Genomic DNA, 144179 nt, shown 5'->3' on the forward strand with positions numbered 1-144179 from the left:
AATAGCAAATTATAAAAAACAAAAAACAACCAAAAAACCCACCAATACAAACAAAGGCCAAAACCAACTATACCCTTAACAAAAAGCAAAAACCCAGGCTGAGGCTTAAATACAGCCCTGAGGCTAATGGGCAAAGGATGCATGGGCTGACCTGCTAGGTGAGGCGGGTTAAAGCAGGTGAGGGCTATTGGTGTGCTCAGAGCCTTGACAGGACAGGTAGCAGCTGCAAGATAAAGCCTCTAATGTCTATAACAGTTAGATAGATACTGTGCTTTCTAAGGAATTGCTATAAAGATCTGAAGCAAAAAAGTAAGGGGAGAACATATTTAGTATAGATATAAATATATGCTTGTATACAATAGTAAAAATTATAATGTTTAAACTATATTAATGCAATAAAACAGAAAATAAACAGACTTGCTTCTTTTCATCAGGGTTATACAGACCGAAAAAACCCCAAGTGATGCTGGTAAGTTATGAGATGTTTCTTAATGCTATGTGCAAATAAGCTATGGAATTTCTTCCTGGATGTGAAAGGTTTACATAGGTTCCAAAAAGGCCTAGATAAATTCACAGGAAAGAAAAAGATGTGAGGCCTCTTAAATACAAAGGCATCATCAACCCATAGATGCCAACATACCTAGCTACTGCAAGAGAAGGGTTAAGGTATGTTCATGCTGGATGTCTGGGCAGGTACAGCTTTTTAGAAATTTAGAGAAGATTTTCAGTCAAACACTAACTGCTGTTCATACAAACTGTAGTACTGAAGTCCCTTGAGACTAGATGACACTAGCTCCTTAAAGACATATGCCTAACAAAATCTTTGGAATTAGATTATATTTGCATGTGTGTCTTTTTAAGCAATTTTTTCTTTTAATGAATACAAGCATGTTGAATCTGACAGCTTTAACAGCAAGGTCCTGAGTGTGGTAATAGGCCTTAACTGCCCTGAGCAGCCTCACCTGGGGCATCCACCCACACTTCCACTTCCTGTTGGCCTGAGGGATGTATTTAAGCTCAGGCTGTGGCTTTTTTTTTCTTTTTTTTAAGTAAGTTCTTGGTAGGTGTGGGGTTGTTTGTGTTTTTTCTTCTGGTTTTATTTGCCTTATTTTAATTTAAAAGATTTAATTCAAATTTGAATAATTGTTTTACGCATGCATTTTGTTATAGCTAAAGTTACTGCATATGTTTTTTATTTCTGTTAGATGTGGTTTTTTCACTGTTTTTATATTAAAATGTTGTAGCTATATTGAGAGAAAAATAATTCTATAAGCATTTTGATCATGTTTGCTTTCAAATTTGGGGTTGTGCTGGTGGTGTTTTGATTTTTTGTTTCCTTTCAGTTGCATAATGAAATATCATAAAATATACTCCAGTAAGGCTTATATTGCCACTTCAACTAGTAATTCCTTGGTAAACAGAAATGAACAGCTACTGAAATGTTAGTTCCTAAAGCTATTATCACAGGGTGGTTGGGGTTGGAAGGGACATCTAGAGATCATCCACTCCAATGCCCTGTTAAAGCAAGTTGCACAGATTTGTATCCAGGTGAGTTTTGAGTGTCTCCAGAGAAGGAGACTCTGCACTCTGCTCCAGTGCTCCATCACCTTCAGAGTAAAGATGTTTCCTATCTTTCAGATGGAACTTCCTGTGTTTCAGTTTGTGCCAGTTGCCCTTCTCCCTACTATGGAGACTCTTGGTAGTAAATATGAAGCATAGGAATTTTAGTTAGAACTTTGAAATTAAATTAGCCTTGAAAATAATCCAAACTTGTATGTTCAAAAGATACTATCAGAACATTAGCTTTCGGTGTAGCTGGTTATATCCAACCTACATTTTCTATAAAAAAATCTTTTTTATAATGGGGTTTGTATGAAATAAGCCTTACAGCTGTCATATCTGAAGAGAGATGTTAATACAAGTTTTATTCTGCATTAAAATGAAAAACTGTGAATAACAAATTGCAAAGTCATCTTTGACAATATGATAGTAAAGGAGTATGTGCAGGATGGATCAACTGTCTTAAAATGAATAACATCATATTTTTTCACAAAACTTGTGTTAATATGCTTTTTGATCTTTGCAGCCATAGCTAAACATAGTAGAGGACATAAATTTCTGAAGAAATTGCAGACTTGGGTCAGATAACTTATGGTAGCACTTAATGTCTGATTGACGCTTCCTAGAACTAAATTATCAAGACAAGTGCTGTTTTTACTACCTTAGAGAGTCATCATTTGTTTCTGAATGTCTAGAAAAGGACATTGCAGTAATAGAACTCAAGATGCAGCTGAGATGGATGAAATATAATGTACATTGGGGAGAAGTTCAAGCATCCATTTGAAAGTGCTAATGTTGTTTTATGGTGTCCTGGAACACTTTATTTTGGGATGCTGGTACTGAAAGGATGTGAATGGGAGAGACAGCAAACTTTCAAATGCTATCAATGAGTGGGCTAATTATTAAAAAAGGGAGGCTGGAGTTTAGTTGTAACTACAAAAGCAGTGAAATGCCAAAAAATGTCTTACCAGTGTGAGTATAATTTTGTTACACCCAACACAGGTGCCAAGGCACTAGATGGTTCAGTATATATAATTAGGCTGAAATAACTGAGGTGCCAAATACTACAAGATTTTAGAGGTTTGTTACTTTGGAGTGGGGTTGTTGGTAAATATTTCTGGTGTTAAGATATTTGCTGTAAGCAGTAAATATTATGTCTCTTGCCTCTTGTCAAATGCTAGTCTTTGTTTTACAGCAAGGTAGCACACTGGCTGCAGATTGCTCTGAGTTTGTGGTGGCTAAGTCTTTTTAGTGCAGCTTTGGCCTTTCTTCTCCCATACCTGTTAAGGTGGCATGTTGTTAGGATAAGCCAGCCACAAAGTAGGAAGCGAAGGTAACACCGGGGATATTGTATGGACATACAATGAAACAGTAAGGTGGTTCATACAGTTGAAGTTTGTGAGTTAGAGGAGGGCTAGTGCTGTATATGTTTCTTTTAGCTTAAAATGTTCTGTTTTCAGCTGGTATATAGTAACTTTTCTTCTCAGTAGCTGATACCAGGCTGTGTTTTGGATTTGGTATGAACATAATGTTGATAACACATGGATTGTTTTAATTGTGGCTAAGTAGTGCTTGCTTTAAAGGGAGGATTTTCCAAGTTTCCCATGCTCTGCTAGTGAGCAGGTGCACAAGAAGCTGGGAGGGAGCAGAGCCAGAATAGCTGACCTGAAAGAACCAAGAGGTATTCCATACCATAGAACATCACACTTGGTATATAAAGATGGGGGAAGAAGGGGATGTTTGGAGTTATGATGTTTGTCTTCCCAAGTAATTGTTAGCACATGGTGGAGCCCTGCTTTTCTGGAGACGGCTGAGCACCTGCCTGCTGATGGGAAGTGGTGCATGAATTCCTTGTTTTGCTTTGCTTGTGTGTCTTTTGCTTTACCTATCAAACTGTGTTATCTCAACCCATGAGTCTTCTCACTTTTACTCTTCTGATCCTGTTCCTTGTTCCACCGAGGGGGAGCAAGGGAACTGCTCTGTGGTGCTTGGTTGCTGCTGGGGTTAAACCATGACATAAATGTATCCTGACAAATAGCCTCCAAAACAGGCATTAGCAGAAGCATTAGACTTGATGTTCCAACCTAGTAGTCATGTAGTCTCTACTTGTAGACTAGTCATTGCCACTGAAGAACTAACTCTGGAGGACAGGAATATAGTCTTGCTTTTGCTGCTGCCTTGCTTGGTAACACTGGGCAGACCAATGCCTCACAGTTGGATCCTATTAAAATGTCTCATGTGTTTGTGTTTTGCCTTCTATTTGTGCAAGCACTATGAAAGGTATGATTTTCATTTGAGTGCACAGTGCTTTTTAGCTCCTACATTCAAAGGTGTATATGTGAAAAAGCTTATAGCTTCAGTTGCTTTATGGCCTAGGGAAAAAATCTTACCTGTTGGAGTCAGCTTCATTACTGGAGCTCCTGTGTGAGACATTGTTCAACATTGTTCACAGGGAAGGGAAATTGGTTTCTTATCCTGAATGGAAGGATTTTCTTGAAATAGTGCTTACCTGTTTAAAAAAAAAATGGTGCTGGCTTCTGTGATAGTACCTTTGTGTAGAAATGACAGTTTTAGAAAGGAAAAGATATGCTGCTTAGTTGGTACTTGTGTTGTCTTTATTACACATCTGTATTTGCCCTGCTCTAGTCTTCTTGAGTCTTTCAAGTTTAAAGCCTTGGCCAATTCAACATGCCACAGCCAATTATTTTTGCAAATAACTCTGAACTAAAAGCTTAAGCCTGACTGATCTGTCTATTTGTAATAATCAAGCCTCTGACATGGGAGTGTGGGTTAGCTTTGGTTTTAAGTGGAGATAAACTGTGCACTAGAGCCTACGCAGTGCTGCCTCTGCTTTGCCTGTGGTCCCAGAGCTGCTTCTAGAGAAGGGCTTGGAGAACACTAGGAAGGTATGAAATGTGTTTAAACAGCATTATAGCCTGCTGCAGGCAATTCCCCGAGGTAGTGGAGTAGCTGTGAGGCTGCCTTGCTGCCTTGCCTTTGCTATGTGTCTGGTGATGACAGGATAGCCATGTTGCTGCTCAGAGGTGCAGTTATTAGTATGTGCCAAAGGACTTGCTGCCTATACTCTCACACTGGCTGTATGTATGATAAAGAAAACTTTCTGCCCACAACAGCTGAAGGGTTTGCTACCTGAAATTTGACCTTGCACGTAATTGTTTGTAGAAATTTAGTTAGGAAAGACTGAAGAGGCATCTTGAAGTGTAAGAGTTGTCATGGTGGTGCTGCAAATCTATGTTGAGCCATGCAACCAGAGTTGTGTCAGGATATCTGCTCCTTTTTGCCACCTGAGATGGGAACCCACTCTCCCAGGGAACCAGCTATAATTCTGTCTTCACTAGAAGGAGGATGTTCAGTGGGAAGATTGGTGCCCTCCTTAAGATGCTTACATCTGCTGCCCTTGGTGCTCTGTCCATAACAAGGACCTAACAGCACCAGCTGGCATGTTGATTAAATATCAATGAAATATTGCCTTGAACAAGATGATTATTGGCAACTTAGAAATACCCAAGCTTATTAAGAGCTGTTGCTGGAAGTAATTGCCTAACTTATAACTAGTTGCTACCTAATGTAATTTACTGGAAGAAGAAAACGTTTAGTGTGGAGGATTTCCATTTGTCCCAACTTGTAGTATAATAGAGATTTACCATGTATCTTTTAGTGCAGGCATTGACTTAGCTAGAAAAAAAGCTGTTAATTGGGATAGAATGGTGTGAGAAGGATGACAGAAAACCTTTAACCTGCCTAATAAATGTCAACCACTTCCTTATTCTGAGGTCAGACACCAGCTATAACTGAGTGGACAGTAGAGTGGTGGTAATGCCAGCTTAACTTTAAGGAGAGGCAATAAAGCTGTAGTGTAAGGAAGACAGCCCAAGGAGGAGAGAAATGCAGTCAAATGGAATTTCTAAGCAGTTTAATAAAATAACTAAAATGATATTCATAAAACTCAGCTATACTAATGTTTGTCTCTACCAGCAGTGGAGAAGGGGATCACTCTGAGGGCCAAAGCTCTTACACAGTTTTAGAAGGAAGCTTTCCTGACATCCAGGGAAAAGGGATTTCAAGGCTGGGTAGTATCAGGATCTGAACATGTCTTACAGCATGAAAAAAATGCCTGTTTTAATGTAGAAAATGACTGTGTACCGTTCAGAGAGATCATTTTTTTGCTTCGGTTTTTAAACTTATTTGTCCCAAATGTCCTCAGCAAACATTTATTGCTACTCTGTATTCATGGTCTGCAACAGTCTGAAGGTAAGACAAGTGACTGAGTGCCCCAAGAAAAAAGTTCCATTAGACTGAAACTCATCTCCATATATAAATTAAGATCTTGACTATGAAATAGATCCTGCTTGCAAGAGTTAAGCAGGTAGAAACAGTACTGAAGATGATTGTCAGCTGGGAGTGGTGCAAAATGTTCTGAACAATTAATTGAAAGCCTAGTTAATGTACATGTTCAAAGACTTCAATCCCGACACAATCTACACACCTTTGAAACTACAGTGAAGTTTAAACTTCAGTGTAAAAAAAAAAAATGGATTAAAGCCTACCAAATATAATCTGGTGCTAGTATTCTGGGTTTAAAATGGGAGAAAAACAAGGAAGGTTTTATCAGCTCAGGTGTTCTCAGGACTGGGTTTATCCTAACTCAGCACAACTATATTGATGCCCTCCAAGTCTGGGGAGGAACAGAAGATTGCATAGAGGTATTGAAAAATGCAGGTTAGACTCAAGTGCTGACTACAAAACAAGCTGCTACTCAGAATTTAAAGCAAGCAAGTTTATGGGACTGGCTCCCCCTTCCTATTAGTTTTGTAATGTGACTACATTTCTCTCTTAGAAGCTCAGCTTTAAGAAAAAGGAGGGGTGGAGGGAACCTGGAGCTTGCACAAATGAGCTGCTACTAAGCATATGAGTACTCTAACAGTGATGTGAATGTTTGCATGTCTTTACACATTTTCACAAATTATGCAGAGATGCTAATTTTATCCCAGATGTGTAATTACACCAAAACAGGTGCCCTCTGACCTCAGTAGAGGCAAATCCTTTTAGGTAGTATAAGTATACTCCATAGTAGGTCTGCAGGGGCTCAGGAACTCTGGTTTATTGATAATGTGTGGTCTTCCTGAGACACCTGTTGGATTGACAGTAGAGGGGATTTTGGTGCCATAATTATTTTGGTTAGGTATCTCAGCAGTGTCTTCTGTGGTGTACAGGATGCTCTTGGCTTTGAGGATCTCATCCTGTCAAAGGAGATGTCTTTAATGACTTGTGTTTACAGGGACTGAGACAGTTCAGCAAGTGAGCTTCATATCCTTCCTGAGCCACTGGGAAGCTTAGGGAGTACGGTTTTTTGAAGCACTTCTTATGGTAACATACCCTTCACTCATCTCAAACTGGACATCTGACTTGCCGAGCTGTTATGAAGGCTGTTACATGGGTCTTTGTGGTTGTTTTATTGAGCTTCTGCCCTCTGTGAGCCAGCTGGACACAAAACAATGTGGCAAGAGAAATGGGACATAGTGTGCCCACTAGGCATCAAACCTCTGAAAGTTGGAGCCTGTGCAGAAGAAAAGAGGGAGCCAGAAACTTGCTGGAGTAGGAAGTCACTGATATGGCTGAAGATCACCAGAAATCAATCTCTGGTATATTTAGCGCTCTTTTTTTTTTTTGAGATGCAGGCCATGTTCCTTTCCCTTCAGCTGTCAGTGAAATAGTGCAAGGTATCATTAACTCCGATGTTTTCTTCCTTTCCCTTCAGCTGTCAGTGAAATAGTGCAAGGTATCATTAACTCCGATGTTTTCTTCAGTGGTCTGCTATAACAGTAGGAAATCGTCAAAAGTGAGAGACAAGTAAGAATGGCCTTGGTGTCTGAAAAGAAACAATCTTAAATACAGTTTTCTGAGCATTTAGACAGATGAAATATGACTGGTGTTTCTTAGCCCAGCTTATACCATCCAAGGACCCCCTCATGGTCACTACTTAGGGTACAGGGCCTAAATTTGTTTGCCCTTTTCCCACTTGCAGCCCAGGCAGTAATATTTGTTGCCTCTGTACTAAAAAGCATCCAAGTGGCTTGAGCATTTCAGTTCTTTGCATTTGACTGTTTTAAAAGTCCAGGAGAAGCAACACAGCCAACCAGAGGAGCAGGCTTTTATCTGCAGAGTAAGCCTCAGGGATTGCTGTATCAGTCTGCATGTGCCATCAGGGCTGTGGGAGTGACAGCAGTGAACCAACAGATGCTGAGGAGAGATTTTAAAAAAAGAAATAAGGGAACACAGATCACATCCTGAAGGCAGGAGAGAAGAGACTGAAAGCTGCTTTGTGCGAAAGGGGTGGCTATGTTTAGAAGGAAACTGCATCCAAGCAGGCCAAATACAAGTGTCTAATCTGCAGATTGAGTGATACACTGGTGGTTCTTGGAGCTTTATTGTATTTGCACCTTTCCTCACCTCTATGCTATCATTAATCTGTTCTCCCAATCCTGCATACATTCAAGGATTCCTGTGCAGGGCTTGTCACTTGGGTAAGAGATACTGCCCGGTGCTACTTACCAACCTGCCCTCCAGAGTGCAACAGGGAAGGCAGAGAGGCATGTTGGTATGTTAGATGTCCATAGCAGATTATTGTAGAGCCCTGGAGGTTCTATCTTTGCTTGGTACAGGAGCGTAGCTCTGCACTCCTTTCTGCTCCTGCCAGCAAGCATTGCAGTTGCACTTTGCTGCCTTAAATGCAAAAAACTTAGTAGGCTGGATGGGCTGTTTGGCCAATGTGTCAGGTGAGCTCAGTTCCTTTGGCTGCCTAATTTGCCTCTTTAAAATAATCACTTCCAGCACTTGATTTCTTTGATTCAGACCCCTCTAAATATCTCCTGGCCTGCATGCCATTTTCAGCTATCAACACAGCTGAAATACAGTGCCTGTAGACATCTAGCAGTCACCTTGCTTTGATGTCAAGAAGACTTGTAGCTTGAACCCCTGATTTTTTTTGGCATCAAGACTGCAAGGCAAGAAATGTCTCAAGCAAGATACCTGCCAAATAGCTGTGTACGTGGCTGCCTATGACTGACACCTTTTTCTGTTAAAACCAGCATATGGTTCCCTTGTGAAAAGCCATTTGTAGTGCAAAATGTACCTCAGCTTTCCCTGCACCAAGTCCTTGGGGAACAGCATCTTAGTCTGACTTCAGTGTGCAGCAGCCTGTTGTAATCCTAACCCCTTGCCCTTACGAAAGTGAGTGCCTGTAGCAGAGGCAGAATTGCTGTTGCCCAAAGGAGAAATGAATGAGCTTTCCAGGTTGATTGTGTCCAATGCAGTCATCAGCCTTGGCAGCCTATACAACTAAGGCAAAGCTAACAACCTGAGAGGGAGTCACAGGGTGTAGCAATTGCTGCAACTGTGATTTTTCAACCTAGCTAGACAGAGTAGATCAAGGAGCCTTCTGGGTCCCTTCAGAGGCAGAATTACTGTAGATTATGCAGTAGCTGTTTTGCTCTTTGTCTTTGACAGTTCTTGCCAGAGTTGGAAGATAGGTATGTTTGTATGGCATGATTGCTGCTGCTTACAGAGCAAAAGGCACTGTAAAGCAGCCGTTAAGAAAAAGGATAGCCCATCCAGATGGTAGGAATAACGTGGAGAGCCTAAAGCATTAGCCAGGCAGGGCTTGCAACTAATTCTGTGTCAGTGCTAAAAGCACTATTAGCAGGATTCAGTTATTGCTTTTCTGTAGTCATAAACTTCAAGGGTGATATTTTGGCCTTGTTCAAGTCAGTGAAATGTTTACCACTTTTTTAAGAAGTTAAAATAATCAGATTTGAAGTGTATGGGGAAAAAGCCGAGAAGGAAAGAGAGGAAATTAATCCACTTTCCTGTTCCCTTCTGGGGAGATGGGTAAGAGACAGCAACTGAAGTTAGATCTGGCTCTATAGACCAGTGTGACAGTCACACCCAGTTTCCCTTCCCACTAACAAAGAGGCTAAGCCTGCCAAGGTATCTGACAGCTGCCAGACCTTACCCTGGGAAACCTGTTGATGCTTTGGGGGAGAAAGGGAAGGGATTTCTTGACAAGTAGATGGACACTTGCCAAGGGGGGCATCTGTGGAGTCTGAGTATCTGCACTGGGGATTCATGTTGTATGCATCAGCTTTCAAAGGACTGAAGCAGAGGCTGTGACAGCAGCAGGCATTGTAGTTCTCTGGATAGATGGTGTCATGACAGCTTGGGTAAAGAAATGTTTTTCCCAGCAGGCAACAAAAACCCAAAACACTGAGCTGGTACCTAAAATACATTTATAAGGATGCTATGCAAAGCTGCACAGTATTGCTAAGTTACAATCAAGTACCAGTAAATTAAATAGTGACAGCTAGCGCAGAGGGGAACCTGACTTTGATAAGGGCTTGTGGCATGATTTCTTGTAAAATGTACAACTTTACAGGAGCATAGGTTGTCAGTAAATCCATGTTCTTGCATCTTTTATGTATCAGCCTAACTTCCAACATGCATGGAGTGGGGAATAAAAGTATGACACTGTGTAGGCCCTATGTGCTAAAGGCAGTTTGCAAAAAAACACCAAAAAAGTGGTTTGAGATGGAGGAAAATAAAATATTGCCAGAGAATAATTCCTGCTTTGTTTATTAACATAGCTGCAGCTGCTTTGTGCATTACATTCAAGGCAGTATTTTACCCTATGCTATCAGCATTTTGGAAACTTTGTGATGGATGAATATGCTTAAAGCACAAATTCGGTTGAGTAAAGCACTTGATATTCTGTGGTAGTCTAATGACAAGCAGCTGGCTTTCCCAATTAAAATGGTTTAATTCCATTTGGGGGTGCAGCTCTGGGTTTTGCCTGAAGTAGTTGGTGGTTAGCTCTGTTTGGTGCTGCTGAGCATCTGGCTTTACTGCTGTGCCTTCCATGTCTGGCTGACAGGCAGGTTCTCATCTGGGAGTTGCTGTGATACTTGGCTGCTCCATTATTGCAGTGAGGTCCAGCATGGCCTCTTGGTTTGCTGTGTACTGGGCTGGGTACCGGGGCCAGGAGCTTCTGCTTGAGCAAGAACTGCCGCCTCCTGGCTGTGATGTTGCGGCCACTTCTTCACCAAGGGGCTTTTCCAGTGCAGGCAATGGCACAGGGGAGCAGTCAAGTGGCAGAGAAATTCAGCCTGGGACTGGATGAGGAGCAGGGCCCCAGCATGGGAGGAAATGTCTGGTGAGCGCTCTGAAGCGGGTGGGCATGCTGTGCTCTGGGGGAATCTGGCAGGCTCAGGTACGCAGGAGCATCTCAAACACATGTGAGCTGAGGAACCTGTGCCTGGCTGTGGCTGAGGAGAAGTATGTGCCTTGCTTGTGCTTTCTGGTGCTGGTGCCAGTCCTGGCTGTTGCAGGGTGGTTTGGGGCTGGCACCGCTCCCAGGAAGCGGCCCTGGCTGCAGTGAGGTCGAGGTGATGGCCATGGCTGTGCCTCACGTCTCTGTTGCGCCTGGCTGTTGCTCGGGAGGGAAATGACTTCGCCTGTGGCTTCTGTCTGCGTTGCATGTCCTGCTGCAGGGTGGTTTGGGGCTGCGCCAGCAGCACCCCTGGGCAGGGGTCCTGGCGGTGGTGGGGGCAGGTGCCCCATGGTCCTGGGACTGGTTGCTGTGGGAGGAGGCTGAGGGAAGCTCTGGTGCCAGAGCTGTCCCAGGGCAGCTGCCCCCAGTGCCATCAGCCACCACCCAGCCCCTCCCTGGCGAGCGCTGGTGTGGCTCTCAGCCACGGCTGGGCCAGGGACAGCCCCGTCCTGCATCCCTGCGGGGCTTCTGGTTGTTCTGGGCCCCTCCTGAAGTCCTCCTGGCTTGGTTCAGCTCTGTCTGATGTACAGCTCTTGGCTTTGCCAGGCCCAGCCCTGGGTGGGAATCAACCACCCCAGCCCCAGCGTGGCTCTGTGTCATTCTGTGCCCAAAATGCCCCTCGCTGAGCAGGGGGGTCTAGCACAGCGCTCGCTCTTGGCTGCTTTTCTGGGGAGAAACGTGTTTTCTCAGGCTGAGCCCCAGGCTCTCCTGTTGTCACCTCTCTCTGCCCTCCCCAGTGAGGGCAGCCTCTGCCGAAAGCCAGGCGTGGGCAGGAGGGAAGAGCTGTCCTTGCCCATGACGGGCATCTCCAGTGGGTGTTGTGGGGCCGTGCAGGGCACTCCAGGAGCTCTGACCAGCCAGTTTCTCTCCCCTTTCACAGATACAGAGGAGATGACGATGCCTTATGCCACTGCACCCCTCCGGAGAACTGTGGGGAAGAGGCCAGGCCAGGCTCCTCGCTTGCGGAAGGACAACTTGCCTCCCTGCTGCTCCTGGCTGTGTAGAGCTCCTTGTTGAGGACAGCCCTACCTGCGCCTGCCTCAAAGTATGGATCTGGCTGATGGACACCCTGACTCCAGGTAGGTTACCTCAGCTCTGGCTATTAGAGGCTATGGATAGTAGGCACTCCTCTGATGCTGGAATGCAGCCCCATCTGATGTATGCCATGGCTTGTTACAGCTCCAACTAATGGATACTCCAGTTGTGTAGCAGCTCCAGCTAATTTCAGTTCCTGCTTCTTATGGCTTTGGCTCTATGTTACAGCTTCAGCTCCTGCACAGTTGTGGTAAGAGATGTTCCTGCTGCTTGTTTCAAGTTAAGGTAATTTTAACTCCAGCTACTGGACACTCTAGCTTGTTTCACTTTAAGGTAATTACAGGTCCAGTTTGTTGAAGCTTTTGGTTTAATCCCAGCTGGCAACTAAAGGCCACACAGCCAGTTGCTCACCCCTTGCCGCCAGCAGAATGGGGGAGGGAATCAGAAGTGAAAAAGCCTTGTGGGTTGAGATAAAACAGTTTAATAATTGAAATAAAATAACAATAAAAAAATTAATAAAAAGGAAGAAAAAAAGAGATAAATAAAAACCAAGAAAGGCAAGTGATGCTAATGAAAAGAGCTGCTCACCACCAACTAACCAATGCCCAGTCAGGCTCCCAGTGAACACACTCATAATATGTGGGTATGACAAAGAGTGTGTTCCCAGCTGCACATGGATTTGCATCAGGAAACATGTTCAGATCCTTGAACAACTGCAATATTTGCCTTACAAGTATGTAGGCTGCAGTCTGAAAGCTGAGGAATGTCCTCATGTTGGTTGAGCTGGGGTTCAACTCGTTACACGCAATCTTTTCCTGACATTGCCTTTATCTTATTATGATGCTTCTGACAATTATGAAACATTAAAAGTGACTCAGAATGATTTTTAATGGCATGCTTAGTATCATATCCTCCTGGAATAAAATAAATCAGAAGTATTTCAGTAGGCTGAGTTTAGTTCCCAAATGCAGTAAAAAAAAAAATAAAAATCAGAGGACTGGGGAAGCAGCTTCATTTGTCATTTGATGAAATCATGCCATCAGAGACAGTGTCTGATGTCATATAAAGACCATTTTATTGGCGATATGGCTGCCTGGACAAAGTTTGAAACCTGTTTTGGGAAGGTACACTGTCCCTATTTTGTGGGTGAGGAAACTGAAGAACAGAGGTTGATTACCTCAGGACACAGAATGTGCTGCCACTTCATTGGTGGCGAGGACAGAGGGACAGAATTGTCAAGAGCAGGACAGATATACGCCAACACAGACCCCCAGGGAGCCTTTGTAAAAGTCAAAGGTTTGGACTGTGAAGGCTCGGCTCCTTGAGCCTGTGTGAGGAGGAGAGCAGATCCTGCAGTCTCCATGGGCACAGGTGGGCAGGATGTAAGATGGGAGCAGTGGTAAGGAAACAGACTTCTTCAGGCACCAACTTGAGCCAGGAGAGTCTATGAAGCCAGGCTGTCCTGAGAAAGGCTCTTCAGAGGAACCCAGGGGGGCTGAGCTGCTCTGAAAAGTCAGCTCTGGCCTGCAGATACTAGGGAGCTCTCAGTCCAAGGCTTCAGGAGAGGAGAGGATGACAGGAGACTGGGTTCCTGCAAGTAGTTTTGGAACTCATGAGATGTTTCCAAATGCATAATTTTTTTCTTCCCCTCCCACCCCCTGCCTCCAAGCACAGTGCAGTTCAGCATGCATTTAAATTTTGTAGCTTGTTTCAAGTGTAACACCCAATTCAAAGTTTGGCTTCTTCCATGAGATTTTTCTAAGTAGAGAACAGAGACCACATGGAGATTCTTCCACCCAAAGTACATTTTTTCTTTTTTTTTGCTTGAGACAGAAAGGAGGAAAGTAGGTGGTTTTTGTTTGGTGTTTTTTTTTTTTTTAAGAGGTTGAGTAACCTCAATTAACTTTCTTCACGGACTTAGCCTTTCCTACCTTTGCACTACCCTTCCGTGTTGACAAGGTATAGATAGCCTCATGTGGAGATGTCCAGAGAAAGCAAAGCTTGCTCATCTCATCTCCAGCCATTAACAATGCAAGATTAATTATCTTCAAACTCATTGATGAGATGAGTTCAGTAACATTTACTGTACTGTTCAAACATTTACTCTTTCTTCATCAATCCCTTATTGCTACCTGAATTGCAGTCACTGCTTGGCTAATAAATGAAGAAGCTACCCCTGTTAATGAATTAACTTTTCAGATACTTATTAATGTGACAAACTAATGGACCGGAAGATAATAAATCTACCAGAAATATTAAAGAGAAAGACTGAGTTCCATCTGTTCCTTTAATGTATGTTGACATTTAGAGTGGGAAAGCACTGTAGATCAGTTAGGAGAGCAAGACGACTTGTTCAGAACATTTTTGGATGACATTGACAAAAGATAGCTTGAGAGATGACAAAAGCAGACTTATGTTAAGTGTTGAGAAAGTGGATTTTTTGTAAGACAAGGGAATGTGTTGCTGGGGTGACTTTAAGTTCACCCAGTGCCCTTCTGGAGCATACAAGAAGACTTGTAATTAGAAACCAACCCTGGATCTGCAGTCAAATGGCTTCAGGAAGCCCTTGGAGATGCTCTGAGTGCTAAGTCCAGTTAGCCGGACTATTATTTTCTTCTAGGAACTCATTATTTATTGTATCTATTACTGCTCTAAGTACTGCAAAAGCACTGATGGCCCCAGGCAAGTGCTGTGGTGAGGTACTTTGGTTGATAATTCATTTTTTAAAAGCCCTGTGAACTAAACTGATAATTCAAGCAGAGAAAAGCAGTGTTGTTGTTCTTTATATTGCAGAGGAGAGCTGCTTAGGGTACTAGAGATGCTTATAGTAGCTCAACAAAACTAAGGTTTCACCTGGAAACTTTGATTTGTCTAAGGCTGTTCCAAAAGTCAGAGGAGACCATATCTCCTTTATTCCTTTAATTACATAATGTTTCTCTGGGTCACTCTGTCTGTTTACCAGTTACTGCTGCCATCAGGATCTTTCCCTTGTACAGTGGCATGAAGAAACCTTGATACCTGCTGCTTGTGGATCTCACTGGTTGATAGACCAGCTGGCTACAACAGAAGCCTCAGTTCTTTTACTCCTCCATGTCCCACCTTGGCAGGGTTTCCAGTAATGGTTAAAAGCAGAAAGCAAGCATATTGGGGAAGGCCACTGAGTCATCAGGCAACACATGAATTGCAATGTCACATTAAACTTCCAGCTTGACTGAAAACCAGAAAACGATGAGATGGTTAGCATGGGTTATGAGTTTAAAAATTGCCTGTTGTTTTAATGTGAGAGTCAGTTGCAACTAATGCCGGTAAAACATACCTGCACAGAAATGATGTTCTGCTTTGAGCTTCAAAGTGAGGGCATTTCCATGCCATCATTTGTGGAACAATTGTGGCATTGGTTGCCTGTACTGCATTTTTTGTCCTCAGGTTCCTTCAAATGTGAAAATATGGCAGGAACATCTTCCTAAGTCAGCTCAAGAAAGAAAAATCAAAGTTGGTCAGCCTGGCCTGCTGCAGAGATGAGCTCTTAGTGCAGAGCAGTGCTTGCTCAACAACTAAACCCAGAGACACTTGACCCAGCGAGTTGCACACAGCCTGTGTTTGGATGCCGGCATAAGAAATGACATTGACTTAATAACTGATAAAAAGGGGGGGAACAAGATGAACTTGAGGATTCTTTTATATATGAGGGATGGTCACATTAAGTGTGTATCTCTGGGACACACACTCAGCCTTGGTCTTGGTTGAAGTTGCAAACAGGAAAACAGAGCCATATCCATCAACCCGGAACAGAAAAACCCCTGGGTCTCCAGGTAAACTAGGCTGGCCTCCAGCAGCCAGGCAAGAGGAATCCTAAATCCTGGAGCCTGCCAGAGGTGGTAGCCTTATAAATTCCCTCACTGTGGAATGGGAAGAGGCTACTCTTTTGCCATAGAGTCCATCCAGCCATCCTTCCTCTAGCGGGATTAGAGAATTGCCAGGCAGAAAGAACATCTTAACTGCTCAATGTTTCCAATGCATTGTTCATTTACTACAAGGCTAACTCTATAGTACCTTGCCTCAAGTACCTATCCTCTCGCAATTCTCATTATTTCACACACAGCCACATGGTGTACAGTGAAGAAGTCACTAAAAGGGCCAAGACTGAAAGATGTTGTGCAAAACATACTGTGATCCCCTAAGAGCAAAAATAGCTCTTCAGCTTGTCCTTTGCAGTACACAGTACCCAGTGAGTAATAATACTGTTGAAGACATAAAATCAGTTTAATTTTAAAGCTTTGTAGGAGCATCAAAAGCCAAAACTTTTTACTCCCATTATCAAAAACATCCAAACACAAAAAGTGAGCAAGCTTTTTAAAGACCGCTAAGAGAGGCAGCTAAAAGGCAATTCTTAGCATGGAGCACAGATTGTACAAAGATGTTATATTGGCAAGCTTGTACCATTTATCTCAACAAGGCTCAAAAGACAAAAAGGAGACTGGCATGGTACAACAGGAAAGCAAGGAAGACTATGAACTCTAGGAGGCTGAATTTGTACAACAGTGAGAAAAATAAGAAGGAACAAACTCTAGCAAACACAGTGCAGAGTAAGGTTATCCAGAAACATTTGAGGAACAATTTCAGACATCAAAAAATAAAGTTTATTTTAAAACACATGAAAAGCAGAAAGTTTTGCCAGAGAATCTATAATATAAAACTATTGGAAGATCAATGTATAACAGGAACTTTGGCGATTTCAAGACTAGCAGATGTTTTCACCACTGCAGCTATGTCCACTGTGGGAAAAGTTGAGATGTTTCACCGCTTTCCAGTGTCTTAACACAAAAACCACACAACAAAAGTATATTAATGAATGAGAATAAACAGCATGAAAGACAATATGGCACTGACTAAACATTTCTAAATCTGCTATATGTGTCATAGCCAACAAACTGTCTCAGGACCGTGAGACTGGCCACTGACAAAGACAGGATACTGAGCAAGATGAGCGTACCATGGATGAAGCTTTGCCAATAACAGAAGGAGCAGCAAACAGATAAATAGAGATCGTCAAACCAGACAATCCAGTCTGCTGCTTGTAAAACGAGGACTAAAAATCACACAGCAGAAGCCTGGGCATTTGCTAATTCTTTGTACAGTCCTTTCATGTTTTCTTTGTTCCTGCACAAAAGAGCACCTGCCAACATGACCATTATCAAAAACGCTCATCCAAACAGCTCAGTCTTATCTAATGTAAAGGCAGGTCTCACATGGGCATTGTGACATTAGGAGCATAGTCAACATCAGGGGACAAAAGCTGCATGTTTCTGCTTTCATTCAGATAGTTATGGAACAGGGACAGGAATTCAGGTTTAGGTAAAAATCTACCCAAAGATAACCAGATGACTATTTCCTGAAAAAGATTTACACAGCAGCCAACCCTGAAAGTGAAAAATGGAAAAAAAAACCAGAGTCTTTTATGTAGAGTTTTTACCAAGGTTTCCCACAAAAAGGAAAACTGCTTTAGCAGTTTGGAGCTCTGGGTAAAGGTGTAGAGGAGTTGTACTAGTGCCTTCTCCCTTTTTTGGTGAATTATTTCAGTTCTGTTCCTTCATCATTTTGTTAAAATAAAAGAAACAAGATACTTTCCTTTCAAACTAAACTAAAGGTTCACTTGACCCAAGGGTGTTTGGGGTTGTTTATTTCATTGTTCATTTCAGCAAGATACAGGAGCTTTCATGCAGCTGTACTGAACAAAGTTTTTGGTTTTGTGTCTGAACCATGCAGAAGTTACTTTTACTGCCCTGTTCCTGAAATTGTTTTTCAACTCTGTTACTATATGGCAACACTGCCAATTACATCCTACAATGAAGTTTTTTCTAAGGCAACACAACACTGAAGAAATATTTCCTCCACTAGAAACAAAGCTTTGCAGAAATTGCTGCTACAGGAAAACTCTTGCATAGTTTGTCAATATGTTAATTTTCAGTTTCAAATCTTAAAATATAAGTCACGGGCAGCAAAGTATCAGTTATGATTTAAAACCTTTGTTAGTACTGCAGGTGTTAGCTCTACTCATCCATTCTTCTATCCCTCCTTCAACTGTCTTTACATATGAATCATTACAAAGGCCAGTGAAACAGATAATGATGATACCAAACTCTACAGCCTGAGGTTAGTAATGCAGCATCCCAAAGTATATAGACGATTACAATGTATAAAATAAAACTGAATTATGATTGTTCTCCCTTTCAGGGAACACCATAGGTTAAAGCAAGAGTTTGCTTCCTCCTAATATCCCTTCTAAGTACTTGGATTTCTATACAGTACAAATAAATCCAAACTCAGTCTTTTCATTAGGATTTACAAAGCCAAACATATGTTCTATTCAACTAATGAATAACTATTATGTTAGATACACTTATGACTTGTCAAGATTTTACCCACCAATATTATTATATTTTAGCTCCGCATTCATTCAAAGGAAAGATGTGACAAGTCCAGATCAGCAACACAGGGCAATGCGACAGTACTGGCACCACAGGTATGGAAAATGGTGGCAGCCATAACAGTGGCACTCAAGCCCAAAGACCTTCCTACCTTTTCAAATTCCAGTTCTTTCATGATCCATGTTTTGCTGATAGACTAGATACCAAGCAAAAATTAATTCCAAATAAAATATAAGAATAAATGCAGTTTATTATACTACAATATAATAAAAGAAAAATAGGATGCAATATGATAAAGGGAAACAGTCCTAGTTATTATGTACAATATGATAAAAGAGCAATAGGAGCAAAGCATCAAGTCATTACTGCAAAGTGGTACAGAGACTAAGAAAAGGGCACATCACCAATTACCACCTTAACACCACCCAGGCCCACCCTTTGGCTGGGCCCCATTGCAGCCGGTGCCAGGAGTCTCTTGGTAACTGGGAAAATTCCTGTGCAGTGTGTCTACCCATAGGTGAGGCTTCTGTCCTGTCCTGGATCTTGCTCACTTTTATACTCAGTGAAAACAAAAATAGCTTACACACCCAACGCATGTACACTTTTAAGTTTAGGCTAAGTGCAGGCGTGTGCTGTCTCATGATCTGCCAGGGACATTGGCCAGGCACCTGAGCATGGTGGAGTTACCACCATAACACAGCTGCAGACAGTATTTATTGTCTGAATGGTCCTGCCCACATCTTGCTTGTTCAAAGGGCTCACCTGCTCATTAAAGTTGTCCTTGAGCTCCCTGTCCAAGTTAAATGATTCCTAATTAAAGAAAAAGACTTTTTCACAAGCAGTAATCAACTTAGTAAATTTTCACCACAATCCATTGCTGGTGCTTCCTCCTGAGAATTTCAGAAGCATCTCATATAGCTCAAAACACACATGTATATTCACAATGTGTGCAAAAATATTTATTACACTTGGCAAGATGGAACTGGACCAGTACAACCTACAACAAACCACCCAGCAGGAATCTGGGGAGATTTTTCAAGGGTTCATTTCTAGTTGCACCACCTACCGTGCACGCTCCTAGAGGGGCCAGCGCCCCAAAGCAGCACTCACTGCTGGCCAGTCACCTCCTTCCCGACCATTTCTCTTTATGAGACAAGACCTCTGCTCACACTTCTCCCCTCTAAAAGTCCAGTTCTGTCTCTCATGTAGGTGCTTCGCTTCCCTAACTCTGCCCCCAGGCTCTTCCCCAGAGGAGCTCAGCACGCAGGGGGAGAAGTCGGTGGCCTGGCATTGCAGCCAGGCAGATTTCTGCAATTCCTTCTATCATTCTTCCTTTCTTTCTGCTGTTCACTAGTGCTGCTCAGCCCATCGCAGCTGCAGACCCCGCAGGCAGCCCTAGAGCCGCCCCTCACGGTGACACGTGCTCTCCAGCTCTGCCCGCACCGGAGCGCCGAACGCCAGGAGCTCCGCTGGCCATCACCAGGAGCTCTGCTGGCCATCACCAGGGGCCGCTGCTCGCCCTTGCAACCGAGGCCAGAGGGTTGGGAAAGCACTGCGCGCATCCACATCAGGCAAAATTCATCAACGTCAGAACAGCGAAATTCACCGTTCAGAAACGCAGTAGCAGCTCCTGATCTATAAGACATATAGGTTTCTTCCAGGTGAGAGATGCTTTTGTTTTGTTGGTACAGGATTTGGGTTACTGCTACTGTTATGAAGGAACAAGAATCAGTGTACCACTATTACACTGCTTATTAAGAAGCCACAGAATTACAAGGAACGCTTGAACTGACCTTTAGACAGTGCAGATGGCACGCCAGCCTGAATTAGTGAGACTGGCTATTACGCAGCAATATTGTCATGGTTGTCTGGTATACAAATTAGCAAGGAAAACTCTTCCCGGGGGGAAAACACACACATAAACACTTCATAGAAAAGTAATGTGTGTGAGACCTGTGGTCATAGCCAAAACACAAGATGTGACACTGAATGACACTGGTTGGATGAAAGACACCCAAGGGACCACTGTGTTTGAGAACTTCATATGACATCAGGCTGCACAGCTGACTGCTCGTCATCTGCTCTGACACACCTAGAGCAATACTACCTTTGTGACTATTTATATTGCCAAAGCAGCAGGAAAATAAGGGAACTGCAGGGTGAAGCAATTTGTAAATATTCTTGGAAGCATCTAAACAGTATTTATTCCTAGCTAGAATTAAAATATAATTTTAATGCAATTTCTCTTTCAGCTTGCAATCACAAGGTCAGACTGGTTCCTTGTGCTTAAAGTATCAGTTCAAAGATGTCTCTACTATTCTGTTTTTACTATCAACTTTGAAACTGGCCCAGCTGAGTTGTCAGCCTCTCAGGCTGCAGGAGCCATACCCACCCTTTTGGTCTGTGTGTCTGGCTGTGCTGTGTTGCTTTGGTAGGAGAAATGCTCAACGCAGTACTCATGAGAGCTAGAATTGCAGAACATCGTGCTGGGTGAACTTCAGTGCATGTTGCTGTTCACATACCAATAAAACACTGGTGCAGCTGTGGAGAGGGGTCCCTCTTCCCAGCTTAGAGAATGAGACATCAGTGACCACCCTATTCCTGAAGTTAACAAGAACTTAAAAAGGAAACAAATTAATAAAGGTTTGTCAAATCTGACAGACACAGTCCTGACTGTTGCACAAACTGATTGGAGGTGGGCATTAGAAGGAAGAGTAGCCAGTCCAGATTCTGCTTCATTAAACAATATTGAAAAACATTATGATATATGTTCTCCAGGACATCAGTAAGACCAAGAGAAGCAAGTCACAGTGAAACCTGGACCGAAATCCATTCCTTCATCATGCTTATACACATCTCCTTTTCAGAAAACTGAATTAGAAAATACAGAGATTTTTTTACCCCTTAGTCAGTCTGGCCTCTTGTGCTGCCACGTAGCTGCTGGCTCATGTTCCTTCAAGTCAGCCCCCAAAGCAGCTCAGATCCTTGCAGGATTTCCATGTCCCACACAACTCCAGCAAGACAAGCTGCCCTTTTGCAGCTCACTTCTGCCAGAGGAGGTACTCCCAGCAAACCTCTTCCCTTCTGCCTGTTCCCAAATGAAGCCTGCCAGCCTTCCTTATACCTTTGTCTCATAGCATTAATCCTACCCAACCCTCAGGTACAGCCCAGGGCACTGAGGACACCCACTCTGAACCCCTTCATGCCAAAAGGCAGTGTTTAATGCAAAGCTTCATGGAAATAAGTTTTCAGCAGAGATCTGAAGAAAGTCCACATGACAACATGGTGGTGGGGTGGGGTGCGCAGGGAGAAGGCAAGCAGGATTTCAGGGGGTTGTGGCTTCAATTCTAAAGGTTTGAAAGGGAAGGAGTAAGAGGCCTTTTACCATTAGGTTTGTGCACAAGCAGCTCAGAAGCAATTCTAAACTAGAAGTTAGTGTTCTGCTTCATTAGTCATCTAAAGAGCGAGAAGCTAATTCAGAATGCGACAGGTTAATTCCCTTCCAAATATATGTCCTGCAGTTTGCCTAAAGCCCCTGTGCATTTCCTTCAACCATGATCCCTCTGTTTGAATTCCCACCCTGGCTAATCTTGAGGTTGAACACACCTGTCTTGCCACTGTCTCTGCAGTTTTCACAAAACAATAACCAGTACAACATTATCCTTAAAGATTCAGCCTTTCCCCCCCCGGTGAATCCCCTTCTTAGGGTCATCTAGCTCATTAAAGAAATCCTCTCCATATATTTTCTTCAGATAAATTTAGGTCAACAACAACATTTTTCAATGTCCACATGTGTTTGTTTAGAGTTCCTTTTCTTAAATTGTTCACTTTTGTCCATTTAGTCATCGCCGTATATACTGAATTTTAGAATCAGGTTGAAAGTTCACCATTTTCCAGTTCTGTCAGCCAGCAAATAAACCTGGGAAATCTTAACATCAACTCTCTTGTGACTGATTCATCCTCTAAAGCATACAGTTCATTGGTTTTATCAACACATTTTCTTTCACACCAGATATGTTGTACAGTTCCACACGACACCAAACACAGAAGAGTTTTCCTGAAATAGCAATCTAATAGTTGTAAACAACTTAGCATTTGTATAGTATGTGCTCTGAAGTGGTTGCTACCTTTAGAAGCCATAATATATCACACTAAATATTTCTCAGGGTCTTTTTCTCCCCATAAGTATGTATCTTTTGTGTATGATGCCATTTCTTTGGTCTGTAATAGCTTCTTTAAAGATGCTGCATTGCACAGCAAGAAGTGAAAGGCACCTCAGGGTCTCACTGTTTTTTTGCTGTAATTGCAAATACTCAATAGCTTCATGAAGGATATCCATTTACTGTATTGCAAGAGCAACTTTAAGGGTGCACAGAGAATACATATTTAGGGAGAGAAAATTACCTTGAAAAGCAAATACAAAGATGGAGGTGGAGGAAAGGCTACAGTAATAAAAGACAATCCACTAAGAACAACATTAAATCAATAAAGACAAAAATGGGGCAACATTTCTGAAGGACCAAATCCTGATGTGGTTGTCCTTTTCAACTACATGTTATCAATTAGGGAAAAACGTCCTTTTCTTAAGCTTTTGGCTATCATGTAACCTCCTTACAGTTAAATAGTGCCCAACAGGCTTCTTCTATAAGAAAGGATACAGGGCTACGCTAGGAGAGCATCTTGAGACAGTCTCACAAAATAGATGGATGCTACATTTTCAGGGACACCACAAAGCCACTAAGAAAATCCCGTAGCTGACAAAAACTTGAGACAAATATAGCTCTGGATGTGGCCAGAAGTGCCATCAAGAATGCATGGGACCTCCCGCTACCAAAGATACTCAGTGCACTTTGCTAGGTAGGGTACCACTGTCAGTTCCAGCCAGCACAAACTGGCCCTGCAGCCCCCTCCCCTTGCTTCCTGCTTCCCACCTCTCCACTACCTTGTGCTCCTACAGCCTTCAGCATTGCAACAAACCAAACCAAGGACTTAACTGGACACAGCAGTTGAACTTACCAACAAAAAAGCAATTGCTCCATTCCCCAAGCCAGTTTTCTACTTGCAGGGGAATAGAATGGGCTCAAAGAACAAGGGATGGAGGGCAAAAGGTGAATTCCCATTTTTCCTTATGAAGAACATCACTGTCTTCATGGCACACTAAACCAGTGAGGCATTGCTATCATCCTGTAACCCACAAAGATTTTGGAAGTGTTTTCCTAACTTTCACAGGATCTTATCAGAAAAGACACGTTCTCTTCTCCACCCTACACCTACTTTATTTCAAGCACTCCTTTCAGCTTGTAACTAATGAGGTGTCTGTCACGTTCTTCTACTGTGGAAGAAGATATCCTCTTCCTCCTTGAACATAACACCTGCTTCCCCATAGTCAGATCTGACTTTACCTGCACTTTCTTTGCAAGCTAATAGATGCCTGTCCTGTGACACGAGGCTCCATTAATGCAGGAATTAACTATAGTTAAACATTAGGGCACACTAGATAAATAGCCTGGATGCCTCTCACAGGCTTCATTCTTTCCAGCACACAGACATGTCCATCCACACCTTTTGCTTCCTCACCAGGATCTTTCCACTACCACTGCTGCCTGCTTAGCCCATCTTTTTAGACATGCAGACCTTCCACCTGGGCAGCAGTTACAATAATGTCATTGATCCCATAGGATTCAGGTGTTTATTTGCTGCATCTGGCACTTCTCACAGAGGAGCACCTGACCTGGGTATCCTTCCTTCCTAAGGCTCACCACCACTCCACCTGGACATTAACACCTCCCATTGCGAGTTCACACTGGCTTGTGTCTGCTTTGCCGGGAACTACAAGTTCTGGAAGGTATCAGAAGGAATTCTGTGTTTTACAAGATAAATTAAATGGTACAACATTTTATAAATATTTATGATTCTTTTTTCCTGAATTATTATGTGGCAAGTGTGTTCACCAGAGGACAAAACGTTATTTCCTTGATAACAGGATTGAAAAAAAAGGTGATACAAGTTGTTTGTCTTTATGGACTCATAGCTACAAGCTGCCATTCATAAATATTAAGACTGCATTTGTTCTGCAAGCAGACTGAGAAGTGTATTGGTATAGTCTATTTAATAACATACCTAGGACTTCAAGGTATTCATGTAACCAGTAGCCTGTAACAGCATACACCACCTTACACAAAGCAATTGAAGAGCAGCTCAGAAACAACCTTTCCAACAGAAACAATGTTTGTTCTAGTACATGTCACGATAAGGTTAAGACTTAGTTTAAAGGTTTTCTTAAGCGTTCTGTTGTGCACATTGATCTAAGCTTTAAGGTTCATCTGGTGTACTTTAAGATTTCCTCCAGAGGCTAATAACATACAGGGCAGCAAGAGATGGAAAATTCCTGTGTTATCGATTAAATATATATTTATACTAGGTTCATCTCCCTAATTTTGCTGTTTACTTGGGTTTAGGCAGCGAAGTCTTTTTCCTTGATTCATCCACCTATCCCATCCCACCCACCCACCCCCTGCATAAATGTCTTTGGTATTTATACTGTCTCTCACATAGCAGCAGATTTTCTATTCCACCTTAGATATCTGTCTCTCTGGTTTTCAGTTCCCAGGGCACAAGAAGGGCTTTAGAAGAGAGGATTGCAAGATGCATGTTCCCAGCATGTCCATATGCCACATGTACAAAGTCCATCTGAAAAATCCTTCATTCTAGTCAAAGCCAGGACATAACTAACCTACTGGGGAAAAGCCATAATAAGGCTCTCACGCCGGTAACAAGAAAATTTTATTGCTATTAAAGCCATGAATCTCCATGCAGATGAACTGTATCATTACTTCATTTGCAAAAGCAACAGGATAGGTGTTGGGAATAATACAACAGAATAGGCAGAAAGATCAAGAGGACATGACATCTACCCAGGGCTTATCCCTCCTCTTCTGCCTCACTGCACTGCTTTCCTTGTAACATTGGCATCGGTACAACTGAACTACTGATGGAGCTGTGCCCGGGTCCCCAAGACCTCTTCTGCCCAAGCACATCCTACCCCTTGCGGCATTCTATGACTCTGTGACAGGAACTGCAGATTTCTGAGGGCCTCCTTTCCCTCTAGAGCAGGTCGTCCCAGCAGCAGTGCCCACAGAATAGTCACCCTAAAGTCCAATCACCTAAATCATCTTACTTTCTGCACCTGCTTTTATTGAGCGCAGTTTTATGCAGGTATGTAGAGCTCATTCGAATGCAGTAGGAACATACACCACAGTCAGCAAGTCTGAAGATGCTGCAGTGGTTGGAAATGACTAAAAGAAAAAAAGGAAGTGAGAGCTGGATCTTGCCCGCCAGTGACACAGAAGTTTTTGTTAAGTTATAGAGCAGCCTTTTCCATACTTACTTGAAAAGAGCATTTGTCTTTCAAAAGAAAATTACTATAAATCAAAGCAATTTCAAATGGAAACAGAAGACACATGATAAAGACCCAGCGCACGTGTGAGAAGAAAGCTCTTCCAAGTTTTTCAACCTGCCATTCCAGACAGACTCCAGACACGCAGAAAGAATCTTAAAAAGAGAACTTACCTCGCCTGGGCTACTTCTCCTGTCCATCAACTCTAGACAGCAAAATGAGAAGACTCAAGCAAAACTGCCAGGCTCTGGCAGCTATGTTTTCCACAGAAACAGACCTTGCCCAGGAGCACAAGCAAAACACAGATTTTCTGCTTTTACCCATGATTTCATTTGTCTCTTAAGAGCAAAACATGCACTGCACATCAAATCTTGACGCTGAACTCAGATGCCCTTACCTAGAATGGAGACACTAAATTTTGCTTCAGTGTAGGCTCTCAGGCCCCTGTCATAGCAAGGATATGGTTGTGGGGTTCAGGGTCTCACAGAGCCCCGATGCAATCCCACAACTCCCTTTGCAGCCCCATAAACATGATTTTCCCCATTACAAGGGGAATGCACCAGGCTTCACACTGACCTGGCAGTGCAAGGTCTCAAGGCTGTCTGTGCCTCGACCCAAGCTGGTTGTATCTTGGTTTAACAGTTCTACAGCGGTCAGTGACTGTTGCCTGACCCATTTTGGCTTGACAACCAGGAATACCCTGTGTGGTAAAGGTCCAACAGCCCCAGCAGACTCCAAGACCCTGAAGGAAGTAATTCCTTGCATCTCATGTCAAACTTTCCCTGGAGACAATGAACTTGAGACAAAGATGATGTACTTTGACACTCCCAACCTCTCTATCTCAGGGTTACTGCCACCATCAACTGTGGGACACAGGGAGTCATCAAAAGGACGACCATACCAGCAGAGAAAAGGGGCTGCTATTAGTAAGTTTTTTAGCATATCAGTTATTATTGAGACCTCTCTGACTTCATGTAGTCAGACAACTATTATTCTGGTAACACTATTATTACTGGATTAATAATATCTGTTGTATTTTACTAGATTGTTAAGATTTTGATCAGAAGAGCAATAAACTTTTGGCTCTATATGCAGTATGGTATATGCAGTGTTCCCTTTTCTCCTCTTAAGATTTAGAGTTTAATATTCAAAATGTTTTTTCAAATCTCATTTACTTTTCTCTATACACTATATTACACTCAGTATACTGTGCTCACTTCTCATCTCCAATTTCACACTTAAAGAAGATCCTGTGAATTTGTGTTGCCGGATCTCCAAAAGGACAGTTCTGAAGCCATAGCTGCCTCTTAAGGATTATACAGAAAAAAACCCATGAGCTGCTCTTGAAAAGTATCTTCGTAACAGTATTTTCAAGAAGCTGGGAAAGGAAGGAAAGGAAGGGTGAACAGTTTCCAGTTTTGGAAGTAAGGAGCAATAGAGTGGTAAACAAAAAAAGTGGATAAATTCACCTGTTGTAGAGGAGAAATGGGTAAATCCTGAAATAAGGGGCTATATTTAAGGAAAAAAAAAGGAAAAGAAAATGTATCAGTCTTTTCAAAACAAATCAAATCACCATGAGAACATCAACAACAAGAAGGAGATGAAGACAGGAGAAAAAAGCAGGAAAAAAACCCAGAAATCAGACAGAGTACAGATAGTAGGACAAAGAGCAGAAGAACAGGTTCAGAAGTCAGCGGCAGAAAACAAGATAGCATATGCATGGTGGGATGAAGTGCACTCCAAGAAAGACTGCACAGGAAAAATAACAGGTGCCATCCTTTGCTTTGAAAAACTAGTCCCCATACCGTTTAATCCATTTCTAGTGCACAGAGTAAGAAGCTCAGCCTGCACGATCTCTCCTCTGCTTACCTCCTTTCCCACAATGACTCCTCCACAATAACCCAGATCTCCAGCAAACACCAGGCTCCGCACCCTGTTCTGCATAACGCTGGGGTTCCCTTCTGCTTGCTAGTTAACAAGTACATCCAAAACTGCATGCTGTAATCTTTTTGCTTAAATTCAGAGCCAAATTTGGAGAAAAAGAACATACACAAAACAGCAGAAATCCCTTCCTCCCCCAGCCTCCTGCATTACCCACTGCAGACACTATGCTTATGTATTCCTTGTGTTTTTTTTACAGACTGGAAAGAATAATAATTCATTATAAGTTTTGATTCTGCTGCACTGAAGTTCACCTTGCACTTCAGTGACATCATATTTTCTGGGCTGCTTCCTCCAACTTGTCTCTGAAATAATCCAGTTGTGCAACTAAAGCACACAGTGCATGCTCATTAAAGGCAATGACACACATACACCCCACATGGTCGCGCAGATACAGGTTAATCTGAACAAAGTCACACAGAGATGAGACATTGAACAGCTGGTGACTCAATGAGAAAATATGGACTTTTTTTCAGGTGTGGAACTTCATCAATAAGCATTAGAACACGCCTAAAGATACTGGAAAAAAATGTGCTTAGGACATCCCTAGGCAGTCCTCTAAATCTAGGTTGTCTCTCCCATGCACAGAGAAAAATAAGGCACAGATAACTCTAGGCTCATCAGTAACAAGTAGGTCTATCAGGAAGACACAACAATTTTGTCCTGACTGTTGTCTCAACAGTTTTCCATTTGCTCTTTCGGTGTTGCACAGTAGGACTGCACCTTACATTTAGTGATTGCCGCTGCTGCAAAAAACATATGGGGAAGAAGGTGGTGGAGGACAAAGTCTCTGCTCTCTTCCTTAAGAGCCACTGATGTTTTAGCCCCAGTTCTGTGACATAGTGATCAATGCCACCAGATTTATTGGTATTTTGTGTGCACACATCACTAGATCAAAATAGAGATTATACTTATCCCAGGCTTCCAGATCAAAAAATAATTAAATAAGAAAAACGTTCTCCTGTCTTTCTCTACTGCCCACAGTTTTATCTGTAAGTTAAAGCAGGACAATGGGAGAAGCACATCTGAAAATGATTCTAGTAATCACTGGAAGGGTGTCAGCTAAATATGGAAAGGAATTTTCATTTTTAGAAATCACATTATAGATGATGGGAAACACTGAAACAGGAATAAAGAGCTCAATCTCAACAACACTTAATTTTCTGCTACTCTCAATATACCTGTAATCATGTAAATGGCATGCCTCAACTAAATAAGGGTATCCATAATTGTGCCAAGGATTTTACAAGTCACTCATTCAAACTACAACTCTATTTCCACTTTTTCTTTGTTTTCCTCAAAGATTTCTAAATATCACAGGACCTGGCAGTCCCTCCACCAAGGTAGCTCAGTGCTACATAGTGAACTTTCTTAGTGATTCCTGAGGCATTAGTAGCACTGACAAAAAGATTACTAACAGTGCATAAGACAAATGCACAGTGAACTAAGACTGACATAAAGCACATTACATACTGCTTTACTATCTTTAGATACGAAAATAAGCCTAAAAGCAATACATCCTTTGTAAAGGAGAGCAGTGTTATACAGAAAGTTGCAGAGATCTTATCAATAGCACAAAATTTAAACTTTAGAGAACAACATACCTTCAGCAAACCTTGTAGCAAATCACTGCTGAAATTCATCAGTCATGCTAATAAAGTAATTGCAGATATGATCAATGTAATCAAAATTGACGGTACTAAAAACTGCTGGCTAGCACATAACTTTAGCAGACAGAACTTCTGAACACAATCGCTGTGCTTTCCTATCCAGTTTACTGCTGCAGAATTTTTCATAGACAAAGTCCCAGAAGGTAAAATTTAGATATGATGAAACTGGTAACACAAAGCTGATCAGCGTATAGTCCCCATACAATCTGCTGTAACAACCTCGACCCTCCAAGTTACATCAATTTACTTGAAAACTTGATAGATATTAATTGCAATAAGCCTTTTATTAGCTTTGTCAGCTAAAAAGAGATAGATTACAATTGAATGTAACCTATGAAGCTGCTAACACACACAACTACACAAAACCCCTTAACAAAATCTTTATTTATTTAAAAATCTATATATTTTTTAAATTATTTAAAAACATCTTAACAAAATGGGGTAGGAAGAATGAAAGGCTTTTGAAGAGGGGAAGCTTTACAACTACCTGACATCAACCGGATCGGAGTGCTTGCTGGATCATCACATCAGGTGATTCTGATCCGTTAGCAAGAAAAATCTGTCAGGTTCACTCACTTTCAACACGTGGTACCAGAAGTAGAACAAACCTTAGAAAAATAGTGCCAGTAGAAGAAAAGTATAACCAAAAGACTCAACAAAACTGAAATTTTTGAGGAAAGTGAAGACCACTAGAGGAGGAGATGTTTATTTGCAGATCCTTGTTGCTACTTCAGCTGGAGCTGCTAAGTGTTTGACTATGAACCTGCACCTGTAGCAAATTCTTTTAGGGCAGAGAACAGAGGGTGTTATGGACTCGCCTGCCAAAGTGGACTTGGCCAGAAGTTTACTGTAGAAATCTGGCTTCCATAGGATTGATGCATTTTTTGGGTATGAGAAATCAAGACAAATTGGTTGACAAATGTCTGTTCACATAAGATCAAAGTGCAGGACTTTGCCTTTGCATGATTATATCATAACTGTAGCACAGGTTTCGTTCCTGTCATCAGCTTCTTAAGTAACTTGGATGTATGGTTTTGCTTGCCCTTCTAAGAATTCTGAGGAGGATGGAAACATGCCAGTGAGGAAGAAGGGTGTTCATATGGCCTTATGTATCAGTTCTGGTGCTAGATAAAGTGGTAGCAGTACAAATTTGTTTTAGAAACACAAGAACCCAGAGGTTATGATAATCTTCTCAGACTGCCTAGCTTAGCAGACTTCCCTGATGCTGCTGTGGTTTGATAATATTAAAAAACAATGCAATTCATGTATCAGCAAGTAGACATAAAGTATACCATAATCTGGTTCTGATGTCAGTAGATATCATCAATACTCTGATCATATTCTCCTTAAGGACTTGAATCTTCAAAGCTGCTTATGATTGGCCTGCTAATTATTTAATCAACATACAAATGAATTATTTAAAAGAATCACCATGTCCAGCTCAGTTTTCTTAAAATGAATGAAATTTAAGCATGAAAAGCTCATCTACTGTTAGCCTCAAACAGCCAAATGATTACAGGTTCAAATGAGGTTGCAACAGCTGTTAGTTTTTCAAGCTTATTACTAAACAATTCAGTACTCAGTAGAATGAACATCCAAGGGATTTTTGGGGTTTTAATGGTTTTTTTTTAAATCTCAGAAGATAGAAAGAAATCTGCACCTTCATCTGTTATGAGATGGCAAGTAGAAGGAAAAATAAAGCTTTTTGGAGCTGAGCTCCACCTCAGCTAAACATTTGGCTGGAATACGTGTGCTGTGATTTCGTAATTTCACGATGGATGCACGTGCGATGCAGGTTACCTATGTCTTTCTTGTGAAAGTGGACCCGTGAAAAGCTTCTGGGCATAATGGTCTCTCTCCCTCAGTGTACTGGACACTCACCCCAGGCACAGGGCACTCCCCGTATGGCTAAGAAGTTACCTGAGGCAGGGAATGAGATCCCCAGGCAACGCTGCCTCATCCTTGGACCGAACACACCGTACGGTACCTCCGCCTGTCGGTGCCGCAGCTTAACACCCCGTCACAGACGGGAGGCAGAGCACAGTTCACCCACTTGTGCCTTGGTCCAGCTTGCAGAGGCTCACAGTGCTGCTTCTGCTTCAGGTGTGGTAAGGAACCACAGCACCTGACTACAGGTCAGCTAGCTGCTTTTCTGAGAACTGAATACAGACCATAACGTTCCATCTTGTAGCCTTTGTTCTGCCCACTGCCTCTTTGATAGTGATATTTGATTTTGATATCAATATGATGATTTGATATTGATAAATCCAAACCCATACCAAGCTGCCATTTGAGATATACTAAATCAATATTTTGTCAAAATAAAATGTTCGTAGTCACAGTCCCTCAGCCCATCTGAGAAACAGCTCTTTATAACATTGCAACAATATAGGCTACGTAGGATTGGTTTGTGTAGACCAAAATAAAAGGGTGCATGTGGAAAGCTATTTCCCACCCTTCTGAGAAATTGCCCTAAACAAAGCCTATAGCATCTGCTAAGCAACATAGGTCCTTCAATAGCTTGTGCTTTGGCTGCCAGCGCAGGCTTCAGCCTGTGTTAGTACAACTTCATAATCCTGTAAGTAATGTTCATTGCACAGAGCCTGCACACACCTTCATTTGCTGATTAGCTCTTGTCAGCACAAGGTTTTAAAGCCTGTCTTTAGTATTTCCCAGCTGCATCTTTTTTCTCTTATTTTGCCTTTGCTCAGTGTTCATCAGTAATCCAAAAATAAAATAGTTTGTAACCTTTTACTGTCAGAGAGCTGCATGGTATTTAAGTGTAATATAAAAAAGAAAAACGTTAAGAAATTATGCAAAGGCTCTGGAGACCAGAGATAGGAGAGGAAAATAGGCAAGGCAACTGAGTTTCCATTAGTGCCAGCTGTGATCACTTATGACTGTTCTTGTAAGCTAAAACCACTTCTCTCCTCATCTAAACAAGTAGTTTGTCTCTGTCTTGGTTTGTCTAGGTTTTTATTTGCTTTTTCTTTTTTTGGGGGGGTGTCTGTGTGTTGGGTTTTTTTTGTTTTTAATTTTAAATTTGTGTTTCATGTCTTCACAAGGAGACAGGTCACATTAGGACTCAGTGAAGGGGGAAAAGTGCCTCGTGGGATAAAGGTGCAATAGTGAAGTTGTCTTACTTTTCACCAAGTGTAGGAAAATTCTGAATTTTTTACTAGTTATTACTGAGGCTAAAATTTTACTGAATCAAAGGTTTATTGTGGTTTCTAGTTTGTGTGGTTTGTTCTTTTTTTTTTGTTTGTTTTGAGGGGGGAAGGGTGTCTTTTATTTGTTGTTGGTTTGGGTGCTTTTTTAAGTAAGATTGAGGAGCGGCCAAAACCTCATCTAAATGTCTTGATTTGACCTTGTTTGTGTCATAGTCAAATACACATTAATAGTTGGTTATATTTAAGTATTGCCTAGAGGATCAGTCAGATAGAATTCCAGCTGAAGTACAGTGTGAACATTTAATAAGAGATTGTGCCTATCCTAAGAAGTTGACAGTTAAAATAGATAAAATTTAAAAATGTGGGAGAGAATGTATGGTTATTTCCATTTTAAAAATGGGGAGCTAAGGTATGCAGAGACTAACTGACTTGTCCTGAGCGATGGAGAGTGTCTTAGGCTAAAACAAGACCTGAGCTAAGGGTTTTTTTGTATCCTGATATGATGCTGTAATGAAGAAGCTCATCTTCCAGGTAATTTCTATCTTTATTGCCTTACAAAATAAGGTTTATGTAATTATGCATTACACTTCTCTCAGACATTACCTCCCCCACCTAATTTACCAATTTCAACTAAAATGGCACTTTCTATGAGCTTTAAGCAGGACAGAAGCCAGCAAGGCATCAGCAGAGGTAGAGGCACACAACTAACTGGAACATACCTGGTTTCCCTACAGTTACATGTGTAGCTTCCAATTAGCCACAACTCCAGTCTTTTTGCCTGCCTGGAGTGTCGCGAGGCACAGAAGGAAGATGGGAACAGCTCACAGGAAAGTAAAACAAATTTGTGGAAAAACAAGCTCGGTTAGTTTCACTGCCCATGTAATAGCTTGATTTTTCAATGCTACCTCTGAATAGTGTCTGCATTTAAATTGAAACAAAACCAAGGAAAATCTTCACAGCTACAGGGGTAACTGAACATTGTAATCAGTGTCCCATTGACACTATGAGGCATCCACCCCTGGATGGAAGAATAAGAATCCGGTCAGGAATCGGCTCAGTTGATTCCTTCACAGGATAATAGAATACATCAGATCATTTCTTAGCATTTCTCCTAAGCCTATTCTCCATGGTGAAAAAAGAACTTTTCTGGCCAAAAATTAGGTGCTTTATGCATGTTAGTTGTTGAAAAGAAATCCCAGCTTTGATTGGGTTGTTGTCTCTGAGTTGTTTCTGTACTGCTTTTACTTGAGGGTGCATCTGTGACTTCACAGGCAGTGACAAGGGATGACTTATACACCTGTCAAGTGAGTCTCCACTTGTAAAACAATTTCCATCTAATCCAGCTCTCTTACAGCTTGATCCTCCACCTGGACAAAATGTTCTCTAGCCTGCCCTTTTGGTTCTGTGATAACTTTTAAATAAATTTAAACAGTAGCTTGACTTTTCTTCTTATACTTAGATGGTTTTTAAGCGCATATCTGTACCTTGAACTAATTACATTTCTCAATCCTTCCCATCAGAAGCCTGTTTCTTTCCCTCAGTGCCATACTGCATAGCCAGAATCTACTGTGATACTGCATTTTACACTTACATGCCAGCTGTGCACTATCCAAATTGCATTTTGCCTGTTGTCATTCTTTCTTATAACAGCATTAAACCAACATTCCTCCCCCCAAGAAACTAAGGTCATTTTAATTGCAAGCATTAACTGAAAAGTAATTTTACTACTCATTTGTAGTAACTGTTATCAGTAAAAAATGAAAACAATGACATACAATTGGAAAAAAAATCAGCAAAGCTTAAGCAGAAGTACTGCCACAGAAAGCGGGCTTACTACAAGTGAAACAAATAAATCAAACTACAATTAATCTAATGCTGAGTCAGAAGTACTGCCACAGAAAGCGGGCTTACTACAAGTGAAACAAATAAATCAAACTACAATTAATCTAATGCTGAGTCATAAAAGACTATTAGGTTTGAGGAGGAATATCAAGTTTTAAACAAAATATGGGCCCTAATTGCTTGGTTTGGGGTCAGTTATTCCTAGCATTTCCACATTGCCATTCTTAATGACTTTAACTTTCCACTGTTCCTGTTTCCATCTCCTCTGCTAATGCAAGCGGTAAAGATCTGTAACTTTCACGTTCTAGATGAAGATCAGATCATTTGCACTCCGCTGTTTGTGTTACAGTGTGCACACGGTGTAGCACCTAGGAGATCACCCATTTTCTGAAGGCTTGTTTTCCCAAAGTTAGTGGCTTCTATGGGAACACAATCAACCTGGGACTGGAACTTGGGCATTTAGAAAAAAACATACAGATTTGCTGGTTTGCACATCATTTAATCTAAAAAAATAAGGAAAAAAAATCTAAAAAAATCCACTAGCAATATAGAATGCAAATTAGTGCAAAACTTGATCCTTTGGGCATTAAATACCACAAGAAAACAAGATTATTTCTGCTTCATTCAGTTCAGTAAGTGCTTTCTTATGGTGGCTCCAGTTGTTCAACGGAGTGTATCAGAGATTAGAGAGAATGTCTTTCTGAATTTATCACCTCCTTTTTTCTGGTTATAAAAACTGGTTATAAAAAGATAATTACCTCTCTCTTGCTATAGATCCAGAGAGAAAAAGATCTCTTTCCAAATGTGAGAAAATATGAAGTGAAAACCTACAAAAATGGAATGGCTTTACGAAGAAAATTAAGAAGAATGCCTTAGAATTAATCAAATCCCAACAGTTTGTATTTAAAGCAGGGGTCCTCAAACTTTTTAAACAGGGGGCCGGCACAGGGATGAAGTGGCAGGCAGTCATCTGTGGCTGCTTGGTTTCCCTCCCCAACCCCCAGCGGGGGGGTTCTGTAAATACCAGGGCCGGATTGAGGACCCTGGGGGGCTGTATCCTGCCCACGGGCCGTAGTTTGAGGACCCCTGATTTAAAGTATGTTATAGCAAGCAAAATATAATGAGTCTGGTAACAAGAGTACAGTAGTGCAAACTTCAGAATCGTAGTTTCAAAGCCCAAACTTATTCGGGCACCCTGAACACTCGACAGAGGAGGAAAAAAACCCAGTAGTAAATCATAAAGCAAATTGCCCAAAGATTATGTGAGATTTTAATCTAAATGTTTCTTCTGTGTGAACCGAAAAAGCTGTATGAGTAATGTGCAACTGCTACATTTGAGAAAATCTCGTATCTTGCTGAAACAAAAAAAAGGTTTAACGTGCTGTGAAAGCCAAAAATCATAGAATCATGGAATAGTGTGGGTTGGAAGGGACCTTAAAGATCATCTAGTTCCAACTCCCCTGCCATGGGCCCTGTCCAGCCTGGCCTTGATCACTGCCAGGGATGGGGCACCCACAGCTGCTCTGGGCAGCCTGTGCCAGTGCCTCATCACCCTCATAGTGAAGAAAATTATTAAGAAAATATATGTTAAGAGTTTATGTTTATCCCTTGAATTTAAGTAATTCCTTAAGGGTTTTTATAACTTTGACTTGAGGTTTTCCAACAGAGGGTGAAGGAACTGTTCCTGCGTTTCTTTCAAGAGCTCTGAAGCAATTTTATAGCTGTAGAAAGAATCATTCCACCACATCAAATTATTAAGTATTTAATATTATAAATTCTTATGTTAAATAAAACATAAGTTTATAAGAGCTTAGCCTGGAAGCCTTGTGTATATGAGCAGTTATACTCATGTTAAATAGTCTCTAGCAGTTTCCTGATTAGAGACTAACTGGGTACTTTTTTTTTAATAAACTAGTGAGAATACATACACCTTATGGTAACTATCACAATTCTCAAGGGACAAAGATTTTCAGATTACTTTTGGCACTTTCACTACCACACGTATTGTCTTTGCAGGCAGTTTTGATTTGCATATTGTCACTTCTTTCTTTTTGTTTTAGAATGCAAAACACTTTCAGTGAAACCAGAAATATTTTTTCAAGGATTAATCACAGATTAATTTCTAAGCCAATGCATTTAAATGCTATCCCCTTAGTGACTGTGTGCAGTGCCAGTGGTGTTTATTGACTGATTAATCACCAGATTTATTTTTCCTGTTTTACCATCTTCTCATTTTTCTTCATCTTTTCTGTACAGACATTACAGGTTGTTGGAAGAGGGACTAATTGCTATGAAATGTTTTAGCTGTTGCTAAACAACATGTTGTTCTTCAGAGCATCCTCTGAAGAAGTAGTGCTCACAAGTCAGTAAATGCCTCTGTCTTATCGTCCCAGGCTGAGGTTTTTAAGGATGGAAGTGAAATGAAAAACTGCAAGTGCAGAAATTACATTGCAGGGTGAGACTGGTTCAAAACTAAAGCTAACTTCTGTGGCTAAGCAGGAGGACTGGGGCAAAGTTGGGCAAACAAACTGGATTTCTCAGCAAGAGGATGGGGATGTGTGGAGGGTGATAACATAAATACTCAATAAAGCTGCAAGATGTTACCTGTTAGATAAGTGTGCACACACACATATCTTGCCATGATGATGCATAAACCAGCAGATCAAATGAATACCATTGACCCTGAATAGAATGCGTGAGGAATCACAAGGTACAGTTCGTGTTACCTGGAACAAGCTGCTCCAAGTGTGACGGGGTGACGTAGTGCTGACCAATGACTTCTTATGGCCTCCCATCATCACTCCAGCTTTTTTCCTAAACACAGACAGGAAATGAGACAGCCTCTTCTTACATGTCCATAATAATATTAACTATCTCATTAGAGCCATCATCGTGCTGGGTATCTTGATTGTCAGTTTCAGAAAAGATGTCAAGCCCTTGCTGTGAAGGTAGATTTGCCCTCTTATGCATCATTGTCTCTGAAGTACACATTCCGGTACAATAGAAATAAAAAGAGCATTTCTATTCCCTGGATGTGTTGCATATTTTCCAACATTGTGATTTAACCCCAGCTGGCATCTAAGCACCACGCAGCCACTCGCTTACCCTGGCCCCCAACACCCCTCCACCCCGGTGGGATGGGGAGAAGAATTGGAAATAAGGTAAAACCCACAGGTTGAGATAAGAACTGTTTAATAATTGAAATACCAGAAATATTATAATAGTAAGTTTATAACAATAATTGTAATGAAAAGGCAGGCAACACAGAAGAGAGAAATAAACCCCAAGAAAGACAAGTGATGCACAATAGAATTGCTCACCACCCGCTGACCGATGCCCAGCCAGGCCCCCAGCAGTGATCGGCACCTCCTGACCAGCTCCCCCCAGTTTATATACTGAGCGTGATGTTCTTGGTATGGAATATCCCTTGGCTGTGTCAGGTCAGCTGTCCTGGCTCTGCTCCCTCTCAGCGGCACAGCATGGGAAACCTGGAAAGCCCTTGACTTAGTGTAAGTACCACTTAGCAACAGCTAAAACATCAGTGTGTTATCAACATTGTTCTCATACTAAATCCAAAATACAGCACCGCACCAGCTTCTTGGAAGAAAACTAACTCTATCCCAGCTGAAACCAGGACATCCATGTATAGGAGACATTTCTCAGAGCTGCTACTTGTTTCTTTGAAGACCACTGTATTCACTTGAAAAAGTGTTTTTTGATTCCTGAGCAATACGAAGTATTGAAGCCCTTCTAAAGGACCTCTGATGTGTTACTTGTTTAGTCATTTGAGGAAAACACCACATTTGTTGACTTTGAGATCCCTCAGAAGATTAAGCAGCCTTTGCTGACCTTGTGGTTTATTTCATGGCTAGGTTTTATATTGACACATGACTCAACTACCTGAGGAGTTACTAATACTAATAAGGATGAAGTCTGGTGCATCATACTGAGGAGGGAATTAACAAGTTACAGCAGAAATTGTCACTAAATCCATTTTTGTTTATTAGTGAAACAGAAAGAGTAAGAAATAAAAATAAATTAGATAAAGTGTGAAATAACCTGTTGAAGGCAGTAAGAAAAATGAATATAACGAGAATGTGAGCAAACATTCAGCAGTACACAATTTCCAGCTCAAATAAAATTACTTATTTGGCCTTTCTAGCCTCCATTTCTTCCTACACATTCTGTCCTTCTAGAATTTAAGTTTAGAAACTGCTCACAGTGGCCTATCACCTGGATGATTTAATGGAAGTGTTGTCACTTTCATAGACAAAGGGGGAAGGTAAATCAATGTCATGAGCCTTATTCTCAGCTACAACCTGCGTCTGAGCCTTCTCTAGGTAAATGGGGGGCAAGCAGAAACAAACAAAAAAAACCCAAACCAAGAAGTTGTTATTTGTAGGCTCAAGACTGAAAAGGCTTGAGGAAAGACTGCAGACAAGGGAAACTGTTTGAAGATGCCTTGCTTTTCTGATGATATTCTAATAGAAGGGCTCAGCCTGTATTTGTTGAATAAACTTTGAAAGAAACTATGTTACCGATTCCTCTTTTTATGAGCGTCTATATTATCAAAAACACTCTGTACAGCCTATGAGGATTTCAAATCAGATTAGGTCTTGGTGTTTTTCCATCAATTCTAATTACATGTATTTTCTTAAAAGGCCCATTGCCAAGTGCTCCATAGCACTACATCACGGGGTTGTATCATCACTGTTTCAGTCAAGTTTTATTCCACTGATTTCGGCAGACTATTAACAGCCTAAAACTAGAATATTGACTACACACAACAATCATACGGTTTTCTACTGTAAGCATTTTAACCTCTTCCATTTCCCCCACTCGGCACCCTACCCTACCTCACCCCTGGCTCACTCTCATCTAGCTTCATGTCAAAGACTATCAATCTCAATTCTTCCCATGCATTTCAACCATTTCCATTTTAACTTGTTTACACATCCTTTGAGTTTGTATGTATTTTTCTGCCTTTCTATGCTTGCTAAGAACCATATTGGCTCAATTTTAATAGATGAATCTTTACTGCAGTCAATTCTTTTTGTAGTCCCTTTTCCTTTCAGTAATTTTAATTCAAAACATGTCCCCTCTCTTCCCCACATTTAAACAAAAGGAAAGCCAAAGAAAACATTCACTAGGACTGAGAAAACAGTCCTGGAAGAGAATACAAGGGAATATTGAAAGGTGTTAAAATTGCTGCTGAGAAGGAAAAAAATGAACACACAACAGCAGAATATTTAAATGTGAGTATAAAAAATACAGGACCAGAAAGAGAATGTTATTTCTATTCTAAACCATTTTGTATGCTCTGTTAAAGGAACATGCTATTTCCCTCATTGTCATAGGAAGTATATGTTGAGTCCTGTACAGAAAAAAACCAAATTTAGGTGTTAAGTAGACAGCCTGCATTTGGTCAGCACAGCGAGAACACTAGAGAAATGGTGGACTGGAAGCAGCGTGAACTTCAGAGTCTGCTAAATAAAAAAGCACTGTAACAGCATACATGAAGAGGCAGCAGCCACGCAAGAAAAGAATACCAGCTGATGGTCTGAATGTGCCAGTATGTTCTGGCTTTTGGCAGAACTTTAATTTTATTGCAGGAGTATTTTGACTTCTACAGTTCATGCAAGTAAATGGTACATACCAGGCAGTGTCTGGAACTGTGCTCAGAAGGCAGGGCAGAAGAGTGACATGTTGTCATGACACTATAAAATGCTAGTGCCATGGAAATCCCTATTCTTAATGTTGTAAATGTAGACTTGAAGGAAGCAGAAGGCAGTCACAAACATCAAAATAGATCTGTTTCCTCAGAGCATAAGTATGCAGTTACACAGAGGGCCCCCTGCCCAACAGCTTTGCTTGTTACTAGACTGCCAACATTTTGGAACAAACTATGTCCATCAGCTCTCAAAAGCAGTTGTTAGGGACCAATATCCTGAAAAATCACAGGACAAAGAAATGGACAAGGCAAGGAAACAGATCATGTGGTAAAGGTACAGTCTGAGGTAAGTGACCTCACCCTATGCTTACACATAACAAGTTAGCCCCTTGGTGTGATCTACCACTAGAAGCACTGATTTAATACAGTGTTGGAGCCACTGATGGCAAAGCTGAGTATTAACTCATTTATCTCAGCAACTTTGGTGCCAGACCTCAGGAAGTATCAATTTTCAACCTGGATTTATAGCCCTGAACCTTACCCACCCCATCTTCCCACGTTCAAAGTTAGCTCCAAATAAATCTTTAAAATCAAGAGGTAGCATGCTTAAAACAGCTACAATATGCAGCATTACACATTCCCACCCTAAAACACAGATGAGCCAAGATTAATCCTCTTCTCCTTGCCAAGTTTCAAAGATAATTTTCTAGTCATCCTGGAGAAGGCTTAACAGTTAGATAATATACTACCATGCAGTGAGAAGCTACTATTGCTTCCTGTTGAGGCCATATCATATTGCAGGAGAAGGGTATTAATGCAGAGAAGACTCTTACGACATAGTTCCACTTCTACAGAGCATTTCTCCCTGTCCTAGCCATGTGGTGAATAGCATCTTACCTTAGAAACCCCGACGCCAGAGCAGAAGCAGCCCGCGCTGCACTAGAACTCTTACAGCAGCTCTCTCTGAATGCACTGAGGCAGTGCTGAATGAAGAACTAAAGAGCTGGCACATTTCCCAACAATCTCTTACATCATCTGCCCAAAAATGGTGCTTAGAGACAAGACGCAATTTACACCGTTATTTTAGGACTTACGATATGCAGGTAGAAGGTGCTACAATATGCAGGTAGAAGGTGCCACAGGTTGTGAGAAAAACCCACTTGAAATAAAAGACTTGTCACACAGATGCAGTAGGGAAAGAGCACTGTAGATCACAAAACAAAACATGGTGAAATTTCAGCACTCAAAATCATTCCTCTAAAAGACAGAAGGAACAAAAGCCGAGTTCATTTGTAGTGCGGCATCACAACCAATGCTCTGATGTCATGAAAAGCAGGTCCCTCCCACCACGGGATGAGATACAACATACCCATTGCCAACCAATTTCATTGTTGAGGAAGTGGAATTGTCCCACATGTTTACTCGTAGGTGTACTGACAAGAGCTGTGTACTGAACATCAGCTGCCAAGGCAAGTTTGTGGAGACAACTAAAGAACGATGCCAGCGCTCCAGGAGAGCAGCCCAAGAGGCTGTAACAGTGATAGTGGCTCACAGCATCACGGTAACAAGGACCTATGGGTTTCTTTTTTCCTTACGAGTGCCCAAGAACCATCAGCATCATAACTGTTCTTCAGCATAACGGGGGGAACTCTGAAGGGCTCACCATAATAAGCTTTACTATAAAGAACAGCACCAGGCAGAATCTGCACCCATGTAATTTCATGTGGAGCATTCAAACGAGCAGCTGCTCCTACTCTCCACACTACTGCCTACCACGGAAACGCGCTGCCGCTTTATTTACCTCACCCCTTTCCCCCTCAGCTCTGACATAGTTTCTGCATTTCAATACAGAAATGCCTGTTGGGATTGAGCAGAACAGAGCCTGCATTTATTTCTTTCAGGCAGCTCCTGGGCTTCTCTGCAGAAGAGAAAGGCACCAGAACTTAAAAGATAGCAGAAACTGCTGCTTCACTGCCACGGGCACCACAGCTTACCGAGTTTCTTCTCCTAGCACAGCCCTCCAAGGCCTTCCTCCCAGATCTGTGTCCAAGTCAGCCCTTTCCAAGGTATGCTACCTGTCACCAGCCTCCCCAGCCATTCCCTCTGATGGAAGGAAAGCACGCGGTACCCTGGCAAAGACTTCTCCAGGTGCAGGCAAGTGTTATCACCCTCTGGCCTCCTGTTCTGCTCTCGGTGCCACGCGCCCATGCTGGCACACTCCCAGTGCTTGGTCCCGTTAATGACCACCACAGTCCCACCCACCAGGCAGCCTCCATTTTCTTACTCGGACAACCAGCTGAATCGCTACTTTCTTCTCACGCTTTCTACATTTCCACCTATCTTTTCAGACAGGTGGTGCGGATCCATTCCTTTCCCACATGCATCTGGTGCCCCTTGCTGGGTAGCAGTAAGAGCTTCTCCACAAGGGAAGGCAAGCCAGGAGCCAGCAGCAACTGCAGTGCGGGCAGCACCCTCACCGACCACAGCACGGTCTCACAGGGTGTAAGAGCAGCAGGCAGAGCCAGGTGCTGGCAACAGGCTCAGCCGACAGCCCTAGACAGGGAAGAGATGAGTCAGGCTTGGCACCCATCCAGAGAGCCCAGGCAGGATCAACAGGACACATGACCAAAATCAAGATGATGACATTGGTCCCAGGATCAGCCAGGACACGAGGCTGGAGACAGGACTGGCAACAGGCACACCCCCAGCGTAACGCAGGCAAAGGCAAATCAGGGCTCTCCTAAGGCAGACCTGACAAGCTCTGTGTTTCTTCATGTAATAAAGTAAATTCACCAGAAGCTGGTTCACATATCTGCTAACTTTGCTGATTACGGTGAAGTCAATCCTGATTTAAATTATTATGACATGGGGTGACCGGCCCCATTTTCTTGTTCTCGTGCCTCAATGACTGCTATGCTGCTTTCATGTAAAGCATAATTTAACTTTCACTTACGCTTTAAAAATGCATTTATAGAAAAAAAGTGTAGAAAATGCAAGGAAAGAGACCAGCCCCAGAGGATGTAACAGCTGCAGACGAAGTGCCTCTAAGACTGTCTGATTGACTCTGAATGGTGGTCAGTGTGAATTCGCCTGAACTTGTGGGATCTGCTCCACCGTGGTTTTCACAGCCTGCTTGTTTCGGTGGCACCTCAAAGTCTCTAACTTCAAAATGTGAGTAAACACCTGTAAGACCTTAAAGAGCATTTTAGGTGAGGTGTCTCTGTCAAGGTGAGGGGGGAAATGGGAAGGTAGTCCTGGCTGGAGGCTGACCCACGTACTCAGCTCCCACTCTCCAGGAAGCCAAGCCAGCACATGGAGCGTTGGCACAAGGCTTCTCAGTGTATCTTGGTCTTCAGCAGTGCTTGGTCACCCTTAGCTTTCATAGGGTTTTCTGGTACGACCTCTCCAGACCTCTTCAGGAACATTCCTCTCCCTGAGCATTGCTCACCAGCACAGGCAGCCTTTGTGCCCACTGTACACCCGTGTCACAAGGTTAAAGAGGGACCAAGCAAAGTCTCCTTTCCCCTGCGGGTCTAAATTGCAAACCTATCGCTGAATGTCCCGGCAAGGAGACAAAGGACATCAGTCCCTGCATGGATCAGGTTCCCTTTCTTTGAAGCAAAATCCTGGGCTGATCTTCGTTGCCGCTCTACCTTCTGGTTTAAAATACCTGACCTTGTGAAACTTCACAGCTCTCCCTAGGCAGCCCCTCCTGTCCGCTGAAACACTTGCTGAGGTGTGCAGAGAACCAGGAAGTCCTGCCTGCCCCCACCTGTACCTGCGCTTGATCTGATGCCCCCTGGTACCGGCTTCCTCTAATTTTAGCCTTCTCCCACAGCTGGAGAACCTATTTGCTATGCACCTACAAGGACACACACGCTCGTTTTTCTCTCTCTGCAGGATCATCTGCAAGGGGGGCAGGGAGGAAAACACGCTGCCGGAATACTGAGCATTTTTTAAGTGATGGAGCAAACCCGGCGCTTCCCCACGGAAAACGCGCTGCCGTGCACCCGCGGGAGGCCGAGACGCTGCTCTCCTCGCTCAGCTGCAAGAAACCCTGGGTCGCTCGTGGGTGCCCTGACACCCACCGCCCCTACAGCCCACTCACCCAGCCCACCCACCCAGCCGTGCGGGGCTGGCCGGGGCGGGGGGGCGTCTTGTCCCTCCGCGCCCCTCCGGAGCGGCGGCAGCCGGCTGCTCCCGAAGCGGGGGCTCACTGGGGCGGGGGCAGCGCCCCAGGGGTACGAGCTGCCGCTGCTGCTTTCGCCGCGGCCCCGCGGCACGGACCGGCCGCCTGTCGCCCCCCGCCGCCGTTGCGTAACGCGGCCGGCCGAGCCAACGTCGGTCATAACTATTAACAGGCGCTCGTAACGCCGGCTTTAATTACTCATCAGCGAGGGCAGCCGCCACACATAGCGCTGCCACCGCCGGGCGTGGGCTGCGTGACCGGGGTAGGGGGGCTCCCGCCCCGCGGATGCGGACCCCCCGCCCAGGTTTGGGGTTAACCCCAAGCAGCAGCACCCCAGGAGGAGTTTCGGGCGGGACAGGGGTGCGCGGGGGTGTCCCGAGGCCGCCAGCACCCCCCGCACTCGGCGGGGCACCGCGGGAGCCGCCGCCCACAGCCCCTCACTCACCGCGGGCGGGAGCGCTCGCTCGCGGGCTGGCGGCGGCTGGGGGTTACACCGCGCAGGCGAGGCCAGCGCCGTCATTACCGTCAGGAGAAATTGCCTTTTTTTTTTAATGATTATTGTTTTTTATTTTTTACCGTCCCACGGACCGCTCGAGGGGGCAAGGGGGTACCCCGTGCCTTCAACCGCCTTACCCTTACAGGCGGGAAATGGCTCCCGGCTCCCAGCCCCCGCCGCGCCCACCGCTGGGCCGGGCGGCTCGGTCGCGCTGCCAGGGTGGTGGGTGGGGGGAACAAGGGGGAAGCTGCCGGGGCGATGTGTGCGCGTTGTCTCCCCGCGCCGCCGCCATCCCCTCGCAGCGGCGGCACGTGGTGCCCTGGGGACGCGGGTCCTCAGACGCCCCCCCTCCGCGTGGCTTCGCGAGGAGCTTTTTATAGCAGCACCGCCTGGCGCCCCGATGGGGGGTTTCTCGCCGCGCTCACGTTGCCGGGCGGGTGCGATGTTAAATAAAGGCGGGGGAGGTGGGGGAGGGAGTTCGGCTCGCGCCTAATTAGGAGACGGCGTTGCCCAGGAAAGCTAAAAATAGGCCCGGGCGCCGCAAAGCGCCGCGCCGCAGGCGGCAGATCCCATCGATCCCCTTCGCGCCTCCGCGGCTGAATGGAGCGGCCGGGAAGATGAATGGGGGGACCTGAATGGGGCTGCCGCGCCTGGCGGGCGCCGCGGGGGGGCGCTGTGGTGCCGCGCCACCGCCGCCGTCGGGCGGCAGCTGGAGCCCCCGGCAGCGCACGTGCGGGCGCGGGGGCGGCTCGGTGTCACCTGGCGGCAGCGGTGGCGGCGGCGGCGGGCGGGGCGGGAGGCGCGGGGGGGAGGCTATAAAAGTGTCCCGCCGCGGCACATGCACACTTCGGGGAAACTTCCTCGCTGGAGTGGTAGTAGCCGTCGCCGCCACCCCGGGGGCTGCGCCCGCTGCCGCCAGCCCCGCTCCGCCCTCGGGCGGGCGGGCGGCCCCGCGGTGGAGGGCGGCTGCGGCCGGGACCCCCCGCCCCGCGGGAGGCAGCGCCGCGGGCCGTGCCCCGGGCGGCGGCGGCAGGATGAGGGTGAACGGGAGCGAGCTCAACAGCTCGGTCCTGCCGCGGGACCCGCCACCCGAGCGCCGCCCGCCCTGGGTGATCTCCACCTTGGCTGCCATCCTCATCTTCACCATCGTGGTGGACCTGCTGGGCAACCTGCTGGTCATCCTCTCCGTCTATCGCAATAAGAAGCTGCGGAACGCGGGTAAGGGGCGGCGGGGGGGCCGCCTGCGGTGGTGGTGGGGTGGTGGTGGCGCGGGGCCGTGGTGTCCCCCTCCCCTGCCCGGGTAACTTTGCCCGGGCGCGCTTTGCCTTCCCCCCAGCTGGGGTCACGGGCTGTGGCGGTGGCCGAGGGCTGCATCTCTCCGAGCGAGCCGGTGACCGAGCGGGTAAGGGTATTTTTAGCGCCCGCCACCGAATCGTGGTGCTATTTTTAGCTCCCGACGGTTCCCACCTCGCAAACGAGCGAGGCGAGGGAGTCTTGTTTAAGAATGAAATTCAGCCGTGGCGCTGGGGATGCTGCAGCGGCATACAGCGTGTGTCTGCTGGATGCTGTTATCCTCATGGATTTCCTTTGAGTTACAGAAAGGTCTCCAGTCACGGATACTATGGTTGGAGCTGCAAATCAAGCAAATAAAAACTTGCAGACATGGCAGGATTCAGGAAAAAAGACCCCAAACGAAAAAACCCAGAGAGTTGTTTCATTTTCTTTGTTTGCCTCCTGCTTGCTGCCCGGGTCTTTCGGCGATGGGAAACATCAGACAAAACAGATTTAGGCACGTTCTTAAAATAAATCTCTAATTTTGACAGGATAGAGTTTGTGATGGTCTGCTGAGTAAATCCTTCTTAGTTCATGGATTATTGGTCAGACAGGCAGGAACTTCTTCAGATTCATTCTGCTTTATCATGACAGACCAGCTGCTGCGCACGTGTACCAAATCTGTGTACTCAAAACCCTGTGCATCTTTCATTGAAAAAAAAAAAAAAAGCGTGTGAAGAGACCAGCGTTGTTAATGAAAGCAGAATTTCACTCCGTGGCGACTGAGATGCTGCTTTTATTTCTTCCCCACCCCACTGCAACTGGCTGTCAGGTTCATTATTGTAACTCCCCTGAGTTCGTTAGCTAGCAGTTTAAAATTCATCCAAGGGGGAACTTGAGCCCAGGCTTTACTATAAGCTAGCCTGATAAAGGGAGCTAGTGTTGGGCTCTGGCAATTGGTGGCATACTTAACTTGCAAAGGTTAAGTCAGGTAATTAAAATGGGTTGTATGTTTCACTTTCATTCAGCTATAGCGGAATGCCAATGCACAGGATCAGGACGAAGACTAACAGATTTTATGGTGTGGGTTTTTGTTTTTTTCCCTCTCTATGGCTCCCGCTGATGGCAATTCTAAAAGCTGTGTTCTCCTCTTGCTTTCATTGACAGAAATTCCATTCACTGAAGCTGGCAGGGTTACACGCTGCTGTACTGTCTGTTTCAGAGGAGGATCAGGCTCCCAAAGTCCAAGTCAGCACCTGACTAGCCTTGTTCCCTGGGAGGTTTTCAGGAGGGAGAAAGGGTGGAGGTAGGCATGTTACTGGCGTAGCTCCAGGGGAAAGGGTGATATTCTCCTCCCCCTTAAACACTAAGTAGATACTTCAGCACTTTGGTGGGGGGTTTACAATACATACATGTCTGGTAATTAGTCCGAAATAACCATGGTGGCTGTTTTCTGGAAACAGAACTGAATCATTGGGCTCTATGCGTGTGCGTGTTATCTCCTGTAGATCTTGCGTAATCCCCCCGGAATCCTGACACGTGCTCGCTCTCGCAGCATTCCTTGTTCTTGGCTTTTCTGTCATAGTGGCTGGTGACTGTTGCCAGTTTGCTGCAGTTCTTAGCTTCTACAGCTAGGAGAACAGAGCGATCTTCTGAACAGTTCTAGACTGGAACGTGAACTAGATACTGCTTTACCCTCAGAAATAAGGATTAATGAAAACAAGTAGGTACTTGGTGCAGGATGGGAAATAGTTTATAGTCTGTTTGAGGAAAAAATAACAAGTTTTTGAAGTTTTACATTTTTTTTCTTCACAGTAAAGATTTTTATCTTTTAGTACGTGGATAAAGTGAAACTTTGGAAAAAACATGCTTAATAAGCTTCAGAAATGTGTGCAAAGTGTTTTTGGCTAAGCCTGCAGAAACCTATGCACGGACATAACTTTACTTATATGAGCACCGCTGTTAAACTTGGCATTCATTTAAAACCAGGTTGCTCAGGTAAGTAAACTTATGATGAGGCATAACCATTTAGAAAACCCTGGCCTAATTGTAAGAGTATGAAGAAGAAAGCTTCCTAAGTTGTGTCTACACTAACTGAGATTATTCAGGAAGAGATTAAATTGAAAAATAATCTGATTTATGCATACAACTGATTTGTAACTTGCTAATTATAAAGACAGTTACAACTTTTTACAGAGCTGTAATAAGAAACTTCTGGTTTTACAACAACCTATATTAAGCCTTTTGCTGGCACATTTGTTGAGGAAAAAGGACACAGGATGAAAATTCTACTGGAAAAAGGTCAGGGAGGAACAGAAGATACCTCCTGAAGAAAATGTGTCACACTGAAGACTTTCTTCCTTCCTTCCTTGCAAGAGAGGACTAACAGAAATAAGGAGTATTTAACACTTTACCAAAAAGGTGGATTTGGTGGGGGAAAACATCTTGCATCTCTGTCCCACTCTCTATTATATAAATATTTTTGGAAGATAACTACAAATTGAACCTGTGGACTTACGGTTTAAAAAGTGCATTGGGGAATAGTAGGAAGGCCTAGAAAAACCTTCTCAACAAGTGGTGTAACCTTCCTGACAGTCAGAAGGTTAGTAAAAGACACTGATCAAATCAAAGCAGAGAAGTCAGTATCTCAAAGAAGTTTGTTTCAGCAAGCGAGGAGTGTCTGATACTCCAGACTCCTTCATAGTCACAAGCATGGCTTCAGTAGATGCTCTTCTAGACACAGAAGCTGATGATGCAACTGGTAGGATCCTCTTTTATTTAATGTACTTGACTTGTAATAAGTTTTATAGTTCTGGTCTGGTTATTTTTATGGTGTCTTTGTAATCTAACAGGCGCCTGATACCAATTCAGTCCTGATGGGAGCAGTGGCAATTTAATGCTGGCCCATGCAAAGACTGAACTTGGTTTATGATGTCTGTGATCTTTTAACTTTGAAATAAAGTTCAAGGGAAACATTCAAGGCATAAGGATTTTAATGCCTGTATTTTGATAGCACCTTCATGCAGCTTGAACTTTAAACTGATGCGCTTTTATGAATAATTTGGAAGGGAATGAGAACAGGTAATTTTAAAAAGAAGCTTGGTGTAAATCATCCCAATGTGTGTCATTTTCCATTGCTAATATTCGTAGATCAGAAATAAGGTCATTCAACAGTTCCACCCTGAAAAGATGAAATACCTAGACTTAGGGGAAGGTGGATTAAAGAACTACTAGTACTTTTTTGCAACGAGTGGGGGTTTTGCTTGAAACAATTGACATTGGATTAGAGTCTCAGAAAACTGAAGTGATGAAGTGATTTGTGTAATGTTACACACCAATTCAGTGATTGGTAGTATCCTTATGCCTTTGCTGTTACCCACAACAAGAAAAACAATGCATCAAGAACAAAGTGAGGGATCAGTTGTAAGTCTTTGACTGTGGAGGTTAGTTTACTGCTTGTCACGCTAAAATGTCAGTTAATGTGCACCTGTCATTTTGGGAATGGGTATTTGGGTACTTGGTGATTGCAGGACTGGACCATTCTTAAGGTCAATGAAGAAGGCTCTCTTGAGTGCTACTACCTCTTGCTCTTTTTCTTCCTTTTGAAAACTTTCTCTTGGCCTGGTGGGTTGCTTTTTCCTGGGTGCTCTATGTGCTGAGCTCCAAAGATGCCCTGACTACCCGTCCAGCAGACCCGTGTGTTGGAAGGGAGCCTTCAGCAGGCAAGAAGAGAGCCCCAGCAGTCTCACCCTCACTCTTCAGTGCCTGTCCTGTCTGCTAACACCGGACAGGAGTTGGGATAGCTCAGGGCTGGTGCCAAGCTGGTAACTAGCACCTGCCGCATCAGGGCAGAAAGCTGCATTCATCTGCTTCTTGCCTATCTCTCTTCTGTGCAAGATGCATTTGGGTTTTTGTACTTTTTCCCAGTTTCCCATGTCCTTGGCCCCCGTGTTTTGTTGCTACAACTCTTTGTTTTCCTTACTGGTGAGGAAGGCAGACAGGGAGCCTGGCATTGCAGAGGGCCTTAGAGCAGCGAGATACAGTTAACTTCACTAGGACTGCACACGTGCTTAAACTTAAGCATGTGTATGGGCTGCTTTTCTGAGTGACGCGGCAATGAAAAAGGGAAACCCCGATGCTCGCGTGCTAAATCTGCTGCAGCTGCATTAGGTCCGAACAGGTCCGTAAAGACAGCTTTGTGAGTGCTGAAAAGAATGATGAACTCGACAGTCATCTCTGACCAAAATCTGTCAGATGAGTGAAGTCGCTTATGAAAGAACTCAGGAATACAGCTACTTATGAGTATTGTTTTAAAAAAAATATTTGTTAAATATTACAGCCATTGCAGAATGGGGGGATGGAGTCTATCAGTAATCATTTTACTTCGGAGGCTTTTCAAACTGGCCCTGGGTTTTGGTTTGAGCAGTGTAAGAATCCAGTTGAAGAGTGTCTCTCTCTGCATTTTCCAGAATATAAATTTTAAATATAAGAATGGAATTATCTTTTGATAATCATATTGGAGATCTCATCAGCCTTGTCAGAATATGATTGTTCTTGATGATGTTTTGTTTTTTAGTTGTAAAATGATAATGTTAAGTGCTCTTTTGAAGATTGTTTTATCTGATAAATGAAACTCCTGTTGTGAATTCAGACTAACAGAATCATTGTTTTTGTCACAGGTGACCCTTGGACTTCTTTTTGTGCCCTGAGAGACAACGGGTAGCCCGACAAAGGTTTTGATTCAAGGGAGATAACTTGTAGAAGATCAAGGTGTAGCACAAATTCAGGGTTCTGATGAAAACTGAGATGTTGATGGCAATGAACATTGTTTCAGACATGAATAACTTCCAGTATTAAAAATGGTAAGCCGTCTGGGAGAAGGGAAAATGTCTAGTGGAGATGCTGAACATTGCTAATTGTTGAACAGAAATGAACATAAAAATACAGTTTAAATAAAGCTGTTCCTCAGACTGGTTTTGATTGAATATTTTACTGAATGAAAGGTTTACTTCAGAAACCTGCTGAAATGGTACTGTGCTGTCAGTGACCAAAGGTAGGGATGAGTATTTCAAATCATTAATAGTCTGTTCTTACTAATATGTCTGTCAAACTTAGCTATTTACTCTTTCTGCAAGGTTCTGATGCTTTTAGAGACACTGCTTTTTTTGGTTTGCTGCTGCCAGCAGACAATGGTACTGACATGCTATACTATTTGCTGTGTCTTTTAGGTTATATTTTTTGAGGGTTGCTTTTTCTCATTTAGTTTTTATCTATAATTTTTTCATTAGCAATTTCTGATCTGCTTTTCTATTTCTTTTTACACTATCCATTTTTCTGTCTTGTTATGCTAGAAAGACATGAAATATCTATCTTATAAGACATCATCGGCAAGTCTAGTTTAGTGACAGAAAATGCCACCAACAATAGGCATCCAGTGCTTGATACGACAGTGTCTGTACAACAAGGCTTTCTTTCCTAGGGCAATAAAAATGTTGCAATGTCAATGCAATGCTGTGCATCACAGTTCTATTTTGCAACCTCAGTAAGAACCTAGTCACCCTTGCTGTTGGCAGTTTTTTCTTCTACTCTCATCCCTGAGCTGCCTCAAATTCTGCATTTACCACTCTCAAGAAACAGTTACCAACCGCTTTTTCAGGAGGACAAGTATTACTAAGAATTCTTTAGGCTAACAGAACACAATTGGTTAACAGTGTAGTGTTTGCTTATATAATGAACAAATAAACATGTATTTAACACATGTACTTAATGCTTGAAACTATAATACAACTGCTGCTATGAAAGAAGTGTTCTTTCAAAATTTAGCCTTGCTGAAGTTGCAAAGATGGGAAGTATATGCTTTTTGAAGAATAATTATTACCTTATTGATGATCATAAAAAAATTGCAGCTCTTGATTATCTCAAAGTCCTACACTTGAGTTAGGGACTTGAATTAGGTTGTCTCTGTTTTGGGGAGGGTGGTGGGTTGGGTTTTCTTCATTGTGGAGGATGACTCCTTTTCCAGTACTAGAGTTCTGAGTCAGTCCTTCAACACTTCACTTGGACCCTCTAGTCTCCCCTAACTTCTAGGCCCCCTGCCCTCTAAAACAGAAGAGGATAGAAACAGCTGATTTCAAAGCCTGCTGTGTGTGACCAAGCACTGGAATTCCCTATTCAAATACATACTAAGCAGCTGGAAATGTTTATGGTTAATTATATTTTGTTTTTCTATCCACATCTTTAAACAGACTATTTAGCTACCTTTATTGTGAAGTTGGGCAGGCTGTGTAATTTTATCATTTAAGCCTACAGCAGCCCCATTCTACGTGATGTGTACATGTGATGCTTAAAAATACAGCACCTATTTATATTGTATCACCTTGACTTTTCCTTTGGGGTGCAGATGCAAGGTTAGTGAAACTACTTGGCCCTCAGGGAGAGGTTACCAGGCAGAGAGGTACTCTAGCAGAAGTCAGCTCTTCCCTTGGTGCTGGGTGTTGCGTGAGGTCAGTCAGTAACACTGCTTTTGTTAGTCTGCCATCTCAGCTGCACCGGACTGTTCGCCTAGTGTGGTTATACTGCAACTGGCAGTACTATGTTAATTAGCCGGACAAGATGGCCACCTCAGTAGGCATTGGCCAAGGTGATGAATGGGCGTGAGTACAGGGATCAGCCTTGAAAGTTGGTATCCAGTCACACCAAAGAGAAATTCCAGCAGATACACCTTTGTCTGTGTTTTGGGGAAGAATCATGAATGTTTCTTCCCCCTGGTAGTAGTACGGACTTCATTTGATGGTCCTTTTTTTTTCTAGGCTGAGTGTTGAGCAGTTTTCTATTCCTTAGCCTTATTTTGTAAGGACATGTCAATCTTCCTTTCTCCCAAACATAGACAAGGAGTTATTTCACTTTCAGAGGTGAAGGAATTTTCCTAGCCCCATACAGTTAGGGTATGGACATTTTTGTGCTAGAGACATTGAAAGGAATGTACCTCTTTATATGAATGGTTTGCCCCATCAGTCAAACATCACAAAGTCACTCATAAAATGAAGAATTGCAATGCCTTTTTATCATCCTTTAGCACTCTTTGGAGATTTTTTTTTTTCTTTTTCCCATTAAGTAACAGCATCCACAGACTTATTTTGATTGACACTGGATATTGTTGAGAATATGGGACATATAAAGAATCAAAGTTCGCATGAATGTGAATGAATAGTTTTATTTTGGATGAAGAATTAATGGCCAAGAAATAACATCCCCATCCCCCTTTTTATTAACAGTTTATGTGTGTTTGCATTAATATGTTCTGTCTTAATTATACTAATTATTTACATTAAAGGTATGTCGTCAGATTATCTCTGGCTGTGTAATTGCCTTCTGTGATTTGAGTATTGTAATGTACCGTAACATCTGCACCTAACATGCAGGTTCACATAATTACAACTTTAGAAAACCTAGGTTCTTCCCTACGTTTAAATGTGCTGTATTACATCTCTGAGCGTTCCCTGAATCTCTGTTACTGAATTAGTGTTCACTTAGAACAAAGCATTGAAAGGGACCTTCTTGGTCATTGCATTCAATTTCCAAGTGTATTAAGTGCTCAAACAGATCTTTTCAGAATTGGTTTTTACCTCAGGTTATAGCTCTTTTTCTTGTTATTCCAACTCAAGAAGGGTTTTCTCACTGCCTAGATCTATTTTCTGTCAGTTTATATGCTTTTGCTATTGTGCCAGCGTTACTTAACATAACTTAACATCTCTCTGTTCTTGTAATGAGTGAGAATAAAAGCATTGCCTCCTGGCTGTCACTTTGCTAGTCCAAAAGAACTGGATATCAAATTCCATTAGTCTACTCAGAAAATAATCCTTCCCCTTCTGCAAGAGAGCACTGCCCCCAGGGGTATACCTAATCTCTGGAAATACCTTCCCTTAAAAGTGAAATCCTGCTTTTACTGAAATCAGTAGCAACCCCCTTGCCAAGTTCAGCGTGTGTCTCCTTTTGCTTTTTTGGCTGTAGCGCTTGCCCATGAGCAGGCAGGCTGCTACTGCTGGCAGCCTTAAGCCCAACGTGCAGTAAGCAGGGAGTTCTTTACCATAACTTTGAAGTCAGAACAGGATTTTTGTTGGATCCCTGATATCCTTGTGATAAAGCTGGTTACAGATCAGGGTCGTGCATGCCTGACGTGTGTATCCTGATGTGGGTGCATCATGGGAAACCACTTAGAATTTCATGTATAGTAGGTATGCAAGCTGTTAAGTCTGAGAATTGATGCTTCAAGAACACCCCTGGGAATAAAGAAAGCACAAGAGACCATCTACTAATGGAATGCTGCCCTTTCCAGGGTTTGGTGTTTGGTGTGTGTTTGTGGGTGGGTGTGGGTTTTTTTTTTTTTGTGGGGGGTGTTCATTTTTCTAGTTTAACAAATGGAAATTGTGTTACTTAGGTCAAGAGCAGTTTGCTTGTACTAAAGTTGTCTGGTCAGATCTCATCAGTTTATCCTTGTTATCTTTGTCTTCTGCTTTCTAGGAACTCATAGTTCTTTAATACATTCATTAAGCAGAATAAATTTCAGAATTGGAGTTTTGCTGCTATAGCCTCATTGTACAGATTGTCTGGTGGTTCTGTTGTGAAATATGACATCATCTTGTATGTGTATGATGTTCCTTTGGAAATTTCTTATTTCAACCTGACTATCTTCAACCAGTGTCTTTTCAGCTCTCCTTTTGATTTTTTTCTTGTCTAAAGAACTGTGCTGTTAAGAACCTGTGCAGTGCCTCATAAACCCATCTTACTCTCCCTTCCTGATGATGTGACACATTTCAACACCTGTTGCTATGGATTTGTGTCTTGTTTTGGGGATATACAGAAACACATTTATATTAATGCATACGTAAATCCTACTGGTTTTTACCATGTTGTGGAAGGTACTCATACCAAAGGTTGTTGCATTTTGGGGTATACTTTGTTTTTATGAATTTACACATACAGATACATCTAGAAACCTTTCCAGTAACTGGGTATTTTTGCAGAAAGTATCTTTTCATTTTCCTTTTTTTCCCTGATGCAGCATCTACTGGCACATTGTGACTCATTTTTGTATATTGCTTGCGAATATACACACTCTGTCTAGAAATGAGAATAGTTCATATGTAGGAGAACAATATTCAGTTGTCTGACAGGAAGGAAGGACAGTAATGTTTCCTTATCTTTCTTCTACCTAGATACAGGTCGTAGGTGTAGTTCATGGTATAAATTAGAGCAGTTTCCATGTTCCTACTGACACAGCTCCCAGAGGGATTTCTATCGCTGAGTGTCACATAAACACAGCTTTCACTGGCCGAGCTCGTTCTAACTATTCTGCATGTAAGCATCTAGGACTACAGAGTTAACACAGTAATCCTCACCAGGCTGGGCAAAACAGCTTTTCGTCTCCTCTGTATACTGGTAAGTATGGAGAAGACAGCAGAACCGAATCTTAGCATATATTAAATACCTAATGTAGAGCTCAAAATGCAGTCAGATTTTCTTGCGCTTTCTTGCAGCAGAGGTTTTTAAACATTGTTTTTAGCAAATAATTGGCCATTTCTTTGGCAGCTTCTCTTAGAAATTTGTGTACATCCTACTCCTGGTTTTTGCAGCTCTTCAGATTCCTTTTTCTTTTGCCAATTCAGTGTGTCCCACTACTGGGAATCTCTGCAGTGCCTGATAAGATTGTAAATTATTTTTGGACATTCCTAGGAATTCATTGCACTGCTGTTCATCATGTATTTGCAGTTTTTCTTTGGCCTATCCATACTCACTGGGCGTTATGCTGAAGATGACATGAAGATGACCGCTCCTGTATTGAAGATTAACTTTAAACTATCGTTGTTAAATTGTTTGCTGCTGAAGATTTTTCTTCTTTTTTCCCTGCATTTTTCCTTTGAGGGTAGATCTGTCAGGTTTTGTTTGAGAGGCGCTTGTTTTCGAGTTGTTAATGACTTGGGTCTCTCCCTTATAGCATCAATTACATATTCTGTGAAAGCTGTTTTTTATACATTCTGTAATAATAGAATACCAAGATGCTGCGCTGTTCTTAGGGGTGTTACATATCCTAGCATTTTAAATGGAGGCTGAGTGCTGCTTTTGCAGTTATTCCTGGTAAGAATTTCTAATGCACACTTAGTGACAACCTAGGGGAGATTATACAGTTGTACAAATCTTGCACTTGCGGCTTGTTAATACTGCTTGCAGCAATCATTATCTAAAATGTGCTCTGAAGATGTGGCTGAATCTGACAAACATGTAAATGCAGAAGTATGAATGCCAAAAAAAGAAGCTAATGAGCTCAGTTGAAGCAACCTAGTGGATGTAGAGTTTGCAATCTGCTTGTTGTCGGTGCTTGTTTTGTACTGGGGTATCCCATTTGTCCCAAGAGTGATGCATCCCTTCATTGTAAGCTTTTCTAGTAGGTCTTCTCTTTTACTCTTCTCAAGCTATTGCAGTGACAGGGCTTTGCTGCCAGAGTTCTTAATGGAGTGTAGCTGCCTGTGCACATCTTTCTTGTGCAGAGAACTTCACAGACTACCACCAAAGCGGTGTATTGATTCTAACATCTTTTGCTTACATTCAGATATTTGTATTATCTCCTGTCCCCATATTTACTCAGAAAACTTTCTTGATCAGATTAAAATTTCACAGAGATTTACCTGTTTGTTTTTTTGAATTGCTGACCATTCCTAGTGATGACTGCACAGAATGTTTGCTTACTCCAAGACATGAAACTTGCTTATTTTGCAAATAAATCTCCAAATTATGAACTTGCTTGTGTCGTTTTTTGGTCTACTCTCTTATAAGGTATTCCAATGAGGTAAATGGAATTTCCAGTAGTAACACTGGGTGGCAGCTCCGGTATATGTTTAATTTAAGCTAAAACCCATTCGGAAGACATATTTATTAACATTGTTTTAAGAATTTATTTTGTAGGAGCATTTCTACATATTCATGTGATAAGTACAAATGTAGTATGTGACCAACTACTTTTTCTAGAAACATTAAAAAATGGTCATTTTTAGTACGTTATATATATAATATATATATATAATGTTATGCCTTCTATGTTCAGAAACTACTGAGGTAAGAAAAGAGTCAGATGAGCTGACAAGTTGGGAATGCAGTGTAACTGGGAAAGTTGGGTTAATGTCAGCTGTAGTAGGGCACTAATTAGGCAGTAACCCTAAAACCACCCTTCCTGTCACAGGTGTGTGGAGTTATCAGAAGTAAGCTACTGCTCTCTTTGCACATGTGTCTAGATGGTTGCTTAGGGCTGCTGTCTGTCTGTCCTACCAGAGATGGCTCTCAGGATTAAAAGACCGACACCCAGCCAGTGATTACAGCTGTTACAGGTGGGGCAGCAAGGGCCTTACTGCAACCTGTCAGTCATTCCAGGTGATTTTTAGTCCACAGGGGGTCATTTGGCTAGCAGTCTCAAAATGGTGCTGTGTTGTCTCATGCTTTCTTGTTTTCTATTATTTCTGTTGATCCTGGAAAAGAAGTTGGACCCTTCAGGCCCAGAACATTTTCGGTTGAGTTTTTTTTGCAGTTAGTGTCGTTTGGTAAGTATCCTGATTTTGATAAGTACCCAGACTTACTTGCCCTGACATTAATTATTTAACTTAGCTCCAACTTGGAACTCTCCTCAGCCACCATGCAGAAACAGTACAGCTATTTCAAGGATACCTCTGTACCATCCGTGAAAGGTGGACATGCATGGTACTAGATCCCATCATAATCCTTGTCACAAGGGGGCTTTCCAGAAGGACTTGCTCTTTTGTTCAGGACATCTTGATTTCACCAGGTTTCTGACCGTTTTAGATTGCAGTATTAAGAGAATCCATTTGATTCAGTTCTCCTACCTGCTCGTTATCTGACAAGCAGAATGAAACATTTTGCTACTCATAACTAAAACAAAACTGCGTGTTATACAGCATGTTCCGAAGTACTGAATAATAAATGGAAGTGGGTATAGTTAATCTTGTCTTTTTCTTTTGCCCTTTATTTCTCTGGAGTTTTCAAGCAGCTTTACGTTGTTTTTCCAGCTCTTCAACAACAAATGGCAGCAAATTCTCAAATGTTGTTATCTGTGCTCCTTCAGAAGATCAGACTTAAAAAAAATCTATTGAAGTTCTAACGAAAGGGCGTCAGTTGCCCTTTTCCTTACTGTCTTCCAGAACCATCTTCCCAGTCCTTTGTAGGCTCCGTTGACTGTATATCCATGCTCAAAGTTCAGAAGTGACCTTTTTCTTTCAGTCTGTGACAATATATTGAATATTAAATTTCTGAGCACTGTGTACATGTGACCTCTATTTCTTGTTCTCCCTGGGACTTTTGCTTTTAATATTGTTCGCTTTTTTTTTGGTCCTTTTATCTGTCGTGACTTTCCTTCCATATTTGTTCCTAGCCAAAGCTTATAATTAATTAATTTCATTAGATCCCCTCATAGATCTTGCTTTATGTCATGATTTTCAAGCTGTCAGTGTAGAAAATAACTAAATCCATTTGCGTTTATTGCTTTTTGCAGTCCCTAGGCATTTTTTTTTTCTACATGTATTTTCTCCCTCAAACCCTGTGTCATTTTAAACTATTGACTGTACTGAGGAAACAATGACTTCAAAAATTACACTTTAGCACTTAATGCTTATTTTGCCCCAACACCAAATCCCCTCAGTTTACAAATCATTGTGAAATATTAGGAATGTTCACCTGTGAAGGTAAATCTTTTCTGTGTAGGTAGATAGGCTTGATAGCATTACAGTTAATAATGACCACTAGTAGTATCTGAAAGAATGTGCAGCAATAACATAACCTCAGTCAAAACAATTTCAAAAGATAAGAATTTCATAGTAAGTAGAGAAGAAAATAAATTTGAATCCTCTGAGTTACAGTATTGCTCTGCAAGTGTCTTAGATTTACTGACCAGGACCAGTGTTCTTCACTTCTTGCTGTTTCAAGTTCTTGTTTGGGTTGTTGCCACTGGAAAACAGTCTGCTTGGAGTTACGCTGTTTAAAACAGTACCTAATGCTTTGTTAATTGTCCAGGCAGTTTACTTAATTTAAAGAGTCAGCACTGTCTTCAGAATTTCATGGTATACTGGCACTGTTCTGAGAGGAAGGGCTGTGGAAAAAGGTGAGTCTTGAAATTAGTCTCAGTTAAGTGGAGCAAGTGGTAGAATAGTTTTGAACCTGAAACTCACAGTCACCTGAAATTCTCATTTGCTAGTTTTGTGAATCCAGAAAAAAAATCACTGCAAGTTTCCTTTGTCACCAATGACTTCTGCAGCTAACTGTCATTTGGGTCTAAACTCTTTTCTTTGATAAACTGTAAAGCCCTTTGAGCAGTAATAGTATATACATTATGCAAACTATTGACACCAAAAAATAGGTGATGGAAATGTGTAATGAAATAAGAAGAGTGAGGCCTTTCTAAGTTTGGAACAAAAAATTCCAATCCTATAAGAGTTTTCAAAATTCTAGTATTAGAAAAATACGGACTCAGTGTAGTTAAAAATAGTGACTCTTTAAGGACCTGTGTATTCGCTGGAGGGTGTTCTGGCCAAGCCAAATTGGACACGAGGCCTTTGGCTTTGGAACTGAAGGTATCACAGATGCCAAAGCATCTTACAGATGCTCAGTTTTCAGAGCCTGCAAAGTTCTGTAAGAGTCTGTAATACTTTGTAAATGAAACTTGGACAGTGTAAAAAATTAGTCCAGGACAAGCAAGATATTAGATCACATGCTGATTTAAGATACAGATAAATTAGGCAGTTATGCAGAGGAATGCCATAGGCAGAGTTAATCATATCTTTGAAGAAGAAAAAGGACTAGGGTGACCTCTTTGATTCCCTTCCGTACAAACTGAAATAAGAATATGACTTTAAGATCAATTTTTTTCAACTGGAGTAATAACCTTGGAAGTATTTTCCAAGAAAATCAGATATTACCTGGAATTGAATGCAGTCTGTTTTATTTTGACCCATATTGTTTATATATTTGTTGACATTTCTTTGAGACATGTACAATGATGTTAAGGGAAAAATTTACACAAGGTTTACTTTAATCACAACTCAGAGTTGGGCCACCAGCTCGGTGAGTGGCAGAGACCAAAGGGCTGCAGCACAGCTCACATACACGTATCCATTCATTAGTCAATGTCCAAAGCTTTTAGGAGTTTCCTTTGGTCTTGTCAGTTCTGCGAATCCATCACCTGACTCTGTCCCAGCTGATTCATCTGTTTGGTCCAGTCTCTGCCTTGGTTCCCAGTTCCTCCTCAGATCATGGTCGTCTTTCTGCCGGCTTTAACTCACACAATCCTCCGAGCGCACTTAGTCTTTGAACAATCAATTCCTATTCATATATGCTTCTGAGAGCACCTGTGGACACAAACTGATCATCTATTGTTTCTCTATTCTCCCACTGATTAACTGAACTAAGTTTTAAACCAGCCTTGGATCAGGGCTATACAAGGGACAAGGCCTGGTTCTGCCATTTAGCAGCTTCAGCACTTGACATTTCTTAATTCAAAATACATTTTCTTTAACAATAAATAATTTCTTTGCAACTGAGAACCTTTCTTATGTTACAACTGTCTGTCCTGTCCGTCTCCTGTTACACCTGCTGTTGTAGTATTGTAAAAGCTCAGTGCCTAAGCCATTCTCGGACTTCACTGTTTGAACAATACTGCCTTGTTTGTAGTGTGTTCTGCTACACAGTTCTGCTACAGTTCAGTTCTGCTGTTGAATTTATTGGTTCCAATACTTTGTTATGTTCTCATGAACGACTGGAACAAGTCTTTTGTCTCAGCAGGGCAGTCAAGGATTCTTTATCTGAAATAACTGCAGGGAATATAAACTTCTACGGCACCTCTGTGACATAGGGAAGACTTGTACCAGACTATGGCTGCAGCTTTTCAGTCAATCAGCTCAGTTTTCCATGGAGAGAAGATATAGTTAATGCATTTGATTTCTTTCACGACGTCCTTGATGTTATCCGATCTAACTTGCTATTTTCTGTCATTGCTTTCTTCAGTGCCTCCTCATATTGTCTCTGAGTTTGTATCATGTCCTTACCTACTGCATGGATGCCTGTAATGTCCCTGAATTAGTCTTATAGTTCTTTTGTCAAAGTATTCCACAGCTGACTTTATCCCTCACCCTCCCCCAAAAAAGTATAATACCGTGTACCTACTGTGCCCAGTTTAGTGTAATACTGTGTCCCTAGTGTGCCCAGTTTAGCTGATTCTTCATCTTTTTTGTCAATATCCTTTTTCCTTCTTCAGAAGAGTTAATTTGTTTTCACCACCTATTTTAATAATTTGATTTTAAATGTTTGTGGTTAAGTGCATAGGCTCTTCTTATGTCTTAATAGCTATGTCGGGATCTTCAAGATCAATACAAATTGTAGTTGGGAGGGTGTGTTAGGGCTGTGCTATTAACCTTTGTCATGACAAATTCACACTACTTATGGTTCTTCCCTTTCTAGGTGTATTTCTGAGTCTATTGACCCAAGTCCATTTTTTTGGAAACTTATGTAATTTAAAGGAATCATTACAAATGTACAATGCTCAGGAATGCCCCTAGCCCACCTAAGAATTTCAGACACTGCACAATTATGTTTATTTCAGTGATGAACGCACTTCTACAGAGCATTGCCTAGTTTAGCATATTTAGGCGTAGCAAAAAGGAAACTTTTCAGCTTCAATGGCAGTGTAGAACTTTTCAAAAAAAATATTAAGAACAGTCCTTATTGTGGACTGTTGCTTCCATCAAGGTCGTCTCACCTCAGGCTCTTCGGATCCTTACATATCTTACAAGCACAACATCAGACTATCTTATCTGAGGGAGACCTATTATCTCTATAAACTGAATATCCAGAATAGTGAAATACAGCAGCTTCAGTCTCTTTATAAAGCTTGAGAGATATATTCTTTAAATACAGTGAAGGATACTAAGTTTCTCTGAATTCCAAGCTATATAGATTATTTATTCTGTAGTACTTTAGAGCTGAGGCAGAAATTTGTGGATTTATCTTTTGGGTAAGTCATCTATTCTGAATATGAAAGATTGTGATTTTGTTTTCCGCATTTGTGACTCATTACTTCAAAACTTGTGTCTGTATGCACACTTGGTTGTGTGGATTGTTGTATATATTCTATATATTATTACATATATTTATTTCTGACTTTCAAGTTTGGTACTCTCCCTGCTCTTTTGTGAGTGTTCTGTGAGTCTGTCAATATGTAATTCAGTTTTGATCTTCCCATACATTTTTAAAACAATTTCTGTGCAGCCTGTGACATTCTGAAAATGTACCTTGCAAGTTGCAATGATAACTTTAAAACACTTGAGGTTTTCCTCAAATTCCCTTCCTTATAAATACCTTTTGTTCACAAAAGTATTTTATTCAGTGAATATGTCCAATACACCTTCAAAAAATTACCTTGAAATGGACTGAAGATCATGTTCTTTCATGATCATTGTCATGGCTTCACGCAGCCAGCAGCTAAGGATGTGCAGCTGCTCGCTCACCCCTGCCCTCAACTCCCTGGTTGGATGGGGAGGAGAATTGGGAAAAAGGTAACACCTGTGGGTTGAGATAAGAACAGTTTAATAATTGAAATAAAATAAAATACAATGATGAGAATAACAACAACAGCAACAATAATAATAATGAAAAGGGAGACAACACAGAAGAGAGAAATAAACCCCAAGAAAGACAAGTGATGCATAATACAGTTGCTCACCACCCACTGACAGATGCCCAGCCAGGCCCCCAGCAGCGATTGGCACCTCCTGACCAGCTCCCCCCAGTTTATATACTGAGCGTGATGTTCTTGGTATGGAATATCGCTCTAGCAGCTGTCCTGGCTCTGCTCCCTCTGAGCTTCTTGTGCTCCTCCTCACCAGCAGAGCATGGGAAACTTGGAAAGCCCTTGACTAGGGTAAGCACCACTTAGCAACAGCTAAAACATCAGTGTGCTGTCAACATTGTTCTCATACTAAATCCAAAACACGGCACCGCACCAGCTAATCAGAAGAAAATTAACGCTATCCCAGCCAAAACCAGGACAATCAGGTACTGAGACAATCTCCTACTTAAGTTTGCACAGCCATTTTTGGATGAGATGACACAATGAAGATAAACATTAGAAGATGTTGGGTTTATTTTTTCTGGAATTGTTCCAAAACATCCCATTTTGAGACACTTCAATCAGGTGGCAAAGCTAGTGGAGTTCATGGGACTGTGATTCACCTGATCTGCTGGGTTCCGCTACATCACAGTCTGTTCAGTAAAACTGTAACTAAACATGTGTTACTGGATTACAGGTATTGGATACTATCAGGCAGATTAAGTGGCCTCCCTTTAAAAAGTCTTTATTTACAGCATTTCTATGTAATGCCATTTAAAATTCTTATCTCCATTTACCTTTCTTTTGATCTAGGTACATCATGAAGATCATTGAATTAAACATATGAGTTAGTCACTAGTGATACAAAGTTCAAAAGCTCATGTGAATTCTTTTACGTTTCTGTCAGCCCCTTTAACCATGCTGTTTAATTGACTTTTCTGCCTCATATTGCCTAGCTTCAGTGAAAACGCAGCTTCTGGATATTTCCACTCAAATGACAGTTCAAATAATGTTGAGTATGCCCAGAATGCATTCCCTCTCATTTCTTGCAGCAGTGCCTAAAGTTCATCATGTTTCTCATGAAGCTGGCCCTAAAACAGCAATTTTACCAGGTGAAATAAGTCTTGTCATCTCTTCCACCACATTTCCATAGCTTTCCATACTACCGAAGTCAGAAACTTCACAGCAGATGGTGGACTCTGCTGAAAGCAGGAGGTGGACTTGAGCTGCTTTTTTCTCCTTGCTAAGATTGCTCACATCAATGAAGTTAACGTTGTTTTAAAGCGTATGTGTGTGAAATCAGTGATCAGCCCCTCAGTTTGACCGAAAAACACTTTGCTGTACTTGCTGGGAAAGCCTACGGTGCTTATTTACAGGCAGCTTTGACTATTTTCTCCTAAGACCAGCATGTCTGATAACCATGCTCAGGAGGCAGCAGGTTATCTGTGAACAGCTTTACAGTAAGGAATTAAGGTCTCCTTTAGCTTGTGAATTTTTTAACTTTTAGTAAAATTGTTTGTGTCCTTGTAAACAAGTTGAAATACCAGTCAATGGTGACTATGCATGTGTGAAAATTCTACTGACAGCTATAAAGCAGTCATAAAATATAGGCATGGCATAGCTTTAAAATCACTACAGGAAAAGCTAGTAATGCTTGCTAGTATAGTTATGGTCTTTGCCACATAAACTGCAGACTTCAAAACTTCCTGGAAAGTTTCTGTTCTGCTGACATGTATTTTTATCCCATTTCTGTTAAGAGCCAATGAGTGACTTTGACTTAAAGTATTATCATAATAGAATTAACACACCTTTTACATTAAAATATTAGTTTAGGACTAGCAGCCAAATATTCTCTGTCATAAAAGCAATATCAAATCAGAGACTCCTAAAAAAATCTTGTCCCCAAAGAAACTAAATAGCAAAGCTGAGGTCACACAGAGTAAAGCACGAATCAAGCTGCTAGTGTGACTCAGAGATTTAATACAGCTGTAAACAAGGATTTTCTAAAAAGCATTGGAGTGGTTGGTGCCTCTGTTGATATGCAGTGGATTAAGTACTGAAACTATCATGACCAGTACAAGGCGAAAGCACGAATTTGGAAACAGCGTCTTGTTTTCCTCTCCCATGAGCCTTATTTATTAATTTGAAAAAGTATTTTCTAAACCATAAGAAAAAGGTGAGAGGCTTATGTTTATAACAACAGAAAAGAAATTACGTAGCACTAGAAGTAATAGTTACCAATTTCATGCTATCTATACTGCCCCTATCATGGACTGAGCTTCTATGTAGTAAATATTGCAAAAGCTCGAAAAAAGAGGCCCCTATTAAAAGGATTGCAGTCAAGTAGTTGGGAATTGGGTTAATGCAATTATTTATTATTCAAGGTCTAATGACAGCACCATTCTGGAATTCTCTGCTGATCATTCATTTCAGATGTGTGTCACAGCTATAACTTGTATTACAATTGGGTAAGAGATGTGGCAGACTGAAAGCCTGTTCAGTGTATATACGTATGTATATATACTATGTATATCTTACACTACAGGAAATATATATCCCTGTTTCATGACATCTTTTACATTGCCCAGGGCAGCACTTGTTACAATAATAATTTCATTTTAATTAACGCCTATGTACCTTTGGCTACAGATGTTTCTGCCCTCTCAGTAGGTGAGAATGCATCTACCGATATATTTGTCCTCAAACCTAATTTCAAATGGACTGAGTATCTCAAACTTCATCTACTGGATGAAAATCCAGAGCCATCTGCCCCATTGAATTCAGCTATGCTGATTTTTTACATTGAATTGAGAGTTTCAGGGTAGATTTTAGTAGCAGTGGCGTTGCCCACATTTTGTTGTGTGAAAGTGGGGTGTCTGTGCCACCATATAATTTGGTAGTTTCCTCCTTAAACTGTTTTAAATCAAACAAAGAGATCCTTAACTGATGCTGATGTTCTCAGCTCCCACAGCTGTGGGTCAGCTGCAACTGATGTTACACATCCCCTTGTAATGATCTTTGCCATCAATCTCAAGCCATAAGGAGCTGTGGTATTTTCTTATTCAATAAGACATCTGCCTACTCAAGCTAAAACAGAACCTGGTTGGATACTATCAGATAGATTAAGTGGCCTCCCTTCAAAAAGTCTTTATTTTCAGCATTTCCATATAATGCCCTTTAAAAGTCCTTACACACTTTCAGTGTGCTTTACATCATTGTAGAGGCTTCAGAGGGGACACGGGTTGGCCAAGCAGTCCTCTGGACATCTTCGTTTACAGCTGCGAGCTGTGTGGCGTGGTTGGGAATCACCTGCAGTTAAGATAGGCATGTGAGAAACAGCTAGGCAGGGGTCCTCAAACTTTTTAACCAGGGGGCCGGCACGCGGATGAAGTGGCAGGCAGTCATCTGCGGCTGCTTGGCTCCCCCTGCAACCCCCGGTGGGGGTGTATGTGTGTGTGTGTCTGTAAATACCGGGGGCCGGATTGCAGACCCTGGGGGGCCGTATCCGGCCCGCGGGCCGTAGTTTGAGGACCTCTGTGCTAGAGGTAAGAGACGAAGTTGCATACCAGGAACTGAAGCTTAGCAAAGTGTGTTATCCATGTGCGTGCTCTGTATCCCCTTTTACTCTCCCTGTCCCCTTGTCAAAGTCCCTGACATACCAGGACTCTGCAGTCTGAGAGGTGGAAAGCAAGTACCCAGCTGCAGAGTAGAGAGAACAGCAGGACAGTTGTGCTCTACAAGAATATTCTTCCATCTGAAGGGTGCAGGGTGCACATACCTCCTGTACCTTATGGGCATGCACAGAGTTCTGAATATCAGTAACACTTAGTGTCTTCTTTTCCTCTCCCTGAGACGGAGGGGTTTTTCTGTGTTGTGCAAACTACTGGCTGGGGAACAGTCCGTTCTGTCCACTTCAGGAAAACCTGGGTAGGTTAGCAACTGCCTATCTACAGTTGTCTAAGGACCTTTTTAGAAATTTGGTTCATGCTGTCTTTCAAATATAGTCACCTGACAGGGGACCCTTTTTGTACAAGTGAAAAAGGGGGAGGGTGGTCACTGCTGGCTTTTTTGTTTCTTCAGACAGTGTTCTTTTTCTGTGCAGTTCCATTTCAACACAAACATTTTGAATATCATATCATAAGCATATCAAACAATGCTTATCCCTGAAGCTGACTGATGTTTTAAATGCTTTGTAGGTCTGGGGCTCAGCTGTGTATGTCACTATTGGAATGCCTGGAACTAAAAGCCATTAAAAAGATTTTTTTTGGTCTTGTTTTTTTTTTCTTGCCTAAACTGCACTTAGGATTCAAATGCTTTTGAGAGCAGAAAATACTCAGGACACACAAAAGTGCTGCCACTGAATTTGCGACAAGTCTCAAGAATACTTCAGTTACTTCAAACAGTTCAGTCTTCATCTTATTGCAACACCTCCACAAAAGCAGAGCATGATTGATGTATTAACCACCCAAGGGGGAAAAAAATATTAGGCAGTTACACTTGAGAAGAAGAGACAAATGTATTTTATTTTCTATCCAGATCCTCAAGGCACATTCTGTTCAAATGACTCGACTCCTGCTGTTAAATGAAGTATTAAAAATGAAGTTCCTGAGACATGTTTTTAGCAATGGTAACTGGAAGATTTCTTACGTCACTGCATCTGCGTGCCTGGTATGTCCATGTTCCAGTCACTCAAATCCATGGATTTATCTAAAATCAAAATCAGTTCCAATACACTGCATTCCCCTTTGGCTTATCCTTAGCTGCTTGAATTGTCACAAAAGTCATATTAATAGAGGCAGCTGCTTTTCATCAAAATAAAGTTTGTGGTGCTGTTCTGTGAGTACTGACAGGTCAAAGCTGTGCACATCAATTGCAATCCAAAGTTCTGAAAGAGCTTTCAGTGCTAAATTTTCTGGGATTTATTTGGTTTTGTTGCTTTGAAGTTAATTTCTAGGTGATTTTATTTCACAATTTTAGAATCTGTTACCCTATCTTTGAATGTTTTTCATGAGAGGTCTTATTGATCTTTTTAAGCAGCCAGGCTGCTTCTGGTTTCTAAAGGAAAACGGATTGTTCGCAAAAGATAAATTTGACCATTTCCAGCAAGCAAATGACTTCAGTGTTTTGTGCCAGTGATTCCTTTGGCTAATCATGCCTTTTTGGCTAAATAGCACTTTTTGCAGATGTTTTCCTCCCTAAATTTCCAGGACCAGAGCTGTCATAAGAGAGTATCCTCTTTTTTTCAGAAAAGACATGAATTAACTACCTGTTGGACTGTCAAGCCAAATCTGCCTGACGTGTATGCTTTGCCAATGATGTCATTGACACCTGCCTGAAGTGGGAAGTCTTTTTAGACTCCATCTGTATTGTAGTTAACCAGAATGGAAAAATGGCTCACTTCAGTATTTTCAACAGTTTGGAAACTATATAGCTACAGTGACTGCTGTCTCATTTCTGCCTGGCAGACTACAGCTGCTGAAAAATAATCTAAGACATTATAATGGCACTTGAATTCTGAATGGGACACGTAAGCATGACCTTAAAACAAATAATTAAGATGTTTAGGAACTTGCAACATGTAATGACATTTTTTTCTAGTTGGAAATTTAGATCTGTTCCACTCTATCTGCCTTTAACCTCTTAGTCTTTTATGCACTGATAACGAGACATTAGTAGCTCTCAAAATACTGGATGTGTCAAATTCTATAGGGATGAGAGCAAGTAGCTGTTGTAGGAATTTCAAGGGGTCATCCAGTCTGCCTCTTATCCTACCTAACACAGGATCAGCTCTACCAAACAGACTCTGAAAAAGTATCTCCTAGGTCGGTTGATTATTGTATTTCAGAATCTGCTTGCTTACTTCTTTGCAGTAAGGTTGTGGAGTAAAGACTGGCTTTGTATCTATGCATACAGTAGCTACTTTCTCATTCTCTTTGGGAAGTGTTTCTCTTCCTGCTTCTAATGGCATATGGAATTGATGAAGAGAGCTCAAAGTACAATCAGCAGTCTCTGAGGGGCCTGTCATTGTCACATGTCTATGTAACACGTGAAGATTAAAAACACATAATAATTTTCAATTAACACATAATCATTTTTCCAATAAAATAATGTAAGAAATATTCACTTGCCCTTTATCCTTCACCTGACTTTACAATGAAAATTCTCAAAAGAGTTTGACCAATTAAAAACCTACTTTGGATCATGTGAATTGTCTTATTGAGGTTTATGAAAAAAAAATATAAATGTCTGCATCTGTCGGAGTGCTTACAGTTTTGGAACGCAAAATCTTTAATTTCAAACTATATTATATTTTTATACTTCAAGATAGATTAGCATTTTGTAAAAGAAAAAAATGACTGATTAATATTATGTCTTTTTTTGAGAAGAATAAGGGTTTTTTATCTATAGTTGGAGAGGTAATATACGGCTTAACCTTGAGTGTTAAGAGTAAAGGTTCTATACTTGTCCATTGAAAACAGTCTTTGTCTTCATGATGAAGTTGTTTTTTTTTTTTTTTTCCTGAAAGTTGTTTCCAGCACCCTAGTGATGTTAATGATCCATAACTCTATCGGAATTTTCATAACCTCATTGTGAAAGCTCGGCAAGTTTGGTATCTTGCCAAATTCACCTTCAGGTGCAGTTCTATTGCTTTTTTTCTGGTTTAGGTTTATGGGATTTTTTTTAGTCTTTGTAATGATGACCAAGAAAAGCACCTTGGTCTGTTGATACTTGTGTAGTGATAATAGGATCCAGCCATGGCTGATTACACAAGTCACTGTCTAGAATGGTTCAGTGTGCTTTTTGCAGATGACATCTATAAATAAATAAATAAATATATAAGGAAAATAAGTATCTTTTTCATTGCTTTTTATTCTGATGATGATAGAAAGCGTAAAAGTTGTTTCTTCTGTTGCTGGTTTCAGAGAGATTTAATTATCTGTTTTGCGCATAAGATGAACAAATTACTATCTCCAGAAGAAAAACTTTCTTTTCTACCTAGCAAGCCCTACCTAATTTTACTGATTCTAGACCTGACAGACGTCATCCAGCCTTTTCACACGTCTTGCCACCGTTCTTATGTAAAGTCTTAGTAAAGACACAAAATGACACTTCTGGAAGACAATCTGTAGAACAGCTCTTTGATAGATAACTCTTAGTATTATTTAATCTTTCTTCATCTCCTGAAATCTGACTTCAGGTACTTGTTTTGAAAAAGTATTCTGACAAATTATGCAATAATAACTCTTTATATCTAACTGAATTTGAAATTATTTCAAAGACAGTGTTAAGATCATGAAGTAAGTTTTGTGTGACCCTTCATATTTGGAAAGGAGGAGCGAACAGCAGTGGCAGTGTTAGAACAATTTTAAATTACATAGCAAGTCATGATACCAGTGTAAAACTTCAGATGCTTGACACATCAATCTTTAGTAAAGAAACTGAACTCCTGCAGTTCAACCCCTAAATCAAATTTGATTCAGTTTTGTTGGGGTGTTTTCCTAAAGTCTTAACCTTAATCAGCTTCTGCTTTACAGTCAGTGGACAGCTCAGCCCATTATCTTTGCACCATTCAATCTGTCAGAATTCATTAGATTGCCATCTACAGAGAAGTCCCTCTGCAACCAATTGCTTGTTAATTCATGTACAGTAAACTCTGAGGGACTTTGTTAAAGAGCCATTATAGGCAAGGTATTTGATTTATACTTCCTTTGGCACTATTTAGCCAAAGGTTCAACAAACATCAGATTTTTACAGCTCACCCAAGCTTGGTATGAATTTTTGCTTCTTGAGATTTTGAATGTAATCCGTTAGCAGTGATTTTTGGCAGTGGGTAAATACCACAATAAAAATCTTGCATGTTATTGCACTGAACTGTTTAGAATTTTTTTCCCTGTAGGGAAATTTTCTTCATTAAAGGACACTAAAAATAATAAGTTTCAGCATCTTTCAATTTACAGGTTCCATAAGAGACATTAATTACTTGATATACAGAAAGCATATGTTTCTGAGATTGCTGCGGGGCATTGAAAATTTCTTCTCTTGGAATGCAATTTCTTCATTTTTCTTAAGCCTGATATACTTGTAAGAACATCTCCATTAGGATGACAAACATTCTCTTTAACTGAAAACTAGCTATGAGATTTCGTTCTTATATTGGAATGCTAAAACTTTAAGCAATAATGGAATTCAGTATTGTATTGAAGTTTATAAAATGTCTCTAAAAATTGCACACCTTTTCTCATTGTCTTCATAGGAAAGTCATAATAAAACAATCTGCCATATATAGGAGTTCTTTCTTCTGAATCTATCCTCCTCCACAAATATTTTTTAGGTCAGAAAATACTCAGGCAATTGCCTGAACAGGGAGAATAGAGTGTTGTATCAAAAGGATAGGCACCAAAAAGTCTACAGATCTGTGGGATCTACATACTTTTGAAATTTGAGTAATATGTTTGGGAGATTAAACAACGGTGTAGAAATCTTGGAATCTGTTCACTGGTGTTGTTTGTTTGTTTCTTTATTATGAATTTTAAATTCGTATATCCCTGCTTCTTAAACAAGAATAGGTAGTATTTAGCATTCTTATTTTCTTATATCTGTGATTTGTATCATAGTTGCTCTCTTTTTTGGAGTGTCATTCAAGTCTTCTGCTGCAGAGAACCAACCAAGTACCTCAGTTAGGAGGAGAGTTATCAGAGGCCTCTATAAAATCAATGGAAACACCTCAAGAAAGCTGGTCAGCTGAGACAGAACCTCTGAGACTTTGTACAAAACCATGATGGAAAATTATTGGAGTTGGCACTCTTATTTTTCTACCTCTGCAATCTTGTCTGCAAACTTGAGAGTCCAGGATAAAGACTTTTCATAGCTTTTTCCTTTATAAAGAAACATTTCTGATGGTAGAGTATATATTTTTAAATAAATCATTGTTTTTGACAATGTTTCTCTCAAAGAATGTGAAATAAATATTGCTACTTCTTAATAGTATGAACTCTTTATTTTGGCCTTTACTGATGATCAATTACATTTTTAAATGATCTTTTCCTCTGATTAAAAGTAGAAAAGTAAAAAGAGAGGAGTACTAAGAGAAAAACACATTTCTTGGTAATCTAGTTAGAGAAGCAGGCTGGCAGGAGCCTCATGAAGTTCATTAAGAGGTGCAAAGTCCTGTAATTTCCGCTATGAGACACTAGAGGGGAAAAATGTTCTGTTTTTAGACCATTAAGATGCAAACCAAACTGTAATGTATTCCATTTTATGCATCACTTCTCAGAATAAGAATGGAGTCACTTACAATAACATTTGTTAAAGATTTTCTAGTTGTAGCAGGAAGTGATTAATTACACTGTAGTAATGTTGTTATTGAGTCATTGAATTAGCACTCAGATCTGAAAAAACACAGGGTTCATAACTTCTTTACTAAGCAGTCAGCTGGTATTAAGTCGTGATACAGTATGATTTTTTTAATCCTTACAGAAAATTCATTAAAATACAGTAACAGTTTTGTCCAGGTAATAGCAGCTGGTTCATTTCATTCCCATCTACAATGAAATTCTCGTAAACATTTTATAGGTATGTGTTCATTCACAGAAACTGCAGTTCATCTTTGGTAGGAAACATGCCTCAATTTTCATGTGCACAAAAAATTCTTTTATGTTTGTGGTTGTCTTTCTCCAAGTGAGTCCCTCAGCTTTTTTCTTGAACTCCATACTCTCTATGTTCTGCTTTTCCACCAAAACAAAACAACAACAAAACACAAGAAAAAAAGAAATTTGTTGTACTTAGACCTTTTCAGAATCCAAATATTTGGATGTATATATCCAAATACATTTTATTTGAAATAATCTGGGTATTTTAGAAAACTCAGTGGTATTGTCTCCCAGACAGGCACACAAAGTGGAAGTGTGTCACAGTCCATGGGTAGCAGGGAGCACAACAGATGTGCGCAAGGGTACTCTTCAAATTAAGCCAAAAACATCTTAACCCAGATGTTGGAATGTCTCCAGTACTAAAAGGCATATGGCATTATGGGACAGTGTTAAAAGCAGTGGGATGTACTCTGTACTGTAAATTAAATTTCAGTTATCTCCAGAGTTTTCAGAACCATAATTTTTTAATCATAGTTGCTAGTAATTTCTTTTCTCAGTCCTTGTAATTGTTACAATTATTCCAAATTGTTAGAAACGGTCCTTAGGGTTCTTTCCATTACAACCTGCTGTTTTTACCGCTGAAAAATGTGATTGAGATTCTCAAAGATACTCAAAGAAAGTAGATTTCTGTTCCTACTGATCTTAAGTGAGATCTGGGCATCCACATCCCTGAGGCACATTTTAGAACCTCAGTCCAAGGTTCTATGAAAACATCTACTACCTTATTTGTTTCTTTGCTTAGATTGACGGAATCTCAGTGGCTTAGTTTCAGGAAAAGGTGGAGGAATACTCCATGTGGGGCAGAGATGCATGCTAATCTATTTTTCATATTGATAGATACAAGCTACAGAGAAAAAGGGAGGAAAGATAAACTGAGGTGTCAGCCAGAGGGATTGCTCACCATAATTGGTTACCCCTTGTCTGAGTGCCACAGTACAGTTGGAGATGATGCTCTGCTAGTTCTACTAGGTGACAAAAGATGAATTGACAAGTGAAGAATAATATGAACTTTCATTTGGTAGGTGAGAAGACGAGGGTGTAACTACATCTGGGGGCCAGGGGAGAAGAAAAAGATGATCATAACAAGTGGAAGACTGACACCTTTCCCAAAAATTATTTGGGTCTGGGTTTTTTTTGTTTGTTTGTTTGTTTGTTTGTTTGTTTGTGGGGTTTTTTTTGGTTTTTTTTTTTTGTTTATTTTTGGTTTTTTTTAAGATGAAATATAAAAAAGAATGAATGACAAAGTTTTCAGAAGTCCACAAATTCTTGATGAGGTTATATTCTAAACTGTAAATATATCTGAACATGAAGGAAAAGAGCTCTACAAACAAATCAGTTGGTTTAGTCATCTGGAAGTAGATAGTTTTTTATAGAGACAGACAAATACAGAGTTTAGACAGGATTCTTTACAGCTACTTTAAATAATTGGTGAGATTTATTATTTTTATTTATCCTTTTACAAATGTAACTTTATAGAGATTTTTCTGACAATTCTCTTAGCAATAAAATTCTGGTGCCTCTTACAAAGTAAGGGCTTGATTATTAATCAAAATATTTAACTAATTAGATGAACCAAGGCCCCACATATGTAAAAGTAATATATCTAGAATGGAACAATATAAGGAAGGGAGCACTTCATCTGTTTTATACAGCTTTATACATAATGTATAGCAAACACGACTACTTAGCAAGGCTGAAATGTTCCAGACAATTGTTTTCAGAAATGAGTAGTCAGATTACCTGAACACATATCCATGCAATTGCTGATGCAGTTATTAAATGTCATCTTCAGTTTTAAACATGCATAAATCACTCCAGTTAATGAGACTGATGTATGCTCAACAAAGGGAAAATATATCCCTGACGAATGAGACTTGTCACTGAGATTTCTGAATATGTGAAATAGCTTAATTTTGTACTATTCTATCACATTGTTTTCTAACATTATTATCCAACAACTTTGGCTATAGTATGAGTTATGATCAAATAAATGCCCTTAAAAAAATGAACATAGACTTGGTTTGTAATAGAGTCAGGTTCTGCCATAAACTTAATAGGGACTTGAACTTCTCTAATATTCATAGAGGTATCTAGCACAGCTACCTGCATTTTATTTCTTGTGCTATATTGATACCAGAGACAATTTTGCGTTATGTACCTGTATATAATGCTATATATGTGTATGTAAGCATGATTATGTATTTGTCTAGAATTAAAGACTTAGATTTTTTCTTCTGCAGTTGCATAATTATACATTGAAGTTGTAAAATCATTAACCCAGAAAGAAACAAAGAAATGTCCCTATGGAAGAGACAGTATATATCCAGGAAAGCCTTCATTTTGTTATGTGACTTCTGCTTTTTTGTGTCCTCCTGTTTCTAGAGAGTTTGTCAACTGCAAAGACAGTGTTTTTCCAGCATTGAAATCATAACCAATAAAGCTTTTGTTATTGAGCTCTAAGCTATGTCAATTCTTAATTTCTACAAACATTTAGATGTAATTTAGAAGAAACAGGAAAATATATTTTGTTAATCTACTAACAAAGATTAAGTGCAATTCAAGCTGGATTAACCTGCATTCCACAAAATTGAACTCTGCTGTACTTGGGGTTAGGCCTCCTGTTTCATAGTACTACAAATAATTCTTAATGGCACAAAATGTTACTGAGAAAATTAGTAGTACAGTAGTTGAGAATCAGTACAAAAGTGTAAATGAAAGATCTGGCATAGTCATAGTTTCTTCCTGTTACTGCTGCAGTGTTTCTTTCTTTTCTGATGCAGCATGACATACATACTTTATATTGAAATATCGATTTCTCTTTGTCTATACTAAATACTTTCTACAAAGAAATGCTTCTGCAAAGAAGGCGGTTTCTTGATATTTTGGGAAAGTTTATTTTGAGTCTAATCTGTCTCATTTTCCCATGAATGTCTCATTCCAAGACTAGCTTTGACACAAACCCTCTTGTTTGCCAAGATCTTAGAAGTTCGTGCTTCTCTTTTCAGTAATTTTAGGACATACCTTAAGCCATCTCAGACAAAGCATGACACTAATTTTCTGACAAATAAAAAAGAAAGATTAAATTCCTTTTAGTAAATTATTTATTTTTCTTCTCCCTGTCTGTTCCATAGCTTTTTTTGGATGTTCATCTTTCTTAAGGTACTTACAAATGAGGTACTTAAACCCAGATGCCATCTGAGGTGTCATATGGTATTTGAGACGGATGTCTGCACAGGGCTGGGGCATATAAAGAGAACCTGCAGGGCGACCACCTCCTGAGGGAGCAGCAAGAGGCTAGTTAGGGCATCCTAGGGTCTCACAAATGACAGGAGATCTCTGAGTTTAAGGAACTGAAGACCACCTCCTATCAGTTTCCTGAATGTTCATTATCAAGGAGATAATTTTTTTTGTTAAGTAAGAAATTCACAGTATCATCTAAGTTGCAGGGCACCTCTTGAGATCACCTAGTCTGACATCCTGCTCAAGCAGGCTTAGCTGAAGTAGGTCGCCTAGAACAGCGTCCAGATGGGTTTTGAACATCTCCACAACCTCTCTGCCAGTGACTGACCACCCTTACAGTAAGAAAGTGTCTTTCTATTTTCAGAGGGAATTTCATGTGTTTAAATAGTGCCTACTGCCTCTTGTCCTATCATGGGGCACCACTGAGAGGAGCCTGGCTCCCTCATCTTCATTCCCTCCCATCAGATATTTATACACATTGATAAGTTCCCCCTTGAGCCTTCTTTTCTCCAGGCTGAACAGTCTCTCTGATCTGAGGAGTCTGAGCTTCCTGAAGACCACTTTTACTGGTAAAGACTGAGCACTTCAGCATTTCATTTGCCATCAGTTCACCTACCCCATTCAGCAGCAGGCCCATGTTTTCCCTTTTCTTCCTTTTGCTGTTTAGGTACCTGTAGAATCTCTTTTTGTTGCTCTTCTCATTCCTTGCCAGATTCAACTCCAGCTAGCTTTTCTAACCCTATTGCTGCATGGCTGGACAGCAACTTTACGTACCTCCTAGGTCAACTGCCCCCGCTTCCACTTCTTGTACGCTTCTTTTTATGTTTGAGTTCAGTTAGTGGCTCCTTGTGTATCCATGTGCATCTCTGCCACCACTGGTTGGAAGACATGAAACCATTGGCAAACCATGGTTTCCTAATTGTTGGGACAGACCTTTATTGAGCTTGGAGGAGATGATCCTTGAATATCAGCCAACTGTCAACCACTCTTCTGTCCAGGGCCATATCCCCTGAAAAGGTTGAAATCTAGGTCTGTGATCCTGCTTTTTGCTTTTTTCCTTCTCTTAGGATCCTGAACTCCACCATCTCATGGTCACTGCAGCCAAGGCTGCCTCGGACTTTCAAGTTGCCAAAAAGTTCTTCTTTGTCCATAGATATCAGGTCCAGTATAGCATCTTTCTTTGTTGGTCCCTCAATTGCTTGCACCAGAAAGTTTTCTTCAATGTACTTGAGAAAGTTAGATTGCTTGAGCCCTGCTGTTTCATTCTTCTGGCAGATCTCAGGGTGGCTGAAGGCTTCCATAAGGACCAAGGCCTGTGAATGTGAGGCTTCTTCCAGTTGTTTGAAGGCCTCATCTAGCTTGAAGAAAACCTTATCTACTACTTCCTGACCAAGAGGTCTGGACTAGATAGTACAACAGCAGACTATGTTGGTCTGCCCACTAATGGTGACCCAGAAGCTCTCAGCTGACTCCTGACCCGTCCCAAGGCAGGGCTCCATGCATTCTAGCTGCTTTCTGTCATGTAAAGGGCAACTTTCCCTCCTTGCCTTCCCAGCCTGCTCTTCCTAAAGAGCCTGTATACCTCCACTGCAGCACTCCAGCTGGGTGAGCTAGCCCACCATCTCACCATTACTCTAATGAGATCACAGCCCTGTAGCTGCACACAGACTTCCAGCTCCTCCCGTTTGTTCTCCATGCTGCATGTACCAGCATAGAGGCATTTCAGAGAGGCATCTGAGTGTGCCAATTCCCCAGTACAGGCTTGAGAGCTTTCCCCACAAGGCTGTTCTGTAGGCATGTCCTTCTTTACATGCCTATGTTCAAAGGGTTTCCACTTCAACTCTGTTGCTTTGTTGAGTGCTGTGTCCCTTCTGTTCTCATCACCTTGGGCCCTTGACGTGCCTATCTTATTCCTTTAGTTAGCTACAATTTTTCACACAACTTTTAGAATCTTTGCTGCAGAGTCTTAAAGACCCTCTTTCAAATTTGATTGAAAAGTTTCAAACATTAGAAGAGGAGACATCCAGACAGGATTTTCTTTGAAGCACTTCTCTTGAGGCTTTATGATATCTAAAGTTCTTATTTAAAAAAGAATTTCTTAATATTTAGAGCCCGAGTTTGATCTAGCCAATATATTTGTCAATAAATTTTACCTCATCTTGTTTTTCATCATAATCTGTACAGCAAAAGACTATCAATAGGTATAAATATGAAAAATTTCCAGAAATGTTCTACTTTGCTTTTTTCATATAGATGTGAAAATACTTTTTCCTCTGCTCTTTCTTGTACTGTCATTTTGGCTCTAACCCAGCAACTTCAGTATAGTGTCTGATATAACAACAGTTTAACATGAGCTACTGGTAGAGTAAAATAGTAATTGGTGGGTAATATTTGTAAACCTACTACAAGCTACTAGGTGGCCAATTCCAGTTAAAACTGGACATGGCTTATGAGTTGACGTGGACAGCATGAGTCAAAACATTAAATACAGCTTTCAAAATCTGGACTAAAGTTATTAAAAAGGGATTATTTTATTATTTTAATCTCTGCAACTTGTCATCACTGTTGTCTCTACTGTCATTTTATTACTAAACCCACTCTACAAATGTTATATGTTGGTTGTGTAGCCAGCCTACAAAATTGGTTCTGTATGTACAGAATTAAAGCCTACATTACGCATATTCCTAGCACAGCTTGACAGCCCTTTCTGAGGCCTATATCATATGTTAGGGCCATTGCAAATGCAGCTAAATTGCCGGTACACTCTGTTGCAGCCAGTTCCCCACAGATCAGTAAGCATCACAGTCAAGTGTGTGTCCTGGCTAGCAAATAGATGGAAGAGTACTTTCTTTATAGATGATCTATAGCCATCTTTCCACTGCAGCTCATAGTGCAGGAAGCATGTTTCCTTACTCCTTAGAAGAACACACTGAGTACTGTCAAATATTGCACACGCTTTCATGATACCCTAGTTTAAAAATTAGTATTAAAGATTCAGTGCTACCATACACTGGGTTGCTGCTTGTACACCCATTTGGTCAGTTTTGGAGTACTATTGAAGAATTTTCCGTAGTAATTTATTACAATTTAAAAAAATTATTTATACATAAGGTTTTTCTTTTTTTTTTTTTTTAATAGAAAAGACTAGTGAGTACTTGATTGACTGGTGTCCAGTATGTAATTTCTCTTATCAAAAGTCAAAAACATCCAGTTACTTACTTCTGCATATTCACAAGTCATATCTCCTGGCTGCAATATTTTGAAGATGGAATGCATTTAAACTAAAGATGCAAGCAATATGAGAGAACTGCACTGTGTTCAAGTCATTAAATTACAACTTTATTAAAATATTTTTTGCAGACTCATTCATGGATGCACATCTAAAACACTAAATCTACAGAATATTGGCTCATAAAACATTCATGACTTCAAGTTGGACACCCATCTGTTTTTCCAACAAAGGTTTTTTTTAGAGATGTCATCACCACTTCATACTTGAATTTTCTTTGAGCTTTGAATTTTGAGAGCATGCCAGTTATTAGTCTCCTTGAAATGAGTGGAGTTTGGCAGGTATGTAAATACTATGTGTGATTTATTGCATGAGAAAATAAGTGCCTAGAATAAGGTCTTCCCATATATGTTAATCCATGCTTGAAAGCTATTTGGTTGGGGTTTTTTTGAAACATACTACAAATGTAAATTTAAACTCCATGAAGCAACAGAAATCTTCTTTATGACAAAATTATTCACTGAATTAATGGCATCCTTGAATTAAACAAAACACATTTCTAATGATGGCTCTGGCTGGCTCTGTAGAGTTTTTCACAAGTAGTATGCTACTAGCTCTCAAAAACTCAGTGGGCAGAATACTGCTGTCAAATATGCAAATTCAAACTGATTTGATCATTTTGTCTCAGAAAAAATTAAAACTAACTGAGGATCCTTAAGAGTTAGTCTCCCTTGGATGTGACTAATTCCAGAGACATATTTTGCATATAGATAAGATCTAGACCTTAACCAAAGCCTTTATCTGTAAATTTTCTAGCTTAGTGGAGAAGGAAAGGGTTTAGAAGCTTAAGTAAAATTCCTCCAACCTTGATCCCTGTCTATATCAAATATTTAGGTGTATTGTGGCTAATATACATGCTTTGAGGACCCTTATCAACTTGGCTCTACTGTGTATCTTTTCCCTCCATGCAGATCTTCTTACACTGAGTCATTCTGATTTAGCTGACTACAAGGACTGTTTATTATTTCCAGTGTATAACTCTTTGTTCCAGTTCACAGTCATCTACCAAGAAAAGTATTTTGGATTAGCAATAACAGCTAAAAAAATAAAGATTTTTCCTAAATTATAAGTGTGCTCTCTCTCTAAGTTATTTTGATTTAGATATACAGAGTAAGATCTGAGCCAAAATAAAATGTTGCTAATGAACAGGATTCCAACTGCTGACATAACTACAATATCCTCTGAAATAGTATAGTATTTTTATGTGTGTAGCAAATAAATTTGAATTATTGTTTCACAGATCTGTAGCTCAAACAACTGGCCAGAAATATCATGCATGTGGAACTGCTGCAGCTCCCAATAGCATGGGATTTGCGAGTACCAGAAATAAATAGACCTCTCAAAGCAAAATGTTTCGTAAAATGAACATCTGTTCAGGTTATAGAGCAGGAAGTTGTTCTTAGGGTGAAATACTGTAACCTATGAGGTTGTACTTATTACAGTAGGTAGCACATGTTGTTATGAACTGAGAATTACACATGCTTATTTTTTTTTCCCATGTTGTTTCTAAATGGTCAAGGACCAAGAAATATGGATATGTGGATATCTCATATCATGATGGACGAGGTGATTTAAAGAACATTCTCACCCAGTGTCTGCACATACAAAGAACAATACAGCTGAGAAACAGGCCATAGAACCACTGGATTATTTATATTCTCTTGACTTTCTGAAAATACAACATGCACAGATCTAAAAATACTCCTGCTTTTTGATATTTAAACTGATTTTGTTTGTTAACTGAAAATTAAAAGCTAATCTTGTCAAGGATGTGAACATCATTTTTAGAGTGAGTTTATATTTTTCACTCAGGCATTATGCTGAAATAACAGGATAGATTTCAATACAATAAAATTCTAGAACACCTGTTTGTTTTTTGGGAAGTCTATAGGAGAATAGTAATGATTGATTTATTGCCTTAATAAGGACACATTGTCAAATGTATGTGACTTTTTAAATTTTAAAACCCGCAAAATAGCTTTATTTGCAATGCCTGTAGAACCGGTGCGGTTTCCTCAAAGTTACTGTGAGTACGTTGATTAACTCAAGCAAACCCAACTGGACCTCAAAGCTTTCTTCCAATACAATCATAAGAAAATGTACAGAAATGGCATGTAACAGGATCACCTCTGTTCGTCTTGAATGTACCAGCATGTGAACACGTATCTGACAGCAGTACTCTTCCTGCAACGATATCACCATTACAATTCCTCTCTAACATGGAGCCCTTTTGAGATGTTAACATGAATGCCTATTAGCGCAAACACTGGCTCTTTCACTTTTTTTTTTCTTTTATGGCTGGCCTGTGCCGTAAGTTTACAGGGCTAAAACTTGAAGATTCACTCAGGCTAGTGAATCTGCTGTGTTACTTGTGTTCATTCTTAGCCATAACAGAGCTCATAAGTCAATTATATTCACAGGACAGTTAACTTTACAAAAGAAGATATCAGGCCTGACAGATTTGTTAACTTCAGTAACTGGGCCAGTATTAAATGACATACAAAGTTTTTGCCTGTTAGAGAAAAAAAATTACCTGAAAGATTGGAATTAGGTTTAATGGTAAACTTTTTCTAGAGAACATATACATCTTTTTACTCTTTCAAATATTTAACAATTGTAGCAATTTTTATAGTAATTCTAGTACAACCTCCATGAGACATTGCCATGTGTTTACATTAAGATCACCAGTATAGGATATTTATATTATAGTTTCTGAAGATTTCCAGCAGCTATATAAGAAATACAATAAAATTCAGCTTAGATTGATACATGCCATTGGCAAAGTCACCTGTGTTTTCTTAACCACATGACATAGAAATTTCAGGAAAAAAAGCTGTCCATCATTCAGTGACGGACAATGTGATATCCTTTCATATATCTACCAGACTAGGGAATATGAAACATTTTTATTCAGAGGCTGTCTTTCCCCGTATACCATCCAACAGCAATTTATCAGTGAGAGAAAGAAAGGAAGCAAAAGAGCTGGTCCTAGTGTAATTAAGCTATCTCCAAATGTCTCATTCCTTTTGGTTTTGGAGTATCTGTGCTCTGGAAGCAGAGCTTGTCTTCTAGAGCTAGTGTATTTTCCACTACTTGTGCCTTCAGCTGTGGGAAGAAGAAGGGCAGAAGAAATCAAAGAACAGAGAAGGAAACAGAAGAATGAAAAAAAGCCAGCATCATTTTGGAAGCAATCCATTAATTGACTGTCTGTAGAAGTGATGTATCTTCAATATCTTCTGCTGTCTCAGGTCAGGCTGGACATGACCATGCTGCAGCTCTCTTAAGATTACTGGAAGGCCAGGATTTGTTACAGCTCTGTCCTTATGAATGCCAACATTCTTTTGAAAATAGAAGGTTTGCTTTTCTAACCTATTAACAAAATCTACAAGACACCAAGTTGGCTGTACTAAATGCCAGGTTTTTTAAATTAACTTTTTGATCCAGTCTAGTAATTGTGAGATTTTTAAAAAATAATCCCTTTTCACAGAACTGTGAAAACTAGGTGAAGTTCTACAGCAAGCACTGACCTTACAGTATAGCAAGGCAAAGCACCATCCACTGGCAGACAGTATATAGTGTCTAGAAGAATTAAAATAAGGACTTAATTGGCAATTTTTCTGAAATATATCTTCCAAAGTGAAGGACAGGTCTCCATCATCCATTTCTCTCATATTCTGTGTGAGTTTTTTCCACATAGAATTTCATTTTTTTTCTGCATACAAAGTTCAGCTTAGGAAGGAAAATATTTCTGCTTTCTGTAAGAAGCACTATTTTATTTTCTTTAACTTTTGCCAGGAAAACCAAAAAGTTGAGATATCTGGTTTTTTACCCTTGAATTTTCTTTAAAGGTTTGTTCAGATCTTTATATGAATGAATTTACTGAGGTGCTTTTATTCACTCTTAAACACATTTGAGTGCAAATAAATGAAGTCCATTTGCAGAATAGCTAGATTTACAAGGAAACAGGTTATGCCTGATTTGTTAATTTTGGAGACTGCATTGTAATGAATTAGTATGTTGAAAATTAAAATGAGACTATGTTTAAATTTGAAAAATGCAGCTATTGCAGTCCCATTAAAGCTTTTTGTAATCATGCTACTTTTTCTGAATTTGATTGAAAAAATTCTGAAACAGTTGACTATAGCAACATTTTAAATAGCCAATGGCTAATATTTTAATTCGATTGCTTCTCAGAATTTTCTTCTAGAAAAGCATTGCTTTGATATCACTATGGTCCAGTTATTTTTTCTTGAGATGAACTGACTAAAATAATAAAATGCAGCAATTACTCCTAATGGAATTTTGCAGGTGTCTTCCCTGAAGGGCTTGTTTGTGTGCAGTAATAGTGAGCATGAGAAATACAAAATACAGGATGTATTTGTGGTGGTTTGATAATTTCACTAGACTTCTGTCATTGGCTTTTTGGGGCATTGGGATTCCCTCTCTTCATTTTTATGAAGATTAATAGTCTCAATGAGCAAGGTGCTGTAGGAGCACTAAAAGATCACTATCTAGTAACTGGTGTTCTTAGTAAATCTTTTTATGTGTGAATGATAGGCTTATCACATTAATAAATACTAATGCACTCATTTAATACTGTAGACTATAGTCCAAATGCTCTGTATTTGTACGACTAACTAAAGTTGCTCTGAGGTTGATTTGTAATTTGAACTCATGGATAACATGATTCTTAAATCTTAAATCTTGTCCTAACTATAATCCACTTCATATTAAAAATTACATTTTCATTATGAACTAGAGGCAGCAGTGATTTCAAATAATCTTCCTTATTTATGGAACCACAAATGCATGGCAGTCCATATGTCTTTTCCACAATATATCTAAGATTATTTCGAGCCTTGTATGGCCCATATTTGTTCAACAGTCATCATTATGTGTCTACATATGCATATAGCTGTTCAGCTGTGTCAATTATTGTTTGTCAGCTCATTAGAAAGCACACCGATATAAGCAATACATATAGATCAAAAGCTAGTTTTGCTATGTTGTCACTTCTACCATCTATTTTATTGCCTATTCTTCCCACTCTAAGGACTTGTTCAGCAGTGTGAAACAAATTCTTATTCTGAGCAATGCTTGCTCATCAGTGATATTGTCTCCAGGTTGGCCTGATGTTCAGACAATTAGTCATCAGAGGAAACGGTTGGTGACCAAGCTGAGGTAGGTACTTTGTCTGCACTGCTAAACCTGCTCTTGCTTTGTACATCTACTGACTTCAATACATCTACTGAATATCTCATATAACTAAGTTTCTTCTGGTCCTAAAAGAAAAAGGTTAGATGCATTTGTTCATTTGTTTGACTTGGTAGTTTGGCATAAGTTTTTAATTCCATGCAGACTTAAAAGAGACATTTTCAGCAACTGTCTTGAAGATAGAAAGTTCAACTACTGTTCTTTTCACCCTCAAGTCTGACTAAAGATACACATTCCTTTTTTTTTTTTCACTCTGCATGCTACATTCTGTTAGTAAAGGCATACCTGGGTGAGGTTTATCCCCCAGAGGAAAGGGGAGATGACTCTTGCACTCAGAAGGAGCTGCAAAGGGTCAGTAAAAGCAAGCACTGGTCAAAAGGAAGACCAGGCATGGGAAGGCATCAACAAGAAGAGAACTTGCAGCTACAGTGGGCACTGAGATGGCTGAGGAGAACAGAAATCCAATCAGGCTTAAGAAATAGGGAGAAGAGGATCACAGGAGACCATCAAAGCCCTTGAAGTGACTGAAATCAATCCTGGAAGAAAGGATCTGCTTTGAAAGTACAAAAAAAGCAGGGAATAACTGGTTTATTTTTATTCTTCTCTGTCTTAAATGGGTTTCGTCATTGAGATCACTGTAAGGAGAAGGTTAATTGATCTATTTTAGAGCTCTGATGAGCTCAACATCCTGCCACACCAGGTTTACAGGAAGCTTGACCTTGTTAATAGAATATCCCTAAAAATATCATACAAAGCTGACACTGTCCCGTGCCAGATATTGGGATTTATAGAAAAAATGCCCTTGTACTTTTCTAAAATATGAATTCAGATCTATCAGGAAATGAATATAATGACACCAAATACTACTATTACCTATCAGTGGTTGCAACTGATACATGCAATTTCAATAACAGAGTTTGAAGGAGGTTTTTTATGTGTTACCAAAATAGTTACTTCTGCATCATGGACTGACTAGTTTTATTTCACATGAATGAAGGCTGTTAGTTTGGGTTTACATATTTTTTTTAAAGAGTGAAGAATTTTCAGATCTTTTGGGGAAGCCCTTCTGCTGTTGCTTTACAAAATACATTATTCTGCTAAAGCAGACGCTTTGTGCTCATACTTGGAAACTGCCAAAGTGGCTCTTGGAGGACCTCAAGCCGTCTTTCACTTTCAAAACTGCTGAAGGGATCTTTCCACCTACAAAACTAAATACAGATGTTTCCGAAACGAAAGGAAGAAAATCTAGGAGGCTTTAGCTGAGATGTGGAAGACACTTGCCGCTCCCCTCTTTTTTAGCATTGAGTCACTTGTAGAACATTTTACAAGTATAATGTGTAAAAAATGAGGTAACTATTCCCTAATAGACTGAAGTAAAACAGAGGGACCATTCAGTGCCATCTGAAGCTAAGTTTACCTTACTGCTTGCTCACCACTGCATCCTTTTCATAATAAACTTCATGTCAGGTGTTGCAGCACATTATAAATACACTGTATCTTTGGCATACACTGATTGTACAGAACCTCTTCTTTCTGGCATCCTTTCAGCATAGGGATTTTTTTTAATATTCATTGAGGTAATTTTCCTACCCTTCTCTGGGTGCCACCTTTATTTTTAGCTCCCTAAGTTGAATTGTTGACTTCTGGTTTGTTAAATTTTGATAAATAATGAAGTATGTTGGCACACTAAAGGCCTGTTCCTAAAAAAAGATGAAGAACTCAGCAGTAAGGTTCAGAGGGAGAACAGGCAAAGTTTTTACTGAATATTTAAAGGGTTACTATCTTTAGCTGTCTATATGTAGCTTTTCAGCTTGCTTAAAAGCTTTTTTTGGTAAGATTCTCCCTAACATTTAAACAAAGATAGAAAGGACTATAAGAGAAAAAATAGGCATTAAAAAAACAAAGGAGCTCCATCAGCCAAGATATATTATACATAGTATTATAAGACAAAGATTATATTGGTGGCATACTTTTCCAAATTAATTTTATTTTCACACAGAGAAAGGGTTCATGTTTTTCATACTGGAGGCATTGAACTTGTTTTTACAATTTTGTTTGGACTCTTAAGGTGAGCAGTTAGGATATTTCTGAGTCATAACAAAAATCAATGAGTACAAGTACTTCAGATGAGATACCATAGCACAGCTTTTAACTCCTACTGTACTGAAATTACAGTAATACAAAATCCAATACATTTCACAGCAAGTATTGGTTTAAGCAATTTATTTCATTGTACTGAACAGATTTTTCTGGTGCTACAGGTTAAGTAAGAACCCCGAGGGATAAGTTCTGAAGCCATATGTAGGTACTGAAAGTCAACAGTATTTGTGTATGTCTTTCCTCTTAGCTAGTGCCATAAGCTCATTGTCTTTTGACTACATTTGTTGATAAACAGACATTTTAGACCTAAAGAATAGAAAAAAAAAATGCTTTCTGAAAAATTCTACACCACCCTTCACGGAAGAAAACCAGAGTACAGGCAAGTAACAAAACAAGATGGAAAGGAGCAATAATTCAATAAGGAAATTATGATATATATTAAATACACAGAGCCACTTATTTACTCATTTACACTACTTCAACTTGTCTGAAGTCAGTGGAGTTAGCTAAATCATTATTTTAGCCAATAGCTTCTAGTCAAAAGCCTACTTCAAAGGACGCAGTGGTTTGGCAAATTCATCGGCATGCTAAACTACATGTCTCCATGTAAGTGAGCTCTCAGTAAAGAACTTAATTTAGTACTGTTAAGATAAAAGGCATAAATCCAAACCTCATTTAATTTATAATAAGCGTTAAATATAAAAGTAAAGTATTTGCTAATTAACTAACCAGAAGATACCGAAAAATTTTGGAGCTGCATGTCAGTATTTACTAAAGAGAAGGAAAATCCTTTAAGAGGTAGACCTCACTTAGGTAAACTCATCAGGGTAAATAGTGGCAATACCTGCAGTCTTCCATGATGTAAAGAAGCAATAATACCTGGCTGTTTCTCTTACTAGTTTCTCTCAAATAATTATTGCTTGGAAACTTTATTCTGTGCTATGTGAAAAATCCCATCAGGCAGTGGAAAAAAAAGCAACAAGCAATAAATGAATTCCCCTCCTTGCTGTAACTTCCAGAGCCTGGTCAAACTAGATCCAACCTCTGTGTAAGTATTATCATTGGGACTGATGGCAAAAAATAGATTATTCAGTTAAGATTAATTGGTGATATATTCATTAGCTACAAGTGTAACAGTATATCCAAGCCAACATTCCTGTTTCCATATTCTGTCATAAGCAGTAACTGTCGGTTGACCCATAGGTCGTGATGCCTAAATGGAGGACATGCCAAACATTTTTTACTATGAAAAGCTTAGGTAGGATTATAATTATTGTTCTAAATATCATATTTAAAATAATTTAAACAATTTTAACATTTTTAAACACCATCATGAATCCTGTTTCAGAATAACTAGCTGATGTACATCAGTATTTCTCATATCATACTGTAAAGGTATCAGTATGAATTTAGGATAACTTCATTATTTGCCTGCTGTGAAGTCAGTGTCTATTTTAGGCTACTCAGAAGAAATACCGAAAAAAACCCTCATTTCTTTATTAAGAAGAATTAAAGGAATAATGACTTACAAATATTTTTTTAAAGTTCTATAATTTCTTTATGCTCAGTTTGTCCTTGTTACTTTATCTGTACTGCCAGTTCCTTTTGTAATGAAGAAACTAAATTGTACAAAGAAGCCTTAATATAAATGAAAATATTTTTATGGTCATTCAAATGTCATAAATGTTAAATTTTATCTTAAGATCTCTGTAGAATATTGCTACTAGCAATGGGGGTATCATTAGAAAACTGAGAAACTGTTTTATTCAAATCCATTTTATTCTGTTACAGCACTGGAAATTAGATTGTTTGGAAAAAAATTTATAAAAAAACACTTAGCTCCAGCAAAATTATGTATTTCTCCCAACTTTTTGATAGAATTAAAATGTAATTTTCCCTTAAGGTAGTGCAATATCTTCATTCCTTCTCCTCTAATATAAAATTTCATCTGTAGCCTTAGGTTTTATCAGCAAGCAATTTTAAAAAACATGTGTAATATAAGCAAGCAAACATTGTTTCTGAGTTAATTATACTATACAGGTGCAAAAGTGTGGTAATTAATTGCCTGCATGAATTAATTTCTTATAAATTAATTAGTTTCTTATAAATCTATCCTGTACCATATATCTAAATCCATGTTATTTTAAATAATACAAAGGGCAAAAATATGCTAATGCTTCTAAGATTTTGACACAGATTGTCAGGGCTATAATTTTAATTGCTTGCTGCAGCAATCCTGAATAGATTTCTCACACTGACATGCTCTAAGAAAGTTCTCTGAAACCTAAATTGTTGCTTTGTCATGTTTTGAATTTGCTTGATATTCAGCATAACCAGTTTAGGTTTAATTTGCATTTCTTACCATATTTTCACCACAGCATGGTGGCAGCAGAACCTTGCAGTCGGTGGGGGTGCGTACCAATTACAAAGGTGATGCTAAGAAAGGGATTCTCCTGGCAGGCTGTGGATATACGCAGACATCAGAGGATAGTGTAGGTGTTCCAGTGTTGGACTAGAACACTCTACTGTGGTCCAAGACCTGGAGTAAATTTCTCAGGGTTTATAAAACTTTTTACATAGGGAAGGAATTATGTGTCGTGGAGTCTTCACTGTCTCTTAATCCAGAGTTGTTGTTTCCCCATTTTGTTTTCAAAAAGAGGACTAGACAAACACTGGAGAAGACAGCTATTAAGAAGGTTGGCCTTGCAGCCATGCATATGCAAGTTCTACTTCTTTGTCCTTCTTTCCGTTTCTGATGCTAAATGCATATCTGATGCTATAGAAGAGCAAGAGCTTTTGATACCATCCGTTAATTTCATCAACAAACCCCACTCATATGGCAATTAAAATAGTACTTATTTTAGTGAATTCCCCATGATACTTGATACCATTTCACTTGCCCCGCTGTGATCTAGGACCATTCAACTTCTGGATTTTTGCTGTGGCACAATAGAGAAAATAGAGAAATGAAGGGGAGGCAGGAAGAACTAGAGGCAGCTGGGTGTTTGATAACGACTTGATAGGATACACCCTAAGAATCATCAAACTGTTAAGGTGGGGCTGTAATATGATAATCATCTGTATCTTCTCACCTTTTTTTAGGAACTTGGGTCAAACAAAGAAGGAGGGGAAAGAAAGGAGGAAAAAGGCTTCTGTCAGAAACATAAAAGATTTTGGATTGTATAGTGGTAAGGAGAGAAATGTGGTGATGGAGCAAATAAGAGAAGGAAGAAAAGGAATAGAGAATAGATAGAGGAAGGGAGAGTTAATATACATGTGTTTAACTGTGTGTAAGTGATATTTTCTATAGTGTTATTTTCCAGTTTCCTGGCAGATGTCCTACTATTGCTGATTTTAAGAGAAATAACTGAGAAGGCTGTTTTATGAACTAATTTCATTACTTCTGCTGTCTACTGTGGACTCTGTAGTGAAGTGTGGGGTTTGCTGAATGACCACCTATATTGTTACTAGTCATAACAGAAAGAAAATGGATTATTTTATATTCTTGAGAGATTTTTAACTTCTTTTTCTTCCCATGAATAATTCTATGGATGAACTCGGCCACAAAATCCTGTTACATGAAACTTTTGACTTTCAAAGAGATTCAGGAAAGGGATTTCATGTTTGCATTATTATATACAGTATAGAAGTCTGCTGTCATTTACGTGGTTGCACCTTCACTCTATGTTTTCTCCTGTTTGTTTTCTCAAAATACTTACTAGAACTAGCAAGGGAATAGGTTGTATCTTTGCATTTTCTAACACCAATCCTGACTGATCTGTGAGATTTTGTACAAATACAAACCATAATTATTTCACAAGCATCCCTCTCTGCCTTTTCCCCTTTCATTTGTTTTAGTCTCTGAACTGTATTATTATTTTTATTTACCTAAGCTGTGATAGTACCATTTTTGTCTGTCAGTTTCTTTCCAGTCTCTAATGCAAATACAGTTGGTGGAAAAAGTACTCCTACGCTGCTTCTGCTGTGATGTGGTTCAGTAGTGCAGTCCTCTGACATCGGCACTATTGTTATTCTGATCAGTTTAATACAGTTTGCCGAACTGTGATGACAACCTGAGTGTTCTGTAATACCTAGGCAATACCTTTTTGGAAAACAGGCTGTTCCACAGGATTTTTTTTCTGTCCTAAATAAATCATAGAATTTAGAGATAGAAAAGATGAAATCAGAAGCGGTAAGATAAGCCCCCTCTGTAAAAGTGGATAAGTTACTCAGGCAAATCTATTTGGTCTCTGCAATATTGTCATCGTGTTAGAAGGGGCTGATGTTCAAAGGGAATAAGGTGCTGACCTTGAAAACACACCAGTCCAGTGAACTGTAGAAAGAACAGTCCAGGCAGGTAGCAAAGCTAAAATGGGGTCGCCAAACTCAAGACATACACCACTACATCTGTCTGCCCTGTTTTCTTACTTCCATCTGCAAGACAGCAGGGTTTGTTGACCCACTTCAATGTCATTACAAGCCTTCTTGGTATTTTCTGTTATGTCTTAATTCACCCTTGGCTGGATGGACAAACAAAAACTAAGTTAAGAATGATTTAAACAGCATTACATCTGACTGGATTAGTTGTCATGACTTCACATTTGGTGAAAAACACCCATAGAACTGAAAAAACATATTTACACACTGAATGGGGCACATAACTACAGCAATATTAATCCAGAGTATCAGGAAATATGCAGATGGCACTTCAAAATTTTGTCAAAGAGCAATTAAACTGTTTATATTATCAACATCTACTGGAGATTTGTCAATGAAGTGTTTAAAAAAATGCATTGTTCAGTTTCAAGACTACTTATTTAGTAAGAGTGACTTCGGTCTACTATTTCTATGTTATAAAACTACAAAATTGTATGACAGTGCCAGTTTAATATAACCTTGTTACCAAAGTAAATATGTATTATCTAGCTATTACTCTGATAAAATTTTAGAGGTTTCCATAAAAGAACAGAAGTCTTGTTCAATTTGCTGCTGCTTCTAAAGCAAAACATCTTGGACATGAACCTACTACATAGAGTCTTAAAGCAGAATATTTTGTGGCACTGCATAATGTAACAGGAAAGTGACCGTAGCTTGAGGTTCACTGGTAGCTCTGACTGGTGCTATTTAAAGTCCTTTTTAAAACTGCGCTTAAAAATCCTTTAAAAAGACCCAGACCGCCTCTAGATTTTTATGTTTAGGTCCACAAAAGGTCTTCAGTCAACTCCTGTCTACTTTTACATTAGGTACTTAAATGTGCAATGGTAGTCTAGGCCTTTTCTTTTCTGCTGCTTTTCTCAGGTGCTTTATATTTCATGTCACACAAATTCTTCCAGTGGATAGCACTACCCTTCTTGGCATGCTCAGGCTTTCTAGTACTAGTATTAGTTCACTAAATATCCCATGCACCTACTAAATCTACTGCCTAGTATAAACTAAGTACTATCATATAAGAGGTCCAACACAAGAGACATTTTCAAAGCAGCCCTGACGTGCCATACAAAACTGCCAGAGGCAAGGTACATCCCCAAGTCTGTAGAACTTATCCAGCATATGGATTCAGTTCCTTTCTCTGCCTGACAGTAGAAGTCACATCACTTTCATGACTGAACCACCAAGAATAGCTCTGACAAATGTTTTTAGACAGTAAGAAGGAAAGCAGTAGCTGTCTCACACACACATGTGCCATGGCACTGCAGGAAAAGGTGGTAGATGATAGTCACAGAAAACTGCATGACATTTGGCATACCTGCAAAACTACTTAATCACATCTACATAGTGTTTGGCTACAGTCAGCTTGGACCTGACAGCAAAATCCTCCATTCCTTTATTCTGAGTATTATATAATTCCTCACTGCCACTTTCTGCCAATTAGTCTTTCATGCATCTAATTTTCTCTGCCAGAAGATGGCATAGGCATTTCAAATTTAATTGTTGCTGCAGCTTCACTGGAAGTTTCTGTGTGATAATTATTATAATCTAAATTCAGTATAACATTTTCTTTTCAAATTGCATCTTTCATTTGTGCTGTGCTGATTATGTCAATTTTTCTTCAACTTGCAGCACACTAGAATAAAGTATTACAATAAGGATTATTCTGATAACATTATCTTTAGCAAATCTATCCTTCCATATCTCTCAAATATACTGTCACGTAGTTCTCCAGCTGTCCAGACCTGTTAAGACTCAGCACCCTAAATTTCTGTCAACTGCAGTTAGAAGTTAGGTTACTTAGGTCATTGCAGTACCTGAACTTGTCCATGACACTCAAAATCTCTACATTAATAACATTATAAATGAGTTCAAACCATAAATATTTAATACTCTCTCCTTAGTGCTAACAAGCTACCTGCCTGACCTCATTATAGCTGTAGGCAGTTGCCATGTCTGTAATTACAGAGCAGGTTTCATTAGTGTACCGACTAGATGATAGAGGGTCTGAAAATCCCTTCTATTATGATTCAGAGGTGTACATTTGAATGAGGTTTTAAGAATAAATACAAGGTCTTTTTTCAGCTTAAAAGGAAAAAGAAAGGTCTTCATGTGCTTAAAGTGAAAAGGTTCATTGTGGGCATTAAGCCATTCAAATTTCCCAGCACCGCTACTTGCAGCATCAGGGTTAATTTGCTAATGAGAAGCAAAACCCACGGGCCCATCATGCTATTCAAATTTAATGTGCATGTGGACTTCTTGATTCAGGCCAGGTTTATAAATAGTGCCTTCAGTTTAAAAATAGGCTTTTTAGATCTAGGGGAGTTGATATTGTGATCTGTTAAGTGAATGAAGCTCCCAGGAGTAACTGGAGCTTATGTAATATTTATTTCTACATTTTTGCTCAGCTGTTTTGTGCCATTTTGATGCTGAGCTGCAAGGACTGTTAGTTTCTGAAACCTTTCAAATCTTTCTTCTGTGAAGCTGGGACTGTCTGCATGCTTGCTTGTCTAGGTAACCTTACCTGACCTTGGGATTTTGCCTAAGAAATGGTGGTCATTGACCCCACTTAGAGGTATTTTAATTTAATAATTTTTATTGCATATGACCTTTGTGGAATCCCCAGCTGTGCTGCAAGGTACATCAACTTTCCAGTATTAAATTAATCCTGGAAAGACTATGGACAGGTCTTCTTTTTCTTGAAACATTGTGACTGATGAAGGTCCCAGGGAGAATGGTTACTGAGCCTGCAGAGGTGAGCTCTGTCTCCAGATACATGAACAAGGAAGGATAATTTATTAAATTTGCATCAGACACTCACAAGAACAGCTTTCATTCCTTGATTTTGTAGTTGTTTGTGATGTTTTACAAGTGAAATAGTGGTGCTAATGCAACAATATTCAGGGCAAAAATGTTCATGGAACATGAAACAAACCTAGTGTTAATATTTGTCACTGAGATACCATTTTGTGCATGGAAACAGCTATGAAAGCAGAGGCCTAACAAAATGTCTTTCTAAGGAAAAAGTTCAGCTCTTGGTGGCAAAATGAAGCATATCATATTGAATATTATGCTTAGCCTTCTAATTTTGCTTTCCTCATAAACTAGCTCATTGCTTTATTTCATGCAATGTTTTATATTCTAGAATCAGAGACTTATTCACTCCTACCATTCACCTGTGAAGAGGACTTACTAGTTTTCTAAACCAGCTGTTTTGCCAGCTATCTATCAATGCTGTGGCTTTTGCTAGATATAAATGTGTCAGTATGAGGCTGTGTTCAGTTTTAACAACGACATACCCCATTCAAATTCTCTACTGCTGCAGGCATTCAGTGGCATGCACCTAATCTTAGTCTTGTTTTCAGCTAGCAGCATAAAACCCCAGATTAACATTATGAGCAAGGGCTGGATTAATGAGAAACATTTTGAAATGCCAAAAAAACATCTGTAAGCTATCCTTGAAGAAAATCAGTAGAAGTATTAGAGTGATCAGAAATCAGTGCTTTAAAATTTAAACAGAAACTTTAGCACTATTAAATATATTAAAACTTATTATATTTTATTGTTATAAACTTATTATATTTTATTGTTATAAAATAACAATCTTAGCAATATAATATTTGAATGCATCACAACTCCTAGAAAACCTGATCTAAATTTATAGTGAAGCATCCTAGTCAAGTAAGCCTAGTTATGAAAAAATCAGCAATGACTGTTAGCATAACTGGCAATGTCTGACAGGTGATAAAAAGACAGTAGATAAGAATGGCATGGATCTGGTAGTTACAAACTAAGTTTGATCTTGTAACTGATCCAACATTGCAACTATTCTCTTTCCTTAAAGATATGCTTAACAAGTAAACATTAGAGGTCTGAGTCAATGGCTACTGACAAAAGTTTCATACATGACTTTAATGGTAGTTGCATGTACTGTTTAGTCTTACCTAAAAGCACAAGCATCTCCAGTTGGCATAAAGTCTTAGTTAAAGCTGGTGTAAGGTGGAACACTAATGCATAAACAGGAAATGTGATGTTATATACTTCAAAATGTATCAACATGATGAAAACATGATGGTGTCTGGAAAGCACTTGTTGTAAGAAGCCAATACATTATTTATACAGGAAATAATTTGAAACAGATGAGCAGAAATGGTGACAGAGCAACCAATATTAAAAGGTACAGAAATATTTTGGAAAAAAAGGAAGAGAAATAGTAGCCTTACCAATGTTGCTAGTAAAATTAGATCTTTTAAAAAATTCATTCATATTTCCTTATTACTGAAAAATCCTAGCTGGAGTCCCTAATGCTTTAAAACATTGTTATCTTGTACCATAGATAATTTCTTTCCCTTTTTACAATATATTATTTTGCCCAGCCTAAAATCAAAATAAGAAATGAAGAGTTAAAATACTTCACAGTCTCAGCACTTGAGGAAAGAAGTCTGTAGACCATATCTCCCTCAGTTCTCCTAAAACTGCAGGAAAAATCAGTCCTTTTTGATTTGCTGGCAAAGTGCTCAGCCTCCCAGTCTGGGTCCATGGTGGGCATTCAGCACCACTTAGACTAAGCAACTGTATTTTTTTCTATTAATATTCTGCATTTCTTGAAGTTGCTAGAAATTTCTGGAAACTTTCTAATTCCTATTAACTTCAGGACATAGCGCTAAATCTAGGGAATATCAACCCACATAGTTTGTATATGTTACGCAGATACAAGATGCTACTGTGTAGTTCTGATTTGATGCTCTTACATTCATTTTGACATCATGGCAATTAATCTCATAAGCATTTTTTTATGATCTTTCAGGGTCACAGTTTTTACACTTAGTTTATGTCGTATTTTGCTCTTGGAAAAGTCAGATTGTCTAGGAGAGCACTTGTTAAGCAGATTTTATCCAGCAGGTAGGTCTGTTTGCTGAGCAGGAAGTTATCTTTTTCAGTAAGGGTGATGAAAATATTTAATGAAATGTTGTTTTAGACTGCATCTAAAAGCATAGCCTGCTAAAGCTGGTTACCAGTAGATTATCTTTCTTCTGACACACATCTGTAGCACAACATCTGCTTAAATTTGTTAAAGTTTATTTGATTTAAGTCAAATTCAAACTCTATCTTCTCAATTCAGCCAGCTGGTGTTAATGCACAGTAGTTCATTCTTTAAGGACATAAATCAAATTTTTTCACAGAAACAGGATCTCACTCTAAAGAGAATGAATAAATTTTGTTCAAGGAACAGTTACTCCAGAGTTTTATTTTGTGTCTTTTTAAAAGGGTTCGATATGGAGTTTCAGGCTTCATTTATAGTGTTTGTTCAAACCCGACTCTGAAGACAAAAATTAATTTTTTCCTGTATCTCTTTTTTATGATGCTTACCTCTACAATACAAAGTGTTCCACACACATAAGAGTTTAATTTCATAATATGCTATTCCCACAATATGAGAATTTCATAGAATATCAATATTTTCCACTGCTGGTGGGTGCCTAAATCTAGGACCATATTTTTTGAATTGTATATTGTGTAACACATGAAAGCTCAATGTCATTTTAGATCAGACTTCAGAGTCTGAAACAATGAACCTCAAAATATACAACAAACATACAAGTCCCAAATAAATTTTTACTTGAATTTTCTGTTCTATCTTAATGACAAAGTTTCTGGACTCACAAGGAAAATGTATCTCAACTCAAGACTGAAGATAAACCCTTCCTGAAAGGCCGGTTAAAAGTCCTCTCTGCAAGCAGGTACCTGGTTTCCAGGTAGTTCTAGCCCAGCGCTTTAGTCGTCCAGCTGACATACTAACTATAAGCTGGTAGCCTGGGACTTGGTTTCCAAGCTCATGATTTTTTTAAAAAGTCGAGGTCCCAGGATATCTTGCTAGCCTTGAATTTCCGTATGAAGCAGCTTGTATTTCCAAGACTTTCAGTTTGTCACTCTGTGACAACTGACTGAAAAGATAAGCTGGGACAACCATGGTGCACCACTTTATGGAAGCCTAAAATCTGGCTGATTCAGAGACAGAATGCCTACTCTTCATAGACTCAGCTGTTTCCAAAGCACAGCTAAAATTGTTCAAAGTATGCCACCTATCTTCTTTTAACAAAGGGACACCCACCACCACCCCAACACCTGCTTCTAGCTTTGTTCTTATAGCTGAATCTTTTGGCTCAAGTGGGTAAATAATGATAATATTAGCAATATTAATGGAGAACACCAGCACAAGTTTCAGTGGATTGGCAGAGAAAGAAGCTTGGGATAGGCAGTCTACAGCAAAGCAGAAAATAAATAGGATTCATTTAAGTATTACATTTAAATAAGTGTCCCAGTTCTTTGTCCCATCTGGAGTTGATATGGTGCTATTTCATCAAACCTGCAATATTCTGGGCAGGGAAAAAACTTGCCAACAGCAACTTTTCATTCACATTCCACTTTTTGATTCACAAGATAAACACAGAGCTCTGAGTTTCATATAGTCTTTTTATCCATTTTTGTATCGCTTGCCACTATGTGAAGGGTAAATTCTGAAAGCAATGTTTTTTTCCCTTGCCATCTTCTGCTTAAAGGAGCTCTACTGTCTGTGCTGAAATGATCTGGAATTCTGCCACAGCCTTCAGGATAAGCATATTTCAGTTTGGCAGTGAATTCCTGGACTAAAGAAGAAACAACTGCAAACACCATCAACAGAAAGTTATTTATAAATCCAGATACAAATTCTATGAATCCAGTGTAGCAATCTTTTAACTGAGGCCATTTGTCCCAGCTGCCATTAGTACAAATATCAAATGTGGTACTTCATACATGTGTCAAAATTTAAACAAAAAAGAATAAGTAGCATCCTGACCCAGATAATTTCTATGTTTTCCTCTGTAGGTGTCTGCAGATTTAGTATTTCTACCTGACCATTTAAAGCGTAAGGTTAGTGAGAGACTATGCTTGAGGTAATATTTAAAAAAAAAAAGTTTTGTGAATTGTATTGGTCCATAGATGCTTTAACCTTTTGTTTAACCTATTTTTACCTATTTTAATTTTTGTCTGCTCAAAAGTAATGCATAAAGCAGTTCACCAAGCCAACTTTGGATTGATAATGAAATGCTACATAATCTAAAACTAGCATTGTATTTTCTTACAGGTTGCAATAGGAGCTCATATTTAATTTTCAGTGAATAATCTCAGAATTCTAAAATATAATCTGCAATACACACATGCATATGTATACATGCATACACATGTATTTATATACCTACACACACGCATGTGTGTATACACATTTATAGCTTTCTGTAGCTATGGACATGAATAACTGGACCAATACATGTAGCAGTTATTAAAAAAAATAAATAAAAGCTGTATCAGTGTATCTTGTGACGTTCCTAGAAACTGGAATGGTGGAGGCATTCAGATGAGTTATCATTTAAGCAACTAGAAAAAGAATATATAATTATACTCAAAAGATTAATTCAAAACACATAGTTATGATGGTTTCCATTGTCTTTGAAGAACAGAGAAGGGTTCTATCAAGAACTAATACAATCCAAAATAATCTCCTTTTTTTTTAATTAAAAAATGATCCAAGATGATGGATCATTTCTTAATTTTCCAGTTTGGAGGCAGAGGAGAATGTGGCATCAAAAGTGTCTGGGAAATGTCTAGGTCACTGTCCAGGAGCACTTCTTTTACTGAAGAGTATGTCTCTCAATTCAGGAAAGACAGCTATGTTTGCTAGATTCTTAGAAGTTAAGTTTAGTTAAGTGCTAGCCAGCAGATTCAGAGACTAACTTTGAAAGTCATGTTAAAGTCATGGATGCTTGAAATGCAAATGGGAAAAAAAAGATTTTCATTTCAGGACTGGAAAAGTTTAGGGGTAATGTAAGGAAAGGGAATTAAATTAAATATGGAAGGTAAATGTGAGTTTTGAAATTTATTAGTAATTATATTACTTCTGCTGATTTTTCAAGAGAGACTATCTATTTAAAACCAAAGCAAGGCTTAAAGTTATGAATATTTTAATTTGATATGAATTCTAAGTCGGTATGATTGGAAGAATCCAAATAAATGAGATGATAAAAATATTAGGTCATGGTAATTAAACTCAAAGACAGTTTCTTTTAAAAAGTGCATCTTTAAGTTAAGATACTTCCTTTCTAGATTAAAAATGAGTGTCTTTTTCTGATATATGTCAATTAATTTTGATCTAGAAAGTAGAAACTAATTAAATTTGAAGTGTTCCACTAAGGCTGCTCATTAATATATTGAGAGCAGAAGCAACAGAAAAGAGCAAAACTAATACTTGCTTTTTTATATTTATTTTACAGGAAATGTGTTTGTTGTAAGCCTGGCAGTTGCAGACCTGGTTGTAGCCATCTACCCATATCCACTGGTTCTCACATCTGTATTTCGCAACGGATGGAATCTGGGATACCTTCACTGCCAGATTAGTGGCTTCTTGATGGGCCTAAGTGTCATTGGATCAATCTTCAATATTACAGGCATCGCTATCAACCGGTACTGCTATATCTGCCACAGTCTCAAGTATGACAAACTGTACAGCAACAAGAATTCATTGTGCTATGTTGTTCTTATCTGGGTCCTAACAGTTGTTGCTATTGTGCCCAACCTGTTTGTGGGATCGCTACAGTATGACCCCAGGATTTATTCATGTACATTTGCACAATCTGTGAGCTCAGCGTATACAATAGCAGTTGTGTTTTTCCATTTCCTGCTTCCCATAGCCATAGTTACGTTCTGTTACCTGAGAATATGGATCCTGGTTATTCAGGTAAGGCGAAGGGTTAAACCAGATAACAACCCCCGGCTGAAACCACATGACTTCAGAAACTTTGTAACCATGTTTGTGGTGTTTGTACTGTTTGCAGTCTGCTGGGCCCCTTTGAACTTCATAGGCCTTGCTGTGGCCTTCAACCCAGAAACTATAATCCCTAGGATTCCAGAGTGGTTGTTTGTATCTAGTTATTACATGGCATATTTCAACAGCTGCCTTAATGCTATCATATATGGACTTCTGAACCAGAACTTCAGAAGAGAATACAAGAGAATTATTGTCACTTTTTGTACAGCAAAAGTTTTTTTCCAAGATAGTTCTAATGATGCGGGAGACAGGATGAAAAGTAAACCTTCTCCATTGATTACAAACAACAATCAAGTGAAGGTGGACTCTGTCTGAAAATGGGAATCTTATTATTGTTACTCAACAGCATCCAAATAAAGTATCTGTTCTATTAGACCTACTGTTAAATATTATAGTGAAACATCTATTCTACACTGAAAGCACTTTGATCAAATTCTTTGCATGGTATTTGGGAACTCAAGGAGCCTTGACATACAGATCTTATTATACAGTGGTATATCTCTCATATAACACCACAATGATATCCTTGAGGGAATTGCAAAGTTATGCATGGATACTTTTTTTCCCCCTTGAATTGAGATAAAGAACTAGAAAAAGATTGAAACATAAGTATCCACACTGCATGGCTCAATAAAAGTAATCACAAAACTGTTCCTACCACTTTCTGCCTGCTTCTTCTGGCCAGGTTATGGTTCTGATTCTAAAACCTCTGAGAACTTCTTTTAAAAGATGGAATCAGGTATTTATGAAATATATTAAGAAATGTGAAGTGAGAAATCAAGGTGACTGAAAAATCATTAGGATTTTAAACAAGTACCTCTACTTATATTGCTTTGCTCCTAACATGGACAGGATTATTCATTTTTTGGAGACTAAACCTCACCAGCCTTCCTAGGAATGGCATTCTCAATTGACTTCTCAATTTTAAAATAACTTTTAGAAGGAGAAATATACCCGACTGATTATCTTCAAAGCTACAAGAGCAGGAGAATAAACAGCAAGGAAAGAAAAGAGCCAATGATTCATCAGCTCAAGCTGTTTAGGCATTAAAAAGGTGTAGGAGGGTTGGGAAGAGAAATATAAAGAACCGTTCTTTCTGAAGAGACAGTAATCCATGAAATCAGGAAGTGCTCCAGAGGAGTTTCTGGGGAACTATGTCCTAGAAACATAAGCGAGGAAGGACCACTATTTCTTACTCGTGTACAGTACAGGAGTTCTAAGCCTCGGTGAGAAGAAGATTAATGCATTTAAGAGGAACTGTGGGTGAGGATGACATTTTTGTACGGTTAGTGGAATCTTAACCTCATAAAGCCCTGGGAAATGAGAAATATTTATAGGATGAGAATTTAACATTTTTCTCAACTTGATCTCCTGAGAATAACCTGAGACTATAGGTTATTTTGTAATCTGCCACATACAAGTTTTTCAAAATAATAATTAGGTGTTTACCACATGCTGATCATAATGTAATAACTTAGAGAAATTAGACACCTTTAAATAATAGAAAAGAGATTATGCTACTTATGATACTGGTACAAGGAGGAACACGTGAATCTCAGGACAGAACCTGCTATGTGGGCATTCCACGGACAGCAGGCACCTCTTCACTGAGGGACAGCATATTGTGAAGTGAGGAAGAATAGCTAGACAGGCAGCCTCCTGCAACAATGAATCTGTTTGTAATCTGTATGTAATCCTCTGGTGGAGAAAAGCAAATCGCAACAATAGGATTCACCTTAAAATTGACCTTAAGAAGAAGGAGCATTTAGTTCTGGAAAGATGCTTCAACTGTCATACCTTTTAATGCTCAAGTGTTCTTACCTACACTGATGTACAAGTACATGAGCTTTTCCAAACCAATTCCAATAATTTCAACTGGACTAAGAATTTCTGAATAGCCATCAGGCTTCTGTTAATCTATATTAAAACATGGACTTTACCTAAACAGTTCATTTAAATTGTTACTTGCTCTACTGGAGATTTTCTGGAGCTTTTATGTTTTAGAAGCCAACAGCCTATTTCATATAATTCCTTAAACTGCATACAAATCTAACAGTGTTTTGTTTTTCTGGGATCATAGATCTATGTGCCCTTGACTTAATAATGAACTAAAAGGGAACAAAAGATTCTTATTTACTTGAAAACCCCACCTGACACTTTGTCAACTGACCAGTTTCTTACCTTAAAAATAGGTGCCTCATGTCAAGTTGACAATGGAACTAATGAATAACATTGTAAAGCCCTGGAGATGAACTAGCAAGTCAATGCATTGCTGAGGTGCTTGACTCATCTTTGTTTACATTTGCAGTCAGAACCACTGTGTAAATAACCAGCTCTCTTCTATTGTGGTATCATCATATGATGCGATATGATACAACATGATGAACAGCATAGAGTATATCACAGCTTTCTTCACTGTGATTCCATCCTTGGAGGATGCTTAGCTCTGTAATTTTATTGCTTTATGTGTAGTGATTTAGAGCTAGCAAGGGAGGCATGACCACCTTATAAGAAAAGAAGCTTTTCATGTAAGAAAAAACTATGTTTAAATTCTTACAAAACTTGCCTTATTTAAAGCATATTTTCAATGAAAATAATGTCTTATGATGTATTTAATAAAGTAGCATAAAGGTAGTTTAAGTAGCGTAATCATTAATAAAATTGGAATTCTCAAAGACCTTTCACTTGCCATTTCCAACAGAAAATGTACATGTTTATCATGTCTACATATTTATGAACCGGTTCAAGATACTGTATCCAATATAATGGGTTATCTGAGGTATTGAAATCCCCATAATTCACAAGTGCTAAAATATATTTTTGATGATAATAAAAATGGTTTGCTATATATAATAAAACATGTTATACCAAAGTTATATATTTTATTGAATAGACCTGTAACAAAAATGGAAAGCATTTTTCAGATCTGATATTTTGAAATATTTGTATTAAATCTAAATCACAGAAATGTGCATGTTGGTGATGTTATGAGCTGCTAAATATAGCAATAATTTTAAGAAATTAATCTCTTGTTCTTCTTTGGGGGGAGGGAAGAGTGTTAGCCTTTAGCATTTAGTTTAAATTAAGATGATTAAAATTCTGGGCAATATCTGCTGCCCTCTTCAAATTAATTTTGCATTTACTGCCATTCTGCAGTACATTTTAGGTAAGGTTTGCAAAACCACTCATTGCCAAAGTGAAAGCATAATGATGTTTAACTCTATAGTAATGATTTCTTTTAATCAGATTCTATTGCTTCAAAGGAGTCAAAGTGATTCATGTAAGACAATCAGCAGCCTCGTCAGCTGCTCATTGACAATGAGCATGACAATGTAAATCAGTACCTCACAAGATCAGACTCTTTATGGTCAACCTAAAATGATTGATGAAAATAATCATCCATTCTAAGGAGATGGAGTTAAAAACTTATCCAAAATTAATTGCTTCTGTGCAAGTGGATGAGCCATGACATGTTTTCTTACATTCCAAGCCATTATTTTTTCCCCTGTATGAAAGGCTAGCATAGCACAAATGCATTAGAGCTCTATCTGGAAGTTTATAGTGTACTTTTGTACTTCCTATCCATTTCTGATCTGTAGCTCTAATCAAGCCAAAGGACCTCTGTGAAGGAGCAGTGAACCCCCTGTATGTAACACTGAAGACTTCTAGTCTAATTGACCCTGACCTTATCCTACAAGAATTTATTTCTCATGTCAGAAACTTGATTATGTTGACAATCTGAATATGATCTTACCACAACACATCTTGAACCCTTACAGACAGATAGTTATTGGTGGTCATCTTCAATGCAAATTTCATGTTAACAAGAAAGTTTGGCATTATTTCAAACTTACCAGCACACAGAATATTAATGAATACATTAATATCAATTATCAGGGGATTTATGGTAGTTAAACTGTAATTGTATGCAACAATAATTTCATTTGGAATAGCTCACTTAAGAGTGCTTTGCATGTTTTCTTTGTCCATTGGGCTAGTTGAACTGCATAGATATGAAGCAAATACATGTTATTTCAATAGGCATAATATGTAGTGGTGATTTTACTATTTTTTTCCTTTTCTTATTTGTTTTAGAAGGTAAGTCTTTGAATAAGCCATAATAAACATACTATTGTAATCAATCTATATTGTAGTGTATAAGTGCATCCTTCTATAATCAGTTAATAGTGCACATTTTTCTTCTTTTGGACCACTTTTGAAATGGTATGTTAAACCTGATTAATTATGACATAGTGAAGGGAACTGTTATTTCCCTTAAATTGCACTGAAAAAAAGTCATAAAAAAAGCTCATTAAAATACAATGCACATGTACATATGTGGTTACCCAATTTAAAATAGAATCTCAGAAACTCTTCTATTTTAACATCTTGTTCACAAACTGTGGTAATACAGACAGACTTACACTTTAATTCTTTTCTAATAACTGCACTTTCTAAGTATCCTTAATACGGTTTACAAATAATTAAGAACTACAAACATCTGTCATTGTGTCACTGAGGCTTGGGAAATCACACATGCTAAAGCCGAATTTCTTAAACAAAAAATATTCTTTTTTATAAGCCAGTGGCTTGCCTTATAATCCATCTACTATATCTTAAATTTTTCCCCTGTGCTAAGAATTCTATTATGTGGTTTTATGAATTTACTCATTAAAAATATTTTTCCTACATCAAATATGTGTTTGAGAGGTTGCAGTAAAGGATAGGGTGGAAAAGACTCAGAGTAAAAGCTTTTAGAATTTTTAATAGAAAGAAAAGTAAATTCAGCAAAGAAGTGCATATATTAATAATGGTCACAGAAAATATTTTCCCAGTTCAATAAAATACTTATCACACAAACCATCCCTATTACCAAACACTGACCAAAGTATGCATATTTTGAGAAGCATGTTATTCATAGTTACATATACCGATCACTCCAAAAGTTATAGCCAAACAGTATTTGAGAGACAATGTCTCATTTTCAGCTCACATAAACCAGCCAAGTTTCATTGATTCATGTCAGCTGAGGATTCTGGCATATTAGATTTCATAAAAATCAGCTATTTTACAGTATTACACAAGCAATGTATGTTTCATTTCTAAGAAACTTGTCAATTGTCAGCTATTCAAGTTGTGGGAGAATGCAAATTTGCCTGCTAAATATCTGCAAAATTAACCTTATCCAGTGGAACTCTCTCTGTGATTTGTCATTATCATAAATAAATATATAAAGTCAGTAGTCTTTTATTTTGCTTCATTCTTAACTGCAAGATAATAGTATCTATTTGGCAGAAAATTGAACCAATGCAAGAGATTTGGCCAGTCCAGAGACAGGAAGTCTATTTAGTGTTATTCTTTCTGCTTATATTGCATGTGTGCACAAGGGTTTTGTTTAATTGCAACAAGAATTTTACTTTTCATGTTTGTTTCCAGATTCTAAAAGTGCTTATACTCAAATGCATACTCTTTGCTCTTTGACATGTACAATTGTTTAGCTTTTCATAACGTATCTACAAGTCAGGGCAATACAATGAGATTATCACCTGTATGGTTCAGACCAAAAAGTTCTTCCACACAAGCTGTGTGCTTCTGTGGAGCGCTGTCTGTAAAAACCTTAAACAGGTACACAAAACCCAATTGCACTGCATCACAGCAAGAAGGTTCCCTAGGGCTAGCAAGCACAAAAATACAACTTCAGCATCAGGGAATCCCTAAGCCAAAGATTATTTGAATGATACCTGGAGCAATTATCAATACATTTTTGCCCTGTTCTTATCCTCTTCCTCAGAAGAAACATGGGCCAAAGGATCCTGGAGTAGATGGACCTTACATCTGACTAACTACATATGACCTGGAAATGCAAAACAGAACTAATCCAACCCAGTGCACTTGAGGAAACAAAGGGCCTGATCATAATTCATTTGTTTCAAGAAACTGGCAATGCCCTTCTTTTCCCCTACTAACCAATAACTGCTAGGATAGTAAAAACTGTGTTTTACAAATATAGCACAGTCAGATCCTAGGGAAGTAGGGTAGGTCAGGATAGGACAGACCAGGACAGCCTCTCAAATTGCTGAGTAGGCATAGTAACAGCAGAAAAACATACGTGGGCAAGAATGACATCAAAATCATAATTAACTTTTATTAAGAGTAAATTAATAAGATACTTCTGTTCACTTTTGAATGATACAATATCAGATGCTTAAAAATTCACATGGAAAAACTTAATTAAGCCCTTTAAAATTATTTTTAAAGTTACATAAGACATTATGTAGATCTATGGATTATATATGCATGCTTTACAGCCTTCAAGTCATATAAAACGATGTCCCACAAATACCCTATTAAAGTAGATGTTTACATACAACATAAGGAAATACAACTACTATAGGCATATTAAACCAACTATAAAGCCCTTAGATCCCCAAACTTCTGTTTTGTAGTGGCTGAAAGGCTAATATGTCAATAACATTCAACGTTTCTCTCACCATAAATTTTGCCTAGATTAAAAGCAGAAATATTAACTGCTTCATTAATATTTATGGTCTCAATCAATTTTGATGTTATTGTGATGCAGTTTTCCAGGACAACTCCTAGAAATAAATCTCTTTCCCAAATTAACCTTTCTCCTGTCCAATCCCAGACCACATGCTTTTGCTCCTCAGTTCCAACCAGCTGTCCCTATTCCTTCTGACCATACCAGTGAGCGTATGCCATAATGTTCTTGTCTCTGAAATGTCCCTGCCCTATTGTGATCTATTATGACTACTTGTGTTTTTTAAGAGTATTTTGATATCAATTAAAGACTATCTTACAGAAAAACTAAATAAAGTATTTTCAGTACTAGTCATCCTCAAGAATCTATGATTTAGTACAAGCATAACAATTTATAACATGAATAAATCTCCATGGGGTTCTATTATTTAAATATAAAAGTTACTTTATAGTCTTCAAAATAATTTTATTTCTTTTAAATGTGCATGAATCTCATTATTGCCCCCATCTTTTTCTCCACATGTCAAGAGCCCAGCTTCTGTACTGAGGGAGGAATTGGTCAGGAAGGGAAATCAAATTCAGGGTAGGTACCAATAAGGATTGAAGCATTTGGCAAAAAATGTGTCTGTTACCTAAGATTTTAAAGAAAGAAATTAGACCTTGTTTCAGGAAAAGCTCAGCAATAAAGAATAGTTAGTAAGAAATCATCTCTGATATTACCATCAAACGGCTGTAATGGGAAAAAAAGAGCCCATCTTATATATGCAACCAGTATTTTATTGCTAGTCTAATTAATGTTTTTATGGTCTCATAAAAAAATACAAGTTAGTCTAGTTAAAAATCAAACTAACAATCCAAGTCCAAATAATCTAGTTATTATAGAAAATCCTTATTGATGATATGATTCAAGTCATGTATATGATGGCACATTAAGTATAGTTTTATACATAAAACTTCCTAGCATCTAGCCCTTTTTCCTGTTTATGCACTCACCCTTCCACAGTACATCTGGGTCATTTTTATGCTCCTATGAGTTGAGATGAAGAAGACGCTATAAAGTTCTTTGCAACCCGTAAAGCCACCAAAACCCCCAAGCCTGAAGGAAAGGACCAGCATGGGTGCAGTTCCTGTGTGTGTAAATTTGTTTATAATACTCTTGGTTTGGTTCTGAACAGCACATCTGATGGGAGTAGTAGAATAGCCACTCCCTCATCCTACAGGAGACAGCATTTGAAACACAATGATGAGAGCCCATAGTGAAAAGTCCTATGTTTAGTGGGATATTTTTTGTCATGGCAGGTCCAGAAGGTACAGTGTAGGCATTTTGTCATCTCAAATAGACTTAAAGATCTGTTACGCAGATGTCTGCTATTAGTTGGGAATCTAAGGGCCTGTCAGTCAGTCTGGTCTTAAACAGAGCTCTCCTATCTCTTCTGTTGTTTGTGGTTTACTCCTTCAAGACAGATCTTGCATTTGATTGCCATATTGCTAGAAAACTGTTGTCTGGGATAGCAGTAATCAAAAGACAGAATCCACCTTACACAATTACTTCACTGATGTTAGGAATTATGTATTTTCAGAGCAATTAGGATAGTATCCTGGAAGAACTATCTAATCAGTAAGTTTCCTTATTAATACAGAAAAGCAACAATTCCATTTTTTCTGTTTATCTTCTCAGAATGTTTCCTTGATGTCTAAGAACTGTTTTCATAATACAAATAATACTACCTAATGAATTATTTCTCAGCATGTAGAAGAATTAAAATTAAAAATCCAACTGGTTGTCAAAGAAACACTTGAGTAACATTTGGATTGAAACTTGAAATAAAATATGATCAAATCTCAAGAATAACTTTTAATTATTGAGAATAATTTTTCATACTCTTCTTAGTTAAGACATTGCTTGCATATGAACATCAATATACTGAACAAAAAAACCCAACTGTCACAGTTTTTCACAGGTAAGTATGTATGTTCAGGAAGGCAAGCCAAGAGACTGTTGAATATTCTTGTAAATAAGTCTGCAGAATGTCATTGGGTCACATCTAAAGACAAATATTACAAACTGATGATCTAATCATAGTTAAGGGCAGAATAATGATAGTGTAGGCAGATGGAATGAAAAGAGTCCCATTCATAGTTTAAATACACAAATAAGGAAAATCATAGCAGTGTCTGTAGCCACACAAAAGCATTCTGAAACAGGAGTTCAGTTTCAGCCTCATCAGTTACTTTGTTTTTCAGTTTTCTTTTTCAGCATCACAACCTTTGGGCAGTGGTACATGATACTGAGAACAACCATTTAGCATCTCTCTATGACATTCTTGGTTTATGTTCTTCCTTCTATTTTGGAAGAATAAAATGTTAAAGAGAACCCTGATAATGCATTCCAAGTATGTTTGGATACAGCTAGGTATACAGAATTGTAGGTAGCTATGAAAATTATATTTGCATTCAGTAAAAAGTAAGTAACAGCCATAGGGAATGACTAAGGCATTTGAAAATCATATATATTACGTCTATTTTGTCAATACCAAATAACAAACTGAGCTATACTGAACTGTTGGTTTTGTATTTCCCCTGTTACCCTATTTTTCATTTCATTTTATTCAACCCTAATGCTTTTTGTCTGGTGGAGATATCAACACAAAATCTTGGCATGGACTGTGCATATGTGTATGTCTGTATTTGTGTGTGTGTGTGCATGCTGTATGGAGGTGGGGTATATCAAAGTCTTATAAATAAACCAGTAAGGTTACTTGTCGTTACCAATAAGACAAGAATTACTAGCTGCTGTATGAAGAAAAACAGAGAAGAATGGCTGCTACCTCATAAATCACCCTGTAGTGCATCTCCCTTTTCCCTTAGCCTGATTTTATATATGCTTGTCTCTGCCAGCTTGAGGACAGGCTGTGACCACCACTTGGCTACCTGTTCCAAGGTACACCTCCTCATCTGATGTGTTGCAGTGCTGTGCTTGGTGCTAGCAGAAGCACCATGCATACTTAGTGCAAGAGGGAAACAACTCTGAAAGTTTTTGCTGGTGTTAATGAAGTCCTGGTGAGCACAGACCACACTAACTCTCTAGTAAAAACAACCCCTGTTTCATTTTACCACCTACTAGTCCTAATTCTTTCCTTTCCTAGGCAATAGAGAGCACAATTGCTAATACCAGGCATCAAGGTATTAATGGATTTCAACTGAGTCGTGACAGTAGATCCTGTGAAGTTTTTTCTTACTTTCAAGGCTTGCAGCAAATCTAATTGGCAGAATTTCTTTACTTTTCAGACTTGGAAATTTAGAATTTTCTGAGTTTGCAGCTTCTGGAGATGAACTGAAATAGAATGTAAGTAATTTATACTAAAGTAACACCATTCCTTTTGTTGAAATTTCCTATCTCACATTTATGTCAGCATACCTTGCAGGTAAAGAAAGTTTGAATTGGTTGGTATTTGAAGATGACATCTGAATGAAAACTTTTCAAGTGTTATCAGTGAATTTTATCCAGTTGTGATAGTCAATACTAGTCCAATTTTATTACAGAAGACTGGAGGACACTGTGGTCTCATTCAGATGAAATGCCTCATCAGGGCACCACTATTTGCCTTTTTTTAAAGGACACATCATGAAAGAATAGATAAGTTATGTCCAAATTCAAGCCTGAGTTATTATATTCTTGCTGCCTAAAGGTCCCTCCTCTGTTCTAGAGCAAACCTAGTATATTTTTCCTTTCATGTACTAAAAATTTGTTTAACATTGATACGCCTTGCTACTCCATTGCAACAGGAATTACTCTCCTGGGATGGCTATACTTCAGTAATAAATGACAGAGGCAGCACAAACTGTTCCTTTAACCAGCCATCAAATACATATATGCTTTTACTTGCAAGCAGTGTAGGATACATTCTCCCCACTCAAATCCACATTGTGAATTTGATTTCTTTCTGGAAAAAGAGTGAGGCTTAAACAGAATTAAAAGGAATAAATTGCAATTGGTCCCCTGGGTCAGTTTGCAAATTGGAATTGCCAGCCCTAATTCTTCACAAACCATGAATCAAAATCACACAAAACCCTGAGAATGGTATTAAACAAAAATATGATTTCAAATAAAAATAAATATTGTTTACTTTAATTTGCCTTCCATTTTCAGGTCTTTAAGGTGAAATCCTATTCATATTTTCAATCCTTTCTTAAAACTTGGAGGATTAAATGTTTACTTTTTCTTTTTCAGTGAAGAGTGATATTCTCCTGTAACTGCTTGTAGTAAAAAACATCAAATATCATAACCATGATGAAATCAAAAGACCTATATTACAATACACATTTGAAAACCATGGAAAGTGTTTTCCATGTACTTTTCCTATGCTCAACAGCACAACAAGAAGCTTTAACAAACTTCAGTGTTCCTTTATCATTTGAATGCAAACCAGCTTTTTAATACCTCCACTCTGTCATTCTTTTCATCTATTATTTGCAAATAATCCTAGGTAGGATCAGACAGTGTCAGGAAACCACAGTGAATGAACTACATGTATATCATCTTTACTGAAAATCGTATTGGCATTCAGTATGAAGGAAAATTTATATATTAAAATACAATTAAAATAAAATAAACACTATTCCTCAAATATTCCTAAAAAATTAGGTATATTAAATATATTAAAAATTTTTTCTCATAAAAAATAAACACAGATGTTATTCTTCAAACTATTTAAGTCCTTTTTCCCCTTATAGAATTTCTAATCCTGTTTTTTTTCCACCCTGAATATTTGTAATAATGAAAGAGGCAATTCTACATCAAAATTCACTCATTTTGATTATAGATCCTGTACATCCTATAATGCCTGCAGGGCATTGTGAGCGTATTCCAATTGGAAGACCTAGAGGAAAGGCTTAAGTTCAGCTAGTTCATACATCACTTCCAGCATGTGCACAATTGCATGAGCAAAATACTGATGAAACTTTCTTTCTGTAAGGTCTGTACAACCTTTTGTACAAACCAAGAGAAGCAGTTCTTAGTGCTGAACAGCCTTTCAGGAAGTATTTACTGCAAGTCAGACACAGAGGTCTGACTGTGGAAGCATGAAGGTACTTCAAGGCTCTACATAGGGACAACCCTTAGTAGAAGCCAGCAGAGAAGGCATAAGTGCTAGTATCATATGACAATCTTGTGAATTTGGTTTAATAAAATCATTCTGAAATTTACAGCAGCATACAACTCTTGACAAATTTTATCAGTACTCTTCTTATATAAGAATTCCAGGTTTAGGAATTATTTCTAAAAGTTTCAGGGTTTTAGAGATATCAGTTTCAATGTGGATCAACTTAGCCCTGCCTTTACATTGTCTACAAATTAATTGCTTTGAAAATTAAAACCCAAACAACCCAATAATATACAGTAATTTCAAATACGGATAACAACTGTTGGATAAACTTTTGCAATCTTAAAAAGTATACATTGTCATACACATATAAAAGAAATAGGGGTTTAAAAATATAGGCACGTATTAGAACTGAAGCAAGAATTCAAAATAAAACAAAAACAAACTCAGGATGCCTTCTTGAATAAAAACTATAATTTTACTCAGTCTGTTTTTGACAAAGCCTAATTCTGCTATGGGGGCAGACTAACATGCTTAAGACAGGTAATTTTTGCTTGATTATTGACACTAAGATGCAACTACCTGCATTCATGAAGCCAGTATGATTTTTTTCTAGTCCTAAGCAAACTCTCAAATAACTTCCTTAGCCTTATTTTTCTTCATGAGAAGCACAAGACACTATTTTTATCCACTCACATTCCCATGGATAATTGTGTTCTGTGCATATTGTAGATGAGAAGCCTCCAAGCTCTTGCATAGGACTTTTCCTGAAATAACAAGGGAGTGAGCCATGGGCTAAGTAAATTGTTCTGGCATGCAGCTCATAACTACAGCCTCTTCAGTATGGAACTGCACATGAAATTCTTATACATCTTATGTGCAGTTGTTTGTTTACCTGACAAATGCATACCTATATGCACAATGTAGTAAGCACTGAACTCAGTAAGATTCTTGCAATACAAATCAACTTAATCGAGGCTGGAGGCATACCAAGTACAGGAGTGTAATAATTAATCTGCTGCTTATTCGGAAGTTCAAACTCCTTTAAACTAATCTAGTCACTAGAAGTGGTTCTTAGACCTACTGGTATTAAACTAAGGACCCGTTATTCTTTTGTTTTCTCTTTTTGCTAATATATCCATGCATTCCCCAACATACTTAAACCAAGGTGCTTGCACATCATTCTCCTACTCCTTTTTTACTAAAATATCAGTCTGAAAATATCCATTTAACTGCAACTATCCACATGATGTTAGTAGATCTGCTATCCAAAATTAACTTAAAACTTTAAAAAAATTAATGAAAATTTAGCACTTTCTCATTATTTAGTTAATATTGTAATTGTTGCAATCTTAGTTTTTCCTTAGACATTATTAATAATCCCTCTTCATGTCACACTGTAATATGTCATAAAATAAATTATAATATCTTTTTTAATTTTCTGAATTCTTAGGAAATGTCAATAATATGCAGGATCCTAAGCTGATTTATGTGAAAACTGAGGCATCAGTTTCTCAAGTGTTTGTGTTTGAGTAGCATTACTGCAGACTTTTGGCTTGGTGAGACTCCACTGTGACCACATGAAAGAACATGAAATTTTAAAAGCTTTCTGGAATTTACAGAGCCTGCATAAGTTGAATATTCCTAATGTAGAAAACGGTGGAAACATCTCTGTGAGTGAAATTTTATTTACTGGACCTGAGCAAATTTTTGCAGATGTACATTTAGGACTCAGTTACGATAAACATATTTAATATGCTTTCTATTGCCTGTTTTAATTCAAGTAATTTTTGTTTCCAATGTGTTTGGCCAATGTGCAATCATTAAACTTATAGCTCATATTTCCATCACAGTATGACATACAGACTAGAGTGCAGAGGACAATTACTTGTTTAATTTAAAGTACAAAGTTAAAAATTTTCTGGCTTAGAATGCCTAAGAAAACTAGCTAAGTTCAAATAACGACCATATGAATGATTTTTTTTTAAGATTGACTGAACAAAAATTAAAATGCTTCGAAAAGTATAAATGGCTCAGTTTCATTTCCTACAAATGTATAGGTACCATAAAAATGCAAAGCACTACTCAGAATGAAAAAGACAACTCTGTTTGAGTCCAGGGATGAGTTATTTTGATTCCAGAATGCACTTATATTTAATGGATAGCAATTATATTGTGTATTATTTTTTAATACAAGCCAGCAAATTTCAGAAGAGCACTGGAATGATCCCAGACATCTAAATTGTTAAAGTGCACTTTCCAGAGGCCATGTAAAACATTACCATTGCCAGTCTGCCTGCAACCACATACATTTGCTTCAAGATGTGAAGTATGCACAAAAAATAGCAAAGTTTCATGAGCTTGCTGCTCTGAAGGAAACCAAACTTGGGTAAGATCTCATGGAAACTTATTTATTGCTGTATTTCAATCTTAAGGTGAGGCACACCAAGAAGCCTCAGGAAGCACCATAGGAAGGAAAGCCCTCCAGCTCTCCTATCTTGAACCCTCCCTGTAAGGAATGAAGGCAGTGTGTTGATTAGCATTGATAACATACAGCTCGGCCTTGCCTCGAGGCAGTGGGTTGACTGACATGGATGATGTGCAGCTGTTGCTCGTTCCCACTAAGTAGTTAAATAGCCCCGAGGAGTGTGGGAGAGGGGGTTGGATGGAAGAGGGGGTAGTATGGTTTGGCCTTTAGAGGAAGGACAGTAGAATCTGACTGACAGTAAAAGCCTTGTTATCAGGCCTTTATCAGTCTGATAAGTTTGTTTGTGCTGCCCTAATTGGTGCCCCGCGTGAGGTGAACTGAGTTGGACTCTAACTACAGCAACTGGTGCCCAATGTAGCTGAGACAAGTGGGAGAACCTGAGACCCATACCAGACACTGTGAGAGGTGAGTCGTTGACAACTAATTGATGTAGGTGTATGCAATATTTGTCATCCATCTTAAGTCAAATTCCAACTCCTCCCTTGCTTTTATATTGTAGCAACACTGAGGTAGCAAAATGATAATTCAGACCTATGGGCCAAATTGGGTTGCTGGGGGGGGGGGGGATAGTGGCTTTTTCTACCCTGGCAAAGCATGAAAACTTTGTCTTTTCTTAACTTGGCTCTCCCACCACTGCCTGAGGCTTTCTCTTTTGTGCAGTGCACCACAAGGTAAATACATTGCATATATCACTACATATACACCCTGCCAATGTAAGTATGTGTGCTACTGTGGAGCGTGGGCATTGGCAAGCGTGTTTAGTATTTTAAAGGCTGTGTGAGAGCTTCTGCGGACTCTGAGGGGGTGGCTGGCCTTGGGGGGTGCGTTAACCCCAAGCAAGCACACAGGGTGCAGACCTCCACCCCGGCAGTCTGTCACCACCTCTTCAGATGGCAGCTCCAGCTCCTGCTACAGCCTGAGCTAAAAGCACACAGGGAACCGGCCCTGTGAGTGGCTCCAGGCCCTCAGCGAACAGCAGGCAGAATCCAGCAGGCACACACAGTCCCACCCAGGTACAGGCCCACAAAGGCCTCAGCATACCAACAAATAATTACCTTCCTGCACTCAGCTGTGACAACACTCTTTTGGATTAGCTGGGGAATCCCTGAAAGCTGGAGGGTATTCAGAAATTTACTTAAGCCAGATGCAATAGCTTGCCTGGTGCTGCCATGTCAGGCCTCCCTCTGCCAAGAGCCCCTGTCACTGTGACAAGTGGGACCCCAGCAAAATGGCTTCTCCTCAGGTGGCTGGGGATCAGGGCTTCCTCGACAGCCAGCTACCAGGTAGCTGTTTAACAGCAATTCCCCACCCCTTGCCCAAGTGCCTGGTGCCCCTATCCACCCAAAAACTTGGACTTCAGCTACCAATGCCAGGGGGAAGTCTATGCCAGGCCTTTGCCTTTTACCTTGGACCAAGATGGCTGCAAAATGTTCCTGTGCGATGCCTGGTACATCTGTGGTTTGCATGAAGCAGAAGAACATCAGGATATTAGGAAAAATAAGACCAAGGCTTTTTTGCGGAGTGCTGGAGAAGGTGAGTACTACCCAAAAGTCAAAGCATGTTGTATATCCACAGGCATGTTCTGAAGAGAAGCAGTAAGTAAGGAGCATAGTCCATGGAGAAGGGGGTTTCTGCTTGATGAAGCCACAGGCCAGGCAATGGCTTATTTATAGACATTTCCTGGGGGGGCTGGGATGTGTGTATGTGTCAGGAATGTGGATCTCAGAAAAATATATGTTTAGTCTGTTATGGAAGACAAACAAGAAGGCAGTTTTCAGCTAAAGTCCTGCAGAACACAGTAGGCCAAGCGGAGCACCTGCTGCTGTTTCAGCCCAGAGGCACTCTGATGAGCCAGCTGTGACTGACATCACCCCTGCTAAAGCAGGAGCTGTGGCTAGATTAGAAACAGAAATGTCACCGCTGGCAACCAGGCACAGATCTCTCAGCACTGGTGAGCGATGCTGCAGATGGCCCTCATGCCCCTGGTGTATGCCTGCTAATGTCAGCACCAAGGTGAGGGTGGCAGTGTTTTGTGCTGATAGGAGAGCTTCCATGCCACATCAGAAGCTCTGTGTCCAGACTGCCAGGTGAAATATGGCCAGAGAGTGATGACATGCAAAAGTGGCTGGACATGGACTAGAGAACTATACCGACGGAGTCCTCAACCTGCATGAGACAGACTGATTAGATAAGGGACCTTTAAGGCTTTAAATTTGTTCACCTCTATTTATCTATTAAGTTAGTGTGAGGAGAAGATGGGTGAGTTGGTAGGAACTGCAGTGTGGGACATAGTTGCTCAAACATAAAACAGATGGTTGGTTTGCCTGTGGTTTTATCTGCAGAAAAATGTGCACTCAACATATATTATTAGCCTTATGCCAATATGTAGAAATCGGGGGGGGGGGGGGGGGGGGAGGGGAACTTTTGAGGAAAACAAACTCCAAATCTATAAACAAATTCTTTATTTTAAATATATCTTACAAACTAGGAAGAGCGATTGAGATGCTATCCAACACCTAGGAGAACCTACAGTGTCACAGAATTTGCACAGATGCCTTGCAGTGGGAATGGCTCTGGGACTATATTCTCAGTTGCTCCCACGAATCCTATTCTTTGCTTTATTGTGTGCATCATCACCATTAGTTTGCATAAAACTGTCATTGTAGTTTTTGCAACCTCACAACTATCATTATAATAAAATGGACCATCTGTAGATATCACATAAGGATGTGTCCCTGCATTTAAGATGATGACTAGGAGGTTCATATTCACAGGCATTTACAAAACTTCATGTATTCTCTTTTCCTTTAAAAAAATAATTCCCATTATATCAGGGAAGGCTGTTGTTATTCAAAATGTATAGCTGTGCATTACTGCAACAAAGGTATTTATAATACACCGTGTAATGCCATATAGCTGGGGGAAAAATAATTCCAAACAAATATCACAATTAATTCAAAGCAAACAGGTTTATTCTACAACAGGTACCTCCAGATTTGGAGCTGCATGCCAACTAGAATTTTCAGATTTCTTAGTTTTTCTATCCAGTATGCTTATCAAGGGGACATCTGGAAATGTGTCACAGTGCAATTTATAGATGTTCTAATCTACACAAATACTTTTTGGAAGCCATAAAGTCCCTTACTGCATTTGATATTATGACATGGTCATGCATTCTGATTTTGAATGAGTTGAATGAGAGGATGGCTTCAATGCGTTGCAGATCTGCCTGTAATTTCTCTAATACTTTCCATATCATGTTGTTCTTGATATTTTTTATTTGGATTTCTGAAACAGCATCAGAAGTATTAAAATGAAGCGACAACTGCATTTAATTATGGCAAGGCTGATGTATCTGCAAAGAATCTTAACTGAGATTTTAATTTTCTGTTGCAATACTTGCTGAGAGAACATGATTTCCTCTGGCTTTTTTGTTTTACATCCTTCTACTGATTTTTCTGCTGTTTAAGGAAACACTGTATTGCATCTCAAATCAACTAGTTAAAATATCAAGTGCTACCAAATAGTTGCTTCTGGTTGACATGTTAAATTGATCTGATTAGTCACATCTCGGTGTTGCTGGTCCTGAATTTTGAATCCAGGCAGTTCTAACAAGTATTCCCTGTGTACATTAAAGTGTTATTTTTCAGAAGTTTCAGCTGCCTTTTTCATATGAGCTTCTTGTAAACATGGCCACTAATAGACACTGGTCAGAGGGTAACTGAAGAAAACAAATAGAAATAGAATATGGCTACAGCTGAACAGAAATCACTTAAATATTCAGGAAACTATCAATAGAAAGTGCTGGTAAAATCCGCCCAGCTCTAATATCTGATTGACTTGGGTAAAAGCAAAAATTAAATCCTACTGTGAAATATTTTTTTTTAAAGTTACAACAGCATTCTGGGACCTCATGTCAGTTATTCCAGAAATCCAATTTATTGCAGATATAGTGGAGGCTCACAGAAGAGGTAAACAGTTGCTGTGGTGAAAAACGCTATGGGAGCAACTAGACAGAGGATAGGAAAGTTATGTGTTCATATTATTTGCTTTAGGATATTAATTTCATGCCCAAATTAAAACCACATAATGGTATTTGTATTAGCCGTGCTTTAGTGCAAAACCAAATAACTTTGTTATTATGAGTTAGCAGTTTTTCTTCTTAGAGGAAATAATGAAAAGCCCTGTTTCTTGGACATATAAGCAGATGAGCCATCACCATAGCAACCAAAGGACGTATCCATCGCGTCATTCTGTCAAATGGGTCCTGCATGTGCCTGCAAGCTCACATTCCTTACTTCCATCTGAAAGTAGGTTTTAATCCTGCCATCCAATAAAATCAATACTCAGTAGGATGTTTTCTGTCTGCTAAAATGTAGAAATAGAAAGCTACTTAAAGTATTTTTTGCCTTAAAGGAACAGCAAAGGTTGTTTATCTGTCAATATACTGAAAGTTAATGAAAAACAACTAATAGGAAAATTGTTTGCAGGAATGCTAAGGTTCCACTATACTCTTTCTTCTGTTAGTGATTCAGTCATGTCTTTGTTACAGAGATCTATCACAGGTTCTTTGGACGGCTTCCAGCAGTGAGTCTGGCTTATTTAAACACAGTGTTTCTCTCCTAGAGTTATGAAAGAGGCTTTGATTTCTCCACCAAAAGGAGGAGAATCACACTGCAAGGATGTTTTATAAATCAGACAGCAGAAACCAAACACATTGCATAGTGTTAAATGATCATCCATTTCCCTTGCAAACCTTAAAGCAGGATTTTATTTTCCTATTTTTCCTGTTTTCAAAAGTTACAAATCCAGCTTCCCTCCAACTCTAAAAGGTCATTTTTACCTTGTCTCTCCTTTCCTCTTCATCTCTCTCAGATTCTAACCTTCTCTACATCTGCCCTGTAGTAAGAACCAAGACATTTGGTCTCTGCTTTCCTGGTCTAATTCCCAAAACAGTGAGGCTGAGCTTTCCCAAATGTTACAAAAACAATAATGACTCATGCTTGTGTGGGTTCTACATTTTACCTCAAAGTCAGCTCAGGTTCAGTTTCTGTAAATTAAATGACTACTGCAACACTCTCTAGGACAAAGAAATGAACTGTTGCTTCATTAGGTAGATCTGTAGGTAACCTTTTCACTTAGTTTGCTAAATGGTTTGTGATGCGTACCAGTGGTGCCTAAGAATAATGTGGAAATCTTCACTGAAATCCTAAGTCTAACTACAGAGTGATCAGACTTCAGACTCCAGGATCACTTCTGTCCATGCATCAGTGACAGTTACCAAAGATATGGAGAATAAAAAATTATGATGGAGAGAAGGCGCCATCTTGGTATACTACTACATTAAAATCATACAATGGTATACCCTCAGGATGTGTGGCTCCAGAATCTGACCTTTTTTCTCCAATAATGCTTTTTTCAGTCTTTCCTCAATAAGTCCTGCCTGAATAAGACTGAAGAAGGTATATCAAAACTGTGCTCTGTTTTTCTGTCTCTGAAATACACTGTACATTTTAGGCTTATAAAAATGTGAAATGTAGTAAAATGTACATAAAATGTAGCAAGATTGTATACTCAAGTGAATTAACAGCCATATGCAAAAGTGATTTGCAAAATGTCAACTTGCCATAGTGGAATACTGGTCCTGAAACCCTATCTAAACAGCTTCTGACTGTCAGTTTCAGTTAAACTAGATGGACTGCTAGTTTTCCAAAGCATATTACACAGAATCACAACAGTGAAACTGATTTCTATAAATATGGGAGGTGAGTTTGGCAACCTCCTCTAAAAAGAAACCAGACCAGCCATAATGTATACCCTTCTTTGTTAGGTGTCATTAGCAAAAAAGAAGAATCAATTCAAGTATGATGTCTAGCAGTTCCTTTCTTAAAAATAAAACATTTTGGTTTTTAATCCTGAGCCAGAAACTTTCAGGTGTTAGGAACTTCACCTCTAAATCCAAAGAACAAATGTTTTCTTCTCAATTTCAAACTAGTTAGTAGTTACTGGGAAGATGAATACCTTATTGAGGAGTGGGAGGTAAATAACTGCTCTCATAAAAAGAAATCAGCAAGGCTAAAAAAATGGATGACAGCCTGCACAGTTTGTGCTGGCTTGGTTACTTCCCAGTACTGTTCACTTACACAGGACTCCCTTATGATTTCAGTTAGGCTGCTTCTACCACGGAATCAGATTCTCCTTAGCTGCCATCAGGCCAGGTCTGCCTAGTTCAAGGTTTGTGCCAGCAGGTATGCCATATTTCTTCCCAGTCTTGAAAAGTTGTCACCTCACACTAAGGGGACACTAGTCCTTCATCAGAGACATCAGCCTTATCAGTTGCCCCATTTTACAAATGCTGCCACTATGTGCTGACCTAATAAAATTTGTTCCACCTGACTTCTCTGCTAACAAGTCTGGTTCAGCAGAGCCATTTTGCCTCATTTTATGAGTTCCTGGTTCACTTGCATTAAGTTTCTCAAAGTCCAGATGCAAGTGGAAGCCTGGGCTATCATTAGGTCTTGATTGTGCTTGATCATTTACTTGGCCTTCCTCTGAGTTTATGCACATGAACAGAGTATCAGTTTTTCAGAGTTCCTATTAATCACCTTATCTGTACTTTAAAAAAAGTTATCTTGGCTAAAAAAATTAATTATATAAAACCAACAACTCTAGGAGGAAGGACTGCCAAGTCATCTTTATAATCCAAATGCTTTGTGTTTAGGAAAAAATAGATCAGTGGAAAAAATTATTAGCATTTTGAAGGACACACAGCATTTTTCTGAAATGTTTTCTGTAAGATGTGTTCTATATAGAGCATCAGCTATTAACTTTAAATGCAAGTGTCATGTCTTTTCTGATGAAATACTAAGAAAATGTATCTGTGGCTGTATTTAGAAAAAATAATATTGCAAATTGATTCAGATATACTGTTGCTTCCCTTTTTTTCTTAGATCTGTGGACATTAAATCATGTCAGTTTCCATTTGTAAGAATATTGCATATATGTATACCCAGATTTAGGCTGTAATTTATTATTGGTTTATATTTAAAAGCTGATAGCTTCCAGTGACCCTGCTCAAAGCTGTCGCTTTGCTGTAGCAAGTGCAAAATTTCAAAAGGTAAATGTAGCCCATGTACCAGTGACTTCCAAAGGATGTGCTGTGGTATATAGTGTGCCATAAGAATAGTAGCAATTTGGCAGCACCCTGTGTGCTCTGCCATGTGCTTTTAGTATCTTTCCTTAAGAACCTGATAGAGGTGAGCAGTAGGGATGCCATGTGAACAGCCCATGCTGGCCAGGCTTGGGGCAGTTTGGGAAGGTCTTTGTACTGCCAAGTTTAATCCAAATTAAAGTGCACTCCAATACAAAAAACTTGGAATATGTCACCATGGGCCAACAAATCTGCATAGGAATTGACAATCTTCTTATTTTCAGAGACAAGTTAATTAAAATTAAAATAGTAATATTTCACTGCCCTGCAACTTTCAGGCAGCAAACAATGGATTTCTGGCCACCCAGCAGGCCAGGTAAGGAGAGATTTGGAAACTGTGGACAAATAGCTTGTACACTTATCTACATAAATAGGTTATACGTAAAGATTAGGTTCTACCCAAGATGCTGATATTGGTAGATCTGGTCACTAAAAACATAGTACATGTGTGTAAACAGTTTCTGGTTTGCTTTTTGCTAAGTTTTTTTGTATGCTGAAAACATTAATTAGGATGAAAAATTAAAATGTTACATGAATTTGCTAGTTCAATAGAAACTACGTGAATCACAATGCTCAGTCCATTGAGCCATCACTGTTTTTTTTAGACAAATAATTTAGTAAGAATGATTAAAAAAATTTAAAAAATCCCAAATCCTATGACTGGATCTTTTAGGGCTAGCAAAAATTATGGATCAGTAAACATTATGAATATTTAGCCAGTTCCACTTGGTTAAAGTACCTTGATGAGCCTGCCTGCATATCCCTTTGTGTCACACTATTAGCTTCCTTCCAAATTTCACAATAGAAAACACTTGGAAATTTGTACAAGTATATTTAAACTACAAGCAAATAAAACCAGGAATTATTATTGTATAAGGTGATTTGTGTTTATAGTTTGCCTGCTGGCATTTTCTTGAAATGCCTAGCATGCTTTCCAGACATGACTATAACAAATGCTTTTCTTTAGAACTTGTTTTCTAGATTTTCTTTCTAGAATTAACACTTTTCATTTTGACTCTGTTTTCAGGATGTGTAAAGTTGGCCGTTAGTTTTTATTTGTATCAGAGCATTCAGAACTTGCCTATTGAGGCTGAACTGGAATGCTGATGATGGAGATGGAGAATGCTGAAATGGAGGTGGGTTTGCGTAGGAATTCCACAACTGGAGCATCTTAGATATGTTTAAGTATTTGAGTGTAATCTAGTAAAAAGTAGTTGACAGTGTAAAGTTCATGCATATCAGTGGTATATACCATGACATTTTCTTAAAAGAACAATATTTACTACTTTCAGAGAAATTTAAGTTTACATTTAACACTTATATTGTTGGCCATTATGAAGAAATAAAAGGGCCCCCAGGGTAGTCATTCATAACTTACAGGTTTCTCCTGTGACCCAGAAATGAAGCAGTAGGTACATTGTCTGAATTAAGACTTTCATCCATCATGGGCATCTCAAAAGCTTATCTTTGTGGTTGAGGATCTCAGAGCTTTTGATACAGTTCTTTTGTTCTACAAACTTTGGCTCTGCTGACACTGACAGTGGGACTGAGTGTGTATATCCAGCTTCTGATGGCTGTGTGGCTTAAGTTGTATGCACATCAAAACCAGTATAAGATGTTCTGAAATTTTGCAGAAGATACTGTGTTAGAATAATCATACTTAAACTGACTTACTCCCATCCAGTATGTCCTCCCCTTATCTTCCCAAAACTTAGTTCCAGTGCTAAGATCCCAGCTTTCTCCAGTGCCAGTAAGAGCTGCAGCCTGCAAACTGTCATGATTTAGTTAAATTTGTCAACTTCCATCTTTGCCCATCATTATTCATACTGGGAGATGGAAATCCCTGCAATGTAGTGTAGATGGAAACAGATTAAGTGCAGTAAATAAAGCCTATGGTAATAGTTTATATTGATGCAATCTTTTCTCTTTTGCTTTAAAAATGTAAAATACAGCTCAAATGAACAAGCACTGGTTATTCATACTACCAGTGTTTAGCAAGCAGGTAGTCCCCAAAGCTGCCGCTAACAGCAGAAAAATTATATAGCCTGCCTATAAAAATTGTCAAGAACAGTTCAGCATAATGAATACTCAGATATGTAACCAGACATGGAATTTAGGTAAACTTATTCTTCACATTCAATTCCTCCAACTAGATAACTTTTTCTAAATACAGTTCATCCAGAAATCCATAGGAAGTGGAGAATTGCATATCTACATAGGAAACCAGAGAGCCAAGTAGAGCTGGAACATTTAGCATTAAATCTTTAGCCACATGTTAATTATCACATTAGATAGTATTTTTTCATCATTAAAAAAAACCCTAAGGAATAAAAATTACACATATTGCTAGTACTGCATAAAGAGCATCCGATCTCATAAAGATTTTTTCTTCACAATATACCACTTCAATGGATCCAGCAGGGAAATAGCAACAAAACCTAAGCAACTAGAATGACAGTGGAAACATAGTACTTATTCATCATGATCTTCAGTGCTGTAAGATGTCACCTAGAGAATTTCTTCTAAGATTTTTCTTTTTGTAACAAGGTTTTACCTTAATTTATATTCCCTACATGTAAAATGCAGCTTTATTGGTTTAAAGTACATGACTTCTGTACCTCTCTGCATAAAAGACCCTTTTAAGAGAAACAAAGTACTTCCTTGCCTTGATCACAGGTCTTTGGGACTTATCCTGCATGTTTGCCAATAATGATGTTGTCAGTGGTTTCCTCTCCTTCCCCTGGGTTTCTGTAGTTTCCTGCTCTACATGCAGAAACTTACATATTTCATTTAAGTAGATTTAGCATTAAATCCTCTATAAACCCACAGACTGCCAGCACCTTTATGTGATATATTTAATGTAATTTTCACCTATTTTTGATGTTTGTTTTTTATCTGATTTGATAACCTTTTCCAGTTTATTATACAGCCTGGCTAAGATAAGAAATAATTGCCTAATAACAGTAGACCATAACCTAGTAGTAGTGCCTAGAGGACGAGGCTGGCTCCAAGACCACCAGCTAGAATAAACAGGATTTCAGGACATTTGGCATTGACTACTAAAGCTAAATCGCTGTTATACTGCATCACAGAGAAGCAAAGATTTGCTCTGGTGTAAGAACAGTTATACAAATGCTTTTCTTTATAATTAGTCATAGCATGAAATGAATGAAGAGCAAAACATGCTGTCCTTGTGTATAGACAGGGCCAAATAAGGCACCAGTCATCCAGTTACTTTCTACTTTATCTTATAAGATCATAAGTTGTGAAGTGCTGTCAATTGCACTGTGAGAACGGTGCACATTGGTACACAATGAACACAGTGGTAAGTGTTCTGAGTTAGCACAGTGTCTAGGAATGTCTTGCAAAGAGGTCTTGTACTTTGAATTGTGTATGTATGTGTAGTCTACAAAGTGCTAAATATTATGTATTCATTCACTCAAAAATTTACCTGCAAGAAGAATATCATAAATACTTTTAGAAAAGCTTATCATCTCCATACAGCTATATACTGTAGTATGTGTCATCCTCTTGGGCTTCTGCACCTATAGCAGCTGCCAGTAAAAGGATTGTAACATACAAGTTGTGTCCTCATTAGAAGTGTGGTATATTGGATGGTCATGGAGAAATGACTGAAATAATTTATTTTTACTTTGCATCTCTAAGTAGAATTGGAAGTACAATTTTCTTTTTAATCAAGTTTCTATCTTTCTTTCATTTAAGTGCATTGTGTGATTAGTTGAAAGAAATGGGTATTTTACCAGACAGGGAACTCGATGGAATTTCAGGTTCAATTGCTTTGTCTGTGGACTCCTAAATCTTGATATTCTTGATAGTCTGATTCAGCTGCCTGCCCCACCCCCCTGTCAAATTGCATCACATGTACTTTAGGATTGTACAGCATATTGTAGCAAAGGCAGGCATACAGTAGCATAAAGGAAGAGGGTAAAGTGCTCAATAAAGTACATGCTGTGGAAATAAACCTCTTAAAAAATAAACTACTCTTCCACTCGGTACATTATTTAACAAGGTAAGGCACGCTGGTTGCACCACCTTTGCTATGACTTCAGGTTGTTTCCCATATTGAATCTTTTCTGTATATGATCCAAAGAGATGGGATTTGCAAAAGCAAAGGGATTTCAGTATTTGTAGATAATGCAAATTGTCAGACAATGCAGAGTATATTCCCTAGCATGCATTCAGATGAGGTTACTTTTTCTTGTATATGGGACATTGCTACTTCATCACTTTTGTCTACTGAAGCTAGGCCATAAGCCTGTTGCTCCATTTCAGCACAAGCAGACAAGCTTTCAACCTTTAAATGCTTTTAGACTGAAATAGGCCTCCAATTTTCCACATTCTTCATACACCCTTTGAAAAGATAATTGGCTCACAGTAGTGTGAACTACATGGCATAGATTGTCATGTATTTGCCTTGTTTGTTGAGGATGGGAAAGTTGCCTGGCTGAAAGAAATAGTTTTCATCTCCTTTTGTCTTGCCTCAGGAATTTTAGTGTCTTTGTCATAATTTAAACTTCAGGTGAAACTTCGGATTCCCACTTCTGTAAAAGAAAACACTTTGCAATACTACCTATATATCTCCCAAACTTCTATGACTGTCTGTTATAGGACTAAGAAAGCAACTTCATGAGTACTGTAACTCAAATATATTTTTCTAGCATGCATGTATTTCATATTGCAGCTGTAAAGGTGTTATGTCATTTGCTATGTACTGGTAGCTGATTTTCTGTGTAATCTTTATTAGTATTTTCAATATCAATGCTTATGTAATTTACTCATCTGCTTTTGAATTTTCTAGTGAACAGCATTTCAGACATGGTTTCCCCATGCTTATGGTGAAATATAATGAATTACAATTCCTTCCTTATTCTTTTTTTTTCTTGTCATGATATGAAAATATATTACCAGAATCCTTTCCAGTTTTTAAAGAGATCTGAAGATGTAAAAAAGCTGGAAATGTGGACAGCTGCCAAATTATAGTCGTCTTGAGGACTTTGGAAGAAGGCCATCTGGTGCAAATACCTCTGCTTTAGTGTTCAAAGTAGTAGGCATCTAAATGCTACATACCTTCCAAAATGAGATTGTTCCTGTAGCAAGGCAGGGTATCTGGATGAAACTGCACAATGCAGAGTTTCTCAAAGGGCTTGCATCACCATATCCTGCAACAACATTTTCATGGCTCCACATTTTCTGAGAAAGAATTAGTTTTATTTACAACACAAAACATCCCTTTTCTACCACCAACAGTACCAGCTTCCAGAGGCTTTCCGTTTCTAGGCATCACACTCCACTGATATTTCAGAACACAACTACATTACAAAGCTAATGCTAGCATAGCCATGTTGGCATAAGCTCCTGCTGGAGATGCAGCATAGGCTGACAGGAGAACCTTTTCAGCTGTCATAACAACACTACCTACCCTGCATAGCATAACCTAAAATGGCAAAAGCACTTCTATATCAACATATGGCTGTGACAGACACCAGGAGGGCATTGATATGCTGTTTGCTAAATACCCTGGTATAACGCACAACAACATCCTAGTTTCAAATATAATGTAAGGTGCTTCTTAAATCATTTTTCTGTGTTGTAGTGTAAAGGAATTCCAGAGGAATGGAGGCAGGTTAATTAACATTGATAATATACAGCTGTGGGCTGGCTTCAGGGGTGGTGGGTTGGCTGATGTGTGTGCTGTGGCTGGTTCCTGCTAAGTAGTTAAATAGCTCTAAGGGGTATGGAAGAGGAACAGTGGATGAAGAAGGGACCTGGAAGAAGCAGAGGGAGGAGAGTGAGTGTGCACCCTGGATGTAGGAGAGGCCCTGGGAGAAGGGTCCCCTGAGGTAGATGCAGCAGAGGCAAGAAGCAGGGTGGACTGGCCTGAAGAGGATGAAGAAACAGCATGGACAGTAGGCGAGCTGTTGAAACTTTATGTGCTGGGGCAAGGTGTGGGAGCTACTTATTGAAGTTAACCTGGTATGTGTTGATAAAAGTCTTGTTGCAGCTGGCTAGTTTGGATAGTGCTGTGACATTGTAGTGCTTTGGAATTATCATACAGAATATTCTGAATTAGTGCTGCAAAACATAGTCCTTATTGTAGAATCACAGAATGGCTGAGGTTGGAAGAGTCCTCCAGAGGTTATCTGGTTGCTTGTCAGGCATTAGCCTCAGTCAGAAAAGGGCCAGGCTCCACCTGAATCACAGCCTTACAATTAGACCTTTGAAGCTCAGAAAATGAATAGTATTAAGATGGAAATGTCAACTAAAGGCATGAACTAAACAGATGTTGTCCAGATAGAGAAACCCCTGTACAAAAAGTAGATAGAAACAGAACTTGTCATGATGCTTTTCACACAGAGCTGGCTTTCAGGAGCGCCGGTTTGGTGCCATGAAAAAAGGGTAGGCTACAGAGTGCCCTGCATACCTTCACTACCAGAAAGAAACTGGGACATGCTGAGATTTTGCACAGATTTGAGAGATGAAAAAAATTCCACACTGCCTCTGCAATCAAAAAGATATGATTTGCTTTCTGAGGCTTTCAGGAGGCTGCAAACAAGAAGCAAAAAGGTAGTGTGATGAGTGTCGGTGCGTGATGTTTATAGAAACAAACAAAAACATCTTTTAAAAGAAACAAAACTTTCAGCTGTCCTATCCATAACAGGTTGACTTGGTAGGTGTGTAGTTCTCCATATATAATACTGGATTTAAGTGTATCCTTAAAATGATGTAAATTGTAGCCAAACTTGTCTAAGTCTTGTGTATAAAAGACTAAATAGGGGAAGAATCTTCCTGACTTTATTAATATCTTTTATTGAAGGAAAAGTAATTCAAACAATGCCAAACTCACTTGGATAAATTTTTTTAACAAGTCACTAAGCCCTTTGTTAAATAATGTGGGTTTCACAGTTCTAATTATGCTGAAGTAAATAATATGAAGTAATAACGCTGAAGTAAAAAATTCTGCTGTAAAGTATCTGATTTCTAAAATGTAGAAGTATTTTGCAACCACACTATCTGTTATGTTCTGTGTGTTTACAAAGACATATAATCACAGCCTTCAAAAGTCTGCCTTCTTTCTAGCCTTGGGATCGCGTAAACCTGAAAATTACTAAAGGTATAAGAAGTTGCTTATGGGGTGGGGGCTATGTTAAATAAAGAAATTGTTACTTCTTTAACAAAAAAGGCTACATAAAGGTATCTTTCTAATGATAGAGGAAGCTATTAGCCATGCACAGAGAACCTTTGACTAGACAAAAGAGCGAGGGAAAGATCATCACAAGTTTTTACCCTGAAGAGTTAAAAAAGGCCACTGTCAGTCAGGATGGAGTTTAATTGCTGTAGCTACTAAAAAAAGGAAAGAAGGAAACCCTACTAACAAAATGTTGCTATGGACCTTAAATTACGTCAGTTAGGGAGAAGCTTCTTACATGTGTGGTATTTAGATAAGCTGCTGTTGAGGGGATGAGTGTTCTTTTGGATATCTGAAGTGGTTTTTTGTTTTGTTTCTTTGATGGCTTTATATATTAGTCTGCTCAGCAGTGCCTGTGCTAGCAGCTGAGATTTGAAGAGAACGAGAAGGTTCTCTTCCAGAGAAGAAAGAGGTATTTTAGATATGGCTTTTGATCACTGTAGTTCTGAAGTATGTCAGGCCTAAACTAGGCAAACCAGCAGTAAAGAAAAACCTGTCCATAAAGGTCATTAATTCTCAGTCGCTGCAGAAGCCAGTCCACTTTTTAAATGATGGGAATTGCACACATAATACAGATTTATACCATAGGCTGATGTGCCTTTGTTTTGGATTGTAAAAGAAGATTGAACTTGCTAAGAGGGCAGCAATCATTCTAGCAAATTATCCAACCTCTTTGAGGAGTATTTTGGCAGAAGTCTTAATTGGAACCGTTGTCTCAGTGCTGTCATTGTATAGCTGTGTTTTAACAGTTATTTCTTTTTTTTTTTCTCCACCACATTCGGTTATCTGGCAAAGTCCACACTGAGGTCAGCCAGAAAATTGCAGTACAAGGAATCATTTGATGTAGCCCTTATTATGGTTTAGATGCTGGACCAGGGAGGGCTCTGTCAGAGTCTGTAGGTAAGATGTCACTTTCTGAAACTTCAGTCCCAGGTTTGTCTTCCAGTTGGATGATACATCCTAAGTAATTTAATTCTACATTAGAAGCTATTTTTTTTTGAGAAGAATTAGTGGCATATTACGGAAGCATCTTTAGTGCTTTGTTACATGAAATTTAAAGAACTACTATTTTACAAAAGAAATGGATGGTATTTTTCTCTGTTGTCATTGTTTCTGTTGGATATAGTTCAGGGATTAAATCTACACAACCTTTATTTTTGGTCTCTTCTGCTGTGTAAGAAAATTACAGCACAGTAGAAAAAACATACTATTTATCGCCTTCATGATTATGCATAGAAGTAAAATAAAGAAGGTTTTTTTTCTGTCTAAATATATTGGAAAATTTTTTGCAGTCTTATTTTAAAGCATATCATAACTGTTACAAAGTTAACACAGACTATTTCTTAAATCCAGTGTACTTCAAAAGCAAATATTTCATTTCTGCTAGTTAAATCTACCAATTCTCATGCTTTCATTTGGTATTGCCTCATGTATAAATTGATTTTGTAGACTTAGGAGGAGGACGTATTTAGTTCCTACAGCTTCCAAGAGCATAACATTCTACCAAGACGTCTTGCTTTATAGCTGGCAGGACACAGAACACCTCTGTCCTTCCCTTCCTTTTTAAAATAAATTCTAAAATATTTACTTAAAATCTGGAAAAGGCAGGCTCCCTTCATAATGTCATGACTTACATATAAGTAAGAAATATTTATTCACTGATTTGCATCATGGAATTGTTTTGATTCTTTTGGGATTGTATTTCAGGCAAATGTATTTCCCTATCAGTGAAGTAATCCATGTCAAATTCACATATAAAGGTAGAATCTTTAGTGAGCTTGGTGTAAGATTATGGCTGATGAAAATGCAAGTGGCCTACTTTATTTTCCAGGATATGTCTCTGATTCTGCTTACATATTTATATAGATCTAACATTGCTTACAGTCATATTCATGACAACTTAATTAAATTACTTATACATAATTGCAGGGCCTCAGACTGAATTACTCTGTATGCTGTAGTCATGTGTATTGCAACCTTGTTAACATTTATTCTGTTTTCTTGAGCATTGTGTGACAATGGTACATCCCAGCTTAGCATGGATGAAGTCTTTCCAGCAGAGCGAAAGTCTGTGTGACTAGTTACAAATGCTGATAAATATATACTGAGCAGGTCTCAGGGACTATTGAACAAATGCACATGTATATGCCTGCAAAAGATTAATCTTTAATCTGCCTCTGAAGTCTTGTCATCTCACATGGATACATTAATAAGGCAGTATGTTTGGGAATGAGTTAGAAAATCCCAGCCAGATTGTTTGACCATGCCAGTATGGCTGATGAGAGTAGGGCTAGCCATGCTAAGTTGCCTTCCATGCTTCAAGCCCAGCCAGTTCCCTCCCTGTCACATCTCCTTTTTAGATGTCCCCGCAGAATATGACTGACACAGAGCCATGTAGGTCATCAGCAGGGGCTGCTTCTGAACTCTTACCTATGCGTTGTGAACAGTGTTTAAAAGGGCAGGTCAAAATCAGGTGGCTGGTCTTTTTTGGATGTAAGTGTGATTATACAATTTGCTTATTTTTTGTAACTGATGTCTAGTTATTTAGGCATCCATTTCTATGCAGTTACTGTATTGTTTATAGAAGTGTGTCCAATACAGACACTGTTAAGAGTAGTGCCAAATATAAAACCTTACCTGACGTTCATATCCGTACACACCCCACAGTTCTAAAATTACTCCCTCAAAAAGGAAACCAAATGCTTTTTCCACAAAGAGCTAAGTCAAGGTAATTTGAATTCATGAGAAATGGTTTCTTATTTATGATGAATTTTTAACAAACAGCTACTCACCCATATATCAACTAAGAAAAATTCTTCTGAATGAGAAACAAATGTGTGAAAATAGCAATCTGTTCCTGGACAAATCTCAGGCAGAAAGAATCAACCAAGTTAGCTAATTAAATCACTCATTATGAATTATTCATTCAGCTCCAGATACCTTTTTTATAAATGTTTTTTGGTAGTAGATATTAGTTTTCCTAAGGCTGTTTTAACCAGTATGGTTATAGCAATAGCTGTTGTTTCAGTGGACTCCTCAATCCCATTTACAACTAGATTTAGTTACTGTTAGGTAGGCAATAAAGATTTTGTTTCTCTGCCTTGGACACATTCACATTTATCAGTATGTTTTTACAGGATGAAAATATCCTAGGACAGTTTTCATTTTGTCTGTGCTGACATGGGGATAGACATTGTCCATAGAACATAGATACTTTCCCCCAAGTTCTGAGAACTGACTTTATTTTTTGCACTTTAAAAAAGTGTCATTATCTAGTAGGGAAAGAAATGAGATTGATTTTGTCAGGTCTTTCAGACTGTGAAATTGGAGTGAAATGGAAAATGTTTATCCCTTTAATTGTATACTTATACTAAAATACCGGTGAGGGTTAAAACACCTTATAAAACATATAAAAATAACTAAATCCCTAAAATAGCAGTATTGTTTCTCTTCTTTTCTTGCTTCTCACTTTTCATTTCCTCTTTACCTTTTTTATTTCTTTTTGACTGGAGAACAAGAAGGGAAGCAAGAAAGCAGAAAAGGAAATGTCAAGAGTTGAAAGATGCAAAGCTTGTTATGGTCATACAATTAAAATTTTGAAACCACTATGATATTTCATTTCTTAATGGAAAAGATATACTTTTAATGGCTCTCACTTCTCAAAAATGACAAAAGTCCTGCCAGGTCTCCAGCATCTTTCCAGAATTTGGATCCTGCTCTGGCTGTGTGTTATTACGTAGGAAACCTGTAGCTCTGTGGCTTTCTGGGTTGATTATTGCAGTGTATGTGGAAATTAAACCTCTGCCTATAGAGAGCAAAATGCTTGCTTTGATCAGAAGATAAAACTCAGTCAAAATGGTATTTAAGACTCTGTCTACTGTTTCTGCACTGGCTTTCAGCTAAATATCAGTTAAAAATCAAAGTCTCATTCCTCTTCAAAATGCTCTCATTTAGTGATTCAGATTACTTTGATGTCTACATAACCCACCTGAGTGACGATGCAGTCCTGCAATAGTTACTTTCAGCAGCAGTAATGGGACTGTTAACTTCCAAGTGCCATGCGTCTGTTAGGGACATAATTCTTCCAGCAACCATTCTGCAAATGTAGGACTTGGCACTAAAGAGATCATACTGGCCATGATCCCTAGTTGCTGCAAAACAAAACCTCAGAACCACTTGAGTAAAAAACCTTCCCTAAATAAGTCTATATTATGCAAGAATCACTGCAGATTGAGGATAGGAAGGTAATCAAAGGAGGACTTGTTATATTTTCTATAATAAACAGTTACTTCAGATGCGGATTAAACATTTGAGGCTAATATTTCTTCAAACATCTGGATTTACTGATTTCTCATTTATTTAACACCTTTTCTCCATTCTTCCTAGTGTCTTGTTCAAATCCTCAGAAGTTGTTAATTTTCTGTATATGTGTTGGCATACAGTGGCATTTCTATTTGCTGTAGTTCCACTGTTTTTTAACTCCTGAAGTTCTGACTAATTTTATTGCCATATTTTATCTTTTTTTTACTACCATCCTTATCTTGCCTTGGCTTGCACTTCTTGCCATATATTCCCACCTTGTGTTAAAATTTTTGCTGAAATTTCCATCTAGCTTCCCTTTGGCTTTTTTTCTTATATCTTCCCAAGATGGTACAGAAACTGAAGTCTTTGTTCCTTTTATGATGGTGACTTGCAATTTCATTCTTCTTGCCTATGCATCTGTTTGGAAGATTTGCCCACCTGAATTTTCATTTCACAGGCTGTGTCTCAGCTGACAGACATCTACTCAGTTTTGCAATCATTTTGATACATAAATTCTAAGAATAATCTAAATTACATAAATACTTCATACTGAACAACATAGTAGGTACAAGATTTAACAGAGGATTGTTCATATGATATATTTGTTAAAACTTCTAAAAATGTAGATAAATAGAACAGTTGTGGCTTAGTATGCAAAGCAAACACATGGATGGTGTGTTCAAGTTGCATATTGCAAGATGTATATCTGGAGGTAATATGTCCAGGATGCAGGTATAAATTTGGTGTGGCAAGTTGGGAAAGCTTTCAGAAGCAGGAGGGAGTATGGACAGGAATCAACAAGTTAACTAAAATTTTATTTACAGTTCTTTTAAAAATTCCATCTTTGAGAGCCTGTTCAGAGTTATATGGGACTTGAGCAGAAACTGCTGAAATGCAAGGTCTTTATGAAAACTGTTTTCATTGGATATTTTTCTTCCCTGTTTACTGCTACTGCACTGAAAAACAGCTGCAGGCCTTATGGAATACATAGGGGCTGGAGGCAGATATAGAATTATTATTCTCCGAATTCAAACTAAATTTCTTTTGATGGACCTGTTTCATTTTTGGATGATCATAACTGTATTTTTACCACTTTTACTACGAAACACTGATGTCCATATTATGCTAAAAAAGATTGCAGAAGCTGTAAAGTCTATTCTGTATTGTGTGTTATGTGAGCCAACAGCATCCTGGCTTGTATCCAAAATAGTGTGGCCAGCAGAACAAGGGCAGTGATCGTCCCCCTGCACTGGGCACTGGTGAGGTCACACCTGGAATCCTGTGTTCAGGTTTGGGCCCCTCGCTGCAGGAGGGACACTGAGGGTCTGGAGCGTGTCCAGAGATGGGCAGCGGGGCTGGGGAAGGGGCTGGGGCACAAGTGTTGTGAGGGGCGGCTGAGGGAACTGGGGTGTTCAGCCTGGAGAAAAGGAGGCTCAGAGGAGATGGTCTCACTCTCTGCAGCTACCTGAAAGGAGGTTGTAGGCAGATGGATGTTAATCTCTTCTCCCAGATAACAAGCAATAGGATAAGAGGAAATGGCCTCAAGCTATGCCAGGGCAGGTTTAGCTTTGGTATCAGGAAAAATTTATTCACTGAGAAGGTGGTTGAGCACTGGGACAGGCTGCCCAGGGAGGTCGTGGAATCATCATTCCCAGAGGTGTTTAAAGAATATGTAGATGTGGTGCTCAGAGGCATGGTTTAGTTGTGGACTTGGTAGTGCTGGGTTAATGGTTGGACTTTATGACCTTAGAGGTCTTTTCCAACCTATATGACTCTATGATTCTATGTTACAATGCTTTTTTATGACATGTGTAAGAGGTAGTTGTTCTCATAGGATTGTTTTTTAATGAGAAGTGGAAATTTGGGTGTAATATTACTGGTATTATGTAAATTATCTGAAAACAGAAACCATAATTCTTTCCTACTGTAAAGTCTGTTAAGACTTTAGCCATGGATTATAACGGGACTATTATGTTACACTGCAAATGGAAGATGATAAATCATATAACTGGGGGCTGGAAAATACCAGATCTCCATCAGTTCTAAATAATTGCACTTTGCCTAGGATCACTGATTTTCACCTAAACTATATGAAAATTCTACAGCTCATCTCAGTATCTCACATATATTGGAAATGATGAAAATCTGGACATGTAACAAACAGGGTAGATTATTTATTTTAGTAAAGTCCTCTTTTATTGCAAGCAATCAATGTAAGGCTTTGTATTTTTCTTTTTACCCTGTATGATTTGTAGTGTTTTCTAGCGTTGAGGATCCATATTTATTACAGATATCTTTTCTCCAAATGTTTCTTCTTATATCTCATTACTGATGGTTTGGCAGCCTATCTAAGATCAACGTAACTGAAAATCAAAGAACAGACTACTGCAATATCTCCTGGTGTGTCTGACTGTTGCTATTTTGTATTTTTCTTTCTTCTTTGTGGTTTGTTTTTAAATTCAGATGTGGCCTTTACTCAAATGTGTTGTGGAGTGCTAGGATGCAGTTTGTCCTCACAACCTTTTCCAGAGAGGTTTACAGTCACCCTGCCTGTGCTGAAAATTGATCAAACCCTGATTTACTGGAATGTAGCACAATGTCTTCAGAAAGGATGTGTTGGCATCCAGTAACCCTGGAGCACAGGTGGAATGATGCAGGCATCATGAATCTAGTATTGCAAATGAGTACATGCACTTTCCCCAGGGATTTTGGTGGTGTCTGCTTGCTGGCCAGATTCAGAGGTGTGATTGCTCTTCAAGCTTGACATCAATTGAGCAGCTGTGTTAAATGTCCAAAAAATAAGGTCATATTGGAGATGGAGGCCACAACTTATGTGGAGGTTAAATGACTTTCAAAGATCCTATGATAATGAGATATGATCTTTTAACAACTAAGAAACCCTTATAAAATTTCTGGAAAGAAAAAGATAACAGTAGCCAAGTGGTAATGTCTGGAATCCCAGAAATGCAAAAGTAATGTAGACAGTGTCTTACAGGGCTTTCTCCACTCATTTATAGTGTGATTGTGGTATGCTTGACTGCAGAGATGAAACAGCTCTAAAGCTGAAGTGAGGGTCTTTGTGAGAAATGTTTGGCCTTGCTGCTGCTCCTTTTCAGCTTTTGTGGCAATGCAAAGGAGTACCTCCAAACACAGATATTACAGAGGCAGTACAGGGATGGAGAAAAAGACTCAGCTCCATAACACTCTGTAATTCCTTTGAGAGAAAACTTAGGTGTTATACAAGTGGATTTGTCAGCTTGTGAAGACTGTTTTTGTCTCCTGATATGTGCATCTCTGCAGTGACATTTTGTTCTGATGATAGCAGCTTATGTAATCTAAAAATGAACAGTACTAGGAAGTGAAAAGTTCTTTAGGATAATAATTTTTTCTGGTTCCTACTCTGCTTCATAATGGTGTGCACATGAGAATTCACCAATCTGTGAATTTCCTTACCAAAAAGATAGAAAACCTTTAGAAATCCTAATCTGCCGAATACTTTTTAAAGCGTAATTGAAAGTCATGTAGTCATATTGGCGACCAGTGAAAATAGCATGAACCCCCCAACCGCTTGTTTATCTATTTAAAATATTTTTAACTAAATGAAATTGAAGACAGAATGACACTCCAGAAAAGAACAGCACTTATAACTTGGAAAAGAGTAACAGTTACTATATCCACTCAGAGCCCAATAGTGTCCTGTTTCACATGAAAAAAAAAGATGAAAGGACTACACTTCAGGAGAAGTCTGATGTATTAGCTGAAGACTTTGTATTTTTAGTTGTATTAGTGTGCAATATTGCTTTTTGTGGATCAAATTACCTACTAAGAATGCAGTGGCAAATGACAGACATATTAATGTGACTTTTGAAGCTTAACTGAGTATAGCATTATTACAATGTTAATAAAAGGATAAATAATATATACAGGTTTCTGATTTGGTAATAGTAATTCTGATATGAAAGAAACCTATCCATTGCCCTTCTTCAAGCTCCATGTTCTGACACTATTGCCTGAGGTCTTACTCCAGACTAATGCTTTCAATAGGAGTAGAAATTAGTCCTTAAAGATTAACTATGTTATTAGAGTTACTGTTTCAAAATAAATAATGAGTTACTAAGTTTCATAGACTTATTTCTTTGTTCTTTCTACAAGGGAGGAAATGTATTTGGCTGGAGCTTTTTTCTGTGTCAGTTTTGCAATCTCAGTTTGGAATTTTGCAGTTAACTCTGAGCTTTCCAGTTCCTTCATCATTGCCACCGCTCAGGTGTAACAAGGCAGTATCTATCTCCAGGATTCAAAAACTAGGGCACCTAACCTTCATAAAACTCTTTCTTCAATTACTGCCTTCATAACTATGTTGACTCTAAATTTCTGTAAGAGTAAAAAGCAGTTGAACATTTTTAGTTAACAAGTTAAGCAGATATTACTACAAAAAATCTGAACAAGTGATATTTTTCTTTCCCCCAAAGTTTATCTGCTTTCCTAAGTTTTCTTGAAAAGGTTGAAAAGCAGGCTGTTAGCCAAATGCTTTTGCAAATTAATTAAGTTTTTGACTGAACTTTGGCATAAGATTAATCAGAGGGGTACATATTATTTAAGCTCTTTACAGAAATAGTTATTGCAGATATTAAGAATCTATATTCCGCAGACTAAAGCTTAACTTTCTTGGCCATTGATTATACAGTTTCCAGCTAAACAAAATTTATTGTAAGAAAATGTATATTGGATTTATACAATAGATCTTTTACTTAGTGTTACATTTAAAACTTTGTCTAAAGATCCCAGTCCTTTCCCTAAAAATGTAGCAGGGACATTTTTCTTTGTTTTATTAAAGACAGATTCATGAAATGCAGAAGAATGCAAGTAATTGTCCTATGTTTTTACAAATAAGTAGTACTTAATTATGAATATAACACTTTAGATCATGTATTTTTGTTTAATGCAGATAGAATAACAACAAAAGTACTTGGCAAAAATGCTGTAGTTCCAAGGGGGGAAGGTCATACGTTTTGAAATAATGGAACCAGTGCTTCCCTTGCTTATTGCAAAAAGTGTCACAAGTGTCTCCTTTAAGCACTTTTCTTGCTCTAATCATAATCTGTCTATAAGAGTTTCACTATTTCTGTTGAAGAGCCATTCCTGTGCTACCTAAATTCCTGCCCTCTTTCATATACTGTTTTTGTGAGGTTAGTTTCCTTTCATGAACAAGTAATGATACAGATTTCTGTGGTATGTACTTTCTGCCTTTTTGTGGCTTGTATAAACTTTCTTTAATACAAGATATTGAGTTCCCATAGAATACAGCAGAATATCTTTAATATAACCCCCAAAGTTTTTAATCTGCTGAACATCTGTGCAGATTTAATCTGCTGTTGTTGGGGGATGAGTACAATAAAGTTTGTAAGAAGTTCTATAGGGCTATATAACTGATTGTGCACATGACTGCTCATTCAAATCTGTACTTTAAACTGTACCGTGGTATGAAACCAAATGCTCAGAAATCAGAAAAGGAAATAATTGTCAATTATTTTTTTGGTCAATATATTGCTTATAATTCCTTATAAGCAAATTCTTGCATTGAGAGATGCAGAAAGGTTTTTTTTGGTGTATGCTTACAAGTTCTTAAAAATTTACTGCCAAAATTTAGGAAGTAGACAGAGTTAACAGCCTGAAATGAAAATAAAATCAAATTTGAGAGTTTTAACTTAATATATCTTAAAATATAAATGTATTGAAAAGTGTAGAAAGGCAGAAGAAATTGTTTAATAAAATAGAAAGCCCTTCAGTATTTGAAAATTATATAGATCTCATTTTAAATGCTTATAAATATTAAATAAATATCAATACAAATATTAAACCCCCTTGTTTTCTTTTTTCTAAGACCCTTTTACACAAAACTCAAATCTATTTTGAGGAAAAAAATATTCAGCAAAAATATGTTCTTTTACTGAAAATTCTAGTTGAAAATACTGAATCCATATGGGAAATGCTTGTAACTATATCTTAAATTTATTAATGTATTACAGTTGCACTTAATACATCAAATCCTTATACTTTTCCAAAATTTCAATTAATTTATTTCTACCCCTTTTTGTTGAAGTGCAAGTGTAGTACAGCACCTTCTCTGAAATAAGCACAGATTTTTGGACACAGTGTATATATAGATTTATATAGATAGATCTAGCACAGTGTATAGATAGATAGGCACACATTGCTATCCTGCAGAGCTTACTATCTGAGCAGAGAAGACAAGATGGGAGAATAAAAGAACAGTTATCTCACATTTATAGTTGCCAAACTGATGCAAAGAGAATTGCTACAGGAAATTGCCAGTAGGAATCCTGGAGGAAAGCATCATCTCCTGGATACAGTCATACTTACCTACCTTCCCTTCAACTGGTACATTAATTCAGTCTGTGAGCCAGTGCAGCCACAGAAGTGTTTCAAAATACACAGTAATGTCTGCTAATCTATGTGAGTAAATAAATTCATCACTATTATCAGATTATTCTGCCTCGAAGGCAGAGCTCAATTAGGAATGATTTCTTGCAAATGAAAGTGGAATTTTGTTGTTTTAAATGAATGAACAAAAATACCATTTTTATCTCTGAATAGGATCTACAATCTATATTTGTTGGACAAGGACAGCACTTCACAGTAGTTAAGAAGTCTGAAACATGGGAGTGATAATCTTACCTACCAAAAGGTTGATTATGTACGTGGGGAAAACACCCACAAAATTCACAAATGAATGTGATGAAAATGAAACAAATTTCATTTCGTGAACTGCTGTGTATTCGTTATCATGCACTACAGTACTGTGCTTGTATCAATGGATTAGAAGTGAACACTTTTCCCTGATAAATTTCATCAAATCTTTGGTTTGATACAGCTTGTTTTGAAAGGCAGTGCTTTTGGCACTGAGGGGGAAAAAAATAAAATAGGTCACAGCTCATCTAAATTCCAAAATGCAGTTAACTGCTATTTCAAAGCCTGTAGCAACAACTTTGGAGACGAAACATTAAAAGGACAGCAAGTTTAACATTACATAAGTATAAGAAAACAAGCATAAACAATTAGATTGAAAATATATTTAGTTTTGATAGTTGTCAAAAATTGTTCCCTCAATTCTCTCACTTCTCCTTTAAATGTTGCTGCAGACAAATGTGAAAAAAGTCTAGAGCACAATTAGAAGAGAGAAACATTCAATTTTTGTCCAGTTGGAGATGGGAAATGCTAATTTAATCGATTGCACTAGTGTGGATTTAGGTGAAGCAGTTTCCTTGCCCTTTTGCTAGAGATCACCACCATCTTAGTAGCTACGACAGAACACGGTGCTTGTCAGCAGCTGAGCTTTGACATATTAATAAAAAGCTCTTTTATTAGGAGTTGGAGGCTCACAAACAGACTGTGAACCAAAGGAACTGTAAGAATGTTCAGTCCGTTCTCGGCTGTCTTTACAGGGCAACATTTGGCAGAAAGATGGTTCAGATAAGCTAGGGCAGTATGTCTAAAAATACTTTACAGAAGATAAATCTATCAGATTGTCAAGTTATAAATTTTCCTTTCTCACTTGTGGAGTCAGCTGCAGTTTTCCCAGACTCAAATGTATCTAAATGGCTGTATAATCTTTTGCTTATATCAAAAAGGTGTATGCTTGTATAAAAACTCACTTGATCTTTCTCAATCCTATGATGTGATTCAGTAACTTGGATTCATTTGATCACAGTATATATTACTCTTCCCCCATTTTGCTTTCCAGGAAATGAAACCAACAAAATTAACTTGGATTTAGAGGCATGCACCTTTGACTACACTGATCCCCACACTCGCTGTCTTCCCAGTGTTCTTCATGTGATAACGATCAGTCTTAATGCCAATTTTAACAATGCTTCGTGACATCTAGGGAAAAGATTCGGGGGGTACATTTGAAGCTTATATAGATCTAGTTGATATATATGAATATTTGCAGCTGCCTTTCACATCCTTGCTATTTTCAAGTCCAGTGCTGCAAATGTAGGTGATGCTTCTGCATTTCAGTTGGTGGTCTGTCACCTTTCCTATCTTCCATACAGCATATTTTTATTTTTCAGTTCAGTCAGCAATTCCTTATTCAACCAGTTTGGCCACCTGCCATGCCTATTCAGCACATTGGAATGGTCCATTAGAGAATGTTTTGTGAAGGTTGTCCTCCTAGAAGATCAGATAGCTCTCCTGGACCCCTTTCTCCTGCCTGGCAACATCCCCTGGCTTCTTACCTGTCAGTTCCCTGACGATGCCAAAGTCTGCTATGCTGAAGTCTCCTGCCTCCCTTCCCCAAGGGTATTAAATCTCTACTGTCTCGCAGCACGGTCACTTCAGCAAAGGCTTTCATCAACTATTATGCATATGGCAAGTTCATCCTTGACTGGGAGTAGCAGATCCAGCAAAGCACCTTCCAGATTGTTGTGTCCAGCCTGCACCAAAAATTGTTCCTAGCAATTTGCTGGATACAGTGTGCTCATAATGCAATGTATAAAAAAAAAAAAAGTATGAGAGCAGTTAAGAGTCATCAGGCAGCTTCTTGTGTTGCTGGGTTCCTGGTTGCATTTGTCTCACATTTTTGCCCTGAACACAGACTGTGTCCACTGCCCTTTCTTTCATCCTGTCCTGTGTGCCCCCCACGCTCTAGCTTTATTGATGATTTTTTTTTAAAAACCATGCAGATAGGTGCTAAGTAAATTTCCAGAACTATCTGCTTCATCTTTGATCTGACAATACAGAAGTTTTAATCTGGGGGTTTAGACAAAAAAATTATTGCTAACAATAATCCAAGGAGTTAGCTTTTATTGCTAACAATTTTAATAATCTCTTCTTGATCTATTGCATGATATTTTCACTTACAGGGAACAACTTGTTGACAGCCTCAGCTTCTATTATTCTCCTTGGATGTGCAATCCATTGCCTTGCTTTGTTTTTAAAAAAAGCTACTTGAACCCATCAAACATGAGTAATGTAATTGTCTATAAGAAAGGGAATTTCCTTAATTCATCACTGTTTTATAGTCCGCTGAAGGAAAAAAAAAATATTTTCTATATTTTTTCCAGAATTCAAAAATGTCTTTCTCTACAAATACTTTTAAACATTCAGGTTTCACTTTTTGGAAAGCTGTTACTAGAAATTTTTATATAGATTTCAATGTGCTATACAGGGAAACCATTATGATTAGCATTGTTTGTTACAGATAGGGAATCTGAGGCACAGAAAGGGGTTCTGCTTCAAACAGTGCTTATTCTCATTTTGATATTTTTCTAGCTGTGATTTAATTTTTTTAGAAGCCAATTCTGAAACATTTTGTGTTTTGTAAGGTAGTTCCTGGTAGTTTACAGAGTTGCAAAAGCTATACTTGAAGTTCCGATCTAATAACTGTTTTCTGCTCACCAGGACAGTGTACCTGTCACAGAACTTTCTGTCATTTCTTAGCCTTTTCTGATCCATCATTAACAAGGCTCTTTACATTTTCTTCAATTGCATCACCTCTTTGTTCCCATTATCTATTTGAATTCAATGTATGGTTTCGATTTCTTTTAAATTCTAATAAATCAGTTAACAAATCTCAGGTCACATTTTTTATTACAGGGGGACTGTTTATTTTGATTAGGCTTGCCTTGAAGACTTTTCACATTGTCTTTTTAACATACAAATTAAATGATTGAAGGGATATTGCCAGAGTGTAGGGACCTTTGGGAGATTTGTTCATTGTAACTTAAGCATGCTCATTAATTAGCTTTCCTTATGTATAAAAAACCCACAAACTGGAGAACACAATCAGAATGTTTTGTGGTCACAGTCTCCTGTCTAAACATTGTGATTTTGACAAGCTTACACCTAGAATACTTCAAATATCCTTAACTGACTTTGCAGTATCTAAAGGCTAAAATTTTTGTGATCTTCAGTTTCTTATACTTAACCTCAATACTGAATGTGAACAACTGAAGTAATTATTTAGTAAATTAAGATGGACAAAACCAGGTGAGCAAACCCAAATTTTCTCTTTTGAGAATGAAAGTGATCTCTGAGTTTATAACAACCTGCAATTGTACAAGTCAAGTTTAATGATGGTAGATGCCCCAAAGATTCACTGAATGCTGTTTTAATAATTTTGTTACCACTGATTATACTGTTTATTAAAATTCACCAAGCCACTGTGTTATAATCCCATTTGTCCTATATACTATAGTTGCATGTGGCTTAATTCAGATGACAATGAAATAATGTTAGTGATTTAAGGAAAGTAACTGGCAGAGATAGCATGTACTTATCTGTTTTAAGGAGAGTGTCTGGCTAATTTAAGGTATTGGTTTTATGTTAAAGTTCTAAACCATCTATGATAATTCTAGTTGTGATCATTAAAATCAGATGGTAAGGGATTGCTAGTAGAATATTTTCCAGAATTAAGAACTGTGAATGGTTCTGTGAATGAAAAGGAGCCTGGCTGTCTTTTTGTCCTCATGCATGTAATAGGAAGAATTTTTGGTTTTGTAAGCTTTGAAAGTAGCTAAGGGCTTTCTATGTTGGATAAGCTGAGCACTGAAAAGCGGTTTATATGACTCTGCTTTGGCAGAACAAATTGATTTGTATTTGCTTTTACTGCTTTTGTACCTCAAAAAATGATTAATTAAGGTATTGTACTGGAAAATCTTGAGGTGTTTTAATTGTTATTTCTAAATATTATGATATGCCTGAGAACCTGGAGAGATGCCAGAGACTGCAATTTTAAGTTGTACAGTATATACCGTAAATAAACCCCCGTAATCTTGAAAAAATTAGAAGTTCACAGAGCCTTTGCTATATTTACTTTTTAAAGGGAACTTCAGATTGCAGATGTTCTGGAAAAATGAATGAAACCAGTGACTTTGATTAACACATCGACTGGTTGCTTTCGCATCCATCCACTAAAGAAAGAGACAATACTGTGATTTCTTGATAGCTGTCTTCAGTAATGTGTGATTATTTTATCAGCTTGATTATCAATGTATCAAATCATAAGTGATGACACTGTGTATCATGTCACTGCTGAAAAGTGACTAGACAATGTGTGGTCTGGCCAAGCTTGCATATGTCACACTGTTCCATGCATAATGCAATTAGGTGGAGAATCAGGAAAATCTATACATTGCTACTTGGTTGTTCTGCTTGAATTCATAGAATGATTATACCCTAAAATCTAAGGTTTGGAGGGGCTTCTTTTTAAGCATCTCTAAGCAAGCGGGTTTGAAGAAAAGTTGTAAAAGACCGAACCAGAGATAAATCAAAAAGTGGTGTATTCCCTTTTGTGAAAGCAGCTGCGATCAAAGCCATGAACTATATGAATTTGCTCTTCTATTCTTGTCATAGGTTTCCCTGAAATCACCTGAACTACTAACACATTTAACATCTGCTCATGCAGTCCAGTAAACACCATTACCAGCAGAAGGTGCAGCGTGTCAGCACATGCCTTCACTTGCCTTGCCCCGAGCTGGCTGTGTCTCGGTTTAACACTGCAGTGGTCAGCAGTGGCTGCCTGACCTGTTTCAGCTCGAGGCCTGGGAATACCTAGATTAAGGCATCTGACTCATTCAAAGGATGAGAAAGGAGGATTCCCTCTCTGTGCTAAAAGATTAGCTGCCTTCTGACAGCTGCTGACTTAAACATTTCCATACATTTTAATTGGTGCTAATTAGTTATTTTAAAGTACGTTAACTGTTGTCTCTAAACCAGCCTGTTGAAGTAATGCGTAAAAGGGCATTAGTATTTACATTCATGTGTGTCTAATCTTGATTTAACATTTGCTAATGCTTTATCAAATATTTCTGAATTCTGAGTAAGTTGTAAGTGTTCTAAAAATGCAAAAATAGTATTTCAAATCTACAGATAAAAACAGAGATTTAGGGTTTTTT

General features: G+C 39.0%; 1 protein-coding gene across 1 annotated transcript; it reads left to right on the top strand.

The window, feature by feature from the left end:
• Positions 1-45495: 45495 nt before the first annotated feature.
• MTNR1A (melatonin receptor 1A) lies at positions 45496-102403 on the top strand. Its single transcript, XM_055700791.1, has 3 exons — positions 45496-45959; positions 50693-50875; positions 98901-102403. Exon 3 carries the CDS (start codon positions 99035-99037, stop codon positions 99767-99769), a length of 735 nt encoding a protein of 244 aa, XP_055556766.1. The 5' UTR covers positions 45496-45959; positions 50693-50875; positions 98901-99034; the 3' UTR covers positions 99770-102403.
• The last annotated feature ends 41776 nt before the right edge of the window (positions 102404-144179 follow it).

Source organism: Falco cherrug, chromosome 1 (assembly GCF_023634085.1).
Source record: "Falco cherrug isolate bFalChe1 chromosome 1, bFalChe1.pri, whole genome shotgun sequence".
Lineage (NCBI taxonomy): Eukaryota > Metazoa > Chordata > Aves > Falconiformes > Falconidae > Falco > Falco cherrug.

What these genes read in the sequence shown, in the direction of transcription:
- MTNR1A (XM_055700791.1), top strand. Translation starts at nt 99,035, where the DNA reads ATGGGCCTAAGTGTCATTGGATCAATCTTCAATATTACAGGCATCGCT.